Here is a 117,458-nt window from a genome sequence, read left to right as displayed (position 1 = left end):
ATGGGGCTAAAAAAAGGAGTGGCTGATTAAATGCATTTATGGCATATACCCTCTGTAATCTGTTGAGGACTGGTAGAAAATGTCTCAAAAAACAACCAGAAACTCAGTGGAAGCTCCCTTTGTTGCTTTTTCTGCAGTGAGTTCAGAGCAAAAGGTGTCAATGAAAGATGTTAAGATGACCCTAAGACATGACTGGGTTTGAGACCTGCAAATTTCTACGTAGTTGAATGTCTAAACTTCTATTATATGCCTTGCTTAAGCTTGGTTCCCCACAGATGGGTATCTAACACCATTTTAGATGTCCAGATCTGTTCTACCCGACTCTTAGGTGCTGCTTGATTGGTGCTGGATGCTAGCCCCATGTAGACAGCTCAGGTTCCCTAAGGCATCTTAGGTGTCACTAGACAAACTATTCATAGCCTCTAAATATCCACGGACTACAGCCTGAGCTTAAACAGCCATTCTGGTTGTAGCTGTAATCAGTGCTTAGACATTTACCATTAATATAAACACCTACCCATACACATTACATTTGCCTTAGTGTCAAAATTTGTCCCACAGTCTAGGTCTTTCAAGGTGTACTACAGCTTTCCTATATACTTCTATGGTAATTTGACACCTGTTTTTTTCTAAGAATCTGATTCTGCCTTTCACTCTTTAGCCTGGGTTTGGTACCCTTATTATAGAAAATCTACAGCTGTATGCAGTGGGGGTCAGGATTTTACCTTCTGCTACAGCATGAATAGGCAGAGGAACAGTAGAAGAAGCCTTGGCTTCCGTCCTAAGAAACAGTGGAGACTAATATAGCAGACTGGGGCGATATTAGACACTGGGAGAATGAGGTAAGATGGAATGACACTGCAACTCCAAGCACAAGGCTTCATAAATGTCTCATTTTAAAAACACTAATGTTTTGTGGTCACACTCTATTCAGGTCATCCCTGAAAATAACACAAAAGCCCTCTTTCTCCTCTCCTTCCTCCAGACATATGCTTTAGCTTTAAGTATTTTGAATACCGGTATTTTTTCTGACCAGGGTCTTAAGATTATGGATGAAACTGAGAAGAATTTGAGATGAACAGATGTCAGAACAGATTACAACATCCCAAAGATGTAGCTCATTTGTACCAGTAGATAAAATTGTTCTTGCCATGCAAAAAACATACCAAGAAGATAAAAAAGAGGGAAAAAAAGTTTTATTATTTAGTTTATTGCATATATTAAAATATGCAGCTGCTACAACAATCACTGTATTGCCATGATTTCCTATAGAATATCTGATGTGCAATTTCTTTCTTTTGTTCTCACACATGTAAGGCCTGATTCAATTGCCTGCTGCATGTACTGAAAAATTGACCGCTCTTCTCAGTCGGCTATGGGCATCTGCTGCTCTTTTACTGTTAGTTGCGTGCTTTCTGTAGCTGTTTGTTCTTTTAACATTTGTGACTCAGAAAATATGCAGCTGACTATAGGACAGAATGACTTTTTTTAGAAGGCACTAAAAATCTGAACAACTTTCAAACCCAATAATAGTTTTACATACATAACAGAAAAAGAAGACAAAATCAATGGAGTTGTTATTTGGCTGCTTGTTAATTTTCTATAGAAGAGACTGCTTACTACAATGTAATTTTTTTCTGACAAAATGTTCATAATAGTGAGGTAGAAAATTACTCCCTTATGAATAGTACAAAATTTAACCATGCAGCTTGCTGCTGAACAGAGATCTCAACTCATCAGCACCTACAGTTTTAAAAATGGCCTCATGAAAGCACATAAACATAGCCGAAGAAAACTGAGAACCTATGCTGACATATTTTGCTCAGCCCAAATATGTAAGCATGAGTTATGTCTGTAAGCTGGCCTGCTCATGTGTTTGGAAACAAACACACAAAAGAGCATGTGGAATCTCAGGTTTGTCAGGGGAAAGAAAATAAAAGAACAAAACATAAAACATTGTAACATCTATTGATACCTGGAGTTGGAGTACCCCGTGCAGTTCTTGTCCGTCTTCCCCTTTCTTCTAACTCCCTTTATGCAGTAGGAGTAGAAAACATACAGAACAATGCAAAAAGGGTGTCCAAAGGTATGGAGTAGCCCTCTTGCACACACAGATCAATCAAAGATTCCATGGGTTTCAAGGTCAATACTGAGGAATTCAGGATAGTATCTTCCATATGTAGCCCTTGGCTTAGGGGCATGTCCCTGTGGGCTAGAAAAATAATGTAAAAAATAATGGTATAACCTTGCTCTCTCGTCTACTGTTGACCACTAGCTTAAGTAGACATTTTGTCTCACCTGTAGTTGCATCCTTATGCCTTTTTGTATTTAAAAAACAACATATGCCCCATGTAACTTTGTAAATCAGCACCACCTACTTTTTGTAAAAATTAGACATTTGCCTGTGAAGGAAGTCTCTTCAGAAACAGGCAGCAACTCTTTCAGGAAAAGTACGGACAGGGTCCTCTTTGGAGCTGATTACAGTCAATTTTCAAATGTTTGTTGGCATCGCACAACAAATGCAAGACTTTGATAAGAGTGTGCTGGGACAAACGTTGTGGAAGGTGATGGCATGTCTATTTAAACTGGGATCTGCCCAAGCCAGCTGTTTAAAAAAAAAAAAAAGAAAATAAGAAGATAAGTACTAGCTAAGTGGATGTTGGCATATATTAACGAGAAGTGCTATGATGATACAGCCTACAATATTTTCTACAGAGTACAGGAAGGCTCTGGTCATTCCTGCTGTAGATGTCCTAGATGTCCTAGAACAAAAGATCCAATGAGTTAAGACTAGTTTCACAGCTTTCCTGAATCAACAATAGGAAAATTCCTAGGCCAAGGGATTGCAGGCACAACTGAAGCAAACCAAATGAACATGCCAAACATAACTGGGTGGGTAATGAAATCTAGAAGAATGTCTACCATGGTGTCAATGGTAAGGGGCAACCAGCTCCTACAGCTATCCCAAGAGTTTGCTGCTTTCCTTTTCCTCTTGAATGCTCCTACATGTAGCTGAGACCCAATAATCCCACTCATTGTTTTTATCAGCCTGGCTTCCTTGTTAGCCACAGTAAATATTTTTACTTACAAAACTATCTTTATAAGGCAAGGGAAGAATAGTGGGAAGTTCAACCACTCCCAGATCTTGTTGAACAGGAGGTAACAGCTATCAACAGCGCGTGTCTTGCAAAAAATGGCCCAGTCCTTCTGCTATTACTATAGCATAGAAGACAGAGGTATAAGCCATAAGCACTGCCCACTCCATCCCAATGTAAATGCAGGGCACTCTTATGGCGAACTTGACAGTGCTTTGCTGATTGACCGGATAGCAAGCAAAACTGAATTCCAAATCAAATATAAGAATAAATGCAGTTTATTATAATACAATATAATAAAGGAAAATAGCATGCCATATGATAAAAGGAAACAGTACTGGTTATTATGCACAATATGATAAAAGAGCAATAGGAGGGAAGCATCAAATCATTACTGCAAAGCGTTACAGAGACTAAGAAAAGGACACATCACCAATTACCACCTTAACATCATCCAGGTCCACACTCTGGCTGCGAAGCCCCACTGCAGCTGGTGCCAGGAGTCTCTTGGTAACTGGGAAAATTCCTACATGTTGCGTCCACCCGTAGGTGAGGCTTCTGCCCAGTCCCAGACCTTGCTCGCCTTTATCCTCAGTGAAAAACAAAAATAGTTTACACACCCAGTGTATGTAAACTTGTAAGTTTAGGCTAAGTGCAGGCATGCAGTATCTCATGATTCATAAGGTTCACACATGCCAGGGACATTGGCAGACACCCAAGCGTGGTGGAGTTACTGTCATGACTCAGCTGCACACAATATTTATGTGTGGATGGTCCTGCTCATATCTTGCTTGTTCAGGGGGCTCAGGACAAACACCACCTGCTCGTTAAAGTTGTCCTTGAGCTTCCTGAGCTCACCGTCCAAGTTAAATGATTCCTAATTGAAGACAAAGACTTTTTCATAAGCAGTAATCAATTTAATAATTTTCAACACAGGTAGGGTAGAGCAAAGGGTCACAGATGGCACAGTGCCAATTGATGAAAATGAAACACAGATGAAATATGGAGGTCAAGCAAAAGAGTGTGTCCAGAAAGGTGTGTAGCCTACAGAAGTCACCTCCAAAATACCAGCAGCTCTTCCTGGACAGGATGGTGCTGAAGGGCAGCACAGTCAGCCCCAGGAGGACATCAGCAGGGTCGAGGGAGAGGAGCGGAAGATTGGTGGGGCTGTGCAGGGCTTTGCAATGGGAAACCGTGATGATGACAGGCAGGCTCCCCAGCACCATGATCAGTGTGCTCAAGGCACAGGTCAGATACATGGCCAGCTGAACCCCAAAGGGGTTTAAGGTCCTGTACCAGGAGCCATTTGCTTCGTAGAACAAGGTGACGAGCATCCCTTCCTCAGCACTGGGACCCTGGGCTGAGCTCATGACAGTCTGCCCAGGTCCCACCGCCTCCGCTGACTCTTCCACAAGCCTAGAAAAGGATTCACCTTCTAGCAGAAGTGCCAAATGGCTAACCTGAAATAAAGGTAATAAAAAGGCAGGTTAGAAGAAGAAATATCTTTTAATCAAATAACCTTTATTAAAGCAACTGGACAGTTTCTGTATTTCAAGTGAAAAAATGAGTCTGATTTATCTGTTGTATATGTCTATTGAAATAAAGCATCTCCAGATCAGTGTATTCAATTTTTGTGATATCATTTTTTATATTATATTTTGGTTTTCTTTCAGCCAATACCACAAGTAGTCCAGGAAATGCAGCAAATCCAGAGGTGTGTGGGCAAGCAGAAAGTAAAGAGAAGGTCTGCCTTCGAAGGGAAATCATTGCTGAGTAACTGGCATTGCAACACAAAGCTCCTTAAGGGATTTGAAAGCTGACTCTCGTATAATGGGACACTGGTTCTTCTGAATTTCCTTGGAAATGAAGTTTCAGTTTAGTTATGATTCTTTTTATTAAGTAGAAGCTGTGAAGTGATTATTCCAAACCATGTAACTTCTGATTGCAAAGTAAAACCCCTCAGGGCAAGCTGCTCATTTTATAGTGTTCTGGCTATGGGGATATATATAGGTATCCATTGTGTTGATGACATAAATATTCAGCAAGACAAACAGAAATATTGTTATGTGCCCTAAAGATCGCCCCTACTTTTTACTTAAGAAATTGCTATTTAAGTTTGAAGTTATTTAATTTTTAATTTGAACTGTAAGAAATATAAGGTATTAATAGATTATAATGGATTGTTCCAGCAGTCTTTTTAATAAATCAGATAACTGAATGATATAATTTTTAACAGTAAGACAACTACAGTTCAATACATGATATTTTTCAATATGTATTTTTGCTCTTGAAATGACTGGTGTAATAGCTGGTATAATATTCCCACCTTCCCTGTCTTTCCCAGCAGCAGCAAAACATGGTAGCCAATCTCTCTTATTTCCATAAACTTTTAAATCAGGAATATTTGTGGTAAAATATCTCTTTTCATACAATGTGAGCTGTACTGCAGTGCACTGAAATCCTTTTCTAAGTACATGTCTACTGCCTGAGTGGAAAGTGTGAGATGTTATATAAACCAGATGGAGAAAGAGTCCCTATAGGTGACTAATATACCTCAGGGGCATAGAAAGACTAGGGTGTATTTGGCAAAAATTGCCATTTTCTAGAAAGAAATTGAAATGCACATGTACTGAGCTGCTGTTGAATCTCTGAAGATTTATAGCAGAGGTTGCTGTGAATTTTCTTTCTTTGGGTCTTCCTGCAAGAAGATGCAGCTAATGCCAGCTCATCCTGGAGCATCGGTGACCCTCACCCCATGGAGGCCTCCCTTGCCTGCTCCTGAGCCTCAGTCTCCCCAAAATCATGTCTTTCACTTCAGAAGGAGGTACATCAGGTACCTCTGGATTTTCCTTGTTTCCTCCATAGCAGTCCTCATTTCTATCCACAGTATAAGCTGGCTGAAGATGTGGATACACCAGCCTTCATTCCTGGATGACTTTGTGATATTTCTTTGACACAGTGGAACGGCCTGTCTTAACATGAACATTACAGAGACAGCTATCAGACAGGAAAGTCCTCGATTTTTCATCCTAGTCAGGATACAGGGGTTTAGAACAAGCTTCTCACTTATCGGTGAAAGTTTTCCCGGTGCTCAGATCCTCCACTTGTCGCCTGCTCAGTCAGGGTAAGTTCATACCAGCACCTTAAGGGACTCCGATGGGACACCTCTCAGGGCTTGTCTTCTTCCTTGCTCTGCAATTAGTTTTTTTTACAAGCTCTCCAATATGACCACTGTCCCTTCATCTTCCTTACTGTGAGTTTCTTTGGTTAAATTGCCTGCTGCCCAGCTCCCCTCCCCTCACTCTTGACATTTTTGAGTCACTCTCTGCCAAAGGCAGCTGACACCCAGCAGAGAGACTGTTAGAATAAGGCTGAGGCAATTGTTTAGACTGAATTTTTAATATGAGAAAGAGTGAAAGTCAGCATCAGTTTCCGTATAATTCTATTTTGTGCCAGGACACAAATAGCAGCTATTACTACAGGGATTTGAAAGCTCCTACAAGAGCAAGAATTTTTTATTTTTTCAGTTTTGCTTCAACAACAATTTAAGGTGACATTTCCACACTACTAAAAAACCCAGTGAAAAAAGGTATAAATTTGGCATAGTACTCCTATGTGCTGAGCTGGAGATATGCTGTAAAACTTCCAAGAGATTTGTTTCTCCTTTTCCTATTTCCACATTTTAACAAGTGATCATTTACTTTAAGATTGTCAGAGGCTTTTGGACAGCTTTTGATATTAACAATAGGAGTTTTGTCCTTAGTGCTCTGACATTTTCATTAGTTTTCATTCTTATATTTTACATGCAATAAAGTATTATTCTCATCCAATTACTTTGTCATTCAAATTCCAAGTAAAATCACATCCTTGTCAAAATACTTACCCTTTCGAGCTAGCTAGCTGTTGTGGTGCCTCTAAAGTGATTGTAACCACCCCTAATGGGAACAACATGCAACAAAACACTCTCAGCTCGCCCTTCCTGCATACATTACTTGTTGGAATTGCTTTGTGTTTTTTCCCCTCTTTTCTCATCTGGTCATGGGAAAAAGAGATCCATTCAAGATTAAGAGAGGGCTCAAATAGTGACAATGTAGGTCTTTTAAACTGTATCAACTTCAAAAGAAAGAACATTGTCATAAAATAAAAAATGCCAGTCATACTCAAGATTTTCTTTTTTTTTTTGCCCTTTCTTCTTTGGGCAAAATTGCTGGGTGTGGTCTCAAACTGAACTTTTATTGAATGCACTATGCAGCCTAGTAATCCACAGGAAAACGCACACACACAAAAAGAAGGGTAAATGTGCTATCTGATATGGCTTGATCTGCAGTGAAGACATGCATAGCCAATATATTTTTTATTGAAACTACTGCACATAACCTCTAAGATCTTCCAAGTCTTCTAAGTAACCTTTGAGTCTAAGTTCCTTAAAATAGAACAAGACATTTTCAAAGGATTATAGACTTCCTAAGAGGGCCATCATCAGTGCCCCTTTGCTGTGAAATTTTTCCTCACATCTTCCAAAAGAGTTAGTCTGGGATCCCTAAATAGAATATAACAGTATGAGAAGGCTATGGGCTTCCCAAGATGACCTACATTGAGCTAGCAAACCTAAACCTCAAATCTTCTGTCACATGTTATTACAGCCATATAGCCTATGGTGCAGCCTTTTGCTCTCCCTTGGAGTAGTAAGAAGTGACCATTTCTGAAGAAGTCAGCATATTGTATATGAGTATTTTATCATTACTGCAAAGTGGTGGAAATGTCTGTAGACTACTGACCCAGGCCATTTATTGTTTATTTAAAATTTAAAATTCTGCTAGGTGTAGTGCACCCCACCTCTGTGCAGACAGGGGATCTCCACAGGCTGTGGTTTGTGTTTTTTCTTCATATTTTTTACACAGAGAGCAGCACTTGACCTTCAGTTTTGTAACTATGGAAAATTCCTGTCCGTAGCACTTACAAGAAATTGTTGCACCTGCTGCGTCCCGTTTTTATGTAACTTTTGCTTTATGTTTTCCTGGTCTTGCTTACACTGGTCTGTGTTCTGTCCATTCAAGCGCTCAAACAGGACATATCTATATGAGCAGTTTCAGAAGCAGTACCTCTGTAAGTTAACTGTGGCAGATTAAACCGTGTTAGAAGTGGAAGTGAACATGGAGAGAGAACTTGTCACTGGCATTGTCCCCATCTGTAGCATCTTTGTCCAAATTCCAACTGAAGGATTAAAACTGAGGAGATTGTAGATTAGAGGAGTAGAAAAAAAGATCATTTAGTTCAGGAAGTTAATAAAAAGATTTAATCGGTTCAAATATATTATGTGTTATCTTTGAAATTAACAACCCATATACTTGTTTCAGTCTAGGATTGTCTTAACCCAAAATAAAATGGTTTTCTTTCAGTTTATTGATCTTGTTATGCTGTTATTTCTCCTTTTTTTTCCATTTATGTCAAATTTGAAATTATTAATATCATAATAAAATGAAATCCCAATAGATCATCATCTTCACAACATTCTCTCTCGTAATTTTTTTCTGTACAAGCTTTTTTCTAAATGTGACCCCAAAGTCTAGTTTTTAGTGAGCTAAGTGTTTAGTGATGCAGCAGAGGAATTGCAAAAGGTATGAGAGAAAAAGTGAATATACACACAGAAAAAAGTTGAATATGATATATTCTGGTTCAAGAGTTCTCTGCAGAAGAATAATTCATTAATTTCACATGTTAAAGGTAATCCCAAAACTGCAAAAGAGGTCTGCGGGTACAACCGATATAGCCCCTCCCCAGAGCTCCCGATTCCCTTTGCTGTTGTTTGCAGCAAGCAAAACACATGTCAGCTGGGAATAATCTAACCCAAAGAAGCAATATTTTAATAGGGCTTTTTAGTTCACATTTCAGAAGAAAAACACTTTGAGCTGGTGAAAAAGGAAGTGAGAGGGAGAAGTAAGGTGTACTGCACAACACTGGCAGAACAAAATGCAAAAAAGAGTTAATACAGCAATACAAGCCCCCAGGTATTCCAGCCTGTGACAAGCATCAAATCAAACTTCATGGCCTTCAACCACCTGGATGTGGCCTATGCAAAGCTGCCTTTTTACACTGGGCAATTTTTTAGTGGCACAAAATGGGCAGAGGTGGCCAAACTCTGAGCAAGGAGAGGGAGAGCACATGGCAGGTGAAAGCAGTGACCCCCCGTGCCCCATCATCCATCTTCTGCCAGCTCAAGGCACCTGCTCAGCACTGACCTGCAGCCAAACCACTGACTCCAGCTATCACTCAGTCCCTGCAATTTCCACCAAAGGAAGCAGAAACGGCCAATATAATTGCCCGCAATTTCTTCATTGTTTGGCTGGTGTGAGTGCTGCAAGACTAGAGGGGATATTCTGGTCCAAGGCTACTCCGTGAGCATCAAACATCACTTTCAAACCCTGCAGACGTACATTTGCTTCCTGGCTGACCTGGCAGTGTTTCACTGTTGGTAGCATTACTCGAATGAGATATCGATTTCTAAATTGTCACAATGAGGAATAAAAATCAATTTTCTGCCCATAACAACATTAGAAAAGCCAAATGTACTGGAATGTTCTGCATTACTAAATAGGAGCACAATGCTTTTGTATACACACAACAGAGCAGCTGCATGGAAGCACCCGACTGTCACTTTGCTGTCCTGATTCTGGGGAAGGGGAAGTAACCTTCTGGGAAGACAGAACTGAAGCTTTGCCCATGAAACCTTTGGTGAACATGACGGAGATTTTTTATTTAGGTTTTATTTATTCCCTTTAAAAAAATCTAACCTTTAATTCCTGTGAGGGAATATACCCACCTTCATAGATGACAATTTATTTTCATAAGCAGTGCAGTGCAGCAGATGGAGAGAAAGGCAGTTATTCAGAGGCTAGAGCTTCATACCCTAAATTAACCACATTTAAAATATTTTTCAGTTACAGAATGAAAAACTACATTTATAAAAGCAGGCTGAGGTTGATTTACCAGCACTTGTAAGACTGTGTCTGGAGTCCTGTGAGTAGATAAAGATGATGAGTGTTTTCAGCTGGAAAAAGTGTTTTGGTGCCATTCCGCTCCCCTGGTTCTTTTGGAAAGTTTGGCAAATAGATTGGGATTACTAGGGTGCTAATTTTCAGACAATAACATCTAAATAATTACCTCATGTGGCTTAAATGTGAGAGTTCGCTCTGGCCCTTGGACACAATGGTTCTTCAGTGTTGTGGCCACGTAGTTTGTGTCTCTGTGTGCACAGCAGAGAATCTGGATAATGTATCCTGTACATGTTGTCAGTGTGCTGGGTCCTTTCCTAGCATCCGGACACAACATTTCTAGGATATTGTATTATCTTGCTGAACGTAAGTCCAGCCATAGGTTACCTATTATTTTATATAACAGTATATGCAAATACTGTAAAGATAAAAGAACCCATATAAATATTTGCAAAGTTTTCTGAAAATAATTCCAGGAGCTGCTAATTCATTTTTAAAGAATGTGGCAAGTTAACCAAGTTTTTACAGGAAGTCAGTAAAGTATACTGAAATTCACAGTCTGAGTATTGCACCTGCAATGACCATTTTCAAAGCTTTTTTGAAACAAATGATGAAACAAACCATAAACGATAGGGGTGCAGGCAGAGCTGAAGTAATCCAGCCAGAAGGGGGCTTTGCACAGACCCTTAGGTTCTAAGAAATTGATAAAAAGATCAACTATTGTGAGAAAGGCAGCCAAGAACAACAACAAAACCAACCAGCCAACCAACCAATCAATCAAAAAACCCCATAGATTTCCATGATTACACATGGTGTTTCTGTTACTTTGTTCTGTTTTTGAAGGAATTCTGATGTTTTCTTACTGCAGAAAATATGTGGACTTGTATCTCTACCATCACTGTGCCTGGAAAAGAGAAAGCAAAGGGAGAAGTCAACACTCCTCAGCATTTGTTAAGTATGAGAGAAAACCAGAAAATGCTGCAGGCAATAGCTGCCATATATTCTCCAATAATGTCAGTATTTAACCCTGAGAAAACCGTGCTAAAGGTGAACAAGAATAAAATTGACTAGTTAATTCTGTCATAGGGATGGTCATTTTGGTGATGTAATGCAATGGGTCAAAGATGGCATAATTACAGGCAAGAGAGAGGAATCAGACAAGAAGGCAAGGTTACCTACAACTGCGTCACAGGGTGTGTAGAGTTTGCAGGAGAGAGCCCCGAGGTGCCATCATGATTCAATAGAGCTGGCTGTGCTGTGGGGCATAACATGACACTAAGGAAAAGTCCGTTTTGACGATGGAGAAGGCCAGGAACTTGGTGGGAGAGTGGATTGCTGGAGACGACAGATGGAAGCAGTCACAGACATATTTTCCCCCATTTTAGATAAGACAATTCCACCCATGTACATGTGCGTAGCACAGGGGCAAAGCCCATACTTTGCATTTTTAGGCCCTAGATTGTTAACTGTATCTTGCATTTCTAGGCCCCAAAATCTTAACTAAGTCAAAGCAATACTACACCAGCTGTAAGCTCCAGAGGCTGGGTGAAATCATGATTTGGCAGCATGAAGTATTCACCAAAGTATTGCAACACAGCCAGTCCTGGGGAAGAAAACCAGATAAAACAAAATTGCTTAAACACTGAAGGACAAGATCTGTAGGGGAAAATTTTTTTAGGAAAAAGTTGTTCTTGAGCACATAAATCCATCTTTGTGTCAAAACTTGGCTCTCCTGCTTTATTTAAAACATTATATCTTCAGAAGTATCTTTAAACCACCATGATTATAGTGTTACATCAGGTCTAGAGACAAAAGTGACAGTCACAAGTGCTCTGACTGTCACTTCTGTCACTTCTGTCACTTCTGTCACTTGGCATCTGAACTGAAGGACAAGGGGACAAAATCTGGCTTTTAGCTCTGCTGATGCCAGGCACCTGCAGTGTCAGCGTACTGCGGTCACAGGCAGGCTCTGAAGTTAAGGTGTCTGAGGGCAGGATCCCAAGCGCAGGATGGAGCTCAGATGGCCCTAGCTACCTGGTGTGAAATTGCTGATGGGGACCAGTGGCACAGTTCCCTCTCCCAGCTGGCCTCGCCTGTAACCTGCTGCAGCCTCTGCCTGCAAGCACAGCACAAGAGAAGGCTGCTCCCGATCAGAGTCAAACCAATATTTGCCTGGTTTCTTCTCCCCTCCTGCCTCAGAAGGCTCCCTTCTTCTGCCTCTCCATCTTGCTCTGTTCTACATGCCAGAGCACTGCCAGATTAATTATTTTTGGTGTTTAAGTATCCTTTCTCCTATTGAAATCCAAAGCTGCTTTAAATGCTCTTCTTCTCCATCCTGCACTTTGGTGGAAATGTGTAATTAAAAATACAAGTTAAAGCACCTCTCTTTTCTTATAAGAAAAACTGGAATGATCATGGCATATATACAGCTAAAAAGATTCATGGCTCTCTCTCGAGAAATTGCACATCCATTTCTATGTCAGTTTTCTTTGTAATGCTTCATCGATGTTTTGTTGCTGTTGCAGCTGTGAAGACTGACACACAACCGATCCAGTGGGAAGATTATTTGGTTAGGTTATATAAATGGAATAATAAATAAATTATTTTAATATGTTACAGTTACAGTTGCATATGCACTTTTGTTCAGGAGTTTCTTGAAAGAGTTATTATCATTTAGTTGATTTTTACTAAAGCTGATTAAAATGTGAGGGTTTTTTGTCAAAAAATCATTATAACTGAAACACTAACTATTGAGCATTAATTTATGTGAATTTATGTGACTTCTTTGGCATATTTTCATTTTGAATAGAAAAGTTAATACCTGTAAACCAAAACCTTTAACTTGAATCTTGAAGAATTTATTTTGGAAACTGCAGTGTCTCCAGTGAATTGCCGTTAGGATGTTTTGTAATTGCTGACTTTCTTCACCTCCATAACACGCCTGCCTCCAGAGCCATAGTGTATCAACGACTTCATGCTAAATATTTGTTAAGTGCTCTGCAGTGTGAAGGTATAAAATACAAATCAACACAGAGCTTGCAAAAATAAATCAATCTGTTTCTCAAAAGGTTTTCAGCTGGTGTTTTTGCAGACCAAGTATTTAACCTTTTTTTTTTATTTATTTTACCACTGTTGGTATAAGATGTCGACCTTGTTCTTTAAAGCTGCTTTTGCCCGTGGGCTCCACGAGGGGGCAGGAAATCCTGTTTTACTAGGAACGGCGCGCGCCTCGCGCCGCCCCAGCTCAGGCTGTGACTCGCCAGCTCCTTGCTGTCTCGAGTGTGTCAGGGTTGGGGTGAAACTGGGATTCTTCACATCCAAAGCAGAACGTGTTCATGTTATCACAGATCCATCAGTGGAACCATCAGCAAAGAAAATGAGCAGCTCTCACTGCCATGCCATACTGATCACGTGTCATACTTGTCACAGAAAAGCCAAGAAATGAATAAATGTGGGTGGCTTTTTGGTAGTCACACTTTAATAAGGGTGGAGCACACACCGTACACGTACCACGAAAGGCAAGTCAGAGGTACAGTTCACAATGAAAAGACTGCAGTAGCTGTATTCAGTAATGACACTTCAGCCAACCTTACTTCAAGCGTGCAGCTGGCGAACCCTGGCAGTGACTCCTGCCGGCTTCAGAGGGAGCTCAGCATGGCAAGGACCTCAATTAGACACTCCAGTTCAGTGTGAAATTGTGGTGGGGTGAATATGGGGTGGGCTGTCAGCAAGCATATTTTATAACCTCTGGAGCCTGATGTCTAAACAAAGAAAGGAGCAGCACATACCTGAGTGTGAGCAGTGCTCTTGTTCCCCAGTACTCCTCCCCGGGTATGAAGCACACAGAGATAAGGGCTGAAAACCCGATTCTGTGTTTTCAGGGGAAAAGATCAACTTCAAGCCAAAATTACGCTCAGACTCTATTTGTTTTGGAATAACAGCAGACTCCATACAACTGCTAATGTCCCAGTCACAAAAGATTGACAAAGACTGCCACCATATTAGCCTGGGGCGTTTCCAGTTTAGGAGATTATCGGTGGTGAACCTCAGGAAAGATTAGCTGCATGTATACAAGATTAAGTGAAATATGAGGTTTATGGACTGTATTATGTATGTATGCAAATACTTTCTGAAATAAAAAGAAACATCAATGCATTAAGAGATTCTAGAAAGACTTAAACTTCTGAAACCCTATCAAGGCATTAAGAGTGAACACAAGTAGTAAATATATAAAGTGAGTCTGATTTTATTAAAAGAAATATTTGATGACACAATTATACAGGACTGACTCACAAAATTCATGTTGTGCATTTCAGGCTTTTACTGAACCATGAAAATCCAGTAATGCACTGTTTCTTCTTCATTTCTAGAGCTGCTGTCAGTAATAGAATTCATTATGGTGACTGATCTTCAGATGAAAGTTTTATTGTACAAAACTGTGGGCTAAATATTTTGCCTTTTAAAATGTATTCAAATGTTCTCCGAAACCACGGATAGAAAAAGCCATATATTAATGGATTGCAGAAAGAATTTAAATACCCAAGCCAGTTTAGAGCATCAAACAAAGGTAAAGGAGTAGAGAAATTTAAAAATGGATCAATTAAGAGTGCAAAAAAACAAGGAAACCAGCATATTAAGAAACCCATCATAACTATACTCAAAGTCTTGGCAGCTTTCCTGTCTTTATTCTTAGAAAGCTCATTTTTCTTATCACTTTTTGTGTGCCTGTGTGCTTGGCTCAATTTACATGTGTGCCTTCGGGAGACCATAAAAATTTTTACATAAATCCCTATCATAATACAAGCAGGAGCAAATAAACCAACTGTAAATAGAACAGCTCCCCACAGTTTGTTGAACATAATAGGGCACAAGCTCGAGCATTTAACCAGCATTTCATAGCCCTCAATTCCAGAAGCATAATCTTCTGAGAAAACCACACCAAAAGCAAAAGCAGTGGGCACTGACCAGCACACTGCTATGATTTGTTTTATGGCCGTGACAGTCATGGTGCTGGTGTAATGCAGAGGGTGGCAGATTGCATAAAACCGGTCCACGGCAATGGAACAAAGATGGAAAATGGAAGCTAAGCAGAGCATCAGGTCAAAACTGTAATGAACTTTGCAGAATGTCATCCCAAAATACCAGCAGTTCTCCACAGACCTCACCATGCTGTAGGGCATAATGGCAAAGCCCAGCAGGAAATCTGTGATGGCCATGGATAGGATTAGGAAATTGGTCGGAGAATGAAGCTGCTTGAAATACGAGATGGAAGCTATTATGACCAGATTCCCTAAGATGGTGAAAATGAAGGCTACTGTTATGAATAGATACATTACCCCTCGTACTCCTGCTGACCTAAAGCTCTCAGGACAGGATCTATTTCCAAACTCAGAGCAATCCATCAAATTCTTTGAGATATTCGGAGAAAGCATAATCAATCCGTTTTTAGACTTCTATTGGAGATGCAGTTCCATAAGCAGATTTATTTTTCACATGTTTCCAAAAGATTCCAAATCCTATTATGAGAATACAAGATAAAGTAAGTCAAGAGCATTAACTCAATTACTAAGTGAAATGCAGTAATTCAGAGGCAAACTTTCTCTTGGCTTAAAGAGAGACCAACTGCAACCAATTATTTTTCTGAAATGGGGCATGAAATCTGATAACTGGAATCTAGTACAAAATTAATTGCAAGTAATATTAAAAAAAACAGCTGAAAGTAAACTTACCTCTTAATTAAATTATATAGTAACATCAATTTTATTTTGTGCATTCTATCATATTTTGTAAATTATGGGTCTTGTATTTTACATACTTGACAATATTAGCAATTTTAAAGTATTAGAAGAAAAAGATGCATAGAGGAAGAAACCCCTTAAGTCATTCATTTCACTCTGTAAATACTATATAGGAATTATTTGCCTCTTCAATCTTCCAGTTTCTAAATGAGAAATATTATGCGAGCTGACATACCTCAGCTTTCTTGGACATTTCAGTTAGTGGGCTACTCACGTAAATGCTCATCTCAAAGAGTCACATATCAGCTGCCAAAACCCCCTTTTCCAAATTATTGATGATGCTAAACTCACCTGGGTCAATTTTGAAGCACTAGCAATGAACACATCTGATGGAAATCGGTTGTAAAATTAGTATGATAAGAAATGTTCTTTTCTTTCCCTACATATGCACCTGCTTTCTATCATTATAATTCTGCTAACTAAGAGGGAGTGGAGCTAGACTGAGTCTTGTCTCCTGTAACAGACCGTGGTCCAGCTGCAGTAGTTATAAATGAATACACTAGTGAATATTTTCAAGGGGCAAAAAATTCCCTTCATTTATCTAGGGAGAACCAAACCCATTTCTTCCACCTCTTTTCCTGATAACTTGTTTTGGGCTAAAAGCAAATTTAGAGATACAAGCAGAAAGAGATACTGTTCTCCACAGCAATTTAACCCACTTAGAAGGAATTTGGGAAGAAGCTCAGTCCACTGGCTTTTCCAATAAGTATCACCCTGGAATGAAAAAAATACAGAAACAGAGCATCAAAGGATTAAGAAGAGTTCTTGGCAGTCAGTTTTATAGGCTAATCCTACCTGCATCTTTTTAATAAAACCATTGATAGATTCTTTATGTAGACATTTTACTGGGTTTTGTCCTGCAAAGCTGCTGAGTTGTTGAAAGGCAGATCCCCTCTGTAACTTGGCTCAGATCAAGGAAAGATGGGAATTTATTATTTTTTATTACATTACATTTAATTCCCAGGCAAGTTTGAGTTAAAAATATGTATATAATTTAGGAGTTTACAACAACAGGAGATAAACAAGCCAAGTGCCTGTATTCCCAAGACCATTATTTCTGTTTGCTCTATTAATTCATTTACCCTCATGTGTAGCGGAGCTATTTTGGTGACTTAAGGTAGACACAAGTCATATCAAAATGGGTTTTTGAAAGCAGAGGTTGAAGGTAAAGGTGAAGGACAGTTTTTCTGTTTTATATCTATTTTAGTGGCCAATACATTCTTTCACATTTCTTAATAATTACCATTTCTAATGAAACTTAGAAATGAAATATTTAATAACCTTGAAGAAGATTATGATCTTGTAATTTAATGGGCCACAACAGCACTTTCTCTCATGCTGGTTGTATCTGCAGCTTTCACATAGCGTATAGAAAGTCTTCTCCATACATTACAGAAACACATAAAAAGAAGTGTTGGCAATCTATCATCTGTTATTGGGTAATCGTTATTTACAAAGAAATAAAAATTAGGAAATGTAGTGTAGACAAGAAAAGACAAAATTAATTCACTATTAATGTAAGTGGTCAGAGGTGGACACTCAGACTTAATGCTGACCCTTATGCAAGCGTATTGAAGATGCGTTACAAATCAAAGGTAAATGATCACTATTCAGCAGAGGCTGGATTTTTACTGAATATGATCTGAGTATGTCACAAGAACAGGGCAGAAAATAAATATGGTTTTCAAAATGAATTAAGGGAAAAATAAGAACATTTAAAGGAGTCTGCTTATGGCAGATGCTTTAAAGACAAACAAGGAAATTTTCTGTTGGAAATAAAATCTAAATCTTTGGGATTATCTACAAAGAATCAGTTACAGACTCCACATATGGTAACATTTTGTCAGTGTGTACAGCAGAAATATTTTATCTTGGAGATCTGTCAGTATTTTTGAGACAGGCATGTCTAGTAATTTTATTTTTAAGAAATCAAGTGAGAGATACACAAGTTTCACACAGATGATCCTTTATTAAAAGAAGTTACTAAAGGAGGAATCTATGCAGACACAATTATATCGGATTAAAACAAAGCAACCTGTGGAAAGAGACTGCACTTGAAAAAGCATTACCTTCAGAAAGCAGCCCCCCATGTGCCTCACCATTGGTTCTCCTTTCAGCATGGGACAGAGGGCAGTGGTGGGGTAATAGTTTGACACCTTACCTTTCAGAAATGAAATGTCTAAAACCTGCTAACAAGTGTACAGGAACTGAAGTCTTTTAAATGAAACTTTTAAACTGCATTAAAGTAAGACTACAAAAAAAGACCTTAAAAATTGTCATTGAGTGAGGCACTGCTGTGCTGCAAAGGCAGTGTGGAGAGAAAATTGTCATAGTCATTATTTTCACTGATCAAACAGTTTAGTTTTATTACAACATATGAGTTTCCTTCACGTTGTACCTCATAATTTCCATGTTGTCCTTAATTATTGATCGGAGACAACTATTTAGTTACTTATTACTAACTGCTCTTATTCCTCTGGGCTCGCTTAAGTAAAGCAGAAATGACAGCAATAGAGAGCAAAATACAAGCTCAAATTTTCTTGAAGAATTGTTTTATCTTGTTGGTAACTGAGAAAGTCCGAAGCATATAGGATGCACTCTGTTTTCAGTGATCTCTCTTTAACTGACAGATCTCTTTTAGTCAGTATGCTGTGAATACGCATTGTTTAAGGAGATTGACTTTTCCTATACTTATGGGAAATAAGAGATCAAGACATCTAGGAGTGGGTTCTGGAGTTCCCACTGCCGAAGCTACCTGTGAATTCAGTCTCTTAGCAAATGAATGCTTTACAAAAGTTGTTGCATAGTCATCACATAGAAACATTTTCAATTACCGATGCAAGTTGGTTGAGTTAAAGTGGCAGCATGATGGTGAAAAGATCTCGTTAAAAAACCTATGAAGTAGGAAATCAGTTGGAAAAATCTGGTTGTGCAGGACTACATAACATTATGTGAGACTCACTAAGTATTGTGGGAATTTAATTTCAAAGAACCACAGAATAGTTGAGTTTGGAAGGGAACATTGCCCCATCATCCAGATCATTAACAGAATTGGACCCAGTATTAATCTCTAGGCTACACTAGACTAGTTGCTGGCCTCCAACTAGACTTTATGCCAATCACCACCCTCCTGGCCTGGATGTTAAGCCTGTTTTCAGTCCATTCTCTGCTCATCCAGCCCACGTTTCATTACCTTCTCTATGAAGATCTTATGGGGGACAGTGTCAAAAGCCCCGCTGAAGTCTAGGTAGACAATAACCACTGTTCTCTTCTCATCTACCAGGTCAGTCATTTCATGATAGAAGTTTTAAAAATTTAGGCTATGTCTAATGGAAACAGGCTAGTAAAAAAAGTGCTTACAGATAGGCATAGTCTTTTTCTGCATTAGGTCTTTAGAGGCAGTAGTGTGGAAGTAGTGTTGTACATAACTAAGATGATCAGAAAAACTACAGAAGTAAAATACTTTTGTAGAACACTAAGAATCTTATGTTTAACTGTATCTAGTGCTTTCCTCCTTACTGAATGGTTCTTTATGCATTGTAAAGGACAGAGAGTGCACAGTGTGCACAACCTAGATGAGTTAATGATTTAAGGAAAGCTATACACTTTGCAATATTTACACAGTTTGAGAGCTCAATTTTCTTGTTTGAACACTGCACTAATGTATGTTTTTATCTATCTAGTTTAAAATCTCCATTTTGGAGCAAAGCTTTCCTTGTGAGGCTTCTAGAAGGGTCCTGCTCGGACAGTGGGTGCTCCTGCTCTTCCCCTGTCCTGCTGCACCTCGTGTCTGAGGGGCAGACCATGAGCCTCAGCCACAGGTGGACCACCATGCATGAGGCCGTACATAGCAGGTGGCATTGCACAGGCTGCCACACCGTGTTACAACCACCAAACCACAAGATAGAGGCACCGAGGCAGAGGGGACAGGTGGCAGTCTGTGATTCTGAAATTTACTGTCAGTTTTGTACAAAGCATGAGAGGAAGGTGACATTGCAAACGGTGCTCACTGGTGGCAAAATGAACAGACATAGGTTTACTGGTGAAACAGAGCCTTTCATCATGCTGGAGTAATTGCTTTGCACAAGTTTTCAGGGAAGTTAAAACATATGAAATCACCCACTGGAGACTCATTTGTTTTGCAAAAGCTGGCCATCTGGGAAGGTTTAATAAGGTCACTAATTAAATGTGTTGATAAGGAATTTGACAGTACCCTTTGCACTTCATTTACATGATGCTACTTTGAGATTGCAGTAAGGTACATTCTACTTCACCAGACCTAACTCATAATCTGATTGGACAATAGTATGAGGCATTTTTTCTTGTGCTCTCCTAATTTATCAAAGTCTTGGGTTCAAATAGAGTCCCTGCAGCCTCATTAACACATCTCATTTGTACATCCCTCTCGCAGTGAGAAATAGCTTTGCGCTGCCTGTGATTAGAGCTAATGAGAGAAAGTAACCTGGGACTTCATTAAAGTTGCTCTGCTAGAGAAGGCACTCTGTAAACAGAAGGCAAGGACACTCTTTGAGAAAGTACCACCGTTAGGTAATAGGACACCAGAGGAAAAAGTTATTTCAGAAACTTTCTGACTGGGCTGTGGACAAAGCTGGCATAATTGTAGGTTACTAAGAACAAGGAGAACTGCCTTCTAGGTGTGCATGAAGGTCACCACCTGTCTGTGGCTGGAAGCCCCTTGTTCCTATTGCAGAGAATATATATCAGTGACATCTTGGCTAGACTAGCTTGCAGGAGAGTTGTTGGTCTATACACTGAAAATTTCTTCTACTATTTCCATTTACACTAAATAGATTGTGGTGATCTTGTGCAGCCACGATGCTGAGATGTCCTTTCTACTGGTTTTGGCTGGGATGGGGTTAATTTTCTTCATATTCACTTGTGGTGCTATGCTTTGGATGTGTGATGAAAACAGTGTTGACAACAGCCCCCTGTTTTAGCTGTTGCTGAGCAGATCTTACGTACAGCCTCAGGACCTTGTCTGTGAGTAGAATGGTGACACACAAGAGGTTGGGAGTGGGCGCAGCTGGGACAGCTGACCCCAAATGATGAAAAGGATACCGCACATCATGTGATGTGCTCAGCAATAAAACCTTGGGGCAGGCAGGGGGAAGGGGTTAAACCATGACACTCTCCAAACTTCTGTACAACATGGACGGGATGGCTGAGACTCCCCTCACCCAAGGTCTCCCCTATATGCCCTCCCTGGCAGGTCATCTCCTCACAATGACCTGACAATTTTTGACCTTCTTACCTCCTGATGTTCTCCAGGGCAGGACACAGGAAACTATAGCATGCCTCTGGGACTTCACAATCCACCATCCCACCATCATCTCTGAGCTGCGGCTATTCAGGCAAATCTTCAATAGTAGCTCCATGAACCACTGCCTAGATCTAAAATCTCATTTCAGGGCTCTTGCTAGTCAAGAGCTGAGAAGACATCTAACTTCTAGTTCCCAAACCCTGGCCTTTGAAGCGAGCATTTTTTGAATCCCTGGTTCATGCCAACTTTTCCATAGTGTGGGATTCACCTGTACTGAGTGATCCTCATCTCAGCTACCCAAAAATTATATCTAAAAACATGAAAACATCTATTCTAGTCACTGAAAGATCCCTCTTAGTAGGAAGAGAAAGAATATCTGCAGGAACAATTCATCTTACCTAAAAATGGTAAGACAAAACACGCTGTGAAAGCAACTGGTTTTCTACAGTGAGTATAAAGAGAACTACTAATGACTAGAGAAGATGTAATGCCTAACTTTTAGGTGTATAAATTTAGATTAGATGGCTATCAGCCTTCAAGAGTGTGAGTCTCTTTTTTTATTATTATTATTTTTATTTTTGAAGTTTTAAGTGGATTAGGTTTGCCCTAGGGTTTAGGCACAGAGTGCAGAGGCTTGTGCTCTGTTTGACCTAGAGGCTATCCTGCAGGCAAGCTGGGATCATATTCATTCACAAACTCTTGCTGCAACAAGCAAATAATGCCAGAAATATGTCAGAGCAAGTTATGAAGAGAGACTGACAGGCTGGGAACTCTGGTAGAAGTGAAATTCTCTGGAAACACAGTAATGTTTCCAGATTTTCAGGGGGATAGACAGGAGATAAAGGAAAAGAAACAACTTCTCCACTCCACTGACTTCCTAAAGGACCTATGTTAATATGTACTGAACTTAGTAAATATACTTTAAAAGCCTTAGATGGGCAACATTCCTCATAGGGAAAGATCACTTTCCTTTAATCTGTAACACCACCAGAAGAAAGGAGGTATCACCTGACAGCACTTCTGAAACTGCAGTTTCAAGAGAGATCTAGATGTCCAAGTGATCATGCAGTTTCAGAAGGTAACACGGACCATGAGAAAATTAGCTACATCATGTCAGCCTCACTGGGGATGAAGGAAGATGAGAAATACCCATTAATTTATCAGAAAGATAGACTTTTTTATCTTAACTTACCTTATTTCTGTGAGATAAAGTATTAAAGTAGTCATATTGTCACTAACAAGGGTTATCTTCCACAGCATGTGTGCTGATGTAGTGTATATTTCATTCTTCCTTTTTATGTCATTTTGGAGAGTGCAAACATACAAGATGACGGTGAAACAATTTTAGATCCCGATATTTTGCTCTGCTGAAATGTAGCATCATTCAATTTTTAAGCTTTACAGCACAGAATGCTTCAGTGCTCTACAAAGCACAGAAAAGAAAGACAAAATACCCATACAACGCGCAATTATACATGCAACATGACAACAGAAGATGAGGACATCATCTACTGTTGAGCATAGCTCTTATTTCAGTACAGAGTCATCAGTTTCTCTCTATAGTGTCTTCTCAGGTCCTAATTCTTTTGTCTCCATTCCCAGAACTGGTCCTTCATAGTCGAACCAGGTGTCAAAAGGTCAGGCCATAGGTAATATTTCCTTCTGTTTGGTGATCTGTTAACTCCAGAAAAGCCAGGTCATAAATTCAAAAACATAACAGTCTGTGAGTCTTCTTCAGATGGTGACCATGTGCTAGTTTTTTACCTACTCACCTGTCCTTCATCTCCCAGTCTGGGTGTCCTGAGAAGCTGCCCACAGATGTAACCGTGACAGCCTGCATACCCAGGTCCATTCCTATATTCCTTCTTCTGCCACTCCTCCTGATGCTTCCACAGCCACCCTGACCCATTCACCCTCCATTCAGGCCAACCATAGCATTTCTTAACAATTTTCTATATTCTTTCCTCACCAGCTGTCACAGCATTGCCATCAGACAGAATAACAATATGACCAAAAAAAAATTTCTGTGAGATGTAAATTGGCAAATATTTTACATACAAACATTCATTAGACAAGCATCATTTTCTGGCACTGTCAGGTTCAATGTTGCTTTTTGCTATTGCTTTTCATTTTGTACATTGTATTTTTCCTTGTCTTTTGACCATGTTAAACATGCTTTTGATCTCATTAAGCAGCAAAGCCTTTAAGTGACAAACTCATAGGTGACAAGCACTAGTTGAAACGGAAACGGAAGGAGCAGCATGACTTTTCTTTGTCTGATCTTCCCTCCATGGAGTTTGCTGGTATGGCTGGTTATGGGCACATCTGCACACATACTGAAGGAAAGGGACAAACTTAAAAGTTTGGGTTATTACTCAAAGATGTCTAGAAATTCAATAGGAAAAAAATTCTCCTCTTTCTAGAGGATGATAAATAAACACAAATATTGTAATATAAACACACCTTGTTCAAGAAATTGATCTGTTTTATCAGAATAATTTCTTAATGATGAAGAGCAGGGATATGAACTGCTGTAAGTTTTTTTAAACTTAACTCTTGGTCTTCTGTGCATTGCATATAAATAACTAGAACTGAAACATCACATATGAATCCCGGTCTGGTATGAAAGAAGATGTAAAGCGCAATAGTTGTTTATTTCCTTGAACCAAACTTGGTAAATGAGTAAAGAAACAGGTGTTTCCTTCATTTTTAGCTCTTACATGCAGGAGTTCAGCCTCCGGGCAAAAATGCAAAGCCATGAATCCAACTATTTAAAACATGTTACTCTAAAAACAAATGAGTCCTGGAAGAGTCCCGCTGAAAAACTTTTCCAAGCAGAATTATCTTTAATGCCCTGCGAAACCACATGTAAAAAAATGCATAAACAATTGGGTTAAATGTAGAATTCAAATAACCAAACCAAACCAAAGCATCAATGAGAATAGGAGGTATCACATAATTCATAAATGGGTTGGTTGCTGTCAAGAAGAAGAATGGACTCCAGCAGATGAGAAATACTCCCATTATTATGCCTAATGTCTTGGCAGCTTTCCTTTCTCTGCAGAGTGAAATGTGTTGCTTCATTTCAAATCTCATCTTTTTTTGGCTAATTGCATTAATAGATCTTGCCTGCCTCTTGGCTATAGAGTATATTTTCCTGTAGATATATAGCATAACAAATCCAGGGATGTAAAAAGACACTATAGAGGCCACAACACCTGAAGTCTCATTAAAAATGACAAAGCATCCTCCTGCACAATGGACATGGCTATAAATCTCTTCTGCCCCTCGCAAGTTTAGGTCTAGAAAGATCATCCCAAAAGCAAAAGCAGCAGGGACCATCCAGCTTACAAATATCATGACCAGGATAACAAAAGTATTTATCTTTGATTTGTATCTCAAAGGATCACACACAGCATAGTAACGGTCGATGGATATGAAGGAAAGATGGAAGATGGAAGCTGTGCTTAGCATAATGTCCGTGCTTGTGTGGATCTTGCAGAAGATCTCTCCAAAATACCAGCAGTGCTCAACAGAACGCACCATGCTGCAAGGCATGATGAGGAGTCCCAACAGGAAGTCTGCTGTAGCCATAGAAAGTATCAGGAAATTGGTAGGTGTATGGAGCTGCTTGAAATGTGATATTGAGATGATAACTGTCAAATTTCCAACCACTGTGGCCAGAATGATGCAAACCATGAAGATATACATGGAAACACGGATGCTGTTTGACCAGCTGCTCCTTATGCAAGAGCCATTTACAGATTCACAGCACAGTTGCATCCTTACTGAGGTCTCAAGTCCACGTAGGCATGCAGCACGGGTACTGTTTTTCCTAATGCTGAGATACATTTACAACTGGTTTTTTCCTTTCTATACAGGGAGAGCTGCAGGGAGGGAAAAAAAAGGCAATTGTAAACACCTTCACTTACTTGAATGTGTAGGGAATTCATATTTCATTATTTATGGAGGTTTAAACTATTTTGTAATTATACTTTTAACAGAATTACGCTTTTAGATTAGACTTCCCTTGAAATGTGGAAGTCATTTGATGAAACAAAGTGTATAACGGGGTGTCCTCACACAAGTAGCTTCCAGAGGACTACACTGGGCAATGTCTTGTCTAGTGGGTGGATGAGAAATCTTTTTCATTATTTCCTGTTTAAACAGTCCTAGTCTTCTTAATCAAAATTTGTTGGAGTCCTGTATCTCTGTTTGCTCTTGAAAACCAGCAATTTTAGATTCTGAAGCTCCCTCAACTTATTTTTTATTACGCAAATCTAAAAATTACAAGTATAAAACAGAAGGCTAGAGCTGAGAAGCCCATACTTGGCCTCTCCTCTAGCCCTGACCTCACAGTGATACCTGAACACACTGTGCAGCCTGGCTGCCATATTTAACTGCAGGTGGCAACTAAGTACCATGCAACCTCTGGTGGGATGGGGAGGAGAACTGGAAAAAGGTAAAAACCATGGGTTGAGATAAGAACAGTTTAATAGCTGAAATGAAGTAAATAGCACTAGTAGTAGTGGTGGTGGTAGTAGTAGTAGTAGTAGTAGTAGTAGTAGTAATGCAAAGGGAGATGATAAAACAAGAGGAATAAACCCCAAGAAAAACAAGGGCTGCACAGTACAATTGTTCACCACCCACTGACACCCCACCCCAGTCCCCACCCCCCACCATCCCCACCCCCACCCCAGTTTATATACTGAGCATGACATGCTATGGTATGGAATATCCCTTTGGCTAGTTGGTGTCGGCTGCCCTGGCTCTGTTTCCTCCCGACTTCTCACGCACCTCCTCACTGTCAAAGCATGGGAAACTTGAAAAGCCTTTGACTTAGGGTAAGCGCTACTTAGCAACAACTAAAACATCAGTGTGTTATCAACATTATTCTCATACTAAATCCAAAACAAAGCACTGTACCAGCTACTGGGAAGAAAATTAACTCTATCCCAGCTGAAATGAGGACACTGGCAAAACCAAAAAGTTTACACAAGACCTCAGTTTTTAGGCAGGTGTCACTATCTCACCAGGTTATCTTACTGTAAAATTCTTGTAGGCTTTAGCTGTAAATAGAGATATAAGGAAAAGATTTAAGAGGACAAAATAAAATTTCTGCCCTTTTGCTGCCAAAATGTAATGGAAGAGCCTGAGTAATCTGAAGTACTAGCTGCTGAATGAGCAAATATCTTTTGGGCTCTAGTTTATTTCAGTGCTACCAGTTCAGTAATGTTATGTGCATTTATTATGTTAATACTGTTTTTACCTAAGGCACAAACATGGAGAGAAACATTTTCTGAACATTGGTTTAGTCTGCATCTTAGGACCCAAATATTGCTGTCTTTGTGTATGCAGTAGCATGTCTCTTTTGCGAGTCTCTCATTTTACAAAAGCATTTAATGAAAGTGCTTAGCCCTTGGGCAATCAGTATTCATTGTTGAAAGATCTGGTTTTCCTTTAATGAACAGAAAAATAGTATTATTGTGAAAAATAAATAACATTAGCATATGCTATTCAATAGCATTATCATTATCGTATAAAATGTTTTTTGGAGTCAGACAAATACTGACATGGCAATTCAGCCAGTACTAATGTAACCCATTTGCTCTGGGACTTTGCTTCCTCTGGTTATTCCAGATAGAACAGAACAGAAAAATTAATCTTTTCCCATATTGAAACAAATGTTATTACAAGCACACCATGCCATTGGAAGCTAAATGGAAGCTGAATATAGACAATAAACTGTAACTTGCAAAACTCTGACAGCTACCACTAATAGGCTGTGCTATACAGAGGGATTTTCAGGTAGTGTCAGGCAGTGGCACCCGAGTGCCAGGGACAAGGTGCATCCAGAGTACTCTCAGGAGCACAGGATATGTGGAATCCGAGTATATTTATTTACTGTTTGGAATGCCTTTTGTTTCCTCTTTTCTCTGCCTACTAATGTTTAACATCATCTCTGCTCTTTTTCACCTCATTTAATTAACATTTCGTATACCTTTTCCTTCACTTTTGGTCAAGTCTTTTCATGTTTCTTTTCCTACTTGTCATTTCTTCTTTCAGCACATTTACACTCAAGGTAGAGAAAGCACAGCCAGCTGGATATTTATTAACCCAAATTTGCAATTTTCACGGCAGAAATAATTAAACAGCAGTATAAGTGTATATACTGAGCACAATTGTAAAAGTTTTAAGTCTATTCAGGTTGTAAATGTGTCACAGAAATTTTGACCTTCATTTTTTCTATCTGTAAATAAAACAAATATGGTAAAACAATCTATGAAGCCAACCCAAAAGAATTAAGGTGCTATCTCTAATTTTCTTTTAGATTTAAAAGATTAATAGCTACTCTATCGTTCTCCACAGAGAAACTGTATAGCCTAAAGAAATATGTTCCCCCCTGGAAACTGTTTGTCTTTTTCAAAAAACTTTATTTTCAGGGGATGTTGGTTTTTTGTTAAACAGAAAGAAGAAACTGCAACCAAAAGGTTGAGCAAACTCAGATCAAGTGTGTGGCTTTGTGTGAAACGGAAACAAAACAAATCAAAACTCACGTGGCAAACTGTTCAAATGAGCTGAACACTAAAGAAGTTTTCAACAAGAAAGCAGAATGCTTCCCTTCCGCACTTAATTACAAAGTTTAAAATTCAATAAAATGGACATATGAAGAAACACACTTTTAAAAACCTGTTATCCTACCTTTCTCCCTTCATGCTCGGTAGAAGTCTGCTCTTGACACTCATTTGTTTTCTGCTGATTGAGTGGCACTCCTTTCTTTTAAAGACCATCTCAAAAGGCAGCTGAGCCTCTTCACCATCATAACAGTCCAAATTTTGAGAGGACAGGCACTTGATCCACAGCCGGAGAAGCTTCCAGAAACCCCCAGCATGTTGCTGGAGGATATTGGGTGTGATGAACTGTGTTCTTGGCTCCTTGTCTCAGGAGCAGCTGTTAATGTGAATAGTAGCTCAAACTGTTAATTTTGCCACCCACTTAAGAACAAAATTGTGGCTGTGACACTCATATTTATTTAACAGGCCTTATTTATAGGTAAATTGAACTAATATGAAGTACATGTATTTGTTTGATCAAACATTGTGGTCCCATTGTGAGTGGCCTAAGATCATCTAGACACAGAAAAAAACCCACCATGTAGTCTCTCTTCTGTAAGCTTCTAAAATATAGCAAAATACCTAAGTATAGGTACGTCACAGCAACATGTAAGATTTCCTTGAAAAGGTATATCGTGTATGGAGTGACATGATGTGTATTTACCAGCCTAGTTCCGATTACTCTACTGAACAAACAGGTTTAATCTAACAGCCTAATCAGTTAATAGCTATTTGCAAGATACACCTACTAAAATGGTGTTTAAAATAAACACCTATTATTGGCTGTATTAGAGTAACAGATGAGGACATCAATTTTTTGCTCCACAAAGGACTGTGCAGCCTTTTAAAACAGTGATACTGCTGAACATAAAAGATTGTCAATATGGTGACCATCAGCTAAAGCCCTGGATGCCTCAGGGACATATGCAACAAGGTAGGTTAAGATACTACTTCTTGCAAACTATGCTGCATAACCTGGGTTAGCTGCTTCATTACATTATGTGCACAAAAATGAAAATTAATGCAAACCACTCAGTTCCTTTATTTTTCTTGAGGCTGCACTCATAAAGGGACTGGGAGGTTGCGATGCAAGGTTCTCCTTGCTACAGAAAGGGAGTTTGTGAACTAAAAAAAGTGCAGAAACAACCATCAGGCTGAGCAAGAAGCTACTTGAGAGAGTAAAGAGGGTACATCAAGAAGAGGAGTCAGGTCCAATCGCTCAGGGTTGGGGAAATATCAAAGAAATGCTAGGCACTCAGATACTGGGCTCTGAGAGAGGCCTTCTCGCTTCTGAGATTCCTGGCTGTGGGCCTTCCCTCAGAGCCAGGCACTTCTCTTTGAAAAGAGAAGGTTTAGGCCTTGGTAACTACCATCTTGACATACACATTTTGTAAGAAGGTAAAATTTAGCGGAACAAGTCCATGTTGCCTTACTCTGTACAAAACTCATACAGAAGTCTGGCAGCCAGCTCGTTATGGGAACTTAGTTAAAGGCCACCCATGCATGCACACACACTGCTCTGCCATGCCTCTCCCTTGGGTGACACGGTGGCCAAGACTCAAGGCGACGATCTGGAAAGGCAGCTCTGCTTGAGGTGTTTGTTTCAAAAGCAGCTGCCTGGCAGCAACCAGCCAAAGTCCTGGGGACCCTCTGGGTCTGGGGAGCCTTCCCCTGCCCTGAGCAGCTTTGCTCTGCTGCAGGTGGCAGGCAGCAGCCAGCTATGAAGTCTGGGTTTTTGCTCTGCTTCCCCGCACAACCACATTTTGAGTCCAGTCAGGGAGTGTTTCCCTCCAGTTTCTGGCTTGCAATAAGATGCAAAAACAACTTGCAATTCTTCTCAACGTGTGATGTTTCTCCAGGAGGCAACCTGCTTCTTTTAAAACCTGTTGAGGACTTTGGAAGGGTTAGAAGTGCTCAGGGTGGTGAAATAGAATAAAGAGGAAGAGCCAAAACCCGATGATACAAACCCATATGTTGTAGGGTTATTGTATTTATCGGAGGGCAGCATGACAGTCACATCTTGTCTGCCTGTACTGTGCCTGCACTGTGCACTTAACACTGGAATATGCTGGTGGAGGGGAAGTTCAAAGCAGCCAGCGGAGCGCAGGTCCCTGGAGCCAGCCGTGTTCGCTCCTTAGCTGGCTATCAGTAATGCCTATATGCTTTAAAAAAATTAAATCTACTTTAAGAAGAAAAAAGGTGGAGAAAGGGACCTGGTGACACTAAGGGTGAATTTTGTCCCTGATAGCAGTGTGGCTGGGCTCTCACCTTGACTTCACATCTAAAGAAGAAAAGGCTCCCCTGTGGGGCTGGCCAGCCTTCCTGCTCCTACCAAAACCTTCTCGGGGCCAAGAGCTGCAAAACACCTTCCACGTACTTTGCAAAGCAAAGGGGAGAGAGTGGGCTGGGGCTGGCTGGTGAGCCCGTGGCAGGGACAGGACCAGTGTGGGGCCCAGAAGGTGCTTTCGGCAGCCCCATGGCAGCAGGAGGCTGCCCACAGCCAGAGCTGCTGAAGGGCACAACAGCATGTCTCTGTACAGGCTAGTTTTGGAGATGCCCTTCACCCTTCTACCGCACACCAACCCACAGGCACAGCACTTAGCATTCATTACCTCTGAATGCACCAGCTTGTACCGTAAGACTCATACGCATTTGGGAAGGAATGAACCACGGACCCAGAGGAAGCTGTGAGCATGGGGAGGGTGGTATTTAATAGTATATTTACTAGATGAATGTAAAGTAGCAGTTTCTAAGTTATCAAGATAATCAAGTAATTAAACAGGCCAAATCATCAACTAATTTAGAGCAACAAGGAACACTTTAGTAACAAGTTTACATGTTGTTGGTGCAGATGCTTCAAACAGGCATTTTCTTGTGGCTTAGTGCTGATGTGGATCGTAAAAAGTTTCTCAAACTTTCTGTTTATAATATCAAAAAGAAATACGTCAAGCTCTGGTTTTGGGAGACCTGAGAGCACTTATAAATCGTGTTCGACAGTCTTTTGAATTTGTAATATAGTAAAGCAGTTATACATCAAAACGCAAAGCGAAAACTTGTCTACAAAATTGTTGCTGTGGCTTTCTTTTCTGCAAAATTTATGCTTCTGCAATAATAAGTTTTCAGATTTAGGAAAACCAAGAAAAAGAGATGTCATACTATCTAGCATACTTTGGGTCATTTACACTTCTTGTTTGTTTGTATTTGAAACATAAAATAATTACAATGGAAAACAGTGCAGAAGGGAATGGAAATAGCACATTTGCCAGAAATTTGCCAAAGCCATTTGCACAATGTGTTAAAAAGTGATTCTGTCCTTATTAGGCAAAACTGTGGAAGGGGCACTGGAAATGGTAAGGAAAAGAACGGGGCTCAAAAATGAGAACTGTTACCATGAAAAGAAACAGAAGGCAGGACATCATTGTTTTCTGCTGTGATTCTTTCAGCTTGTATTTCTATGGGTAAAGTTTGGTCATCTGGCAGAAAATATCATTTTACAATACCCATTAGACAGAGGAAAGTTTCTCATTTTCATATGGTTCATTTTAAAACCCGGATTTCTGAGAGGGGAACCATGGATTTAAAACTACCAGAGGCTTTAGTGTGGCCCCATGGTTGGAGAGTAATTTTGAAAGTATATAACTCCACTCACCATTTATGCAGTTTTCAGGAAAAAAAGTACAGCATTACAAAAAAGTATCTTCTTAAGTTCCCATTCATACATTTGAAATCTGGGGGAAGATGCACAAATTCCCAATGAGCTATTAGCTCAAAATAAATATTTAATTATATGTTAAATGAGAAGATGTTCCAACTGCTAATCTGAATACTTTTGCTGCAAAACTGGTGCAATTCCACTGAAGGCAATCCGAATTCAGTCCAGTCTTATACCAGAGAAATTTAAAGAATATTACATAAGATGATTGACCTCTCAATCTTTCCCATGGTTTGTATCCTTGCTTTTCAGTGGAAACCATCACTTTTCCTTGCTAAGTAAAAATAGCTGTTTATACAAAGTAATGCAATGTTTGTGTTCTTTCTCAAATTGCAGTGCTTAGGATGTGGTCTGTAAATCCAAATAAAAATACAAATCTCTGAAATGCACAGAGGAATAAGAGAATCCAAGAAAATAATGTTTTTATGGCAAAGCAAACCACATCCATCCAAACCCAAGAAACTATACCTGCAGGGGGTGGTAGGTGGTCTATGTATTTGATGGCCTGCTAAGTAATGCCATAACTCAAATCCATTGCCTCTGCTCAGCAGCAAAAGCTGCCCTGGCAGACTGCAGTGCCAGGGACCCCCGGAGGGCAGGAGCAGCCCCTAACCTCTCTCCTCTGCAGGGCGAGCGAATCCTCCAGCCAACGTGCAGGTACAGAGCAGAGCCACCCATGCAGTAGGACAGGTCCCCTGTGCCTCACCAATGCTCCCCTGCACCCACCAATCCCATGGGAGTGAATTTAGGACTGTAGCTAGTTTGTAGATATTTGATGGCCTCCAAGCATCACCTCCAATACAATGGCGAACATGGAGGAGGGAGGCAGTGACCAGTAAGCAGGTACAATCCCAGCTTTGTCCTTCTGCATCCTTATGGTCCTAGAATAACTTCACAGAAAGCAGAGAGCCTTACTCTGAATTCATAGTAGTGTCTGAAAAGAGTTTTGCCCCAATAGCTATGTTTCTCTTTCAGCTATTGGGAATGAATTGCTTTTTAAATCATGCTCTCAGCCACCACCGAAACCTCATTGCTGTTGGTGCTATTGCTGTCCATTACAGAAAGAACCCAGTGATCTGTGCAGAATAACCACTATTATCTTCAGTGCTACCCATAGAAGATTCATCTTTGAAACAAAATAATATCGCAGACTAGCATTTCAGACTGTGTGACACGGAGACAGTACCTGCTCAGGAGTTATTTCCTCATCACGAACCGGTGCAGCCTGTGGATACAGCGTGATACTGACTCATCCCACGCGAATCTCCCAGCTGAGTAGCTGCATACTTGGTCTGACTCTGGTTTACAGCCTGCTGGAAAAATCTCGTCATCAACTAGATGACGTAAATATTAAATATTCAGGAAAGATAAGCAGATAATAAATCTATTCTGACCCAAACTATTAACACATGCAAAAATCTGAATTAAGTTAAAGCCAGGCTCATGGAAATAAACATACAAAATAAAGACAAATGTTTATTATGGTCAAGGCACAGATGGAGCTGACAGCACTGAACTGTTTTTAAGATAGCCCAGTGTTTCTCTCTTTCCTTTCAATGTTCTGTAACGTTGACAAACTTTAGCAATTTCAGTTATCTCTGAAGATTTGATTTGTGTATCCCAGACTGGATATTTAAAAAAAAATCCAACCAAAATACTTCAACAGTATCTGAAAACAAGACTGGTTAAAAAGATACTGTTTCCTCCTAATGGAAAAATTCTGCTTGTCTCTTATTTCTGATGCTCTGGTGTTTATATGCTTTGCAGCAGGGATTTAAGAGGTCTTGGTTGCCTGTTTATGTATCTTTCACCGTACCAGAGGAACTGTCCCTAAATATGGCCAAATTACAAATCAGCAGTGGCCACACTACAACTTGCTGCCTTTTAAAGCACTGCTTGTCAACCAGCTTCCACATATCCAGTCTGAGTTTTAGTATTGCTGTGGAATCCAAGGAGGAGAGTCCTTCTGGAAAGAAGTAATCCCAAGGAGGAGAACCGACCCACTTTGGGTCAGTTTGTGTGCATCAGCTGGCGGGTTATGCTAATGGAGAGCCATGCCTTCCAGCTCCTGTCCCCTGAGATTTCTGAGCCCTGAGCAGAACCTGTGGAACTCAGGTTGTAACTTCTCCCTGGGGATTTGGGATTGGAGTGGTCTTGGAAGATAGGAAAGTATGGCAAGGTGGCACAGGGGACATGAGGCTGAGCAAGAGAGACAATTCTTGGTGAAATGAAGGTCTTGAAATGTCACATTCTGGTCTGAAAGTGTGGCTACTCTACTGGAAACCACTGAATCATTACAGATAGTCTCAGAAAGTCTTCAACAAAATGAATGTTTAAGCCTGTTGCTAGGTAATGATGATTGATCAAACTTAACCTTTTTTTTTTTTTTTTTTTTTTTTATAGCTGTAGTCCTTAAAACATGCAGCCATCTGATACTCTTGAGGTATAGCTGACATCTGTTATGAAAGGCACCACATGTGTATTTTTACCCACACCTGCCAAAAGCTTTCTGTCTTTCAGTCTAGCTACCAGGAAGTACATCGCTGTCCATTAATGATCTTGTGTTTACAGCTTGTTCTTCCCTTTTATATCTCAGTGTCAGGTATATTTGATTTAGACTTAAGCAAGCATAATTCTTCTCTTGAATAATAAGTTTCCGCAAATGAATTATAATGTGTTTTCACAATTTTGATATGCTAGCTATTGCAGCCAACTCAGCGTAAGAACATCTCTCAGAAAACTGGAGAAGGCAACTACTAACCAAGTAGCGGATAGGAAGAAAACAAAGGTTTGTTCATATTTGATCAATTTTTTCTACAGTTTGTCAGCTGGATGACAAACCAAGATACTGTTTTTTTTACAGGGAGAGCACACCTAACTTCTGATAGGGTAGGACCTTTACAGATTACTGTCTCTATGATCTCTCCTGGGCAGAGTTGTTAACTTCCAGCTTCAACCAAACCCTGTCAAGTGGTGTGAGAGCCTCCATGCACAGCACACTATAAAAAACACAGAATACGACTGTTTGAATTCATAACTAGATGCAGAACATCTCTGTCTCTGCACATGCACAATCAGCAGATGCAAACTGATGTACCACCACTGATTTTAGCAGTAGTACAAAAAACTCACTGCCCCCATTTGACTTCATTGGACCTCAATGAAAAGAGCATTAAGTCAAGATTTCTGGCTCTCAGTGGAGATAAAATGAAAAAAGAAAAGAAGAAATTTAGGTATTAGATAGCAGCATTTAGCCAGCACAGTAATAAAGGCTATATGGAAAACTCAGAAAGGTCTCTTCACAAGTATGGGGGAGTGTATCCTAGAGTCAGTAGTAATTTAGCAATGACATAGACATAAAGTTCATTGCACTCTCTTTGCCTAACCTTACAGAGTTGATGCTAATGCATTTAAACTGCTTGTTGCTATCATATTTTGCCTGAGATTTTCATAAATCTTGCAGATTGAGGTTTAAATTTTTCCAAAAGCATTTGTAAATTTGATATGAATTACCAAGAAAGTTGTGCCTGAAAAAACCCAATGTCTATTCCTAAAAGAACCCCAAAACTATAACTGAATAGTCGTTTTTTAGTGCACAAAACCCAGTATCAAATGGCTGGAAAACACAGCAAAGTGAGTTGTAGAATAGAAAAATAACCATCCTATAAAAACTGACCTTAATGTTTCCATGTATTTGACTTTGATAAATTCAAGTATGTCTCATACTCCTAACACTCATTTAGAAGCAAATGTTCACAAATTTCTGTTACAGACGTCATCGCTCAATCTTGAGGACTACCTCTAAGGTACTGTTGTGGGGATTTTTTGTGTGTATGAAGTTTTATGTTATTATGTTTTGCAGTTTGTGAGCTGTGCAACCGACTGTATGCAAATACTTATTCTCCTTTTTTTCTGAAAAGGGCTCTCCTAAAGATTCACTATTTTTTCTGACATTAAAAGATATTACTGCTTCCTATGTTCCATGCTGTTCTTGCATCCTGAGACCATCACAGTTACTAGACTATGCGTTCAACAAAATTAACATTAGAAGCAGCAAATGAAGATGGATAGGTAAAGTTAAAATTATGTATTTATAATGCACTACTTACATTGTACATATTTGTAGTGGAAATTCACTGCTGCCATGAGAATATCTGAACAGACAATAGAGTATTTCACTTACAACTTTATAGTAATGAATAGCTACAAGAAACATTTTAATACTTTCACAGGGAGGCTACAAGTGCCTCTGCTAATTCATTCTTTTCTAAACTGTAAGAGAAATTAACATATTGTCAATATGCTAAATTTTGTTTCACCAAGACTGTTCATTTCTAGCTGTGCCTGACCTACAGGTAGGCAACACTAGTAATGCTGTTATGATCATCCGTGGCTTCAATAGCAGGTACCGTTTACAGCATCAAGAGATTAATTTTTAGAAGGTATGCTGGAATTATTTCTCTGTTGGGTTCCATGACATCTCATAGTCCATCACAAGCCACTGAGAAGTATTCCTGTATTAGCTGTTGTAAGACTTACAGTAATTGCTGCTGTCTTTATTGGCCTGTGCAAGTTATTCCTCTTTTTCAGCTTTCCTGCCCTGATGGCAGACAGTGACATTGCAAACACTGTCTGGATGAGGTGGGGTTAAAATTTGGTTCTTGGTTAATTAGAAATGTATGAATTCATCAACTCAAACTCAGGTCATGGGCATTCTGCCTATCACTCACTCTATGACTGATTCAGTGTACCTAGGAACAGTGTCCCATACTGCTAGTAATTCACCTATGGTAACACAAGTTGTTTATAAACATTTGGTATTGTGTTATTGGGTCTAACAGCTGCAAATCACTGACTGCACCTTGCTGTTCTACAGTATTTAATGGATAAATTGAGGTTATGATGACTAAAATATGCATACAAGGACGTGGCTGTAGTGTCCTGCTCTCTTTAAAAGAAAAACAGATTAAGATTCTGACACTGGTTTTGCTCAAGGACTGCTTGCTTTAATTCAATATGTACAATAAAGTACATTTGATTTTATTCCGAGTTAAAGTTTACCTAAAGTTGTTACCAGTCTTAAGTCAGCTGTAAGTTTTAGATCATACCTTTCTTTCTTAACATGGTATTTTTCTATCTTCGTCTGAAGCTTTGCACCAATAAAAACTGTTAAGGTGTTGTTTTTCTCTCTATGTGGTCAGAAACACTGTGGACAGGTGGGTCTTGTTTGCTTTGGCCAGCATCAACGTACAAGGAAGAAATATTGATGTGTGAAGAGTAGGCTTTTCCAGCTCAGAAAAGGATGGGATATTAGGATACCATCTGGAGTAGCTTTTGAGGTGGAGTCATTGACGTGAATTACATATAAATTAATCTGATTCTTCTCCTCTGGCATATCTGTCCGAGAGTCAGTAAACACTCCTGTTCTTTCAGAAAATCAAATTCTGCCCCATAAGGAAAATGTAGAAAAGACTTCCCCTGCCTCCCTCCACCCTGCCCCCCAAAGATGAGCTAACATTCTCTCTTTTCTAACTCCCACCTAGCAGATAGGAAAGTAATTGTATAGTCTGTTACCCTTCTGTGAATTCAACAGAAACTGTTCTAGATGAATGTGATTTGCTTTATCTGACATTCATTATCTCTCTGCTTCTGTATTCTGAATATTTCTGTAATTTACATCATTTGAAATTGGCCTTTATTACAAAAACTCACATTTCCTAAAACAACTTCATCTAGTCACTGTGACCACCAAGTTCCTCTGCTGAAGATTTGATTGGTGTTTGCACTCCTTCCAGGGAACTTTTACCCCAAAGCAGGGTTCATGGCTCTTATGCATTAAAATGATGGAGCTATTATGAGATTGCTGCAACAGTCCATGTAACTTCATCCTCTGCTTTACCTTCAGAAATGAGAGAGGGATTAATGAACTCCTCAGTGGTCCGTTGTATGGCACCCTCATCACCCTCTCAGGGAGAGACAAGTTGCAGCAAAACTCGAAAACTACAGGTCAGCTATTCTTCAGATTTGAGTTTAGTGCAATTTTCAAGAAATCCTGCACTTCTGCACCCCCAATGGGTGAGGCTCAAGAGTCCTTTCCTGGTAGCCTATAAGCTACTTAACTAGCAATATCAATTGTATCAGACCCATTTCCAGCTCTGCTAACCTAAGACAGTCAGCTCTGCATGTCTCTGGGAAGTACCAGCAAGCAACGTGTGAGAGATTTTTATGTTCAATTACTACAGCCAGAATAGTGACAAGGAAGCAGAATGTGGCACAAGATCTGCCCTTGAATAGAAGAGAAATATTTCTTTAAAATTTAGTTAGCTCCCATGGGGACCAATTTAATTAACACTAATGAACTCTTACTGACTCCTCTGCTAGAGATATTTTTGGGAAATTTAACCTGACAGGAGAAAGATTAACCTACTAACAATAAACTGTCTACAATTCCATTCAGTCCAGGTCTCCCAACTGTATTCTTCTTCAGGTCCAGAAAGGTTATTATAAATTCCACATCCATTTGGAGTACATTAAATACTCAGCATTTAGAGTACCAGCAACCTGCAAAGTGTTTGTTTCCAGAGTGCCACTGATGCATCCGTGAGGTGTTTCTCTCTAAAATGTACTCAGATTCTTCTTTTTTGTGGATTAGCATGTAAACCAGTGAAAAAAGATTTTAATCGAGAGTTTTGACTGTTACAACAAAAACGAAGGTCAAATAGTGTTCACATGCCATTCCAGTAGCGGTTGCTTTTTTTTTTTTTTTTTTTTTTCCTTTTCCGTATGAGCAGTTCTAGGCCAGGTAATAAAAGTGTATTTTGCCTGAAGGGCAGCCAAGGGGGAGGAGGAGGTGAGTGGCAGGTTGCGTGAGAAGGAGGTGCGGTGCTGGCTCCATGCCCCATTTTGCAGCTCTTGCAGCACCTGCGAGGTGAGAGGGCTGCAGGAGGCAGCAGCCTTCCCCCAATGGAGCTTTCTCTTTCTTCCAGCCCTACCCGCTGGCCAAGGCCTGAGCTGTCCCAAGGAGCAAGGAAGATTGGAACAGAAATGTATGAGAGAAGGAGCAAGGAAGACTGGAACAGAAAAGTATGAGAGGTACATCCTCTGGGGTGGAGGAAAAAAGCAGGGTTCAGGGGCAACAGAGAAAAAAAATTATGTTTTCAAGTTAAAAACTGTGTTAGGGTCTTTTTCAGTAGTGGAGTTTACAAATCATGGTAGCTTTTGCCTTTCTCAGAGTATTTCCTAGAGCCCTCCCAGGGCAGACAGCTGAGTGAGCAGCACTGAGGATGGATGGGGAAGCACCACAGAGGGGGCCACCCCCAGGACAAAGCTCCTGGCTGCTCTGCTGCAGAGACACCTTCCACCGTACATGCCTGACTGCTGAACCCAGTGCAAATCAACAGACCCGCACAGTCAATAGGGGGACACTGCAGACCTTCATAACCAGCATGTTCAGTTCCGTTTGCCCTTCCCAAACCATTGCCCATTATGGACGAGGGGCTCCTGGAGGCTACTGGACTGGCTCGGGAAGCAGGCTTAGCTCTCATCCTTCAGTGTGGCCATCTGCCTCTTGAAATTCTGGACCCCATACACACAAAACAGTCACATGGAATTAGTACTGCCACAGGTTGGTCAGAAATCCTCTTGACCAAAGCCCTCTCTGATGAAAGACTAGTCTGGATTACAAGAAGTCAGGTGAGAAAAGTGAGGTGCTGGACAAGGCACCAGCAAGCACAGCCTAGAGGCCCTGCCTTTCTTGAATAACTGCTCCCACGCGGTACAGTCCCTCCCCTGCACACAAGCTCAGCTGTTTTCTTTCCAGGATGAAACATGTCCTGGAAGGAGCCTCCGAAGTTGTGTGCTGAGCAGCAGCAGCACATAGGAAAACAGAAATTATGTGATTTCAGCATCTTTTGGACAACATACATTGGGGTGGGGGTGGTGGGTGGTGGTTGTGGGGAAGCCACAGAGTGTTCCTTACATGCCACATTTAGCACAGCTCAGTGCTAAGCATGGTGCAGGCTGTAAGCCAGTGATGTGAAAGGCAGTAGACGCAAAAGTCTGTGTGACAAGCACTGAGTCAGGGACCACTCCAAAGCACATGTGGTGCAAATGAGGCCCATTTGCTGCAGAACACAATAGAAATCAGACCCAGGACTGCCAGGTTTTACATTTGCATTTATCATTATAGAAGTCCCAAATAATGCCCGTCTCACACTACATGGAGTACATGTTTCAGGTACTACAACATTACCTATTTCCTATGTTTTCACAGTTTTGAAGACATTTTCCAAATACCCAGAAGAAAGTGTTGGCATGCTGTTTATATGGTTAAATCTGATCTGAAATGCATTAGACACTGCATACATCTCCAATGCACAAAGTGCTGGAAGCTCAGAGAAATTACAGAACTGAAGGTGCTTTATGGGGCTCAGCCAAACTCAGCCAAACTCAGCCAAACTCAGTGTGGGTTGTGGAGGGCCACCTTCTCTCTCTAAGGCTGTACCTAAAACCACTTTAAATTTGGGTTTCTCTTCATTGTACAGTCCTTTGGTCAGAATGGAGCCAAGGCCCACCGAGTATTAGGAAGGCCCTATTGATTGGTGTGTAAGGGCTAAGACTTAGTGGTCCTACAGTCTGAAAAACAGGAAGGGGCAAAAGGGACAAAAGCTTCCTTGGGGAAGATTTTTTTTTTCTGCAGCAAACTGGCAAACTTCACATTTCACACATTTCAGTATCAACCTTCTTTCTAGTGTTATTCTGGCAATCTACATGATATCTTTGGGGGAAACATTTATAATTAAGGATTTCATGTGACAGAGCATTCATGCAAAAAAATACTTGCAGTGGCTCAAGTGCTATTATACATCACAAGGTGAAACACATCGCTTTCCCCTAAATAAACCCAACCACCATGGCTGCTGAGCAGAAGTGCAAGATTGCAGAACAGGCATGATACAGGATAACTGCAATGGTTCATGAGGAGGTGGATCACTGCAGGAAATTCACCTCCTGTCTATGGTGGGTGTGTAACACCTAAGGAGTTACATTACTGGGAGGTTCGCAGAGGGTGTGGCAGGTCCTTTTCGTAAAGCCTTCCAAAAAGGGTCACTGTTATGAGTGGTTTCGATGTGCCATGCTTACTTTTCAAACGTCCATCACATAGCACCTAGTTGAAAAGAGAAAGAATGGCACCAATAGTCAGCTTACAGAGTTGCAATATTGCATGGTACAGAAAAGATAGGTCTTAGATGTTGAATATTTTGATGCAGCACTTTTAAAAGACAATCTTGAGAATGAAACAAACCAGAACCGTCTCTGGCTTTGCCATAGCTTTCTACATTTCCTTGGACCTGAGGGTTTTTAAAGCTTCTTCCAGCTTTATCTTTGGAAAAAAAACCCAAAACATTTTCTCAACATCATAAGAAGGTAAGAGTGAGAATAACTGATTTGTAAGGTTCTCATTAGTTACTCATGCATGTCAATGAAGGTTATATACATATCTAGGACAGTAATTTGAAAAGTTTTTTGATTTGTAGATGCCAAAAGGATTTCCAGATATAAGTAGAGAAATTCAAGCTACTGGCCATATGTTGCTTTTCTTAATTACATTCTCTAGACCAATTTGAAATCACTGTTGTTCATAGACTGTGAACACCTGCAACATTTAGGAGCCTTTGTGACAAAAAAAAGGCATGTATTTTTTTAAGAAAATATAAAACATTTTTTTAAAATTAGACCATGATCATATTTTAGCATACCATTAAATACTTTGATCTATATGTTTTTACAGAAGTGCCATTCGAAACAAGTATGTAGGATGAGCAATGCTTTTCCATTCTCTACCTTTTAAAAAAGTCACTCTTGTTTCCCCTAAAAATTATCAAGTCTTTTTCACTGTCTTCATTGTCTCTTGTAAGTTATTAAATACCTCTTCCAAATAAATTATGATTTCATCTAGCCTCTTATCTAAATCTAAGATTTATGAATCTATAAATATGTTATAAACTAAGGTTTATGAATGAAAACATATTTTAGCAAAAATATATTATGAAGTTTCAAATAAAAAACAATAAACCCTACAAACCCTGCAAAAATCCCTTTTAACATTTTTAACTGCATAGGATCTCTGCTCATGCATGATACTCAATAGTAATTTTTCTTGCTTGGACAATTTCTCAGAGTATTTGATTTCTTTGTCTCTTAAAATGCCCATCAGCAGAGACCTGTACAAAATAACTCCTTGAAAGCTTCTATTTATAGACTTTGGACCTGAAGTCAAAAGACATATTTGCTAAAGAAAACATTGAAGAGATTCTTGACCTTAGCATTTATATGTTCTCATCAGTAAGGATTAATTCAGTCCATGCATTTCAATGTCCCCTTGAGTTATGGTCTGCAGAACCAGAGAATGTGGTTCTTGGATACGACTTTGCTGCTATACCAGTGTCCAGCACCACAGTCTGGAAAACCTTGTGTCAAACAGATCCAGGGTGTCCCATTACCTCAAACTCCCCGGGGGCCAGCTGCACCCCGCTGTACAAGACTTCTGGAAAGACGTAATTGGTGCCAAATGTGCCGCTGAGGGAGAACATCTCAAACTTGGTCTGAGCCGTCTCCACGGGCTGCCCGCATGTGTTCCGGTCTGTGCTCTTGCACTTGAGCAGCGTGCATATCTGCAGGGAGGAGGATACAGAAAGGCAAAACACCGCTAAGCTTTCAACAGTCAAGAGCTGGATTTGATAGCAAGAAAAGTTCTCATGATGCAGTTAATGGACAAGTGCTTTGGGGTGGTTAGGATGTAGGTATATACAAACCACACACCCCTACAAAACCAATTACCTGCCAATGGTATTTTATGAGAGAACCGTGAAGCCCATCAAATGCACCCAGGACATAAACTTCATCTTTGCTCTTGTTTGACATCTGATAGACCAAATGACAGCAGAGGTCTCCTTGGCAAACTGTGTGATTTCCAGCTTTGAGCCTGAGTTCACTGAAAGTGAATATATCCCGCCGGACAGCTCCCAGAAAAGTGTCTTTTTCTTCTGGAAATTTCTTGATGCTTGTGGCGTATGAGCTCCAGTTGATGGTAGGAGGGTAGGTGGGGGAAAGACGGGGGCGTGCGCTCAGTTCTGCTAGCAGGAGACGTCCTTCCTCAGTCTCGCTGTCGTAATGGTAGGCGGCCGGTCCTTCTGGCGTGAACAGCCCACTGCCTGCCAAGGACACCCACCAGCCCTCCATCAGCTGGCATCCTGGGGCACGGCTTAGCAGGGAGGCCAGCCGCCCTCCATGCCAAACTGGAGGGCTTTGTCGGTGATGCTATTTTCAGTCACCATGTTACAGAGAATTTTGGAAGAATTTTAAAGCACAGACCCACTAAAATACCCATCAGAGTTTAAAAACATGTCCTAAACTTCACAGGTTTTATGCTTTCCTGGATCCTGAATCTGATCCTTAAATGGCAATTTGACACGTGACCATCTTTTTTTTTTTTTAGAACTTAGGTTCATTTAAATATAAATCAGAGCACTAAGAGTGGCATATTTGCCAAAGAAGGAAACCATGGGGTAATTATGTTTCATGGAAGGAAACACAGGGCTGTTGCCTAAACTCAGCTCAATCTATTTAAGGCGGGCAAAAACGTTCCTTTGCAGCCTTCACTTTGGTTTCAGGGGAGAGTTACATCAGCTACAGCAATGTTTTCTCAGTTTACAGGGGGAAAAATGGCAGTTAATATTCATATCAAACAAAAACATAAATTTTCTTTAATTCTTCAGCAGCCACAGAAACCTGAAAATGTTTTATTCAGTATAAAAGAGGAATCCTCCTTTTGGTTTTAGGTTATTAAGTGCTGTTTAAAACATTTTTTCTCCATTTGACTGTTGATTGACTTTTAAACAAAAAATGGTGCTTCTAAACAAGAGGAGGAAAATTTAGGTCAAAATTTGTCCTATTTTTGAAATAAATTTTCACTTTTAAATCATCAATATTTCATGTCATGGACTTTCTAATTTTACCTTTCCCAGTACATTCAACATTTTCTTGCCTGAAGCTGTTTGCTACATTCAATACAACACCAAGAAGATATTTAGTCTGAATGAAATACTCTTTTCCAGAGACTTCACTATTTGTAAAACATTTCTATCTGCTTCTGAATTCAATACTCTGAAGACTTTCCCTTTTCCCAAATGCAACTCACCTGTCATTGCAAAGTTGGTGTTGTGAGTATTTGCTGAAAGTAAATTGACACCCATGCCCATAGCCCAGGCAGAGTGAAACTCAACCGCAGTCAGAAACGGCAGGACGTTCATCCAAGCTGTCGGGAAGAGCACGGTGTCCACCTGCAACTCACTCACCAGGACCACGGCAGGCTCACGGAAAAGGATGTCAAAGCAAGTGAAAATGCCAAACTTCCCAAAGGGGGTCTCAAAGGTGATGGCTTCTGGCTCTTTGGGGTAATTAAACTGAGTTTCTCTTCTAAACAGATTGTACTGCAGGTGAAGAAAATGGCATCTCAGAAACCAAAAATAAGGCAAGATTATGAACAGCTACTTTTAGGCTTTAAGGCAAAGCTGGGTGTTGAGATACTTAAGCTGACCAACACAGTGCATTTGCATCCATCCAGCCAACCCTCTCTCTCTGCGAAACAGGGTGGCTGTGCCCCAGCTGCCTCCTGGAAGTGATGTCCAGTCAATACTAACTGCTAAACCTTGCCAAGGTATCACCTGAAAATGCATTATCTGGCTTGGATAAAACTGTACCGAGGACCAGCTAATATTTATGAGTATGGAAAATATTGTCACTGGTTATTTCCCATTTACTATCATAAATGTAGCCCACAGGTGTTTGGTATCCAGCATGCGCTCTGCGGCTGCAGTGCTCCTGGGATTAATGCCTGATCAAACAAACACTTGCCTGCTTTTCCTTCTAGCCATAAGAACCTTGCATTAGATCATCCTGGAATGGTTGACACTCTACAGTAATGTAAATTTATTGTATAAACCAGCTGAAATCGGTACCAGAGATAAAAAATATACTGATAATGCTGATGCTGAAGGGCCTCCTTACCTTGTGGTAACGAGCCACTAGTTTCCCCTCTGGGTCAAAGACGACATCAGTATTGTACTGATAGCGACCATCGCTTGGGCAGCCAGGATCACTGGAGTTACACGGCTTCTTGTCCCCAATGTTTGCAACCACATAGATGGAGTTATTCCTGGCCATGCAGCTGAGGCGTTCCTGCACTGGTGCTGGACCATATCTAATGCATTTTTGGTGAAAGAAAAAAACCCAAATAATTTTACAAGTTTAAGTTCAGATATTGAAGAAATGCATTCAAAATTACTATTCCGAGTGCAAATCTCCAGGTCCTGAAAAAGGGCTAGATCAAATCATAGTTTCTGTTCATTTTCTTCTCTGTTCATAGCATATTTTTTTAATTGCTGGTCTCTTTTATCTTTAAAAAATGGTCTCCCTGTGTTCCTATTTCCCATGCCCTTAACAATGTTATGTTATTTTCTGCGTGGATGTAATACCCAGCTAAGACACATACAATGATATGGACAGCTTCAGAAAACAAGGGAGAGAATAAAATGGTATACTGGCATAAACGTAAAATAACATTAAAATATTTTTTCAGCCAGATCCAAGCCTTGTTTCCAAAAGACTATTTTAGCCTTTGTTAAGACTCGGTGCTCATAAGCCTTTAGTAAAATGTGGCCACAGCATTTACAGAACTTAAGACCCCTGAAAAGCAGCTTCACAAAGCCTCAGAAGGGAATAAAAATCCCCTTAGCTTAGACCCGAACTTGGCCCTCTTGTGTCCCCTGCTGGCAAACATTTAGAGCAGCCCTGTGTAATACAGCAGACTGTTAGTGGCTGGATTTCTAAAAGTCAGGCTTCTTTCGGTTCTAGATAAATATTCTGTGCAACTTGGTTTAGAAATGACCCAGCCAAATGAGCCGAGGGCTGAAGCACTTTGTATAATCTGTGCATCTGACATGATAATAAACTAGCTTATACTTACAGAAGATTTTCACAATTGATCTGAAATGATAAAGTTTACATGTTTTAAAAATACTGATTTTGCCCAGAATTTCCTCATTTTCCTCTTTTTGCAACTTTTAAAGTGGGACTGTCGCAATACTTTTCCCTTACATATTCCCATCCCATTTAATTAAGAGTTCTTTTTGATGCATCTCATTCTATGACACTTGGGATTTCTAATAGAATAAAAAATTTAGCAGTCCTTAGGTGTTTACTGGGAGCAGCTCATGACTGCATGAGACACTGGCTTGGAACCACATCAATCACTGCAGAAGAAATCACCTTGTGGGGTCGGTGCAAGGAATCCAGTTCACCGCTGGATCAGGGATATCCTCCAGGTAGGGGTAGATGGTTTCTCTCGTGAAAAGCCAGCCGTAAATGCCATCTTCAGGAGTCACAATGATGTGGGCGCCCTGACACAACAGGCTCCGTTAAGAATTCACCCATCAGCAGATAACCAGGAGGGACAGCGGGAGAAGAAAACATTAGCAACGCTCACAATACACCTAGTACCTGCTGGGTGGCTTCCTTGATGGCTCCTTCCAAGACATCCATGTTCCTGTTCATCAGGGCCAAAGCTTCGTCGGGAGAAACAGGCTCATCAGTGGCATCTGGCAGGATGACCGCGTGCTCATAGACGGCTGCAATGAAGGTGTCGGAGGCAAGGGCCTGAAGGGCTGCGAGTGCAAACACTGCAGCGTGCAGGAGAGGCTGGGACGGGAGCATGGCTGGTGCCTCACAGCTCCTGGTTTGAACAGAGGGATTAAAAACCGGGTAGAAATAGGAGGAGTAAAGGCTAGTAAGTTTGCTTTGGAAATAATCTTCTGTTGAGTAATCTGTAAAGGCGCAGTATCGTTCTGCCAACAATCAGGATGTTTATTTATAGTAAGAAGTCAAAGAAACATTTCTAGGAATTGGACCTGGTTTCCAGTTTGAAATGCTGTAAATAACAGGTGAACAAAAGGCTAAGAGAGCGTGTCAGAAGCAATGCTGATCTACAAGGAGCTCTGCGGAAGAGGCGCTTCCAAACCCATCTCGAGGTGAACCCAGGCTCCCCTGGTCAGGGCACACTATTCCATATAACCTTACTGCATGTGGCTGGATCAATTAAAAATTTAGCCAGTGCTGAAGGCAGATCACCTGCATGAAGTACAGCCCTCATGCCTCAGAGTGCAGCTGATCCACCTACGTGTATGAGGCATGCAGGCCTGCCGTGCCTCCTGCCTTTGGCCAATGGATTACTATAGCTGTAGCAGCTGCCCTGAGAGTGTCCTCCCTCCCAGGCTCATATCGCTGTATAAACTAACCCTTGAACTGTGCTGATCTCTTTGCCTAGGGCTAACATCCTTGCTTTTTTGTGAGAAAGAATTAAAACAACACCGTTTGGGGTTTTTTACTTTTTTTGTTACAAAAGTCACTTTATGCACAATAAGCCATTTGAAATCACTCATACCCATACAAAGCAGGTTTTTTTCTCATGGAAAGCAATTTTTGCATAGTGTTTTGGAAATAGAATATACCTGATATAGTTTCAGGTGCTTCATAAAAAAACCTTTGTTAGAACTTGTGGAGCGTCTATAAGGGTGAAGGGACATAACCTGGCTAAATGTTTACCACACAGTAAGAAACCAAAGAAAATATTCTTCATCCTGACAGTATCTTCCTCTTCACTATGTACTTTCACCCAGAAGTTTTATTTTTCTCCATCATCATCAAGGCCTCCTCAGGAGAAACTGGCACTTCAGTGATTCTATGATTCTAAGACCATGCTGTACTCGTATGACGGCTGCAACGCAGCTGTCCAGGTCACAGGCTTCCAGAGCAGGCAGCACCAAAAGCACAGCAGAGGCATAGGCTTTAGGAAGACCCATGTCTGGAGCAACCAAGTCACCCAAGGAGATGTCAGGGGCAAGCAAAGATGGGGGCCTTAAAAGGGAAAGTCTTGCATGAAACCTGGGAATTCCCCAGAGTGGCAGAAAGCCAACACCTGGGGATGCAATCACCCTGCCCGGAAAGTCTCACCCTGCCCGGAAAGTCTCACAAGTGTCAAAGGCAAGAGAGCCGCCAGCATTGAGCAATTCTGCCTTACACCACTGGCAGAGAAGTCATGGCGAAGCCACCGCTGTGCTGCAGCTGAAGAAACACATCGCCTGCCAGATCTGCAAATAACGATTCAGGTGTGGCATGGCTGTAGTAATGCAGTTCAAGGCAAGCCCAGGTCACAGCAGGAAAACAAGCCAGAATTTGTGAAATCTCAGCATAGCCACATTCCTGCCCAAAGCCGAGGGCACGGGGTGCAGGCAGGGCTGCAGGAGGCAGGCAGCCCTTCCCCAGCTTGGTGCTGCCGCATGGGCACTTCCTGGGCCACCCCAGCCCAGCATAGCACCAGCTCAGAGTTGCAGGGCCTTTGGGGGCTGCTCCTCATTGCAGGGGGCTGCCCGGAGCAAACCTGTTCAGCACACCACACAGTAGCTGAGCTCTAAAGATCTTTTGTCCCCAAAGGTGTTCATTGGAAAAGCATAGTGAATGGGAGCCACAATTTCTAAATCTCACATATTGCAACCTGCTTTCTTATGTCTATGGATCACTCCAGCAGAAATCTTGAAACTATAGCTGCACATGCACAAAACCCACTTGTATCTAGTTGCCCAGGTTTCTTACCTTCTTTGGTTCTGAGGTCAGCTGTCAGGTAACGAAACGCTTTTTTACTGCATTTCCTTCAGAGAAGTATGAATTGTTATCGGTGGTTACACACAGGCTTGTCTTTATGCAGACTGAGTTGCTATGTGGATAATGGGTAGATTTGCACCAGATTACATTCTGTATGCTTGACTCACTTTACACAATAACACATTTCACAACGATATATGTTACACAATCTTTGTAGCAAAAAGAGTTTAGTGTCGTGATGGCTTATGCCAGTCTTCTATAGGAAAATACTCAACATGCAAATATACCTAAAGTACAATAGCCTTGAACTGAATCCTGAATTCAAGATACTCACCAGATTCAGGGCTGGGATCACATACTACTTGCACACACATTCCCTCAGCCAGAGGACTAGTATCAGCAGTGAACAAACCTGAAGGAGCCGCGCCTCAGCTCTGAGACTGGCTCTGCATTCCTGCTGGAGCCCTTCTGCATTGCAAGAGCAGACCTTCCATGCCATAGCCTCCCTTAAAGCCAGATCCTTTCCCTGAGAGAGTTGCAGTATCACCCACCAGGTTCCCAGGGAACAAGTACAGTGTCTGCACTGAGTTTGTACCCATGGGAAGAGGATCACACTGGATAATGCCTCGCCGTACTGCGGTCAGTCTGCAGTCAGACAGTAACTGACTCCAACAGTGAACAAGGTTTTAAGAACGCGTAGCTCTAGCAGCAGTGAAGTTGATCTTCCATGAGTCAGAGTACATTCTCTGGGGCTTTTGATAAATATTGTTGTGTTAGACATGATGCTAATGTCACATGTGAGTACCTATTTACATTTGAAAACAGAAAAGGTCATATGGTGACATCATGCATAATCAGTGCTGGAGCTGGGATAGTATTTGCACTCCCAGCATCTCACCAGTTCCATAACAGAGGTACATGGGACTGAGGATCTTGACAGCATCACGAGAGTGCTGAGACCAGGAATGGTGCCAGTGTGGGGAAAAGGAAAGATAAATTAAACTAATAGCAGTTTCTGACTACTCTTAAAGACACAGCCACAAACATGCACATCTTTATACACTGATATGCTGAAGGAAGGTCACTAGGGTCCAGCAGCAGCAACAAAGCACAGGTTGCTGGGGGAGAAGAGGAAGCAAAGATGTCAAGAGTGTCTTCTCACCAGGAGTAGCTGGTCTTAAGTAGAAATCTGAACCCCCTAATCCCTACAGCAAATTCATTTGCAGGGCAGCACCACCCAGCATTATCACGAAGAAGCAAAGGAAAAGCCTTATTTCACATACGTTGGTGTTATATGACCAGAAAGAAATCAAGAAGATGGGAGGAAGGAGCTGCTGTATGATACAAGGCCACTCAGTGATATCTTTACTGGCTGCAAACAGTTCAGCACTGAAAAGCATCCAGTGAGTGCGGCCAGCAGGTGTTGACAAGCTGATGTTCAGAACTGGCAAGCAAAATATTTCAGTTCGAACTTTTGCTTCAACAGAGATTTCAATGAAATGATAATTCATGTTGGGTTCTGACCAAGAAGTGGTGGCAGGTTTTGTTTCAGGGTTGGTTCTTTGATTGGAGTCCTTGCTCAGTCTCCATGATGTGCTATTTTGTGTTGCCATGTTGTGTTGAAAATTATTAAATTGATTACTGCTTATGAAAAAGTCTTTGTCTTCAATTAGGAATCATTTAACTTGGACGGTGAGCTCAGGAAGCTCAAGGACAACTTTAACGAGCAGGTGGTGTTAGTCCTGAGCCCCCTGAACAAGCAAGATATGAGCAGGACCATCCACACATAAATATTGTGTGCAGCTGAGTCATGACAGTAACTCCACCACGCTTGGGTGTCTGCCAATGTCCCTGGCATGTGTGAACCTTATGAATCATGAGATACTGCATGCCTGCACTTAGCCTAAACTTACAAGTTTACATACACTAGGTGTGTAAACTATTTTTGTTTTTCACTGAGGATAAAGGCGAGCAAGGTCTGGGACTGGGCAGAAGCCTCACCTACGGGTGGACGCAACATGTAGGAATTTTCCCAGTTACCAAGAGACTCCTGGCACCAGCTGCAGTGGGGCTTCGCAGCCAGAGTGTGGACCTGGATGACGTTAAGCTGGTAATTGGTGATGTGTCCTTTTCTTAGTCTCTGTAACGCTTTGCAGTAATGATTTGATGCTTCCCTCCTATTGCTCTTTTATCATATTGTGCATAATAACCAGTACTGTTTCCTTTTATCATATGGCATGCTATTTTCCTTTATTATATTGTATTATAATAAACTGCATTTATTCTTATATTTAATTTGGAATTCAGTTTTGCTTGCTATCCAGTCAATCGAAAAACACATGTGCCACATGACATGGAGCAATGGCATAATGGCAATAAAACCAAAGCAACACAAATAGAAAAAAATTGTATAAGTGGGGTAAAAGAGCAGACTTGCATAGGTCAGCATAAGTAGTTGTATCAGAGGCAAAGCATTACTGAGCTTTTTTGCACAGAGCTGCCACAAATCATACCTTTCACTGTTTTATTTACTGGTCTCATAATAATCTGCAATTATAAAACATGCTATTTTAATAAGAATGTATCCTCTGGCCCACAATACAGCATTTTTGAGGGCTATAAAAATAAAAATCCAGAAAACAGAGAGAGAACCACAACTGGTTTTTTGCACTAATAAAAGATTACTAATTTTATCATATAAAGATAGATACTTCTCAATAAATGGTAGCAATAAAATAATATTGCTGTGTTATTACTAAACTAAGTACATTGATAAGAAGCTTGTGAAATGGAAATAAGAAACATAGATGGGATTGTTGTAGTAGAGGACGCTGTATCTCATTTGGATACAACATTAATAGTGTACAGCTTCAGTTACGGTAATATCATGGGGAAGGTGATGGTTGTGGGTCTTGTTTCAGATGATCTTTTTCATACCACCGTCCAAAAAGTGTCACAGTGACAACTGGTCTTGTTGGTCTTGTCTTACTTATCAAGCACCCATCATCCAATACCTAATTGAAAAAGGTAAGAGAAGGACATGATTAGAGCAGTACCCATACAAACATGCTAAGAGCTCAGAAAAATGTGATAAAACAGGAAGAAGGTACCTAGATCATATCTCTTACTGAAAACAGTCACTTCATTAGAAGGTATTTAATAGATTTGATTATTCACTATTGGCTGTTTTGAGAGGATTTATCCCATCACCTGCGGAGAACCTAGAACCTAGCATGACACAGCTCCAGGGTGTCCCATTACCTCAAACTCCCCGGGGGCCAGCTGCACCCCGCTGTACAAGACTTCTGGAAAGACGTAATTGGTGCCAAATGTGCCGCTGAGGGAGAACATCTCAAACTTGGTCTGAGCCGTCTCCACGGGCTGCCCGCATGTGTTCCGGTCTGTGCTCTTGCACTTGAGCAGCGTGCATATCTGCAGGGAGGAGAAGACAACAACATATTTAGGAAGACAGAAATACTCTGGTAGGAAAGTCTTGTGTCATCAAAGTGTGTGTCAGAGCACATGACTATCACAGGATCTCTTTCATAATCTTTAAGCAACTTCTTTTTAGTTGTAGCTTATTTTTTCACCCCTTGATCTGACTGGGGGTATTCCAGACCTCCATTGCCTTAGTAGTTAGAAATAACCTGTTTCTGATGTAAAATTCTGCCAGAGCAATTTATTTCATCCCTAAAACCCAGTCCTGTCACTTCCAGTAATTCTTCCAATTGCCAGTTTTCCTGTTTGAAGGTTCCTTTCCCACATGTCTTAGTAAGAAAAGTCTGTGAATGGAAATTTTAGACACATGAAACACAGTCCTCCTCATGGGTACGTTGTTCAACTGTATTCACAGGTTCTCTCACTGGTATTTGTACACGTTGCTAACGACAATTCGTTAGACAGTCTGGCAGTCCATGGGAAATCTGAATCTGATGTTCTCTATCCAAACCCTGGTGAATATATGTCTAAGTGATGAAGTTAGCATCCTTTGTTAGAGTTTTGTGTTAGTGGCTGCAGTACATAAAGGCAAGTAGGAACAGCAATGTTTTCCTTTTGTCCGTAAGAGCTTTTTTATCCTGCTGATAAATATTTATGTACATCATGAAGACATATGAAATAGGGCTAACACTCCTGTGAAGATTCAAAAGATGTTGGCTGGTTTTGCTGTCAGGTGATAGAATTTTTCTATGTGTCAGGTATTGGGAGCCAGAAGAAGCATATTTGCAAACATCAGAAGTATTATTCATCAGCAAGTATGGTTTTGTGTTGAAATACAAATAAGCTGAGAAATAAAGAACAAAATTCTCTCAGCACGTTCTGAGGGAATGAAAAAACTACTGAGGGAAAAAGGAAGAGTAAAAATTCCTGTCCTCTCTAGAAAATTCAGTATTAGTAGAGACGATGTGCTCCTTCCACAATCACTGAAATAAATTTTTCAAGTGAGTTCACCAAGAACTAAATTTATTCAAGCTGCCTTCTTAAATGTATTGGATGAGCTGTTTTCTGGCTAAGACCTCCCCCCATATACGGGAGTCTGTACCAGCTGATAAAAAAAGGCCACGCCGACAGACAGAAGTAACTAAAAAAAGAATAATCTGGCACACATGCTGGGCACAATAACTAAATCAGGAAGGCAAAGAATGTTTTCTAACATGGCTTTAAGCAAATTCCACCAGAATGTAACTCACTGTCTTCTCAAACATTTGATTGAAAGAGAGGAAGAGTGGATTTTTCCTGTGGAAGTCATATGCAATTTCTGTAAATTACATTGCTATGATTTGGGTAATGACAAAAAGTTAACATCTCTATGACTCTAAATTATCAAAGCAACTCATAAAGATAGATAGGATAAATTGATTTTTTAACAGGAACTGTTTGATGAAGAATACAGTGATGATTCAGAACACTTACTGCAGATAATCACAAAAGAGGACCTAAATTCAGCCAATATTGCATGCCTAAAAAGGCAGTGAGTGCACTCTGGGATCTTAAAAGAGGTTTAGATACTCTCCATTGTATTTGTTGGACTTAAAGGTAAGCAGGCTTGGAAGTTTCAGCAACTACTTCCCATCGCTAACAAATAGGACACCAGGACTCCAGCATACGAGAAAGTCACTGTCTTTTTCCCACACAGAGCTGAAGGTTTCTCCCTGTAAAGTTTCCTAAAATAAGTAACCCCCCTCCAAAGAATCATTACCTGCAAATAGTATTGTCCTTCAACAACATGAAGCCCATCAAAAGCACCCAGCACATAAACTTCATCTTCTCGTTTCCCCACCATCTTGTAGCTCAAGTGACAGCAGAGGTCTTTCTGGCAAACGGTGAGATTCCCCTCAGGCTTAGTGAGCTCAGTGAAAGTGAACCGGTCATGGAAGATGAGTCCACTGAAATCACGGTCATTCAGTGAGAAACTTTTGACGCTCAAAGCATATGAGCTCCAGCTGACAGCAGGTGAGGAGGCAGGAGAAAGGCGAGGGTGCGAATCTAGCTCAGCAATAAGGAGGTGACCATCCCCACTTTTCATATTGTAGTAGTATGTTCTGGCTCCGTCTGGTGCATAAATACCACTCCCTGAGGAGAGTACAATAGTCAGTCCAAAAAGAATTAAAGAAATTCATATCGTGCTTTTAATTGTCCCTACTGCTAGCTTATCCACTATTTTATAAATATTACAGAAATTTTAGTCTCACCAAAGGTGATCATTAGCAATGCACTACACAGAGCTCATGTTTTGGCAAAAGATAGCATTTATTTCCCTGCGTGAGGTTTGCTCAGTATAGCCAAAGGCAGAGGATGTTATGTTATGGTTGTGTTTATGGTGTCCCCAGTTCTCTTTTCTCCTGTACACAACAGAGTCAGTTAAGAATTCCTTTCTTCTCGGCTACTCAGTGTAAAAGGACCATTTACCAATTGAGACCATCCAAAACACAACACAGGCAAGTATCACAGGACCATTCTGGTGAACACAGAAGGAGATAACAGCTCTCCAGCCCCATTTCACACTGGCTGAGGACTTGCCCCTACATAGGGAATTCACGCTGACCAGCGCCAAGCAACAGAGGGAAATCAAAGATCTGTCATACCCATCACTGCTGAAGAGCCACATAAAATGGACAACAAGCAGTGGCCTGTCAGTCATTTCAAATGAGAAGCCCCAAGCCAATACTGTGGTTTCACAGCTCAGTGAAGATACTGGTCTAGCTGAAATATACTATACCATGAGCTAAGCTCTAGAAAATCAGTGCTATGCTCTTACAAAACTCAGGCTTCTTAGCAATGTTAGTGAAACAGGTCTGAAAATTTGGTTTTTTAACACAACTGTGTCAAATATAGCTACAACTAAGTCTTTCATTTGACTAGAATAAATGGAGACATGTATGCAATTTACAAGTATATTTACAGTGTGGCATTCAGTCACGGACTTAGAGGTGGAGAGGAAAAGAGCCTAAGTTTCAGAAGTTTCTATTCAGGTATGAGGGGTAGTAACTTACTAGTTGTTTAGAGGCATTAAAAGAAACAAAAGAAAATCCTAAGAAGCTAGAGTGAAGAAAGGAAAACACCACAAGTTTTGCTGTGCCTTGTATGGCACCAGTAGGAACAGGTTTTGTCGAGTTTAAAATTTGGTAACTAGACTCTTCACCTTGCAGATAAACACATCGTATTCCTCTGCAAAATCACGTTGCAGAACAGAGAATAAAGATTCATGGTTATTTTTCAGTTTTTTTCAGAAAATATTTTTCAGTCAGAGTAAGAATTAATTACCTGTCATTGCCAAGCTGATGTTGTGAGTATTTGCTGAAAGTAAATTGACACCCATGCCCATAGCCCAGGCAGAGTGAAACTCAACCGCAGTCAGAAACGGCAGGACGTTCATCCAAGCTGTCGGGAAGAGCACAGTGTCCACCTGCAACTCACTCACCAGGACCACGGCAGGCTCACGGAAAAGGATGTCAAAGCAAGTGAAAATGCCAAACTTCCCAAAGGGGGTCTCAAAGGTGATGGCTTCTGGCTCTTTGGGGTAATTAAACTGAGTTTCTGACATAAAGAGGTTATACTGTAGGGGAAGGAAAAAAAGAGAAACCAGTTAAAGGCACTGCAATATCCTGGAGTTACTCCCTAAAACTGTTCAGAATGACTGGAGAAGTATTTTGACCTGTGTTTGAAGCCTTCACATGTGGGAAGTCAGGCTAAAATTGTTATGATCAGCGTAGTGCCCAAAAGGTGGCTATGGGGAGACATACTGTCCTGGCATATAGCTAGGAAAGCAACCAGCTATCTGCAGGTTTGTTAGTGACAGCCACCTGCAACCCCCATAAAAATATCATCTCCACTCTCCCCACCTAGATTATAATTCTGGTGACCTGAAAGACACACAGAAGAGAAATAATGGAAGAGGAGCACGGAGGATCTGGTGCCAAGAGACAGGATTGGCAACCTTGGTGTGGAGACGTACAGGACCGGAAGCACGAAGCACCAGCAGGAAGCACAAGACAGTACTGGGAGACTGCAAAGCAGAGAGGAAAACAAAGGCTGTGGTGATGGGGGAAAGGTAGATGATCTCAGCAAAGAGAATAATCTAAGTTTGCAACATTCTCAGCTTTCCAGCATTTTCCTTCTTCCTTCACGTTCATGTTTACTAAAAGAATTCTTTAATCTCCAGGTGGCCTGGACAATAAACATGTGCACCAAGCCAGGAAAGAGGTTCAAGTATACTGAACTTGTAACTCAGCCCCTGGGCCATGCCAGGCTGGCACACAAGGGACCAGCCTATTAGTGTCCCCCTCACTCGGTCTGCTCACAAAGAAGTATCTTGGCATAATCTGGGAAGAGCCAGGTGAAATACTGGGCCTGAAGAACATTAAATAAACAACTGACTTCAGTCTGGCCACATAGGCATGGTATCTGGCACATGACCGCCAAACAACTTTAACAAACTTTGCAGGTAGGCACATAAAACTGAAAGAAGATACTTTCATTGGGTGCAAATGTTTCAATGCTCTCACCTCTTTTTACACCTGACTTAGGTCCATGGGTTTTTTCCATGATAAATCCTGCTATGCAAAAACTGTGCTGAATCATCATTGGAAAAAAAATATAGGAAAGGGCCTGTCTTCCTTGAATCAGACTACTCACCTAAGATAAGATGCAGATGAACATTTTAAAATCCTGGAATGGAAAGGGCTAGTCTGTTGAAAACTTGGCACTGAAACCTAAAGCTGCTTAAGCAGCAGGCTTTCCAGTAATAGGGTGTTAACAAGCTGAGAAAGTCAACCAAACACATAAGCCACTAAATTGGACCTGAGAAATCATTTTTCATTCTAGTCTTGTTTTGAGAAACATGACAGCAAATGCAAATTTGGAGTCAACACTTCACAGCAAGAGAGAGATTCTTTTAAATTATAAACAGAAGCAAAAATCTGCTGTGGGACAATGACTGGCACATAATTCTCTTGCCAAACTGACACAATTTAGAAGTTGTGGAAAAACAGCTCCTGACTTGCCAAGGCCACTTTACCTTGTGGTAACGAGCCACTAGTTTCCCCTCTGGGTCAAAGACGACATCAGTATTGTACTGATAGCGACCATCACTTGGGCAGCCAGGATCACTGGAGTTACACGGCTTCTTGTCCCCAATGTTTGCAACCACATAGATGGAGTTATTCCTGGCCATGCAGCTGAGGCGTTCCTGCACTGGTGCTGGACCATATCTAATGCATTTTAGGGAAAAGAAAAAACAAACAAATAAACCCTATATCTGTATATCTGTTTATATATAAATATATGTATATATATGTAAATATCTGTACCGCCAGTGGTGTCCATCACCAGAGTGCTGAGGGCACATGGGCAGCACCTCCGATGCTGCAGTCACAGCAGGGCAGGCAGATACACAAAGTTGCTGCAGCACTCTCTCAGGTTGCTTCCTGCACCTTGGGGTAGGTCCTGGAGCCCTCCCATCGGTGTCGGAGGGCCATGCTGCCCCTGGGCTGCCCGCCAGCACCCCTCCGCACCCAGAACACGCTCTGCAGCAAGCAGATAACCCTAGGGCTGGGAAAGGGAAGGAGAGGAATTACTGGGCAGAGGAAAAGAATAACTTGGTGTCACACCGGAGAACACCTTAGCGTCTGGCGTAACAGCACCTGAGGTATATAGCTCTGGGCTCTCGACACACCAAGCAGCGTCGAGCTGTGGAATAGTACAGCTTATGCAGTCAAGGCAATTAATTTCCTCCCACGGATGGGTGCACACAGTCCCCTAGCCATGGCATGAACAATAGTGGGATACTCAGTTCAAGAAGTGACAGGCCACGTGCCATAAACTGGCAGCACCTCTGAGGCACCCATACCAGGCCTGAAAGAGAGCAGACATACCCCTCCTGTAAGGTGGTGATGCATATGGCTTTGTGATGTGCGCATGGGCCATAGAGGAGGGCCATCATGAAAAATACACATATAGCACCAAGGAATAGGTGATCCCAGGCTGTGATGGCAGACATTATGTTCCCACAAGCCGCTAATGAAAATGCTGATTTAGAACAGTGAAGAGACACATAGATCACCTTCACAAAAACTAACTGGAATAAAGACCTGCTTAGACATGCTGCCACCCCACACCCCCCATTCACTGACTGTATATTTCAGCTGCTTATGTCTCAGTAAAAAGTTGCACATCCTGCACTTCTCCCCATTGTGAATCCTCCCCTTGGGACCGTTGAGGAATTACATCCTCGCAGATGTAGTAACATGCAGTAAGCACATCACTGTCGGGCAGGTGCAGCAAGCTGTGGTGAAAAAGGCAGACCACAGCTGTAGTGCCATGGCTGAGCACCTACTGCATGCTGTATGGATCTGAAGTCCAGCACTCAATTATAGGTTAGCTTGTCCCTGCTGGAATATGATGCTTGAATGACAGGTCATGTTCTACAGCACAGAGACTTTAGCAATTCGTACTTCATCCTATCTTAACTGTGAAAAACTAAGATTAAAAGTTTCTGGGTCTGTATCACTGAAAAGTTTGGATTTTGACTACTGACCTCATCACCTCTATTATTAGCCACTCAGAAACTCGTTCTTGGCTGTCAACAAAAACGGTATGTGTGCTTTTGTTTGAACATTGCATTTGTAAAAACACAAACAAACCAGCAAAACAAATAAAAACTAGCATTAAAAATTTACTATCAGTTCTATTCAAAATAGAGTGAAAAAAACTGAAAGCAGAATGAAAAGAAGTATATTCTGGCACCAAAGCTTTTCCAAGTGCAAAAAAAGGTGTTTCCTCTACATTCAGTAACCCAAATTTGTATATTGTTTGAATTTCTCTTTTGAGTGTCTAATTCAAAAACCAAGTTGTTTTTATTAACAGGGTTCCCTTGTCAATTAGTCAGGGACACGTTATATATTTTAGCATGTGATTTATCTTCATATGTAACTTTAATTGAAACTTACTGTCATGTCAAAAGCATTAGCAGTCCTTAGGTGTTTACTGGGAGCAGCTCATGACTGCATGAGACACTGGCTTGGAACCACATCAATCACTGCAGAAGAAATCACCTTGTGGGGTCGGTGCAGGGAATCCAGTTCACCGCTGGATCAGGGATATCCTCCAGGTAGGGGTAGATGGTTTCTCTCGTGAAAAGCCAGCCGTAAATGCCATCTTCAGGAGTCACAATGATGTGGGCGCCCTGACACAACAGGCTCCGTTAAGAATTCACCCATCAGCAGGTAACCAGGAGGGACAGCGGGAGAAGAAAACATTAGCAACGCTCACAATACACCTAGTACCTGCTGGGTGGCTTCCTTGATGGCTCCTTCCAAGACATCCATGTTCCTGTTCATCAGGGCCAAAGCTTCGTCGGGAGAAACAGGCTCATCAGTGGCATCTGGCAGGATGACCGCGTGCTCATAGACGGCTGCAATGAAGGTGTCGGAGGCAAGGGCCTGAAGGGCTGCGAGTGCAAACACTGCAGCGTGCAGGAGAGGCTGGGACGGGAGCATGGCTGGTGCCTCACAGCTCCTAGAATGGTCTGAGTCATGGACAAACAGTGCAAAAGGAGCATGCATAGAAAAGAAAAGAGGGACAAAATGTAACTTTGAAGGAGGGAGGAAGTGATAGTCTGTTAAAACATTACCTTGGAATCAAGCATCCCTGGTGACATACGGGAAAGTGCAACAGTAAACAGTAAGGATGTCGCAACTGAACGAGGCTAAGAAACTGGGCAATGCCAAGACTAATTGCACCAATATAAAAATAAATCATTAACCACATGGCTAGAAAGAACGGTCCAATTTTTCTTCTTACACTTTTCTCCATCATTAATTGCAATAGACTTGCTATCCATGTTGTAATAGACAACTATCTATGTTGGCTCAACTGTGATACACAGGTAAAAGGTGGATATGTCACCCCTGGAGCTAGTCTTCTGTGAAGTTTGAGTGGTAAAACTGAGGGTCTTAAAAACTGCTTTGGTCTAGTGTCTTCTTATTCCCCAGTTCCTATGCAGTTCCTGTCAGTATGTGCAGCTTGCTTCCCTGGATTTCTTTAGATCAAAGTCATCACATTAGCATCTCACTGTACTTAGGTGTAATATACTGAAAATTCCAGCAACAGAACTGTCCCTTGCATTTATTCCAGTGGCTCTCCTAGTCACTTTTGTCTAGCTGTACATCACTTTCTAACAGCCTTCCACCAGAAAATATGCATCTGGAGGGAATGTTTTCCTTTGAAGTCAGGCTGGTAAGTACCTCATTGCCTGGCTGCTGCTAGCCTGAAGCAGAATAGCAGGCTAGTTCACGAGGTGCGGTGGCAAGCCTACTCCTCTGTTCACTTCCCCTGTCCCCAGGACCATGCTGTGTATTGACAGGCCTTAATTTTTAATCTTCAATTCAGTTCACATGCATTTTTTGCTATGACATTTTCCATTTTTTTTACTTTATAGCAGTTGCAGTATTCTTATTTGAAAAGGTTTTCTGAAAAGTGGGAAGCAGAACAGGCTGCATGCCTTCAGATACAGCAAAGCTGTCTCAGAGAAGACTGAAATGCAGGTGAATGCAAGGACCAGAGAGTTCCCAGCAAAAGTAGCACTGATCGAGGGTTTCAACCATTAAAAACATCAATTTGCATCTGGTGATGTTCACCTCTAATGACTTCTTTACATCCATTACTAGATACAGCATGCTCATTCAGGACCCTTAAATATGAGCCTCTAAAAGGCTGCAATAGAGATTGCAGCAATAATTTAAGTAATGTAGCTTGGAAGCCTTCTCCCTTCCCCCCTGTTTTTCTTACCAAATGAAATACGGACTGAGTCACATTAACCACGATCAGATGTAAGTCTGAAGGAGGAAGCAGTAAATGCTCCCTTGTTTAGCAATAGCTGGGGCAACAGTCAGCCCAGAAGGGTAACTACCCTGGCAGGGCTGAGTGGAAAAAGTTACAAGTGTGGGGCTGGGGTACTGCCCAGAAAAGTTCAAGTCATACTGCCAGGACGGGGGCCGGGGGGGGGGGGGGTCTGTAGTCCACAGGGATGGAGGCATCCCTGACTGCCTCTATCAGCAGGCACCACTGCTACTGCCTGCAGAGCTGGGAGTTCACTCAAGAACAAGGAACTAATGCCGGTCAAACATGCAAACAAACCCACGGAATAAAACTTAACAAAACTACAGTGGACGAGGGCTGCAGGCAATGTAAGAGGAAGTTTATCCTAAAGCTCATGCTGCTTTCCCTTTACTTTTCATGCCTCCATCCTCCCAGTCCACTCTCCCCACCCCTGTATTTCACTCGTCCCAGTCTCTCCTGCTGCCCGATAATGGTGGCAATCTGAGGACTTACTGTTGTGAAACAGGGTGCAATCAGCTCAGCTGTAAAGGTTAGACTTTATATTGCGGTCTTGTTCCTTTCCTTGTGCTAAGAGGCTGCACGGAAGGCTGCTCCTTCAGCAAAGGGTTAGTCGCGCCATGGAGAAGCCCACGCAGGGTCACATCTGCAACCAGGCAATCACTGCAAAGGGGACTGCCGGCAGGGGTGAGGAAATCAGAAGCCGCCCATTTGTAGCAACAACACATAGTACATTACTTAGCTGTAACAGGACACCATGCCCTGGGGCACAGACAAAAATGTAGAAATACTGTACTTTTTCTCCACAAATGAGCATTTTCCATTACTTCTATTATATGAATTGTAGATATTTATGATTTAATACACTTACAGACTAAAACCTTGTTTTTCCAACATTCACTTTCTTCAAAATCCATGTATTTTGCATCCTGCGAGTCTGTTTTTTTTATTATGTTGGCCAGATTAAATGTGAACAAAGTTTTTCTTTCAATACAAGCCTGCAGAACAAGCAACAGAATTAACTGCATAGAAATCTTGGCTGCGCCATGCAAAATAAACCAGTCCGCTTGCTCAGAAAGTACAGTCCGCAGGGTCTGCACCCACACACATGCCAGTGTGTTCCATCTGTTCAAGCTGTTCAGTAGCCTTTCCAAACACCTGCCTGCACAGTCCTGACTCTCCCTCGCACCAGCACAAGCAACCATTTAACAGGAAGACAGATAGGCACCTGCAAAATCGCTTATTTTGAGAATTTTTTATATGGACCCACCTGACTGCTTGAAAAAGGTGATAAAGTTATCAATAGTTTTGTGGAAAGGAGATTTTCCAAGCCTCAAAACTGTGGCCAGATTCAAGTAGACTCCTCCAACTACAACTCGTTACATTGTGTGCTGAGATGAGTAACTGTTTTGTTTAAGCAGTGGTGTTTTGAGGCTTGTTTTCTTTTTAAAAGTAAATGATAAGTAAGTGTGTGTGTGTGAGTGTGTGTCCACCAAAAATTTCTTCAAAGTATTAAAAATCAGTTATTATTGGGCCACAACCCACTGCCATGTGCCTGAATGCTACACCACTGAAGTCAGAGGAATTTCTTTTCTATTATCTCCCAGTGTCAAGGTCAAGCCTATGACGACCAACTGTGTCATATAAAAACCCATACAGAACTGCCCAGCGGAGTAGTTCATTTTTTCTGCCAAATCAAGTCAACAAACCCATGTGCACTGATTATGCTGTTAGATAAGGCAACTTGAGAAATAGAATGCCATTATAATTATGGGTATTAACATTAATTAACAATATGATTAATTAGCATTACAGAAACAAGCAGATGAGATCTTAAAGGATCTGCAGTGAAATCATGGTGAAGCTTGCTGTGTGTGTGAAGGGTCTGTTTCATACCACCTCCCAAAGAGTGTTACACTCAAAACTGGCTTTGAAGTCCAGCTTACCAAATGTCCATCAGTTAGTGCCTCATTATGGAAAAGTAAAATAAACAGGAACATCAGCAAAGCAGTACAACTGTATGACAAACACAAAATAATATATTCATTAATGTTCACCTAGTGGAGAGATTCAGTAGCTCACTTGGAGCTACCACAAAGTCTGTGAAAAACTGCACTTCTGTTTTGAGCAAGATCTTGTTCCAGGGCACTTGTGGGAACAGGGAAGAAGAGAATCGGAAAAATGGGCCTGCTGTACAAATTAAACCAGGAATATCAGGCAGAAATAAAGCTCCCTTGAACTCAAGCCAGTTACTGAAATAGAGGACACTGGTAGCTACCAAGTTGCCCTGTGTCTTGTAGTGGCTTTTGGACCATTTGTGTTACAAGTCTGACAAATCACAAGGCTGTCCCATTACCTCAACCTCCCCGGGGGCCAGCTGCACCCCACTGTACAAGACTTCTGGAAAGACGTAATTGGTGCCAAACGTGCTGCTGAGGGAGAACATCTCAAACTTGGTCTGAGCCGTCTCCACGGGCTGCCCGCATGTGTTCCGGTCTGTGCTCTTGCACTTGAGCAGCGTGCATATCTGCAGGGAGGAGGATACAGAAAGGCAAAACACCGCTAAGCTTTCAGCAATCAAGAACTAGGTCTGATTGTAAGAAAAGCTGTCACGGTGAAGAAATGATCCAATACATCTTCTCATTTATTTAGGACAAGAGGATATGTGGGTGGCACTTGAAACTTTGCAAAAAGGCAGTTCTTTGCCAGCACTGCAGAAGACCCCTGTGTCTGTGTGTATACATGCTGTTTATGTGTGTCTTCATGTATAATGCATATGCATGTAGTCATAGATGTAGAATAGTTTGTGACCTAGGGAAGTTACTTCAGCTCTGGCTGAGTTTCCTAAAGAACTGAATCAATATTTATTTGCCTGCTCTAGTGAGAATACTCTATAAAGATATAGAGAAAAGATAAAAAGATCTAGAGCATTAAAAAAAGCCTGACAGCAAAATCTAAAAGAATAAAAAAAAAACCAAAACACTGACAAGCCATGTGGATACAAATGTTATAGAAACACATTTCGTTTCTCAATATTTTTTAGATAACTGCATGTTAGAGAATCACATCAACACAATGGTAAATACCACCGAGCAGAAAACTGCTCTCTGTTGTGACAAGAGCATCCCTAAGGACACAGGGAGAACTCTACAATCTTCCTTCCCTTTTGTACACATATATGGAAACCTCTCTGAAGTGTTATAGAACAGAGTCAATGCAAGGTCTTCACTTTCATCATTTATAACAGAGAGAGAAAAGCAGAATCAACACCCCTAATGAACTCAAAATGCATAAATGCATCATGAAGAAAACAAATGTTTTCAGAGGGGTCTAAAAAATGCCTCCTCTTAAACCCCCTCAGTCAATAATGAGACAAATGCAAATGGGCTGCAAAGAGAGTATTGCAGCCTTCCCACTGTACAAATAAGAACAGAAAACCTTTACCTACAAATAATACTTTCCCTCAACGACATGTAGCCCATCAAAGGCACCCAGAACATAAATGTCATCTTTCCACTTCTCTGCCATCTTGTAACTGAGATGGCAACAGAGGTCCTGCTGGCAAATGGCACAATTTCCCTCGGGTACATTGAGCTCCATGAAGGAGAAGATATCATGGTAAATGACCCCATTGAAATAGTGGTTGTTTAATGGAAGCTGTTCGATTCTGCTGGCATACAATTTCCAGTAAACATCAGCAGGATAGTCAGGAGAGAGACGTGGGTGTGAACTCGGTTCTGTCACCAAAAGGTGACCTTTTTCCATTTCTGTATTGTAATAATACGCTCTCGGACCACCTGGGGCCTAAATACCATTCCCTGCAAACATGACACCAGAAAGCTTTTAATTTGAAAGCAAGTATATGGGACAAGTAAGCAATCTTCGCTAATTAAACATGTGCCAAATTTTATTCTAATGTTTACCAGATTGTTTTAAAACTACACCTTCACAGACTACAAGCTAACTTGATGCTTTTTGAAAGCAATAGAAAGTAGACCAAACTCTGATGTTTCAATGTCTTGTCAGTGACAAGATTACTGTAATAATTATATGCCATTATATGTGATTTAAGTAGCTGAAGTGACCAAGTTCCTCATTGGGTTTAGCTGCATTAGCAATCAGTATTTCTGATTAAAATGAATGGTAACACTGTCAAGTCAAAAAAATCTATAAGGGCAAGATATTACAAAAAGTCACATCTTTACGCAAGCTCTTTACATAAATACATAAACCTTTAAAGCCCAGATTAAAATCTATTCATAAAGAATAGGGATTGTACAACACAGGGTCATCCATGACTGAGAACTAAAGGAATGGCCCCTATCTGCTTTTATTCAGAAGGCAAAGTTTAGGGCTACATTTGAGCCACACCAGGAAGCTTCTCTCACTTCTGCAAGCACATGCCCAAAACACTTGTGCTTGACTTCTAGCCTCTGCTCAGGGGAAACACACAGTGGAACCAGAGCCTGCAACGAAGGCACAGGTCTCCCATCCAAGGGCGGTGTTTGCAGGGCTCGCCGCGCTCCTCAGAGTTAGGTTTCCACCTAGTGGAGAAGAAAAAGTCTGGGCCTTCACATGACCAAAACATCCATCTACAGCGGGGTCAGATTAAGGATCACATGGGTAAACTCCCAGGACCGACCATTTAACAAGTAACCTAGAGGTGTTTCTAGTCAACTTAAGAACTTCTGAGTTCTTATACATCACATTTTAATTTTCTTCTTACCTGTACAAGTTCTCTTGTCCTAGTCCTGTTGACATGCATGCACGCCTAAAGCTGATGGGAATTTCTGCTCAGGTCAATTGCACTACATAGATATAAATGTTGCCCATACAAACAAGATCGATTAGAGCAATATTACATTATCTGCCATAACTAAAGTGGAGCTGAGTGTATTTGCTGAAAGAAAGTTGACGCTCATTCCCATGGGCTGAGTGAAACTGGACAGCTGACACCAGTGGAAGAGTGTTACCCCAAGCAGTTGGGAACAGCACCAAGTCAGCCTGAAATCTGGCTTGCCAAGACCACAGCTGGGTCAAGACAGAATGTCAGATATCTGCACGAGTGAAAATGCCAACATAGCCAAAGGAAGTATTGATAGTTACAAATTCTGGATCCTTAGGGCAATTAAACTGTCACAAAAAGGTTGTACTGCTCATGGAAAGGAAAAAAAAAAGATTAGAAAAGAAATCAAACCATTTAAATCAGACTAATATAATACTCATTCACTTAAATACAATTAATGGAGAATATGTTTTGTGAACATGCTATATCTTAATTTTGAAAAGGACAATTGATACCCCTGCAAGAGGAGTCAAGCACAAATATCCATGGTTCTGATCTACACCAGTGAAGGGGATTTGTATTTAGTTAGCAAGTTTTGGACATTCATGTTTTAAAATCTCATGTGCTGCTTCCTATTGAGAAGCAGTAAAAATAGAGGGATTATTGAGTTGTAATTAATTTAAGTGCTTGCTATTAAATTCAGAATAGCAGTAACAAAGATATCTTGAGGCAGTGGCTTTCAACTGCCCTCTGACACCTGACTCTATGTGCAAATACATTGAAGCCTGGGAAGCAGCTTGTCTCTCACATCTTTAATCACCCAAGGATCATGCGCTCCCCGAACACTGTGGGTAACAAGCCACCAGTTTCCCTTCTGAGCCAAAGACAACGTTGGTATTGCACCGGTAGTGACCATCACTCGGGCACCTTGGATCACTGGAATTACGTGGCTTCTTATCTCTCAGATTCACAATCACACAGATGGAGTTACCCCTTGCCAGACAGCTCAGTCTTACCAGCACAAGTGAGGGAGCAAACCTCAACAGCAGGGAAGGAAGAAAGGAAGTAAAACATCAAAACCAGTCAACCCATAAAAATGCCAACGCTAAGACTACAGATCACAAGGGTGATAGCTGTAAATTAGTCATATCTAATACAAGACTGTCACTTTCTGTTATTCAACAGAAGGCAGCGGTTTTGCGCTTCAAAGCTTCGTGTGCTGAAACCCTGGCTTCACTTCCCATTAACTGAGGAATACAGGGCTTTCCCTGCAGTGAAAGTGAATCTTTGCACCTTCAAGTCTCACTTCTGCTGCTGGCCTGTGGCACAGTGTTGATGTTACACCGACACATGGGCTAATCTCAGCTGTTCTGCTTCAGCTCTTGATTTGGCTGCTGTGCTGAGGTAGCTTAGGATTTATTTCTTCCATGGTGCATTTTGTTATCTTTCATGAAGTATTCCAGCTTCAAAAAATGGTACAATTTATTAAGGAAAATAACAGAATAAAAAGATTAGCATTTCATGAATCAAAAAGACAGATTTGAAATTGTGCAGCATATCCTTTCAGTAGAAGCTGGTATCTTACCCACAAATATTCTTAATATTCACATATCTTATTTTTCTACAACAACGCATTTCTAAGATGTGGATTCTATTAAGTTTTTGTTTTTCTTGTAAATAAATCTCAAAATTTACAAGTATACTAACTAAAATAAAAAGAATTACAGCAAGCAAAAATGACAGAAAAAAAAGATGTCAACTGAAGCTATTTAATGGCAACTACATGATGCCTAACCTGCCTTCATTTCACAGCAGTTGTTCGAAGACATTTAAAACTATCAACCACCACTCCTAAAGGCAGCTGTCTTTCCCATCAGATTGTTCCCCCATGCACAGTAGGGACAGTATCTTCCAGGATCAGCACATGGAATCCAGTCCACCTGTGGCTCTGGGATATCCTCAAGATAAGGATATATTGTTTCCCTTGTGAAGGCCTAGCCATAAATGCCATCTTCAGGAGTCACAATGATATGGGCACCCTGGTACCAACGTGCAAAGCCCAAAAATACTATTAAGAAAAGGAATAAACGGTCAGTTTACCAAAATGAAGTCTCTAAGGAGGTCATAATACATGTCTGGCTACTTCTTTGAAGGCTGCTTCCAAAATTGCCATATTTTTCCCTATCGTCATCAAGGCCTCCTCAGGAGAAACTGGCACTTCAGTGATTCTATGATTCTAAGACCATGCTGTACTCGTATGACGGCTGCAACGCAGCTGTCCAGGTCACAGGCTTCCAGAGCAGGCAGCACCAAAAGCACAGCAGAGGCATAGGCTTTAGGAAGACCCATGTCTGGAGCAACCAAGTCACCCAAGGAGATGTCAGGGGCAAGCAAAGATGGGGGCCTTAAAAGGGAAAGTCTTGCATGAAACCTGGGAATTCCCCAGAGTGGCAGAAAGCCAACACCTGGGGATGCAATCACCCTGCCCGGAAAGTCTCACCCTGCCCGGAAAGTCTCACAAGTGTCAAAGGCAAGAGAGCCGCCAGCATTGAGCAATTCTGCCTTACACCACTGGCAGAGAAGTCATGGCGAAGCCACCGCTGTGCTGCAGCTGAAGAAACACATCGCCTGCCAGATCTGCAAATAACGATTCAGGTGTGGCATGGCTGTAGTAATGCAGTTCAAGGCAAGCCCAGGTCACAGCAGGAAAACAAGCCAGAATTTGTGAAATCTCAGCACAGCCACATTCCTGCCCAAAGCCGAGGGCACGGGGTGCAGGCAGGGCTGCAGGAGGCAGGCAGCCCTTCCCCAGCTTGGTGCTGCCGCGTGGGCACTGCCTGGGCCACCCCAGCTCAGGGCTGCTCCCATCTAGGTCAGTGTAGTTCATCACAGCTCCGCAGATCGTACAGCTGTGTCCGTTACAGCAGGGCATTCAGCCCTGCCATGCAGGAGGCCAGCACAGCCCTAGCCAAGGGGTTGCTGAGTTTCCCATAGGAGTTGCCACTGCTCTGCTTTAACCGTGGTTCCAGGACCCCTGGACAATCACGGCAGGAGAACATGCTTGTGAGTCCATTTGAACAACAAACCTGGACACCAGGATTCCTCTTCAGATTTCTTTTGCCTCTATTGTGCACATGAAAGAATGAAGAGGGGAGAAGATGTGTTGCCAGAAAGCCAGAGGGGTTCGTTAAGCCTGTCCAGTTTCCACTGGAGGTCTGATGAAGTTCATGCATTGCAGGACAGCTCATTAATTCCAATGACATTTGTGCTCTTCCTGATAATCCCAGCCACTTCAAGTCCTAACAGCACAAGTCAGGTAAGCGAACAACTCATTCCACAAAGAGAGCTAATTTAAGTCTCATGTCTACAGATCTGCATCTTGTGCATCTGCATCTACCTTCAGTCCTCTCAGCTCCTTCTCACCTGCTTCACCATCAGCACTGGCAGGGTCAACACTTCATAACAGGCTGAGGTGTACATTCCTAGTTCCAGTCTAACACCCAATATAAAAGGAAAGGGAGGTATTGCCAGGATATTCCCAGGGGAAGCCTCTGGTGCCCTGATGCTTCACAGTTCAGCTGGCTACCAGAGCAGCTCTTGCTAGAGCCCTTTTTGGGAGAGAAAGAAAGAAGTACTTGTCATGTAAATTCCAGTAGCTATTCACAAGAGAAAATTATTGGAAATTGCTAAGACTAGACCATTTCTCTCATTTAGGGGAAAATGGATCCCACAGAGAACCCCTTCTAGGACCCAGTTCTGGTCTCAAGGACAAATGAAAAGACTTCTGCCACGGCCAAGGCTGAGAAGTGTGCCAGTCATACCCTTACCTCACTTCCCAATGTGTTTTACTGCTGAGCATCCAGAGGAGATGAGGAGATCATTTTTTTCCCCATTGTTGGAAAAGAGTAGCTCCTCATTTTATAGATTTACTGCTGCAGAGGCAATCAGTTACAAACATTCCAGCTGGCATTTACGAGTAAAACAGATCTCATACATACCAAGCCGAGTCCTCATATATAATACAAACATACATACACATGATGCAAAGTCTCCTCCAGGACCAAAGATCAGTTAATTCTGTATAGAGATGCTAACTTTTCATTACTTTTGCCTTCTGTTTTCAGCCACTTTCGAGATAATACAAGTGCTGGTAGACACAAAGTCTTTTAGACTCTTGTTGTCTAAGAAAAATCACAAAACTTAGGAAAAAAGTTGCTTTATTGAAAACAATATTGTGCTTAATGCTTTGTAATTTCAAATTCTGTTTCAACATTTTACGTTATCAGTTTAAGTATTACAAGATACTGAACTTTCTTTAAAAAAATACAGAAAATCATGGTAGCAAAATAGTAGCTTTACCCAAGAATAATGCACAGCAGGCTCAAGTATAGAAACAAGACATTTGAAAACGTATCTCTTCATGTACAGTGGTGCACTGTATATGGAACACAATTAAACAGGCTGACATCTGAGGGTTACTCATCACTTCAGCCAATCCACGGAGGACTTCCGAAAGAAAGGCAGTCAGTGTTTAGTGTTTCAAAACAGTAATGCAGCTACAACTAAACCACAACTGGTTGTTCACGAAGGGATCACGTATCCCAGCTCCAGAATAATGAAACACTCATCTCAACACTAGGTTAAACCACAATAGTAAACAGAGAATTGAAAGTATGTCTGGCTATGTTTCACTGCCCATCAGATGAGTTCTTTCTTCATTATTACCAGCAGGATTTTGCAGGCTGGAACTGGAACTGTTTGCACAAGGAAAAGAACAGGAGGGAAGAAACAGGTTTAATATTCTCCAGATACTTCTATGCAATATCAACATTACAGCAAAAAAGCCAGACATTACATTGAAATAGCTACATGGATCACTGGATTTGGTTCCCCACTATTGTGCAGAACCATGTACTATTGCTTTTATGGCTATCATTTCACAGAATGGTTTGGGTTGGAAGGCACGTTTAGAAGACATCTAGTCCAACCTCCCCTGCAATAATTGGGGACATCTTCAACTAGATCAGGTTGCTCAAAACCCCATTCAACCTGACCTTAAATGTTTCCAGGGACGGGGTATCTACCACCTCTCTGAGAAACTTGTTCCAGTGTTTCACCACTCTCATAAAAAATTTCTTCCTCATGTCTAGTATGAATCTAACCTCTCTTAGTTTTAAAACCATTACTCCTTGTCCTATCACAACAGGCCCTACTAAAAAGTCTGTCCCCATCTTTCTTATAGGACCTCTTCAAGTACTGAAAGGCTGCAATAAGGTCTTCCTGGAGCCTTCTATTCTCCGGGCTAAACAATCCCAACTCTCAGCCTCTCCTCATAGAAGAGGTGCTCCATCCCTCTGATCTAGCTCTCCTCTAGACTCGCTCCAACAGGTCCATGTCTTTCCTGTGCTGAGGGTCCCAGAGCTGGATGCAGCACTCCAGGTAGGATCTCACCAGAGCAGAGGGCCAGAATCACCTCCCCTGACCCTGCTGGCCGTGCTTCTTTTGATGCGGCCCAGGATATGTTTGGCCTTCTGGGCTGTCAGTGCACCTTGCTGGTTTCATGTCCAGCTTTTCATCCACTGGTACCCTCCAGGTTATTCTCGGCAGGGCTGCTCTCAATCCATTCATCCCTCAGCCTCTATTGATACTGGGGGTTTCCCTGACCCAGGTGCAGGACCTTGCACTTGGCCTTGTTGAACCTCAGGAGGTTCACACAGGCCCACTTCTTCAGCTTGTCGAGGCCCCTCTGAATGGTCCCTCAGGCACGTCAATTACCACCACTCAGCTTGGTGTCACCTGCAAATCTGATAAGGATACACTCGATCCTACTGTTGTTGGTGGTGAAGGTATTAAACAGTACCGGTCCCAATACTGACCCCTGAGGGACACCACTCATCAGTGATCTCCACCCAGAGACACTGAGCCATTGACCACTACTCTCTGGACGCAACCATCCAACCACTTCAAGATCACAGACACCCTCCTAGAGGAACCATCAGTGGAGTTTGCTCATCAATGCTACAGTCCTGTTGCTTGTGTAGAACAGGCATTGCCTGGTTTAGGTCTCTGTTCAGGTCAGTAGGGATTTAGGAAAGGATACAAAGTATTTAAGCAGTATTTTTAATGCTCATCTTGTCAATTATCAGATTGGTAGCGAGTAAAAAATGGAAGCACAGCTTTCAAAGGCTTGCTTCATATGGCTACAAGCAAAGTAAAGAATAAATATCTCAGCATACCTGCTTCTTGTTGCCTCAGTGATATAGAATATTCCAGTTGCAAGACCCTTTAAGGAAACAGTCAGTTACAATTGTAATAATAACCTTATGCAATAGCTCATAATTGCAATAGATATAAAAAGCAAAAAATGTGTAATTACTTACACTTAACAGTGCCCATCCTCCTTGGATGGCTGAGGCCCATTCAAAACCCAGCTTCTCATATAGAAATCCTCCCAAAGTAGGACCTGCAAATGCCCTGCCACAAATCAAAATGAGGTATTGGTATCCCAAACAAAAAGGATAACATTCTCAGAGAACTTTTTTATGGCATTTTGTGGCCTCCCACCATTGATTCTCTCTCCTTTGTCAACAAAAAGATTGTCTTCTACAGACCTAACTTTCCTATAATCCACAATAAGTATTAATGCTTTGTTTGCCATGGCCCCAACAAACCTGTTTAGTTACCTCCTCAGCTGGAAATAGGATCCACATCAGAAAGCTGAATGCACTCTCTTCTGTATCTGGAACACCTTAGAGGCCCCATTACGAACCATGTTCTAACAGGGCATCTACACCGATCAATTCTATCGTAAAAGAAATTTAAACTCCCATCCCTTCCCTCAAAATGTAAACCTTCCAAACTTCAAGACAAAAGACTGATGGATATAGACAGGTGGGGAGACACACTGTGACAGACGCAGTCACTGCAAGGCTGAGCTGTGTGTAACTGCCCTGCACCTTCATGCCTGTCTGAAGAATGCCATGAAAGGTTATGCAGCTGCTGTCACTTTATGAATGGTCTTAGACGATACAGCCTCTTGCTATAGAAAGGGACAAAACTCTGTAAAACTCGAGAGACTTCCTGGAAGCAAGTCACATCATAAAGCCAAGCTTGGTAACAGCATAAAGCTGCACTTTGGTAACTTTATACTACTTAGATCTGTACTGAACCCTATGCCAAATGAACAGGACAGCTAGAACTTCAGTTAGCTTGGAAAAAATGATGCAAATTTGTACCACTGAAACTCGCCTGCAGCCACAGAGGACTACAAGGACAAATAAAAAAAAAATCCTGAAAGTGGCTGTCAACAGGGGGACTGTCACTTCCCACTGGGTGACTGAGTGACAACTCTGAAGAGTCACTCAGCCAGTAGCACCTTCCACTCATTTCTGTGACGATCACTGGGTAAAACACACAGATGCACAAACACAGACTTTAAATAACGGCTGAAAGAGAAGAGGAGATTCTACCTTATGCTATTCCAGACACAAGGAGGAAATGTGGAAAATGAAAAAGGAAGAACAAAATTAGTCGGGAGCAGATACCTTCTCACCCATCCCATGTGGATGGACTTAGCTTAGTAAAAAATTAATAGTCCACCTCTCCCTGTATTAAGCATTAAATACTTCAGTGACAACAAAAATGACCACACAGAAGTGCAAGCTAACATCCACTTAATCACTGAAGTGTTTTGATATGCAGGGCAAAACATTTCAGGGAAGATAAGTTCAGAGTCCATTTCCTTTGTTGGGTAAAAAGCTTTGTTTTAATATGTCCGCCAGGCATCTGTTGAGCAAGAACCTTTTGAATCAAGGTCAACACAATGACTGCAGTGCAAGACTTCTGGTTGTAACGCATCAGACTTTCATGTGACAGTAGCATAAAACAACCAAATGCTTACAAAAAGGTGACTGTGTACCTACCCAAGGGACCACATGGCATTGAAAAGCCCAGACACCAGTCCCAGCACACTCAGACCTTCTTCAAATCCATTCTCACTGCAGAAAGACAGACCAGTTAGAGTAGTACATTATTGTGTCTCAGTCTATAGCCTTCCCTTATATAGTTTTTTCCCTCCTTTTAATTTACACACAACATAAATAGTTAACAAGCAAAAGTTTACAGTGGAATCATATCTGTTTACCCAGTACTTTCTTCTTTGCTGCCTCTCTGGAGGACTGCAGTGCCACTACTCATCTCTGATGTCTTTCAAGTAAGATTCCTAACATCACACCATCACTTAATCCCCATGTTTCATATGGCAAGTGTAAAACAGTGACGGGTCACTTTTAAGACAGAAAGACCTTGTTCCAAAAGGAACATATTAACTAGAGTAAACCAAGACCCTTCTAGGTCGTTACTGCCAAGCCACATCACAGGCTGTGCACTCTAAGCAAGTGTGACTCCTGTAGGTGCAGCTACTAAAGACAATGCAGTGACAATGCAGTCTGAAAATCCAGTGAAAACTGTTATTAATCATCCTCAGAAGCTGAAATAAATCCTATGTATATGAAACCACGCGCAGGTCACCCCATGCTATGAGACCCAAAGTCTGATGGACTTCAGCGTGTTCACAGTACTGAGGTACACATTTAGAAAATTACATTTGGAGTATAATGACCGGGGTTCTCAGTCAAAAAACAACTAAGACAAAAGAGTAGTGGAAGCATTTAAATGTTACTGCTTTTGCCTCAAAAAGGGCGGTAATAGCCATGCCAAAATTCTACTTTATATCCACCCCTGAAAATTAGTTGCAGTTTCCTACTGTCGGTAACATGAAAGACCTGTTGGACCCAGTTACTTACTATGCACAGTGCAGTATCTCTGGAAACACTGGAATAGCGCTCATGCCAAGGGAAAAGCCAATCAAAACCAGCACTAGCACAAACATCCACAGCTGACTGAAAAAAAAAAAAGAGGCATTTAAAAGAAGTTAGCTGCTGAAGACTCTTTTCAAGTAAGGACCCCATCTGACTGAAGGCTGTTGTATCAGCTCTCTGTGACTGACCAGAAAACTAGGTTCCTTAAAGCCAAAAAGAATTCTAATTTGACTGAAAGCTATGACTTGAAAAATACAATTCTATGCTTAAAAAAAGACTTTGTAAAATAATTTGAAAATCGTGTGCTCAAATTATTTCCTTATCACATGCAGTTAATTTTAAGAGGAACACAGAGAGAAGCGGTAGACAGATGAGCTTAACTCGGCAATACCTATGTCCAAGCTCCAGGCTTGGTTTGTTGCACAAGTGAAGGATTTTGCACCTAAAATTGTGTAGCCTAATACACTATAATGAAACAGACTTAGTTAAAGAAAATAATGATGAAGATTTTACTGATTTCTTTTTCTCACCAGCTCTAACATATTACCTCACCAGTTTCACATGTATGATCTTCTTTAAAAATTAGAAGTCTAGAAGGAAGTTGACTAATTCTGCACATTGTTAAAGATGATGATAGGCTTGCTAGAGTACATAACCTAAGATAAAAGGACTGTATAGCTGTTTTGAAAACATACTAGAATGGTTTGCTCTGAATTAACTTGAGAGATATGGTAATGCAGTGTTCAGGTGCAACAGGCGTTGTCTTTACTTAGCTAGCTGAAAACAAAGCATGAATAATCATAATGCATAATTCATGCATAATCTGGCATTTTCCTCAGTAAGCTATATACAAAGAGAGGAAAAATCAATACTGCTGCACAGCCATGCAAATAAAACCCAGAGTTAAGAAATACTGATGAAATAGAGAAAATTGAAAAATAAGGCCAAAAAAAGAACTTTGTTTTGCTGCACTAGAAATGCTACAGAATTGAGAAGAAACAAAAATAAAAAGCAGCACTCTTCCCACCACTCACATTAATGTGAGCAAACACAGTAACAGTAAAAAGCAAAGGAAAAGGGTCTGTTTTACAAAGCTGTAAAATTTCCATTTTCAGATGCTTCCACTGCTTTACATTTGTATTCACATGTTAGAAGTTAAAAAATTCTGTTTCATGGTCAGAGGTGCTAATTATAGATCTGTGAATATACATGATATGGTCATGACAGCTATCACAAAAAAATCACATAAGGGGACAGGCTGAAGAAGCGGCAGTTCTGTACCTTTCAATGTGCAGTATAGGAGCAGGTCCTAACATGAAAAAGCACAGTGCTGTCATCAAACCTCCAGATACCAGCAGCCACTTCCTGAGGTACTGTGAATGAAAAGGAAGAGGTATGCATTTTAAAGACATGAATTTGTAATGTAACTATTTTGCCTTTCCTAATACCACTCTTCTAAATCTTCATCTCCTGAAAAGTACAACTCCCGTAGAGACCATCATTACTCACAAACTGGGAATTCACAATTTCTCTGCCAGTTCTGAACACCATCAAGAAATACTGAATTCATGTTTCCTTACCACCAGTGCAATCACTGGCAGCAGCTGCTTAATACAGTGATTTCTTTAGGATACTGAGTAATGGTGCTTCCCTATTAACAACGTATTTTAGGTCTTACTCTTCCTTAGTATAAGAAATACCATCTAGCATTGCATATAATTCTCATGTACAAAGGCCACTGTTAGTTTGTGTCAGGAAAAAACTGTCAGAAAAATGGCACTGTCCTTGACACACAGCATTCAAAGTGTAGGTTTCCTTGATCAATTAATTAGTGGTGGCTGTCAACCAGGCCATTTGAAGTGTATTACTGTTAAAGTCTCTCTGAGGTGCATTTAAGAGCTAAAGAACCACAGTGTGCTGTTCTAATTTGGATGTTACATTTTTAAAGAAACAAAGTCAATACATCTAACTAGAACATCTTTACTCCTCTTCTCAAAAGCTGATAATGTTAGATGTGGTCAATAGCACGTGTAACTGGGATGCATTTTCCCACTCTGTATTCCATATTGGCTGGAAATAGCTTGGGCTTAGTCCACTGGAAAAGCTCAACACATTTCAACTACATGACACTTGTCCAATATCCTTTACTATTTTGGACATTCTTGTATTACCTGGACCTTGCAAAAAGAGACTTTCAAGTTGACAGTGTTCGGTGTATGTGCAAGGACCTGAACGACAGATCTCCTTACAGTACCAGGCCTATATCCACCACTTCAATATGGGAAATCATTCAGTTTTAACCAAATGCACAGACTGCTTTACTAACTAAGTAACTAACTTTAACTAACAGTAGGGTAGTACTCACTGGCAGTTTGTCACTTAGGAGTCCAAGGAGGGGAGAAGACAGGGAGTACGAGAGTGCTAAACCAAGGAATACCAAGCCCACATAACCAGCTGGGAGTTTGAACTACGGAAAGACAGACAACAAAAACCAAAACATCAAACCACATATGCTATGTCTGTTAAAGGACAATCCAAGAATCATATTTTAGGTCAAAATACTGAAATACATGATTTTAAGTATTTTACTTATACCATACAGAGGCTATTTAAGTATTCATCAGCAGAACTCCAGTTTACTTCCACTTCTAAGCATGGAGTGAAAACTCTGGGCACACCTGTGCTCAGATAAAGCCTAAATAATCTCAGGAGGAAACACTATGGGATGTCCCTACACCAGCACACTGGATTCTACCATTAGTATCTGGCACATTTGAAACAGATACTTCAGACACTGAAATTTGGATGGATTTAGTCTTTACCTCTCCAATCTTCAATTTTATTTCCATTTAAAAAAGCATAAATACTGTAGTCATCCACTGCTAATCAGTGCATCTTAAAAGTAAGTAGTGCCACAAAACACAATGCTAGCTTTTCAACAAAAGGAGGATTTTTATGAGAATGAATAAGAGGCTTTTTGCAGATAACCTGAGGTCTACATTTTCCTAAGGCAGAGTCAAATTTCTGTATTGAAACAAAACGTGTAATGAACCAAAAGCATACCAGTTTCTCAAATGAGTGCCTTAACTATCAGGCAGAAGGTATTCCAAGATGTTCCATGTGGCACGGACTACATAAATATTCACTATTTCCTTGCCATATGCCATACACTGCCTAGGAGGCTACAGCCCTTCAACAGCAAGTATCTGTTAGCACAGAGCAGAGGGAAAGCAGAAGAGCCACCTAAGTGCACAATATTCTACAGTGGGATAATTACAGATCCCTCCTGGGTGACGGAAGGTGTGCGTTCACACCTCCAATGATGGTAGACATCAGCACTAAGCCTCCTTCACCCTGGATGAGTGCTTTAAGTACTGGACTAAACAGACAAAAAGTAGGAGCACAACCACCTGTGAAATGCTATTCCCTGGAAAAACAATTAATAAACAAACAACTCAAAAAGCATTGCTTAATTACACACAGTAATAGAATCTTAATCTGTTTACTTCAAAATCATTACCTTAAACACCATGGGGAAAATAAAATTAGGTAGGAAACAAATCAATAAATATTAAAATATGTAAAAAATAAATAAATGAAATGGCATTTGCCTTTTTAATGAGTGAAGAAGTCAGTTAAATTAAAACTACTAAATTTAAACTACATTTTGGCATTGTTGTAGGAGAACGCGGAGCTGTGACATCACGTCCACGAAAACAATGTCCGTATCAAGAGATACAATGCTGTCAGTGACTGTTGCAGTTTTACAGAATTTGCTTTCAGAAAGGAGGAAAGAGTCCCTTGTTCACAAAACCAGCTGCCATGCCCTGTGTGGAGAAGGTACTCTGCAGCTGAAAGCCAATTAAGTGGAAAAAGTGCATTTTTAAAGGCCTTACATTTCCTCAAAGTTACTAAGACCCAGTGACAACAGATGGTGTCTATGGAAACTGTAGTTTGTCAGTACTGTGAAAAAAAATGTCATTTGGAAACCAGTTAATGAAAGCGGTGTGATTGGATAAGGCTTAATTTTGTTTAGGATATTTAAACCACATTTATAACCAGTTATTTACTATTTAGCAAGTAAAGACTTCCCTGCTTGTTAACAGGACTTACCTTTTTTAGGATAAATAGAGACATCGTGGGATCCAAAAAGCCCAAGCATGCACTTAGAGAAAATATAATAAGACAGAGCAGTAAGACTTTCGGCAGAAGAATGAGTTTCCAGAAGGAGTCCTTGCTAGGGACTGAGTCTGTTTTAAGAGAAGGGGGGCAGGGGGGAAGTGCATTATTTTCAGCAGCATAAGCTCATGATTGAAATTCTGCTTTAGAAATCACTATTATCTGCTTTTTCTAGTCCAATTACTCTTGTTATTGAACAAATGAAAGTCAATAGTAGACTACTATGCACTATATTATTTTTGTTAAAAAACCCAAATTTGATAGGTGAATAAAAGAAGAAAAGTACACAATTTAGATTACAACATTGCAAATCCCCAACCTGAAAGAAACAAAAGCATGTACTATTCCAATTATGTGAAAAAACAGTTATTTCTCCACTAGCCTTTATACAATGAAAATCTCATGGATCTGTCTCAACTTAAAACATGCACATACGCATGAACTGCTCATATCCAGAGAAGCATGTTTTGGAAGTAAAATAAAAAGATCACTATTTATCAGTTGACATCTGTCTGAATTTTTAAGCAACTAGTCATTCAGGTTTCCTACACATTCAATTTGTACTCCAGACAGGAAGCTTCTTTCAGGTGTCATGGTTAGGTGTCATTTCTAAGTCAGGCTCCCCTCCTGATGCTGTTGGTACCTTAATAGTAGAATGTGGTCTCAAAGTATACATAGAACTAAAAGTTCATTCATTAGCATCCACCAGCTCAGAGCTAATATTTATTCAATGTAGTCTCAAAATCGGCTTGGAACATCATGACTCCAGACAATTTCAAAGTTTGGGGAGGTGGAGGGGAAGCCAGCAGTAGCAGCACATGGTTAACCACTGGAAGTTTCTTCTAAAAGCTATTATATATGATGTTACTCTCCAAGGGTTTCATATTTAAGAGGAAAAAAGGTTTTTGAAAATAAGTTACTAGTTTTTTTTTCTAGAAAAGACTAACAGAACTGTAACCTTGCAAATATGATCTTGTGTGAAGATTTATCTTTAAGCTAGCTTTCCCTCCAAGCAGGTCCATCTAAAATTTTATCAAATTTATTTGACCGCCAGTACTTCAGTTAAACCCCTCATTTATTAACTTTAATGCTGTTTCCTCTTAATCAGAACCTGCATTATTCAGTACAAAAAACCCCAACCACCTTTTGTTCTCTCTGTAATTCTGTTTTATCCTTCAGATATGTCAAGTTCTCTTGTTTTAGGCAAAACCTATCTCCAGCTTTTTTTCAACTAGCTGCAATGACAAACTGATACTAAGCAGACACAACTGATCCCTTTATAAGCCCTGAAGCTAACGAGACAAAAGAAAACAAAAATATATCTCAGTTCAATTCCACACAGAGTTCTTAGTATTTGCAGAGATGGGCATGAGGTGTTGGATTCATTCCAGGCCATCTGCACACATTAATTTAGAGTAACATTAAAACATGGGACTGATCAAGATCACAACTTAATTCAGCTGGAGCTTTGCCCTCCAAGTTGGACCAGACTCCAGAAGCTGGTATTTTTTTAAAGGACAGTTAAATATATGCGAAATTAAGGTGACTTAAGGAGACAGGAGGAAGGATGCTTACCGTATTTTGATAATATGCACATATTCACAGGCACCAAGACCAACACTACGCATCCCAGTGTAATGAAAGGAACCTCATAACCAAACGATTGATACAAAAAGCCACCTAAAGGCGGACCCAGCACCAGTCCAAGTCCTGTAAAAATTTCAAGACTGCCCTAAAGGATTAAAAAGAAAATGAAAAGATAAAGAGCTGGGAAACTCCAACATAACAATAAAAAGCAAGCCATTTTCTGAGGTGCAGCACAGCATAGGCTAGTGAAAAGAAAAAAGGCACTGTATCACTACAGGGGATAACTGCTGGTAGTGACCTTCACAAAGTGGGATAGCAAAAGGAATTTCAGTTGCCTGCATGAACAACCATCACTTCTTTTGCTTCGCTTCAGGCAACCACCTGTACTGCAGTGTTAGCCGCTCTGCTGTCACCTAACAGATCTCAGTTCTAAGGCAAGACATGCTAGGGAAGTATTTGTTGGACAACTCAAGCTGAAGTGATCATCTCTGCCACCTGCTGTTACACTTTAGCCTGAGGGGGAGGACCCAAACAAGCCTGCCTGGGTGGGTCATCATCGCATGCGAAGAGCTGCATGTGCCAAGTTAAAGCTTTCTCTCCATAACTGACAAATGGTAGGGAATGACAGAGAAATTGCAAAGAGAATAACTCAGATTACTTTGGCTATAATTTAATAATTATATCAATTTAATAAATTAAAACACTTAAATCTTGTGTTACAACACTATAATCACCACTGTTAACATCTGCCCCAACACTTGATTAATCAACACTCAAACCACCACTAACAGCTGATGGTAATAATTGCTTACAATTAACATTTTGCTAACTTCTGGGATGCAGATATAGTATAGGGATTCATTCCCGTCTTTAGTTTTCCTGATACAAGTCACAGTGGCCGAGTGGCCCAAAAGCAGGCACAGTCAGCAATAGCCAAGTTCTTCACTCTAGGTCAGCCCAGGGTCACAGCCCTTCCTTTCCTAGCAAAGGAAATAACTAGTAGTAACATATGACTAGCAAGTCTTCAAAATTTCTGGATAGATTTGAGACATTTTGGTAAACTTCAGCACATGGAACGCCCATGAGTTAACCGCATCCAAATAATGCTTTTACTTGTGTTGCTCATCAAACATACATTAAAAATATTTATGATTGCTGAGACTTCAATTCAAATCAGGCTGTACATCATTTAGCCCTTCTAAGTTAATGAACTATTGGGGGGCAGGGGGAGGCTGCGTCATTGCATTATTACAGATCAAGAAGAACAAGGCAAACCTGATACTGTAAGAAAAGTAATATCGCTTGTCTGAAATTCTGAAGTCCATACCTCCTCCAACAGCGGGATGGATCATGTTGACAAATGTTGAATTCCCCTCTCCAACAAGGCTGATTATGTCTACATTTAATAACTTCCCCATACATTCTCTAGGGTACCCAATGGGTAAAAGGTGGGCCAAAAACTGGTACCAAAAGGGTAAGGAGAGGGAAAGTGCTTTTCAGTATCTAGCACTATTAAGATGGGCAATGGAAAGCAAGGCTAAAAACACCTCTTCCATTCCTTCAGGTCATATGATTTTACCCTAAGATGCACCTTGCTTCCACTAATCAGCTCTGTCTTCTGCCTCCTGCCTCTGCAGCCACCATGAGCAGAGCTCACAGTAACAAGAACTCTCCATCATGTCTATTTAAGGACAGTAAGTCTACATGAATGAATTTGAAGAGGTTTTACTCTCATGCAGAACAAGATTTTAGTATAAAATATAGCAAACAGATCAACATTTAAAAGAGATCTGTCTTCTGACAGACCCTTTCTAGATTTTAAACATAGGTAGCTGCCAAACCATAGCTGTGTAGCATTTCTGATGGTGGTCTTGAGGTGATCTTCATTATCACATACCATTTTCAGCTATGCATCGTGTTTATTGTGCTGCCACCACAGAATTTCATTTATTTTAAAGTCTGATTATAAGACAGATAACTAAGTCCCTTTAAGTCAGAATTACTTGACGGACTGATTTAAATTACATCTTTAAATTTACAAACAGGAAACTTTAACTTTATTGACTGAATAAATCCAAAACACCCTTACAATATGTAACCTGCTTTCCAAAGAAACTGCCAGCTCCTCACTGTTCATACAATTTACTAGTTTTTGCTAGTTATGAGGTCATATTCTTATAGGCATTTATTTATACAGTAACTATACAGCTTAACAACAATATTAATAAAAGCATCGACCTTTCCGCTTTTATTAAATGTTCTGAAGGGCGTTCTAACATTTGTTCACTCATTAAAATTTAAACCAGTTATTTCTGTCAGTCTGTATTTGACTTGAAACTATAATTTATTGAAAAAGAGAAACAGAAAGCAGCATTTTATTAAATACAAAACTTTTTTCCCTGGCACCACAAAAACTGACTAAATAAGGATATCTCCGGTTGAAATTAATCATTGATGACCAGGAACAGTGCCCTCCAGATTTCCAGAAGTTCTAGCTCTCCACTATGTCTCCTCTATGTATTTCTCATAGAGAAATGCATCACTTTTATCAATAGATTAAAAAAATGAAATCAAAATTGTTTCCAGTTTTGCATCTTTCAGTCATTTAAATCAATACTATTTGAATGAATTAATCAAATTTCTTGAATATATCCACATCGATTCTTAAAATCCATGTAGAAGTAGTCACTAAAAGCTGTATTACTGTTTTGATAGTCTGATTTCAATTGAAGAGGTGACTACTGCCGTCAATGGTCAGCTGTCTTCAAAACATAAGCAACTAATACACACTGCTTGCTTTATAGTTCTAAATTTGTTATAGGATTGTGATTCTAGACTACAAACATTACATCACAATTTCAAATACGCCTGCGCAAGACAGCAGGTTTTCTCCTCCCAGTTTTAGGCTGCCTACTGGCAATTTATCATTTTGTGGGTATTCAGCTTTAACACAGGTTTTTGCACTTACCAGGACAGTAGCTATATTATTGGGAAATGCTTTTGCAAGGATTGAAAATGATGCTGTCATTGCTGCTGCAAAACCTACTGCATCCATAGCTCTTACTAAAAAGCACAAACCAATGAATATAGGTCCACTTGGCACCTTGTCCAGCATTCTGAAAAAAAAGAATCATGCTCAGTAAATGGAGATCTCTCAAGATGCAACAAGTCATCTATTAAAGGCCCTGGAGCATCACTTCTTACTCATTAAAGGACACAGTTACAAGACACTCAATGCTTTCTATTGCCACATCTTTTTTAATCTTACCAGTGAAGTCACTCAAACTTTACCAAAATATTTCTGGCAGCTTTCTCCTTTTCCCCTTTCTTTGGTGGTGAAAAAAGTATGAAAAACCTAACCTGTAAAAAACTCCATTGCCATCTTCTGTGCTATTTCATAGCTTTCCCAAGCAACTGTGCAAGGAGACAGATGCAATGAGTTACAACTACCTATTAAGAGCTTCCTTCACTGTTAATAAAACTTGTATTTTACTAAGATTAGTGTCTTGGCCTCTCTGCCTGCCAGGCAAAGCTTCTCATTTGCACTCAATATTTTTAAGAAAAGAATAATTAAAACATCATGCATAAATAGTTCCCTTATTGCTGCACTTAAGACAGACTTCTTGCTGTTCATAGTAGTTACTTAAATACATAGAACCTTCCTCCTTTGCTCTCAAAGTAATAAACAGGCTTTGAAACCTTCTGAAAGACAGAAGTGTTCATTCTGCTTTACAAAGGATAGATAAAAAAGATGCAAAAAGTTAGGTGACCTAACCAACGCCCAGAAGATGCCCAAGAGTTTCCAGTTTTGTTTTATGTCCACCTTTGCACATGAATGAAAATGATAAGACGACATACGCAACAAACCCAACAAAAACTACTCACCCAAACAGAATGGTCACACATCCTGAAACAAACATCCCTGCCACAAACATGAATTTTGCTCCAATATGTGTAAGCTGTAAATTAAACACCATTTTTACATGTCATTATTTCAAGTCTAGATCAAAAATCTCTCAAAGTAAGTTACTGTTAAGAAATCAAAACGTTATGGGCAGTTCATAGCATATGTAACTAAAAGATCTGGAGACACTGCTCCTGACAGTGTGCCTTCATGCAATACTGAACCTAAAAATATTCTGAACGGTTAAGTGACTTAACCCAGTTCAGTAAGACAATGGTGCAGTTAACTATTTCACAGCAGTGCGCTGCAGCTTCTGCAGAGCAGCAGGTTACAGCAGCATTCCTCATTATAAACAAACAGAAAAGAATACATTCCACCTCCAGCACTGTCAGTGATGCCAAGTCAGCAATACCTGTCACATATATGGCTAAGGAGAGTCATTGGAATCTGATTTTAAAGCAAATTTATCACAACCTTTAATAGCACAAAGGTTTAGCATAGGAAGGACAGTAGCTTCAGGCTTCCCCATTCCTTACCAGGGAAAGGACCCCCCCCTTCCTTCATTTCAGACTCCACCACCAGGGTGAAAGACAAGAGGCATTGCCATAAAGCTAACTCAATCCCATAACAAAGTACATCTGAGCTTCCAGTTCCATGCTGTAACTTCCCCTAAGGACAGCGGGTATTTCAGATTCTTTTCTTGTTCAGGCCTGGACAAAGTCCCTGCATTTCAGCCATTATTACTAAAGACCATATTTTGGCAAGTTCCACTGAAATCCTCAGGATTTCTGATTGCTGGACTGTCCACCTCTATTGGTGATCACTTCACCTGTCTGCAGTGAGGACGGAGTGCACACCCTCTGCCCTCCAAAGTACTTGGTGAGGGTTGCAACATAGGTAAATGCCCATACAGGCACTGAGATAGAACTTACTGATGGCACTGGTGTGACACCTTTAAGAGCCACCTCAGCACCAAAGAAAATCATTCACCATGGAGTCAGCAAAGAGACTGCCCAGCCAAAGAAAGAGCAGACCGTGACACTGAAGCAGCCCCAACTCAGAGTATGATCCTGAGCAGCTGTAGCCAAAAATGCACAGACAGCTGTGCTCCAGCATATAAACAAACTGCTATATAATGTATTTGCAATTCCTCCAGCATAAGAAAAATCCTGGACCTGTGGGAAAACTGAAGTCGCAAGAACTGGAGACATTTATGTCATATTGCTGTATAATGAAATATAAGGGGAAACCAAATTAAGCAGCAGAGAGTCATAACAGGAGGAAATGTTAAGGAAAAAAGACAACATACCAGAAACGTAGGAGTGCAGCTAACTGGAAAAAAACCAAAACCAAACCAAAACACATTAAGAACATTGCCAAAGACAAACAGAATATGTAAGTGCAATAAATAAAATGGGGGGTGGGGGAAAGGAGGTAATAGGTGAAGTGATCAGCAGATTACTCTCAAGCAAACAGAACAATTAACCAGAGAAACAAAACATCTGCATGTCCGCCACCCTATGTTACCCTCAAGAACTGTAGAAGAGTAATTTTTAAGTCGTACTGACAAGACTTAGATCAGTTTCAGACTGGCTGGCCAGGCTGCAGTTACTGTAGACACAAGCCTGCAGGACCGCTACTGAAGAGACATCTCTTTTCTCAGCCTTAGAGAACTATTTTCACGTACCAACCTGCATCATCACAGAAATAAGTTACAGCTTCTATTCAACTTACATAATTTCCCAAGATTAAAGAAGTCCAGAAATTGACCAAAGCAAAACATCCAAAAATCAGGCCAACAATGGTGTTACTGGCACCTTTTTTTTCTGCCTGTAAAAAAGATCACAGCTATGTAAAGACAGAGGCAAATCTGTGAGATGAGTAACACTCCTGTCTTGTACATTTGAATTTTTTTAATTCTCTGTTAGTGCAGTTAGAAAGCAATTTCCTTTCTCAAAGGTATTAGGGGCTCATAAGGTAACAACACAGCAATTTAAAGACATGTTGCACTTCTATTTAAGCTATATGTAATCAAGGGAAAAGCAACATTCATTCCTCAATGAATGGAAACACTGTGCTGTTTGCTGAACTACTGAACAGGCAACCAGACTTTATACAGGTGGCTTCAGCTGGTGTGCAATGGAGCTAACTACAAAGCTTTGATCCCTGCCATGTGAGAGGGCAGTGAACAGAGGTATCCGTTATCTTCACTGTATCACGCCTCCCTCTAACAAGCACCAGGCAAATTTTCGACTTAAGCAACTGGCAAAGTACACTTACTAGGTACAAGCAGTATATAGAAATATTCAGAGTAAAAATAATTTTAACATTTCTTTGTTAATACTTGGGAACAACTTGGTCATGAGAGAAATGGACTTCTGCTGCAAAGATGGCATGACCATTTTTTTCACCCTATGTTTAAACATTGTATTCACTCAACATAAGCAGAGATTATTTTTTTTCCCCTCCAGTTGCTAGGTCAGGAAGTTTAAGGCAGTGAACGATGGCCCAGTATGAATTAACAGAGAGGTAGCCACAAATAAAAAGTCCTTGAGTGGCTACAGCACTGAAATGCAAGTCAGGACATGGACAGAGTTTTAATCTCAGCTCTACTACCAAACTGCTATGCAACACTGGGCAAAAAACTTTCACTTCTCCAAGCATCCATTTCAATTTCTATCTTTTATCATTAGTTTGCTGTCTCCTCCACAGCCACAGGGAAGATGAAATTAGTCCATGGGCAGAAGCCAGGTCACCTTTATATACACTCTAATCTATTTTAGCCAGCATCAGGCTACCACTACGAATTCCGACAAATGAAACATCTAACTCAGAGCTTACAGCCAGCCATAAAGGTCCCATGGTGTTCAAGATCTTTTTAAAAGTTTCAACATGCAAAATACACTAAAGAATAGCTGGCTAAATTGTTTGTTTACCTCTGCAGGGAAAAAGGGTCCAAGGATTGAATAGCATATCATTGAGCTGAAGTTTATAGAAGCAGTTGCAACCATTGTAAACAGCTGTTCCCTGGTAAACCTTCTTGATTCCTCGGCAAGTGCTTCTGGCACGTCACCTTCTTCAAATACAAAAGAAAAAGGGGAAAAAAATATACGCTGATAGAGGGAAACACAGTTTGCAGATCGGGTTTGAAAACTACGATCCGCACACAGAAGTTGTACCTCCCGGCTCCGGGGAATTCAGCACCGCCGTGCCACTCGCTTTCCCCACGCAGGAGCGCAGGCTCCGCCGTACCGGCAGCACCCCCCTCCCCGGGCGGCGCAGCCCGCAGCCGCCCCTCGGCCCCCCCGCAGGCACGGGCTGTGGCGGGGCTGCCCCGGCCCCGCGCCCGCCGGCGGTGCGAGCCGCAGCTCTCGGGGCCGCCGCGCCGGGCACGGCGGGGCTCAGCCCGCGCAGGACCGAGCCCGACGCCCGCACGCCGCTCCCTGCCCCAGTGCGGGCTCCCGGCGCTGCGGAGCGGCCCGGCCCGGGCAGGCAGAGCCTGCGGCGCCGCAGCCGCCCCCCGGCCCCGGCCGTGCCGCCGGCGGAGAAACGCGGGGCGCCCCTCGCTTCCCACCTGGGGGCTGCGCGCTCCCCGCGCCGTCCGCCGCCCGGCTGCCCATGGGGAAGGCGCGGAGCGGTGCGGTGCGGTGCCTCCCCGGCGCCGCGTCTGGCAGCGGCCGCGGGCTCGCAGCGCCCTGGGGCCAACGCCAGCCCCGGCGCCCCGGCCGCCGCCACAGAGCATGCTCGGGCCGCGGGCGCGGCCTGCTGCGCCCCACGCCCCGCCGGGAGCCGGGGGGCAGCCGTCGCGGGGTGCCCGGGCCGGGGGCGCTGCGAGGCGCTCGGCGGGTGCCGGTCCGGGCGGGGACAAACCCTGGGCGCCAGCGGGCGCCGGACAGCCTGGTGGCACCCTGCGGGCTCCCCGGTCTGGCTCGGGGCAGTCGTGAGGGCTTCCCTGGGACTGGCAGACCAAGCAAAACCGCTGATCACCTACACAGCCCCTAGCGAGTTGCAGGATCCATTAAAATTAACAGAAGAGCTGAACGACAACGTTACCACAAGAATTAACAGCTACAAACTGGCCAGGAGTGATTTCATCCTGGAGATGAGCAAGTGGTGATGGAGTCTGATAGAAAGCTTAGAAATAACTAGATTAATTGGATATGGAAAACTGAGAGTAATTAAAACTCTCATTGTGTGTACAAAGAGGAGCTTCACAGGATGACTTTGCAAATTAGGCCCTTAGTACTGATAAGGTGGACCTGGGATGCTCTGTGTGCTGATAAGAAGACACTGGTATGCGAACATCTGTGCCTTGAGATTGGAAAACTGGATCTGTCCTGGCTTTTGGTTTGGAAGAAACTCCAGACATGACTGAGTCTGTGGAAAGAGTGAAGGCGAAAAGTTCAGACTGAGGGAGACTACTAAGCCTTCGTCCTCAAGGACCCCCACCAGGAGACAGTGCGCAAGCGCAAATGGGAGGAGACTTAGGTTAATGACTTCTAGGTAGACTAATTATCCTAACCCAACCTATTCTCGGGCATCTATTGAATATATATTAATGTATACTTTAAATCACATGTGCACAAAGAAGTCAGGGCAGCAGGTGCTTTTGGAATTATCCACCCTGATGCCCACCGATGAATTAGACATACCTGCTTTATAACCTATCCTGAGTTACAAAGTTTAATTCCGCACGTCAAATCAATGCATTTTGCATGAGTTCTCATCTGGAAGAAAGTGAGGAAGGAGATGAGGAATGAGCTGGGGACCTCTTCCAAATGTAATAAAGGACAGACCACCTGTTGCTTGAAAGGAAAACCCAGTAATTACTTCTTTAAAAGCACTATTTTAACTAGGCCATCAGTATTCCATCTAGTCACAAGTTATAGTATTAAGATGCATAATGAGGACATTTCAGAGCAAATGTTGCCGTGTACCTAACTTCAGATTCCCACACTCCATGTGACAGGAAAATGCAGAATTACTGTCTCATCACAAGATTAGGAAACTTTAAAACTAGTTAGCAGCCACAAGGAACAAGAGCCACACGTTCCTTTGCTGAAGCCTACTTTGACAATGTATTGTTGTGGCATATATTATCACAGAATGGTGAGGGTTGGAAGGCACCTCTGAGACCATCTGGTCCAACCCCCTGCTACAGCAGGTTGCACAGAGCCACATCCAGGTGGGTTTTGAATGTCTCCAGAAAAGGATACTCCACAACCTCTCTGGGCAGCCTGTTCCAGGGCTCTGTCACCTTCAGGGTGAAGAAGTTTTTCCTCCTCTTTAGGTGGAACTTCCTGCACTGCTGTTTGTGCCCGTTGCCCCTTGTCCTGTCGCTGGGCACCGCTGAAAAGAGCCCAGCCCTGTCCTCTTGACACTTGCCCTTAAGATATTGGTATGCATTGATAAGGTCCCCTCTCGGTCTTCTCTTCCCCAGGCTAAACAGGCCCAGCTCTCTCATCATAAGGGACATGTTCCAGTCCCCTCACCACCTTTGTGGCCCTCCGCTGGACCCTCTCCAGTAGTTCCCTGTCTCTCTTGAACTGGGGACCCCAGAACTGGATACAGTACTCCAGTATTATTGCTGTGAAGTTGAAAAATCCCTAAGAACTACTTTTATTGTTTCCTGTCTGCCACCAGAAAAAGACATAAACATAAAGCCTTTTCATAGATACTGCCCCTTGAGCAGCCTTAACCCCCTCTCCCCAAAAAGAGGAAGAGTACTTGCAAGTCATCCTGACTTCGCAAAAGGGTAATAAGAAAAAGGTGATATATACAAAGCATGGCACACAAATAGAGCAAATAAGAAACTTTTAGAGAGAGATTAAAATTGTGAGAGAATAAAGCTTTCATTTGGTGGCTAGGTGAAATAGTTTTCACTCCAAGTACTTGCTCTTCTCAGTGCAGACACCCCCTCAACAGATTCCAACTACTTTCAAAACCCAGTCCTCCTCTCATTACATGCGAGTAATGAGTAATTCAATAAAGCTTATGGAGTCGGATTTCCACAAAGTCAGTGTGTGCAGTAGAAGGCTGAAGCATGGAAAGTAGCAGTGATGCACTGTGATCAGCATAAGCTATGGCTCAAATAATGAAACAGGGCTATGAACTCCCTATGCGTGCATACCGTTTGCTTATGCACTGCTCATTATTGCCAGAAGAAACTGGTCAAGGGAACATTTTTGTTAATTCTTCATAAGCTAGTGTCATGGTTTAACCCCAGCCAGCAACTAAGCACCAGCCAGTCACTTGCTCAGTCCCTCCCAGTGGAATGGGGCAGATAATCGGGAGAGTAAAAGTGAGACAACTTATGAGTTTAACAGGTAAAGCAAAAGCCATGTGCAAAGCAAAACAAGGAATTCACTCACCACTTCCCATCGGCAGGCAGGGGTTCAGCCATCTCCAGGAAAGCAGGGTTTTACCACATGTACCAGTTACTTGGGAAGACAAATGCCATCATTCCAAACATCCTCCCTTCCTTCTTCCCTGAGCTTTATATGCTGAGCATGACATCATATGGTATGGGATACCCCCTTGGTCAGCTGGGGCCAGCTGTCCCAGCTGTGTTCCCTCCCAACTTCTTGTGCACCCCCAGTCTCCTCAGTGGTGGGGTGGGCTGAGGAGCAGAAAAGGCCCTGACTGAGTAAGCACTGCTCAGCAATAACTGAAACATCCCTGTATTATCCACGGTTTCCAGCACAAACCCAAAACACAGCCCCATACCAGCTACCATGAAGAAAATTAACTCCATCCCAGCCAAGACCAGCACAGCTATAAATATTTGTTGACCTTTGAACTGGGACTTGTTACCAGCTTCTCGCAACACTTTTTCAAGTCTAACAAAAATAATTATTTTTTAAAAGCATACAAGCCTTTCTTGTTTATTTCATGTCTTCAGCAACTTTAAAATAATGTATCTTTCCTTTCAGATCCCAAATCATATGTAGAATTCAAGCCTTAGAACACTAGTCCTCTATAAATACTACAAATAAAGTCTACATCTCTTGTTCATGTCCACAAGACAAAAATATATTAAGAACAACTGCTTTAAGAACAGCTTCCTTCATAGACATCCAGGACATTCTGAAATGCTCAGCACATGGGGGAATACATATCCCTTATTATTGTTCTGTGTATTTGTAGAGATCTTAGAAATACTTACTCATTACAATCCAGAAATCACTTAGCCACTGCTTGTTTGCATCCTATTTGTTGGAAGAAGGGTTCGCCGGAGTCAAGAAGATGCTCAATATGAGTTATGCATCTTGCTCAACTTTGTTAGTTTCTAACGCTACTTATATAGAACCAATACACATGCATATTCGTAAAGCAGAAATAAAATTGGTTAGTAGTCTCTAAAACGCGTGCGGTTCTCACACCCCTAATTATCATGACTAAAATAAGCATTCTATCCATGTAGCTAATTGTGTTGCTGTGCTTCAGCCTTGTAGTTTGTTACTCCCTATTTTCCCATACCGGTCCCTATCTTTCTTGGCCCTGCACCTGCTTTCCCAGCAGCTGTAGCTTGTTACAGCCACAGCCTGTTGGCACAACAGAATTACTTGGTCTCAGGATTCAAGAATAGCTCAAGGCTACCTTTCTTGTTAACTTCAGCACAGCAACTTCAGTACAATTCTGATTACAGGCCTATGCTAATACCACGCCTGGATTGTGCAGATCTTCAGAGATTCTAAGGCCATGCTTCTGCAGCCATTCTTCTACACCTATTACTATTTCTTTTGCCAGAAGGCATAGTGGCTGCACATATTTGGAAAAAGTTTAAAATGGTTCTAATGTAGCCACATGATAACCACATCCTTTGAGACTAGTCCAGAATCTGCGGAAGGCAACAAAAACCAGCAAACTGTTTTGTTCAGTTACAATGACATCAAGGTCTTTCTTCTTTTCAAATCAGTATTGAAATGCCATAGCTTGTCCTCTTTCTGAACCCCAGAATGGTCTCACTGTAATTCCTCCAGGTGCTTGAAACTCAACAAAGATGTCGCTGGCACTCCTGAATAGCGGCATGTGGTGTGGGCTGTTCTGAACTGTTACCTGGAGGCTCTTAAAAATACACATCTCTCCTCTCTGGGCTGGTAAGCAGGGCTTCTGTGGATGTCAGGCAAGAAAATCAGTAAAAATAGCCTGGTCTCCTATCTTTATGATGCAGAAACTTTTTTTGGACTGTGCGACCAGGAAATAAACAAGAAAATAGTTTTAAGAAGTGTGAAATGTGCACTGGTGTAACTTACAAGAAAGCTTCCAACTCTATATTCCACAAGACTGAGAAATCATGTCTGTTTTGCAAGGAAAAAGTGATAATTCTATCTTGTGACACTGGAAATTTAATCATATCACATGCCTGTGCTTTGTATTTCTAGAAACAAATGTCAGACGGAAATAAGTTTTGCAAGGATTGTTCAGAACTGAAATTCAGAACTGATTGTTCAGTTTAGCAGTGTCATGGACTTCTCTGGGGAGTTTCTAATACCTGGCATTTTCACTTGCTGACCTGTCTGCCTCACTGTACTGTGCCACTGTCTGAACTACTCATTTTCAGTTTCTAAGTCTCCACAGTTTACAAGTTGCCACTTAAGCTATCACTGGACTCTGGCATTTTGAAGAAAAGATCGGTGATTGTTGCCAGGGTGAGTACAGGGTGAAGGTAAAGATTACCACAGCAAGAGACAAATATAGAAATAGCGAAAGCAAAAAGGAGCAGGAAGAGGATGGTTGAGACAGAGTGAAGCATTATATCCTCACTGCAGTACCACTCTTCTGAAGAAGCCCCCAAGTGCAGTTGCTGTTTTGATCATAGAAGGAAAAAAAGAGGAAGGCTGCCACCCCAAAAGACAATCAGGGGGAGTCAAGGAAATGAATGGAGAGCACAGAGGGTAGTAGCTATAACCAAAGGATTTTTAAATACATGCAGCAAGATGGTGAGTCGAAATAGATTGCCCAAAACAGCAGGCTGGTGAGAATCCAAATTCTTGCATGTCATGTGACAGCAGCTCGTGGTTACTCTTCCTCTCCCCAAATCCACATTTATAGACAGCATGTTATGCTGTCTGTAAGCAAAACTTGAGAGGACCGAATTACTCTGCTGGGGCTGGCTGCTCAGTGAAACACCAGGCTAGTGCATGCAATGACACCACCTCAGCCGTCCCGAGCCCAGGTGTTGAAGGATAACTCAGAAAATGCAGAATGCTCTGATTGTTTTGTGCAAGGCATACTTTGTACATGTTAAGTTAACAAGTTTAGGCTGTAATCAGAAAAGTACATAGCCATTCTTTGAGCAAGGACACTCTGGAACAATTAGGCTTTGAAGAAACAGTAAATAAGGATACTTTGAGGATGCATTGCCAACTTGGCAAGAAGATTCAAGATCCATGTATCTTTAACTGAACTGCTCTCATTACAATACTAAAAATCACACCCCTAAGTCAAAAAGAGCCTTGCCCAGGTGAAGACCCCTCTCCTGAGCACTCATGATAGTAGAAATAGTTGTGCAACCATATTATATGTCAATTACTAACCAGTCAGTGTAAAGAGGAGGGATTTGGAAACTTACTAACTCTATAAATAGATCATGAGAAGTTTCATCTGGGGGGCTTGCTTTTTGGAATACCACCTAGCCCCCAGCTTTGCGCAAACCTGAAATAAATAAGCAATGTCTCCCTGGGTGTGTGAAAACTGACTTAGTGAACACTGGGTCATGAATCTGCTTTTCGGACAAGACAGGCAGGCTCTTGCACTGCATCTGGCAGGTCCTTGTTTTCTAGCACTCTGCGTTTTACCCTGCTTACCCACCCTCAAGTGCACTAGAATTACTCTCTTAGCACAAGACTGCAGTCCTTGTGTCTGTTTTGCTGGTGTCATGCCCCGTGGCTGTATGCCAGCATTTAAACTGCAGAGTGCTCAATGGATCTAACTCCAAGAGAAAATACAGAGGTAAAGAAGCTAGCTACTCCTTGTAGGAATCTAGACAGAAAGGTGGAGCAGGTGGAGTAGTGCCAACAGTGTGCAGAGTGCCCACATGAACAATGAGATCCCATTAACACACTGTGCAGTGGAGTCTACTTTTAAACAGGATCACACACTTCCATTAATTATTACACACAAATACATGCACATACTATGCTATACCAACATTTCAACACAGAGTTCAGTGCCAATGAAAACCTCCCCTCTACACATACATAACATATATCTTACTGTGGCTTTCTTTTCTTGCAATTGTACTAGGAAAACTATTTTTGCATATTCTAATTCTAGAATATTAGATTATAATTTCATTGTGATTACCACTTTTGCTGCAGTACAAATCTTTCAGATGTGCATACTTCCATCTCCTGGACAGAATTGCTTGTCTGGCAATACTGATGTGTCTGGCTACAGACTTTTTGTTATCCTTTGATGATCCTGAGGGAAATAATAGGTTATTGTTCCATTCAGCACAAAAGCTCCTCTATAGATTAGGTGTGTTTGGGGCTTTTTAAGGAGCACAGAAAGGTTAAGTGATAGATGAATATAGGGAAGAGCATTCTCCTTGGAGAGAGAGAGGGGGAAAGGAGATGGGCATTGTAATTTTTGTGTGTTGGGGTGCTTACTAGGGTCTGAGCAGTATGAAGGAGATTACATGTTCCCACCTGTTGTGGAGGAAGGAGGGAAGAAGTCATGGCCAAATGTCCCACAGGAGCTGCTAAATGAGAATACCTGTACCCAATGGGGTACTGCAGTTGGGGTTGCAGTTTAAGTTTCAAGCAATATACAGCAGTAGTTGGGAGGTGGCCATATGCACCTTGGAGGCTGTCAGTGTTAGTAACGGGCAGTGTTGTTCCCACCGTCTTTGCCCTTGGTAGCTTAGAGCGCAGCGAGAGGAGTGCCCCACGCTACACTTCCGTCTCCGTGACTGTCTTGAGAGGGCTCCGGTTTGCTTCTGCCACTTCTAGACCTCTGTAATATAAAGCGTACATACCTGACGGCCTCAGAGTTGACATTAGCAGGGAGAGAGCCAGCTGGAACCTGGTGATGCTGCAGCCACAGGCCTTTCCCTGGGTGCAGGCTCAGCAAGGCTGTGCTGTGAGCTGGAGGCAGTCCTGGGCCAGCTGAGCTGCCGCCACCTTCCCTCTGTCCTCCCCTTCCCTGTCAGCCCTGATGGGTCGCTTTGGCTTTGTGCAGAGCATCTCCTCACTACCTGGCTCTAGCCTACAGCCTGCCACTCGATGCCAGGATGATCAATGAGGGACATATTTTAAAAAAGGTGACCGAACACATTCGTAACAAATGTGTTTGCATTAGCTACAAATCATGGCTATTTGTTACTTGTTTTTCTTACATTGTGTCACTATGTATTTTTTATGAAGATGGCAATATGTAGACCTCCTAACAGCCAATTTCCAGTCTGGAACAGGACCGACAATGTCCCAGCCAGACTGACAGCACCAGGGCACGTAACATGTTCGTAACGGGGTGACCGTGCTGCACACACCACCAGCCGAACCACTTGGGCGCTGGAGAGGAACGGGAACATGCCATTGCACTTTTAAATAAAATTTCCAAGTTCCAGCTAAGTGCCGTAACCCCACTGAAAGACAGCAGGGATTTAACGTTCGTTCTCCATCTTCCTCTAGGCTGCCAGGTATTGAGGAACGGCGCCATTTGAAGCCAGACCACGTTAGTGGCAACAGGTGCACCCTACTGCCCTAGGGAAAATGAGGGGGACCAGCCCCAGGCGGGCCCCAGCCCCTGGCGGCTCCCAGCCGGCTGCTGCAGCTGGCTCTCCCCCGGGAGCCGCCGCACCCTGCTGCCGGGCCGGGCCTGCGCTGGCAGCGCGGGCGGAGGCGCCGCGGCGGACGAGGGGCGGATCAGGCAGCGCGGCGGACAGCCCCCGCACCCGCGCGGCTGGGGTCCTCGCTTGCTATAAGAGCGCGAGGCGGAAGACACGCCCCCTCTTCCGCTGGCGGCTTGCGGTGGTGCCGGGGTGAGTAGCCGTGATGGCGCCGGGGCCTGCCGGCCTGAATCCCCGCAGCCTGCGGGGCATCGCGGCGGGAGCGAGCCGGGCGGGGGCCCCGGGGCGGCCGGCGCCACTCACTGGGGCGGCCTGTGTCTGTATTTGCAGCAGGAACCCGGGCGGGGACAGCACCCACCGAGAGCGCCATGGCCGAGGAAGGGTGAGCGGGGCCGGGGCCGTTGGGGGCGGCGGGCGGAGGGACCGCGCGGGCCGCGTCTCGCCAGGCCGGGCCGGGCCGCGCGCTGCCTGCGCAGGCCCCGTGGCGCGGCCGCCGCGTGCTTCCTGCAGGCGGGAGGCTGGTTGCTCGGCCTGGCTGGCAGGGTCGCTGTGTGCGTGGCTTCCTCTTCTTGGTAAGGGAGCATGGGGAGAGCAGCTGGCTGGCTCGCCAGGAGGATTCAGTCTCTTGGTTTCTGTCAAGTTCATCTTTCAAGTTCTCTTTGCCTTGTTTTTATTCTGTATTTCTTCAACGATTGGATGCTTGCAGGTGAACGGGAAGCTTTTGCTTACAGTTGTAAGATGTTGGCACGGTCAGAGTAATCTGTCTTGTCTTTAGCATTACTGCTGGAGGTGTCATGGATGTTAACACCGCCCTGCAAGAAGTGCTGAAGACCGCACTTATCCATGATGGGCTAGCTCGTGGTATTCGTGAAGCAGCTAAAGCCTTGGACAAGTAAGTGGTGCTTTCTCACTTTGTGGTGAACAGCAAAACTGGGTGAGATACATTGTGATCAGGTATGTTGAACACACAGGTCATTTTGTCGGCATGTATAGTTGAAAGCTTTTGCAAGATCATGTTTTTCTGCTAGTGAGTTTTGTCTTCTGTCTGTTTTGAGTGTTTAACTGTCGTCATAAAATACAGATGCTAAACTCGGAGATTCAAGAATAACAGCATCTAGTGCATTACGTTCTGTCTTTTTGTGACCCCACTGCCATCGAGTTTTCACGTGGCTTGGTTTTGTGGAGTAAATGGAATGATGCTTGCAGTGTGTAGCTTTGGAAATCTAGGGCTCAAGAACATTGTTTTAAGAAGGGGAAGACTCCCCTCCAAATTTTCTAAGTTTTAATTGGGTTAATAGGTTAATATGTATGTCAGATTTAACCTGGAAGAGTTGGTTTAGTTTTTATGAAGAAAACCTGAAATTCATAGCTTGCCTTAGCTTTTTTGCTAGTTTAATCTTCTTTTTGTTGTTGTTGCAGCTGTAAATATTTGCATTGGTACAATATTAAACTTGTCATACATGAGCCAACCACAGTAATTAGTTAGGGTTTATCGGTAGGGTGAAGTATTATATATGTACATATATATATACACATGTGCATACACACCTGTTTGTGTGTGTGTGTGTATACAGGCACATACTTTTAAAAATAGTGCTTAAGTGTAATGCTACAGTGTTTGGCTGATGACTTAACAATTTGTCGGATACCCCTTCACTCGACTTATGAGTGAAAACAGTGGTCTGACAAACCTGTATGCAAAAAGCTCTTAAGACAAGGTACCAAATAATGAAAGAGAAATACAACTTAGACAAGCAACAGCTAGTTTGTAGGACTTCTTTTGAGTTCAGCTACAACTTTATATGCTGTGTGTTAAGAGGATGACGAATGTATAAGATCGATATACATTTGTGTGATGGTTTTTGCTTGGAAGCAAGAACCACCTGAAACTTTCCAGTGAAACCAGTGATGAAGGCCATAGAGAAAACTGACTTTTTTGCAGTGGTCACATTACATTAGATTAAACATGGAAGACCTATACAGCTCTCTCTGTTGTCAGGTATCCCTTTGGTATTCTTAACATTGTACTACAGTATACAAAGATCCTAATTAGAATTGGGGCCCTGTCAATAACAGCTTCATTGAACGTAAGTAGAAAAGATTGTACTGAAGGGGTTATAACAACTTGATACAGAAATTCAAGTTTTTAATAACTACAGTTCTATTGTTAAATTATTGTAATCTGTGGTAATGAAGAAAAAGCAACTTGCTACTTGGTTGCTTTCTAATACTGATGCCAGTCCTTTATTGGCCCTGTGTTTATTCAGTCATTATATCTTTTTTTCAGAGCCTGAGAACTTAGTGGGATTTTTAGAAGCTTCTGAAACTGGAATAGAATCTGATAATAAAGCTAAGAATATCCGAGTAGACTGCTTTTATGTTTTCATATACATAACGGTAGTTCCTATCAAAAGTATAATATTTAAAAAACATACAGTATCTCAAAACTAAAAATTAAACTTAGGTAGCGATTGTCTAGAACTGCACATGCAGAATTTTGTGGTTTTGATTATAAAGGAAGTTTAAGCAGTGTCTGAAGTTACATTTGTCAGGTGTTTTTTTTTTTTTAGACGCCAAGCCCATCTTTGTGTTCTGGCTTCAAACTGTGATGAACCCACATATGTAAAATTAGTTGAAGCACTTTGTGCAGAACATCAGATCAACTTAATAAAGGTGAGTGTCAGAACATTGACACACAAGTTTGGAACTGTTATACTGCTTGAAATATAAGCAGCTTGTTTCAGTGTATAGAGACCTGAACATCTGAAACACTGAGATTCTGTTATGGCTTATCTAAGCAGAATTTCTATTTGCAGCAGTTATTGTTTTAGTTCTTTGCAATTATCATAGAAACACTACAGAAATGAGATTTAAATGGCAAAGGATGTGTATCAGGTATTTTAGAAAGTTAAAGTGAATTTGTCCTGTATAATAAGAATTAATGCTGCAAGTGGTTGTGGAGCATGGGAGGAATCTCACTATGATTGTTTCTTCAAATTAAAATACTTGGAAGCTGTACAGTGATGATACTTTGGCTCCCTCTGCTGATACTTGTGAGGAAAGCAGCCATCCGTTACCCAATACTTCTGAGTGTACAGCAGCTTTTTTGCTGAATCCAGTTATGTTAGAAGTGGCTGGTTCTAATGGGATGCAATGTTTTACGCAGGTTGATGACAACAAGAAACTGGGTGAATGGGTAGGTCTCTGCAAGATCGACAGAGAAGGAAAACCTCGCAAAGTCGTGGGCTGCAGTTGTGTGGTTGTCAAAGTAAGATGATGCCAATTACAGCTTATTTCTTGACTTCTGAAAATGAGCAGTAAAATGAGGTTGCTTTAGATAAGGGACTATTTAATAGAGCTCCTGGATTTTTATTTTTTAAAACAGCTGCTTTCCCCTGTTCATAGTGAAAATAAACTGCTTCCCTGTTCTATGTTCCCTTTCATGTTTATTTAAAAATACTTTTGCTCGTTTCGTGAATTAACAGTTGTCTCCTTGAAGTATCTATGCCCACTTGACAGTAAGTGTTTAAAGGAAAGACCTTTTAACTGAAAGAGATGAAGTTTTGCATCAGAAAAAAAAATGCCAGTTAAATGTGTCTGCTCAACTCGAAAATGTTTTGCAGACCATATTTTAAAATGATACTGGTAAAGTAATGCCACAGTACGAGCCTTGAAGACTTTGTCTTTGAGGTCCCAGGAGATGGCTACATCTTGGCAATAAAGGCTGATGCCTTCTGCATGTGTTTTCATACTTTGCTACTATTTCACATTACTTTCTTTCTTTCTTTCTTTCATCTGCTTTCTTTAAGCAGAAAATAAGAATTTGTTTGGATGCATACAGTGGGTGTTACAGTTGAGCGGAATAGTCCTTTATTAGAATAGTTGTCTTAGAGAATGAAGGGAAAGCATCTGGCATATTGCTTGAGGTTACTTGTATGGACAGAATTCTGGGAATATTTTGGAATGCCTTGAGAAAGTGTCAAGGGTCTCAGTTGTCCTTTTAAAAATTGGTTGTAAAATTTTGAATGGATCAGTATGTTAATAACGGGTTATCTTGTGTTGCAGGACTATGGCAAGGAATCTCAGGCCAAAGATGTCATCGAAGAGTACTTCAAGTGCAAGAAATGAATGGAAAATAAATTTTGAACCTGACTAGTGTGTGTGTGTGTGTTTTAATGTGTGGGTGTCTGGGGTAGTTCTTTGAGTTGCAGAGCATTAACATCAGAAGATAAAAGGACTTTGCAGGTCTTGGTGTAGTTTATTAGTATGTTAACTCTGTCAACTTGCCAAAAAGGTAATGGTGATCCTTGCCATTTGTATTCTAGGGTGCTTCTGTTTCCTGTTCCTTCCCCCAGAGGTTACCAACTTGGGGAACTTGGCACAGCTGTTCGGTTGCAAAAATGCTGATAGAGAATTAATACCTTTGCTTGGCAGTGCTTAGGCCTGTACTCCTGCAGGGATTCTGAATTAACTTTTTAGGGAGAGGCTGAAGTACTGCATCTGTGATGAAAATTGGCTCCCTCTGCTGAAGCAAATGAGAACAGTCTTAATGTTGCCAAACTTCTGGAATGTTGCAGGAATTTTTTTAATGCTATCTTAATTTATTCAGGGAACTTACTTGATGCAAGATGTCATGTTATCATGTCGTGTATGTGTCCTCCAACTCTCAAATTGTGAGTGGAATTAGATTATTATAAGAATTGTCTTGTACTTCTAGATCTGCTTATGTAGAAGTTGAGTATCAAGGTAGCAAAGTTGTTGAGATCTTGCTGCTCAAACAAGGCAGTGTTGAACTCTGACTTGCCCGGAGTCTTGGTTTCTATAGGAGTTAGATGATGTGCAGAACTTGTGTTTTCGTCTGTTTTTGCAAACAAGGTGGGATTCAGACTGAAACACAAAATTACTTTATTCTCTCCTGCAAGTTGTTCTATGTCATTTTCTGGGGAGCAGCTGTCAAGTGGAGTCAAGGAATTGCCTCTGCTACACTGAGAAGTAGGACATGAATGTAAGTATGCGGGGCCGGGCACCTGTAGACCAAGGAAATGAGAATGTGTATGTCGTCTCAGGCTCTTCAGCTTGAATTTTCATTATAGTTTGTAACTTTTAGTTTATATCCACAATCATTCATGTAGTGTGGATGGCTCAGATGCACTTGTAGCCCTCATTAAAGTTCTTCAGTCTCTTTAAGTTTTGTCCCTGTCACAGCTTTCTAGTAGCTAGATGAGGTGGCTTGGATTTTTGACATTCTTGTAGGAATATTTTCAGGCGTGCCTCATGGAGTCACCTGTTCCAACTCTGATTAAAAATGTGTATCTTTGTGCTGAACTTATATATGTTCAGTCTTGTCCGAAATTCTCAGTGAAAGGGTTAAAGTAGCTTTTAACAGGTTAGTTAATATCAAGCAAGTATTGCAAATAGAGGGAAGTGAAATTATGAATGTTTAAGTTTTCTATGTGGATGTTCTTGAATATAGTTGAAATTGTACAATTTCACTCCTGTAGATATGAAATAAGATCTGCAATTAAATTTCTTTAAATTACTGGAGGTTTCTAAGTACTGAGAATAGGAATAATTTATAAGAATATTCATTTCTAAATGGATTTGAAGGACACTACTATTGAAAAACTCTAATTGTCAGTTGAGGGTGGATAGTAATTTTGAGTATCAGACTTGTATACAGAAGCACACTTATCTTTTGGTCTGCCTTAAAAAGCTGCATCTTCCAAGAGTTTAGCACAAAATAGTTTTATTATTTGGTCTTCATATTTTTATACAGTTGGCAGCTACATTGTAGAGAAAGCATTCTCTGAAATGGTGTTGGCAGTCTAACAGGATTTATGATTTGCTTTTCCTTGGCTGGCTGTTCTGTCAGAGTTAAATTCACAAAAGGATTTGGGATCCAAATCGGGAGTTCTACCTGTGTTTGATGGTCTGTATGTTGCTGAGTTTGAAAATTTTCTTAATTGAATATGCTTCTGTACAGGAACATTTACCTGCTAGGAGTAGTAAAATCCTCTTAATGCCTTACATATCTGGATGCAGGGTAATGAATGCGATCCAGTAAGCCCCTCCAGGTTAGTAGGTGAAGATCTTTGCCAGTCTATGGATTTAATCTTTTTTTATTCTCAAACTTGAGGAAGTCTTTGCTAAGCCTGTGCAGGCAAATTGAGCTTTTTCAGATGTTTGGCTTGGTGGCTAAAACAGCTTTCAATTTTGTTACTTTTTTAATACAAATTGACCCAGAACGGAAAAGAGTATAGCCCCTAATTACAGGTAACACTTCACTAACTACAAAGGCAAGTTGTTCAGGCAAGTAAATAATGTATAGATAGTTTTTGGATATATATGATGTCAGGTTAACCTGCTTAAGGCTTTAGGGCTGTTTGATACAATTTTGGTTGCTATTGAACGTCACAGAATATTCTGCTTCATATAACATTTAAACTTTATTTTCAGTGTGAGAAAAATAACATCAAAATGGTTTCTATGTTTCATTTATATGGTGGGATACTGGAATTGCTAGTTCAGCAGTAGCTGGGTTATACGTTTCCTCTTAATTACCATCATCTATCATCAATTAACTCTTGGGGAAAAGGAGTTCAAGTAAGACCTGTAGTCCAGGAGCAAGTTTGTTATGCGGTGTTTCTTTTGCAACAATGAAATGATAGCTCAATATAAGGTCAGGGCTGGGGGGGGGGGGGGTTAGGTTATGTCACCTTATCATTTTACACATGGTAATGAATGTTAATGTTAATACTAGGGAACTTTTTTCATGCCAAGGTGGTGTGGTTTAACCCCAGCTGGTAACTCTGTACCATGCAGCTGCTTGCATCCCCAGGGGGATGGGGAGCAGAGGAGATAGAGGGGAGGTAAAACTTGAGGGTTGAGAAGATCAATTTAATAACTGAAATAAAATAAAACTGTAATAATGAAAAGGAGAGAGAAAATCCAAAGGGAAGGTAATTCCTTTTATTTTTTTACAGGTATAAAACCCCTGTAAGTGATGCACAATACAGTTGCTCACCACCTGCTGACTGATGCCCAGCCAGTTGCTGAGCAGCAATCACAAGGCCCTGGCCAGTTCCACCAAGTTTATGTACTGAGCATGATGTTCTGTGGTATGGAATATCCCTTTGGCTAGTTTGGGTCAGCTGTCCTGGCTTTGCTACCTCCTGGCTTCTTGTGCCCCTCCAGCCCTCTTGCTGGCAGGGCCTGAGAAACTGAAGCCTTTGACTTAGTACAAACATTACCCAGCAACAATTAAAAATATCAGTGCGAGATCAACGTTTCACACCAAATCAAAAACAGCACTGCACTAGCTACTAAGAAGAAAATTAACACTTTTCTGGCTGAAACCAGGATACAAGATTTTGTTCATTGGGACTGAACCAATTCAATGTTCAAACCAATGAACTTCTGAAATACTGCCAGAAGGAACTGGGTTGGGATCTTTATTTTCTGATCTAAATGCTTGGTGTCAAGTTAAGGTGTTTCCTGTAATCTTTCATTTCTTGGAAGTGACCTTACAACGTATGCAGGGTCAGTGTTAGAGAACTGATTAAGACTCAGTTTATTTTATACTTGTACCTTTTTTTTTACTTAAATCACACACTAAGGATAGTCTTATTTTCAAAAATTTCCTGAGAACTAAATTCCACCTAAACTTTCTGGTTCACCTTCATCTTTTGTGAAAGTTAAATTTGTGGTTTTTTTTTTTTTTTTTAATTGGCCAAGGAATACAAGTGATTGCTAATCTTTCTTCATACTGGAAGACTTAGCATCTACTTCTCTGAGACCTCTGCTTTGTAGACTAAAGAGACCTGGTTTCTTAACTTTTCTTGATAGATGGTATTTTTGTTTTGCTGCAGAAGATCTATTGATAATTGATGTGTCCTGCAGGATTTCAGTTAAGGTTTCAGAGGAGTAGACTTTGGATTGCTCTAAATTACAGCTGTCTGTATTAATCACCCTAAAGGTACCCATCACCTGTCCCCTGAAAGGGTGTGATTAGACAGCACTAAACATAGGACTGGGAATTGGAAAGTTCCAGGACTGACCCTGACTTGCTCTGTTGCTGATGATATTTAATGTTCCTTGCAGGTTTTCCTTGTGAAACAGGGATAATGCAGAATGGTTTGCTCAACAAACCATGTTTGACTTTTGGTTGGCAGAAGAAGCAGAATGGATTTCTTTTTCTGGACTAAAATAACCAGGTTTCAGTGGGTTTGCATGGATTGGTAGTCCTTTCCAGGCCTAAATTCTTACGTTTCCATGTGAAATAGAAAGCTTACAAAGTGCTTTGAAGAATGCTGGTAAGTCATTGTGAAGGTGCTAAGTACAGGCTTCTAGACACTATTGGAAGAACATCCTATGTGAGACTGAAAATAAAAAGGTACCTTGAGAACAGCTAAGCTCAGTTTGGTTTGGAACCACCTGTGTGTCACCCTGGCTAGCACTGCTTTTCTGTCTTGTGCATTTTGCGTTAAGATGGTAAAAGTTTGAGCATCTGGACAGCACCACCATGACGCATTTGCACAGTTCCCACTTTGAAGAGCTGTGGCCCTGTCTGTGGTTCCTGTAGGGTAGCTGGTTACACTTGCCCTCTGCTCTTTCCCATGACAGTGCCCGTTTTACTGTTTCAGTCCCTTGGAGCCTGGGATAACAGCAGTGCTACTCCATGCTTACTGCATGCTAATTGTGGTTGAGGAGGAGGTGTGTGTGCTCATAATGTGGAGTGGGAGCCTGAGCACTCACTTGAAGGTAATTTCTTATCAGGACAACTCATTCACATCAGGATCTCCCACTGTAATGTGCTGATATGTTTTGCAGCAGCACAAACATCAGAGGATCAAGGCTTGTCAGCAGCAAATTGTCATGCTGCGCAAACACTTCTGCAGGCTCCAACCACTCCTTTGGAAAGCACTGTTTATTCTGCCTGCTTTGCTAAGAGAAAAGTCTATTTTCCACTCTTACTTAACACATGAAGTATTTTATGGAGGGTGAGCACTAATCCCACATGAAGAAACAATATATTTAGTATTAAAGCATGTAGTATCCTTGACACTTTCTGTAACAAATAAGCATAAGCCCTAGTATTTGCTGAATAATGTTCCTGATTTACAATTCCCTCTACCTGTTTGTTTTTTTCTTTGTTTATACTACAGAACCTGGATATCCCAGCTGTAAGCCAGTGCCCCTCTTGTGTCCCTTGTGTCCATGTTACTGAACTGGTGCAAACATGGTCCCTGAAACATGCTCCCTTTCCTGGAGACCTCACGAAGGGGTCTCATGCAATGATGTAGAGGAACTCAACATACATCCATTGTCAGTCCTGCCTTCTTTTGAGATGATGTGTTTGGGATGTGATGTGAAGCCTCAGTAGGATTTTTAATTTGCATTAGGCCACTGAACAAGACACTGGATGCTTGGTGAGTACAGTTGTGCCTGAAGGAAAACAGAAGTAATAGCAAATTATTTTCTCAAGGGGTTTAGACAGCAACATAAATTCACAGGAACTTTTTTGGCCATTGGTCAGCAAGCAAGTGTTTGAGAGTCTCTTCACCAAATTGAGCAGGTGGACAGTATGCTGTATATAATGATGCCACACATTCATAATTTTCTCATGCATTGTCATTAATTTTGAATGAAAGTCCTACAGAAACCCCTAAATCCACGTTAACTGCTTCATGTAGCTGACCTGTTCTAAATGATGATATAACCTTTTATGGAAGTAAATCACTATACAAATATCTGAACTTTCAGCCATTGGTAACTATGCTTTCTCCTTTTAATTCCAAAGGGGTCAGAGTCATGTTATGTTATATGAACTAGTAGAAATTAACTTGAAAATCACTTTGACTTAAAACAGCTTTTCCCCTCCTCTTCCAATTCAAAAGCAATTGGGGGACTATATATAGTACTTAAGCAAAAGTATTTATAATATTTTCACTGAGACCTGTGCGAGCAATACAGTATTAAACAAAATGTGGATACTTTCAATTTTGTTGATACTTTACTTTCAAGTAAAGTAACAACAACCACAATTTTTTAAAAAAACTACAATCTGATATAATAATTTTGTTTGTACCCGATTGGTTTGTTTAAAAAAAAAATCCTTTTAACAATCATCTGATACTTCATATTGTTGACAGATTATCAGACACGAAGCAGAGTTATATAAAAATGTGTCTACAAACAGAAAAATGTTTCTGTACAAATCAACCTAGCTGTTCTGCTTATCTGATCGGAAGCTTGTTACCTACAAGGTAGTCCTTTAGCTCAGTCAACGTCAGGAATTCTTTCATCTTTGCTATAGCCTGACTGAGGCTAGTGTCTGTAAGATAAGTTTTATTCTCTGAAGCAGAACAGTAGTTTGTATGTTGATACTCTACAAAAATACCAACACATAAGCAGTCAGATACTCTTTTCTAAAAGCAATGAAATAATAGGCATTTACGTCAGTGCCTGGCATGCCAAGTTCCTGCCCTGTAAAATTTTACAATCAAGTTATGAAACTGAAAAAATATATTTTATGCTGATGTGCAGATAAATGTTTATTAAAGCAAATTTCCTGTTTTCATACTTCAAAAAATTGTAATTCCAGTATGCTTCATTTTTTCCTTTTTTTCCCCCCCCTTGAATGGTTCTAAGACATTTTCCACAGTGAAAGAGTTCAAATCCCTGTTAAAATAAGCTTTGTATGTTGAGGACAGAAAAAAGCCATGCCCCCTAAGTAACCTTCTATATTGATTGTATTGTTAGCAGCCAGTGTGTTGGATAACATAATACAGATGCTTAGGACAGGTTTAGGAAGGCAAATAGGAGAAAAAACCCAAAATGTTTCTAGTTTTAAGAGTATGTGTTTAAGGGAATGGAGGTCATGTTTTGTAGAACCCCTCCAGAAAAAAATGAAACACCCTTAGATATCCATATATATAAAAGTGTTTTTATGTCAATACAAGCTATGGTATATATTCCCTTTTTCATCCATTTATTTGAATGGACAATATTTAAGTAACACCCTTCAGTTTTGCTTTTTTCAGGGTAACAAAATACAATGTTTGTCAGCACATGAAGAAGAAATGCCTTTATGTGCATGGAATTTAGCAAGCTACTGTACTTTAAAAAACATATAAATTCAAGTCCCATTTCTGCAGAGACTTTCACCTTACCATTCCTTCCACTGATATATTTTTTCCCCTCATGGCTATCTAACCATCTGTTTTTAACTCAGCACAACATCTTTTAACATTTCCTTTTAAGACCAGTATGTCTCGATCCTTTTCTGATCATTGTGAACAGCTGACCCTCAAGCCTATTTACATGTCCTCTTCAAGCGGAAGTAGATTGGAATATATGTGCCTCTTCTACTTGCAATTGTGTGAAACCACTCCGAAACACTGTTTGGACATGAGCTATGAGGGATTTTGTATATATTCAGGAAAGAAGAAAAACTTTAGCCAAACTGGCCTACAGCCAAGAGAAAGGGGTAGAATTGCAGCACCCTTTGTATGGCTGTCACCATTATCTTATGGTAAAATCCATCATGTTGTTATTGATGAGCTAGCATGGTTGTGAATATAGATAATGTTAGCTAGCCCTTCCCATAAGGTCCTAATCACATTGTTGAGAACTTTGCTAAGCTTATTTTCCATGGCCTGAAATTGTTTCTTGTAGAGGGTCCCTCTCAAATATTTATATTTTTTAATGTCAGTTAAAGCAACATAGCTATTTCTGAGACTTCCGTTTAGTATAAGGTGTTTGATAGCAGTTTATTTACTACTACTTTTTTTTAAACCTCACCTAACATCTTAAAATCTTTTGGGAAGTTCAACTGTTTTTGTTTAGGGACTTGAGATGTAATGGGAAAGTGGGGGGGGGGAGAAAAGGAGCACTCCCCGATGATGGAGGTGGGGGGAGGACTGGATGTGTAGGAAGGAAAAGGCAGGCTGATCAACATAATTAACAGTAGGTGGGGGCAGAGCAGGAGGAGCAAGAGGCTGAGTCAATGAGACACAGGAGAGTCCAGTGTTGAGGCTCGAGAGGCCCCTGTCTTACCATTGGTTTCTTGCTGATAATCATCCATGAAACCAGTGGCAAAGTATGTTTCTCATCATCCTCTAGCTCTGGTCTGTAAGGAGGATGACTGTCAAGGGACAGAAGAATTTGGTGGAAGAGCGACAATACATGCACACGTACACATGCATGTGCCGTTTCAAAGGCAGATTACAAGGCTCAGGATAATATTAGGGGGAAAAAAAAGGCTTTGTGTGCCACCCTGTTCAAGTCTCTTGGCACATATATATTTTTTAAACATACAGTCATATGGTTTTTTTTTTCTACATTTGTCTTATGTCATTCAAAAGCAAAGCAGACCAGCAGACCCTAAAAATGGTCCAGGGCTCTGGCATGAAGGTGGTTGCTGTGCATATAAAAAACCAAAACCCAACAGAGCTATGGTTTTGTGGTTAAAAATGGTGGTGTAGATTTGCCTCTGTCACTGAGCCCACGTGCAGAGGTTGGTGAGGCACGTCGAAACGTTCACGAAGGGGGTAGATGGTGCGTATTTGGGTTTTGGGTGCTCCGACGTGCCTGTGCCTCGTTCTGTGGGAGCTAGGAACGTCCACGGCTGCTGACGTTTTGGCCTAAGCGCAGGAAGCTGCCAAGCCGGCCTTTCCCTGGAGAACTGAGCTCACAGAAGTCTCACATCGGCTGGTCTACGTGGATGGGGGCCGGCAGCACGCTGATCGTAACTTCACGACGTGTGGAATGGGGAAATAATCCCCTTTGGGAGGCGGGTGAGGGCAAGGCCGCTTCTGCCTGTCGGGCCCCTCAGCCGGGGCGCGGGCCGGGCTTTGCCCCGCGCTGTGCCCGCCTCGGGCTGGGGCCCGGCGGGGCCGCCCACAGCGGCGGGGCCCAGGCGCGGGCGGCCGGGGCAAGGGGGTAGGCTCTGCGCCGCCGGCTGCCCGCAGGCCCCGGGCTGCCGCCCCGGCTCCGCCGCCGCGCCGGTCGCGCTTCCCCGGCGGGGCAGGAGGTGGCAGCCGTGCTGCAGCTGAAGGCCGCGGGCAAGACAAAGGGCGCGGGCCCGCGGAGCGCCGGGCCGCCCGGGCGTCGCGGCAGCAGGTGCCGCGGTAATCCGGCGAGCTGGCGGCTTAGGAAACAAATGTGAAATCCGGCTCTTTAATGCCTTTGAATGTTGTCGATTTCGGTGCGTATTTTCCAGTGTTGTAGCGTCGTAAAATCCAAGTCAGTCAGATGTTTAGACTTTATGGTGTGTAGAAACGCGTTGCATTAACCGAAGGACTTTGTTGTACAGCTGCGACTCCTTTAATCGGTTTTTCTCGGAGCTGTACCGCATGGGACAGGCACGCTCGCCTGCTTTCTTTCACAGGGATGTTTAATGAGCAAGGTACAAACTGACAGGGGTGCGTAGGGTACGTCTGAGTAGCTGGCTGCTTGGAAGTTCACTTTGTCAGTGTGAATGGAAGTGCACTTTGTCAGCACCATCTATGAGACTGGAGAACGCCAGCAGCAAAACCATTCAGCGTTTAAAGGACAGTATAGACTGAAGAAAACAGCCAAGATAGGTGAAGGCTTTTTTCGTCATTTTCCCCCCACTGCCTCAAGTGTCTGATGTATTACAGCGTTCAAAGCGTTTCAGTATGCTTATATTGTATTCACACATATGCAATGTATTTGAAACATTCCTACCAAGGAGATTGCGGTAAAAACTGTAACGTGCAGCTTGCTGGGTTTCATTGTAAAGTAATATAATCTCCACATGTGTGAAGGCCAATGCAATATTTTATTTTTTGCTTACTCCAGGGAATGCAATATTAAATTTATCAGCTGAAGTATTTGAATGAGAACTCATAAATATTTTTTGAGGTGCATCAGTGGCATACACAGGGAGGGAGAAGACGTGCAGCACTGGGTGAAGAGGAAGCAGTTCATACTTTCCATTCTCCTCTGTCACATAACAGCCATGCATTGCCCTTCAGATGGGGTACCAGTAAATTTTCTCAGTCACTGAAAACAAGTTTTAAATTGGGGAGAATTTGTTAGTCACTGATTTTTATTGACAGTTCTTAAGTCTGTAGTACACTGACTTCAGATATTCACATCGGATGCAGAGCTCTGGATGCCTCAAGGGAAGAGGAGAGGGCTCCCCAGAAAAGCGTTATCGTTCTGAGACATTTCAAACGTGCAGGAGGGACTGCTGGCCTCTCCACTTTGCCTGATGCGCTGTGATTGCAGACAACCTAGCTGGACAAGGTACTGTCCAATCTAGGAGGAGTCTGTGCACTGCGTTAATGTAGTTCTTAATGTCCCAGGACTTAAGCAAGTATCTCTGCGTGACATTATCCTGTGGTGTTGTGTGATCTGGTCTCTTGTCTGGAGCTAATTTGGGTATCCCCAGAACAACTCTGTGGTGTTTTAGAATAATGCAAGCCATGCTGAGTTTGCAGTTCTCATCGTTTGCTCACTGTGCAGCTGCAGGCAAAATTACCCGCATCAGGAATGATACTGAGAACATTTTGCCACTGTAGAAAATCTTCATGCCTCCACATCTGCAGTATTGCATACAATAGGTCTCCACATCTCAAGAAAGGCATATTTTTTCTTGAAAAAAAAGTTATGGAAAAGAACATCTGAAGTTGTTACGAGAAAGTAATAGCAGGCTTATGGTCTCACTTCAGTTTGGAGAAGAGGCTGAGGAGGGATGAAGCTGATTTACAGCATCAAGAAGTCAGTGCAGAAGATAAGTGCTAAACTTGTTTACCAAAACCTACAATACTAGATCAGAGAACATGCATTGAAACTGATAGGATGTAATTTAAAACAGCTTTTTAAAAGTGCCTTTCTTCAAAGCCTCCAATAAACTTCTACAAGTTGCTGTTGCAAGAAAGTGTGAAGTCAGAACATACCAAGTGGTTCAAAATGGATTAGACAATTAATGGATAAAAGGTACAAACCAGATAACATTGAGAATAGGCAGCAATATTCTCTCTGACATCTGAAATCTAATAGCAGGATGCAGAAGGGGCATGAGGATTGGACCTCAGATAGTGGCTCGTTTCACATGCTCTTCCTAAGCAACTTCTGCAACAGCCACAGTGGGACATTGCTCTCACCCTGCGGGGCACTTCTGATGGGAAAGGTAAGATGGGCACGCTCCCAAGAGTGCTAAAAGAGCCCGAATGGCTGCCTAAAGCTTCTTGTTTCATGGTCACAGGCTTAAAAAGGCACAAAAGGAATCGTTAGCACTTGCAGAGAAAGCAAGCCAAGAGAAGTTGTCTACTGCAATTGTTTGGAAGTCAGGAAGCTAGACTTTTTCAGGAATCTGGTCATTTAGCATCCAGCTAAAAACTGAAGGCTAGCAAGACTGAAGGTGGCTCAGGGTGGTAGATTATAGAAGAAGCAGTAAGCCTTTTTCCTATCATTTAAGTTGAGAATATTAGAACTGTGAACATATGTAATCCAGTTAGCTTTCTAGGTACTTGTAGGAAATCTTATTTAAAATCTCTTGGAATTTTTTCCTTCTGAACTTGGTCCAGTTTTGCGGTGGACATACCTTCTGTGCCTTTGTCATTTTGGATATTCCATTGCTGCAATGCACTTCACTTGGAACTACTTACCGAGCCAGCTCAGAAACTGAAGTCAGTCCAGGGCTGAAGTTGGCACATGCCATCTATTGCCCTTCAAGTATATTGCCTTTGTGTACCAGGATGGGCTATTTCCAAAAGGAGTTGAAAGTTGTTTTTTTCCACTAATCACCCAGGCCTGCCCATATTAGACACTAGCTCTTCTCTCTCTGTGATACTTCATCTAGCAAAAGAGGTGAAATGGCACCTTTTTGGTATAATAGTGAGGGAGCTCCTGGCACTTCAGAAAGTGTTTGTCCCTTTGATCTAAACCAGCCCATGTGCACTGGCTTCTGTGGCACACTGCAAAGTTCACCAGTTCTCTTAAGTTTTTCTGAGAGGAACAGAATCATGAAGGTGGTGAAAGGGTGAGTGGGGGCAAGGATTTATTTGTTTTTTTCTTTCTTTTAGCTGTTGTTGGCCTGAGATCTGAGGAGTGAAGCTAAATCTGTAATTTGTAAGGACTGTATTTTAAAATATTTGCCAGTTGCTCCAGATAATAAAATAGGGATTTTGGTCCAGAGGAGAAGAAATGAAAATAAACATGGATCTTTTTCACTTGATTTATGATCTGAAAATACGCTTCCTCCTCAACCTGCATGATTAACAATCTTCATTCAAAAGTGACCATTTTGATTACATCTTCTATCAATAAAAAGACATGAAAACTTTTTTTTTTTATAAGAGAAATGAAATCCAACATCAGATGACTCTAGTGTAGATTGTTTTGCCATTTGTACTGGGATTTTAAACATATTACAGCCAATATATAAATTACAGTGCCTCACCTTTAACATCATGTCAGATGTATTTTAATGGAAATTGCCTTTACTCATACCAGCTTTAAACCCAGTAGAGCTGGAAAGCTTTTTTGTGTGTTTTAATGAATGCTGGTTATGATGTAGCTTTGTTTTTCAACCCTGTGGATGTATCAAGAGGGTTTAGAAAGATTTGTTTAAAATGTTGCATTTGATTATGTTTTCGATGCCCAGTTGTCATCTTTTAGAAATATTTTTTAGCTTAAGTGCTTATAGAAGATAGTTGATTCCTGAAGGAGAAGGTGCAGCAGTTCTGTGTTAAGGTCTCTGTTCAGACTTATTATCCCAGCCTCAAAAATGTGTTTTCACTAACCTAAGAGTGTGATAAGCTGAAGGAGAAGGTGCACAGCTTAGGCATTTGACAGTGCTTCCACTGGTGCTGCTGTGCTGGGGTAGTGGTGGAAGTTCATGAAGTGAGGTGTTCTTTCGAGTCTATCATGTCTCAGCTACTTTACAATCTCTGGAGGGTCCCAGGCAGAGTTTCTATGAGCTGTGCCTTGGTGTTCACCAGATAGTACATGTGCTGCAGATGTTTTAGGCTGATCACCTGAAGTTTGTGATAACTACAACATGTGCTATGTTTTGGATGATCTCAGTAGTACATCTAGTATCTTATTTCTGAGGCATTTTTGCTGCATGAAGCAATAAATTTAATTCTGTCATCATTAGGCAGGTGTTTATATGTACTGCAAGACTTTAATCTCTCTCCAGGGAACAAAATACTTTAGGAGCCCATTCTACAACTTGGTGTTTGCTTTGCATCTCTGGCATGTTCTTGCTTCTCTCTATGCCAAGAGAGCAAGCATGGTTTTATGGTTCAGACACAGGTCTTGAATTGTTTCCCAGCTTTGCCAGTGATTGTTGTGAAACCTAGAGCAAATCTGTCCCTCAGCTCACCAACTGCAAAGAGTGAGGGTAGTGTGGCTTTTTATTTCTGCTGTGCGTTTCTTCTACTTAGCTTGGAAGCCCTTTAGGACATAGACTGCATTGTGTTAGATGTATGTATCATGGATCCCAATCTTTGTATGCAAAGTTACAGTCTACTGGTAATAATAGAGCAGAAATCTAACCTACAGAATATTTGATAAAGTCGCCCAAAATACAAATGACTTGCCATCATTCTGTACTTTGATAGTCATATGATGTGCCAATGAGAGATTCATGGTTGTGACATGACTACTGTAATGTTTGGGTTTGGGATTTTTGAATTTTGGGTTTGTCAGTGTCTACCAACTCTATTTTCTTAAAATAGGTTTATGTAGGTGGTGAGCTGATTTATAACTGGTCTTCAATGTCTCTCCGGTTCCTGTAGGGCAGGGGTCCTCAAACTACGACCCGCAGGGCGGATACGGCCCCCAGGGTCCTCAATCTGCCCCCCGGTATTTACAGACGCCCCCTGCCCCCCCCCCGCCAGGGGTTGGGGGGGGAAACCAAGCAGCCGCAGATGACTGCCTGACACTGCATCTGCGCACCGGCCCCCTGGTTAAAAAGTCTGAGGGCCCTTGCTGTAGGAGTCCTGGTGGTCCCTCATGTTCTCTGTCTCTGAGGGGCTGGCTTATTCTGCCTGCAGTGGTTCCCAGGTCTGAAGGCAATTTGCAGCATCTGAATGGCCTGGAAGACCTGGAATCTGCTCACTGATAGTTGTTGAGCAGTTAGTGAAACTTTGTGCTGAATATTGGTGAAAATTACCTGGGTAGCCATGAGAAAATTCATAAAACAAAGAACAGAGTGGAAGGAAATGCCTTGAAGGTGCTTTGAGCAGAGAACTTAGAAGCCCACTAGCTCTTACTGTCAGAAAATGACCTCAGGGAAGGAAAGAATTGCATTTTAAAAGTTTTGGTTCCTGGGAGAAAGCTCTCAAATTCAATACAAGATAATTTTGGTATGCTATATAGACTTGAAACAGCCCAGCCATAAAGGTAAAGTTAAAACAATTATCTCAAGGAATTGTGGTCAACTGAAAAAAAATAAAAATGTTTCCAAGTAAACTTCCCATACTTAGAAGATAGTATGGTAAGATAACATTAAGGCAAACAGAAAGACTATGACAAGCCCAAACAAATCCTTTCAGCTTTAAACATGAGCTAATTTGTTGTATGCATAAAGTCAAAGTCAAGACAGCAGTTACTATTTGCATCAAGCAATTTTAATATTTTCTTTTAGCTATATTTAAAAAATATATTTTATTATATATATATTTATATATATATGAAAAATATATTTATTATAAAAAATATAAAATAATATTCCATTAGATTAAGATAGTATTCTTTGTTTTACCCTTGAAAACATTTACCAGTTCATCATATTATAAAATGTATTGTAGTCTAATACTTCAGAAATCTGTGCTGATACAAAGGAGAAATTTCTGTATTGTTACTTTGCAACTTTTACTTTGTTTATTTAAGGAAAAATACACTATCTATTTCTTTTTCATAGGAAGTCTAGGAAAATAAAATTGTTTCCTTTCCTGACTCCCCCACTGCATGTATTCGCACACTTACACGTGCACATGGGCATTACATATTTCCCTCCCTGAAAGAGATAATGTACTCAAAGATAATAATGTTATCTCTACCCCTTTATTTCCTGACTTTAATAATCATGATGCCCGTTTCACACTCATTTGTACTTGAAAGTCTGAAGTCCTTAAGACTTTTTAAATGTACAATAATTTGGTATATATTTTCCTAGCAAACAGATGTCCATTTTATTAGCTGTTTCCTGTGTTAGGGAGTTTCTGTAGTAGCAATTTTTACTGGTTTATTTTCTGAACTCATCCAGCCCTTTCAGTCTGCCTGTGTAGGCAGTGTCCCCCCACCCTGCTGAAGGTGGATCTGTGCAGCCAGGAATGCTGAAGTGTTGGGGCAAGAAGGAGAGAAAGAAGGAGAGAGAGATCCTGATTTGTAGTTCAGTGGATACAATCCTGAACTGGGAATAGGGAGAAAGAAGTTCGGTCCTTTATGTCCAAGTAATATCTTGGGTGGGACTTTGTCTGCTTTTTTTTTTTTTTTTTCAGTGACTTTCTAAAGTCAAATGCAGCAGCAGTTCATGGGACAGAATACCAGGAATACCAAAATACTTTCCTCTGGTAAGGTCCCTCATGTCTCCATTGGTGTCTCTGTTTCTGATCTCAAGGCTTGTTTATCAAACCTATGTATTTATAAGGTACAGTTGCCACCCCTGAGTCTCCTTACTGCCAATGTAAAACAAAAATGGGGGTCACTTAATCTCATCTTAAAGTAGGTATTTAAAATGGTGAGTGAAATGAAGCACCAGCTCCTCTGGAACTGCAAAAGGAGCCTTTGATGTCTGCATGCCGCTGGTGCAGGGGCCCTTGTGGTGCTGTGAACAGAGTTACCTCAGGCTGGGTCTGGGTCGGAGTCCACCATTTAAGTAATCCTGACAATATATTACAGAAAAAGCCTGAGTTGAACAACCATTAGTTTTCTTACTCCATGTTTTTTCTGCTAGAATCTGACTAGCAGCCACTAATATTTGTCTGTTCTCCAAATTCGGTGAGTAAGAATTGGGAGAATCTCCCTCCTTTAAAAAAACAACACCAACATAAAAAACCCCAAACCAAAACCAAAACAAAAAACCCAGGAATTGCCACAAAGAAGTGTATTTTGCTCTGTTAGTGAGCTGTATGTGGGGAAGGCATTGGAAGGAGATCAAAGATGGGGTCAGTGCTTAAAAATAGTGTGTACACAGTACCAAATGGCTGCTTTACCCTGACCACAACCACCTAAAAACTGTTCAAAGTTGCAGTTTTGCTCTCAGCATGCAAGCTCGATATACCCCAAAGCCCAAATCGCAGTCCGTGAGACTGCAAATCCACATGGCCAGTCAGGTATGCTGAAAGTCAGTTAAATAAATCCCAGTAAATGCAAGCACATTGTAACTGCCCCTACTTTTAAAGGAAGAACTCGCAAGTAGATGTGCACAGTTGGGCCCTTCATCCTCACTGGCTTCAGTGGAAGGTGATATGGAAACTTAAATCAGGGTTAGAGATTATTTAATCCTAGGAATAAAATTATTTGGAATGAAAACACCTAATACAACAGAAGATCCTTGCCACCTCTTCCACAGCATGTTTATTCTGGAAGGTGTATTTTGAAAAGTTAGGGTGTTTCCTCCACTCTGAAAAAATCTGTAAGACACAGAGGACACTTAGTTTCTCCCCCACTTCATAATGAGGAATCAGAACTGTGTGCCCACCTTTTGTACAAACCTGCTGCTAGGGCTTGGAGTTGTGTCTAGCTGTAGCAATGTATAATATGGGCAAAACCACAAATGTGTTTAAACCTAGGAAAGATGCACAGTTTTGCTTGCACTGAATATAGGAAACAAAGTGCAAAATAAGGAACAAATAAGGTCTAAACTCTTTCCACTACAGATCAGTGCTGAGATCAGTGTGGTACAGGGAAGATGCAGCTCTGATCTAATGGTGAGCCACATGAAGGGAAGAAGGAGGAAAGAGCTAAAGGGGTTTTGCTGCATGGCTGTGCCTCTTTCAGGTGATACCACCACTTAGTTGTGCTTGGCAATGCCAGCTGCAAATTGCCCAACAACTCTGTTAGGTGTATCATGCCTGCCATAGAGTCTGAATTACCCAATCTTAATTTTCTGCCTCCTGATCAATTTCTTCTGATTTATTTTTCTAATGCTGAGGTAAACAAATTATTAGGAGCTGTATTACAGTGGTGGTACTGTCAATAAAGGTTGGAACATTCTCAGTTCATCTGTTGCAGAGATGCTCAGACTCCTTCATCCTAGGATAAAACTAAAACTTCAAAAACAAATACCAAAAATCTCGATGGCCTTTTCTCTCACCGGTCTATAATACCAAAATTATCTCATGTTTCTGGGTCCTGGCAGAGCAGAGGGTGTGTTCTGTACCCCCTTTTATGTCATCACAAACAAGGTAACTACTAAGAGCACTTGTATGCATAGGAACAGTCCCTGAGTGCAACCCAGTGAAATTAACTGCAGGGCTGTGTCTCCCCTTAGAGCAGGAAATCGCTCACCTGACAGTATTATAAAACATTGCATAGTTATTAAGTGGTTTTCCAGTAATTTTTCAGTATTCAGCAGAAAACATTATCATAACTGATATACACTAATTTTTTCTTGTTTATGTGTGTATATAGTGTAACTTCCATTAAAGTGCCATTACATTTACAAAAAGGGATTCTGTAAAAATGACCTGGTTGGTGGTCTTCCAAATATATTCTTTCTATGGCTCCAGATCAAATTTGCCTACTTTAAACAACATTTTAAAAAATTGACAGCGTTGCAGATCCCACCTGGCATCAAGTTGTGTTCTTTCTGCGTTGCATTTATAATGAGGATGTCTTAATTAATTAGCTGACAATGTTATTAA

At 41.4% G+C, this 117,458-nt stretch overlaps 6 protein-coding genes and 1 pseudogene across 8 annotated transcripts; 1 reads left to right on the top strand and 6 right to left on the bottom strand.

Annotated features, from left to right (window-relative positions):
* Positions 1–4,462: 4,462 nt before the first annotated feature.
* On the bottom strand, positions 4,463–20,188 carry LOC308064993 (trace amine-associated receptor 2-like). Its single transcript, XM_080390362.1, has one exon. It carries the CDS (start codon positions 15,517–15,519, stop codon positions 14,482–14,484), a length of 1,038 nt encoding a protein of 345 aa, XP_080246488.1. The 5' UTR covers positions 15,520–20,188; the 3' UTR covers positions 4,463–14,481.
* Positions 20,189–20,196: 8 nt separating this feature from the next.
* On the bottom strand, positions 20,197–39,513 carry TAAR1 (trace amine associated receptor 1). The gene is made up of 3 exons (XM_080390361.1): positions 31,430–39,513; positions 27,869–28,117; positions 20,197–25,053 (listed from the first exon to the last, which is right to left on the bottom strand). Exon 3 carries the CDS (start codon positions 25,016–25,018, stop codon positions 23,948–23,950), a length of 1,071 nt encoding a protein of 356 aa, XP_080246487.1. The 5' UTR covers positions 25,019–25,053; positions 27,869–28,117; positions 31,430–39,513; the 3' UTR covers positions 20,197–23,947.
* A 137-nt stretch (positions 39,514–39,650) lies between these two features.
* On the bottom strand, positions 39,651–50,571 carry LOC308064990 (pantetheinase-like). Its single transcript, XM_080390359.1, has 8 exons — positions 48,200–50,571; positions 46,052–46,283; positions 45,821–45,951; positions 44,561–44,753; positions 43,692–43,983; positions 42,332–42,705; positions 41,995–42,165; positions 39,651–40,658 (listed from the first exon to the last, which is right to left on the bottom strand). The coding sequence occupies exons 2-8, from the start codon at positions 46,262–46,264 to the stop codon at positions 40,539–40,541; spliced, it is 1,494 nt and encodes a 497-aa protein (XP_080246485.1). The 5' UTR covers positions 46,265–46,283; positions 48,200–50,571; the 3' UTR covers positions 39,651–40,538.
* A 147-nt stretch (positions 50,572–50,718) lies between these two features.
* Positions 50,719–61,190, bottom strand: VNN1 (vanin 1). 2 transcript variants are annotated; one of them, XM_080390357.1, is made up of 8 exons: positions 61,037–61,190; positions 58,990–59,231; positions 58,759–58,889; positions 56,724–56,916; positions 54,971–55,262; positions 53,406–53,779; positions 51,470–51,640; positions 50,719–51,222 (listed from the first exon to the last, which is right to left on the bottom strand). In XM_080390357.1, exons 2-8 carry the CDS (start codon positions 59,200–59,202, stop codon positions 51,094–51,096), a joined length of 1,503 nt encoding a protein of 500 aa, XP_080246483.1. In that variant the 5' UTR covers positions 59,203–59,231; positions 61,037–61,190; the 3' UTR covers positions 50,719–51,093. The 2 variants fall into 2 exon arrangements, with proteins under 2 accessions (XP_080246483.1, XP_080246484.1); XM_080390358.1 differs by having other exon boundaries at positions 58,990–59,221; positions 61,037–61,188.
* Positions 61,112–69,395, bottom strand: LOC308064994 (pantetheinase-like; annotated as a pseudogene). The gene is made up of 5 exons (XR_013931969.1): positions 66,621–69,395; positions 65,268–65,693; positions 63,986–65,085; positions 62,898–63,068; positions 61,112–61,216 (listed from the first exon to the last, which is right to left on the bottom strand). The product of XR_013931969.1 is annotated as a pantetheinase-like (transcript).
* A 132-nt stretch (positions 69,396–69,527) lies between these two features.
* SLC18B1 (solute carrier family 18 member B1) lies at positions 69,528–87,565 on the bottom strand. The gene is made up of 14 exons (XM_080390360.1): positions 87,391–87,565; positions 86,753–86,892; positions 85,551–85,646; positions 83,798–83,871; positions 82,881–83,028; positions 79,901–80,057; positions 78,260–78,396; positions 76,512–76,613; positions 75,428–75,519; positions 74,132–74,227; positions 73,250–73,324; positions 71,708–71,801; positions 71,564–71,610; positions 69,528–70,081 (listed from the first exon to the last, which is right to left on the bottom strand). Exons 1-14 carry the CDS (start codon positions 87,434–87,436, stop codon positions 70,009–70,011), a joined length of 1,377 nt encoding a protein of 458 aa, XP_080246486.1. The 5' UTR covers positions 87,437–87,565; the 3' UTR covers positions 69,528–70,008.
* An 8,096-nt stretch (positions 87,566–95,661) lies between these two features.
* RPS12 (ribosomal protein S12) lies at positions 95,662–99,762 on the top strand. Its single transcript, XM_080390363.1, has 6 exons — positions 95,662–95,802; positions 95,941–95,992; positions 96,386–96,502; positions 98,181–98,283; positions 98,777–98,878; positions 99,676–99,762. Exons 2-6 carry the CDS (start codon positions 95,979–95,981, stop codon positions 99,736–99,738), a joined length of 399 nt encoding a protein of 132 aa, XP_080246489.1. The 5' UTR covers positions 95,662–95,802; positions 95,941–95,978; the 3' UTR covers positions 99,739–99,762.
* The last annotated feature ends 17,696 nt before the right edge of the window (positions 99,763–117,458 follow it).

Source organism: Falco punctatus, assembly GCF_963210335.1.
Source record: "Falco punctatus genome assembly, chromosome: 5".
In the NCBI taxonomy this organism is placed as follows: Eukaryota; Metazoa; Chordata; class Aves; order Falconiformes; family Falconidae; genus Falco; species Falco punctatus.
The sequence above is the reverse complement of the archived record's forward strand: the minus strand, read 5'-3'. Positions and strand labels throughout refer to the sequence as shown.

Excerpts from the sequence above, each read along its gene's own strand:
- LOC308064993 (XM_080390362.1), bottom strand. The coding sequence starts at position 15,519 with ATGCTTTCTCCGAATATCTCAAAGAATTTGATGGATTGCTCTGAGTTT.
- TAAR1 (XM_080390361.1), bottom strand. The coding sequence starts at position 25,018 with ATGTATCTCAGCATTAGGAAAAACAGTACCCGTGCTGCATGCCTACGT.
- LOC308064990 (XM_080390359.1), bottom strand. The coding sequence starts at position 46,264 with ATGCTCCCGTCCCAGCCTCTCCTGCACGCTGCAGTGTTTGCACTCGCA. Across the intron at positions 45,952-46,051 it reads TCAAGGAAGCCACCCAGCAG|GGCGCCCACATCATTGTGAC; the intron begins GTACTAGGTGTA and ends CTGTTGTGTCAG. Across the intron at positions 40,659-41,994 it reads TGGCCCCCGGGGAGTTTGAG|GTGCTATGTGATGGACGTTT; the intron begins GTAATGGGACAC and ends CTTTTCAACTAG.
- VNN1 (XM_080390357.1), bottom strand. The coding sequence starts at position 59,202 with ATGCTCCCGTCCCAGCCTCTCCTGCACGCTGCAGTGTTTGCACTCGCA. Across the intron at positions 56,917-58,758 it reads CCCTGCACCGACCCCACAAG|ATATGGTCCAGCACCAGTGC; the intron begins GTGATTTCTTCT and ends AAAATGCATTAG. Across the intron at positions 55,263-56,723 it reads TAGTGGCTCGTTACCACAAG|TATAACCTCTTTATGTCAGA; the intron begins GTAAAGTGGCCT and ends CTTCCCCTACAG.
- SLC18B1 (XM_080390360.1), bottom strand. The coding sequence starts at position 87,436 with ATGGGCAGCCGGGCGGCGGACGGCGCGGGGAGCGCGCAGCCCCCAG. Across the intron at positions 83,872-85,550 it reads CTTTAATCTTGGGAAATTAT|CTTACACATATTGGAGCAAA; the intron begins GTAAGTTGAATA and ends TTTAATTTACAG. Across the intron at positions 78,397-79,900 it reads GTGCATATTATCAAAATACG|ACTCAGTCCCTAGCAAGGAC; the intron begins GTAAGCATCCTT and ends CTCTTAAAACAG.
- RPS12 (XM_080390363.1), top strand. Across the intron at positions 98,284-98,776 it reads ATCAGATCAACTTAATAAAG|GTTGATGACAACAAGAAACT; the intron begins GTGAGTGTCAGA and ends TGTTTTACGCAG. Across the intron at positions 98,879-99,675 it reads GCAGTTGTGTGGTTGTCAAA|GACTATGGCAAGGAATCTCA; the intron begins GTAAGATGATGC and ends CTTGTGTTGCAG.